Below are 126,684 nucleotides of genomic sequence, written 5' to 3' on the forward strand. Positions count from 1 at the left end.
TGTCGTCAAGGCTCGTTAAGAGCCGCTCACTGAACCCTCAACGCTTCCCACAACGAATACCTCGACCACATGCAAAGCCACAGCTGCCCCCCGCAAGGACGCCAGACGCCCCTGCACACAGAAAGAATATACGCAATGTGAACTGGGAAAGTAACACCAAAACAGTAAGCTCCCCAGCTACAGGGATCGAGCAGCGTGCCTTTCCTATTGCCCCGAGAGGCACACAGAGTGAGTCGCTGAGAGGGGAAAATGATCAACAACACCAGCAGTATAAGGAGACCTCTACGCGGGAAAACCGTTGTGGATGTTTGTCAGCACAAAACGCAGGCTTCTCTGCGAAGTCTGGGGCACTACAGCGTTGAAGGAGAAAGACAACGCACTATTGCCCTGATGAATCTCTTTGGTTTTCAGGTTTTCTTTCCTTTACCCATCTACTTCATGATGATGAGCAGATCGGTGTGTATCGGGAATCCAGTGCTCAACTCTTGTAGGGGGAAGCCCAGCTGTCCCTATCCTCATGCCGATGCCGAGCCCCTTCCCATGATGACAGGGTGAGGCGCCCACACGACGCAGGGGAGGTCCCAACGATGTATTTGCTACTCACGTCGGCGCTCGGGTCGTGAATGGCGTTGCGTGGAACCGACCTTCTACCGTTCGGTCCGTCGGTGCGATCCCCCCCCCCCCACCACCACGGGCAGAGTGCCACCGTGACTCGAATGCCTCTCACCCAGGCATCACTGCCCACTGGTGGGGTGGTGCCAGGTCACCGTGAGGGATGCGCCGCCGCGCGGCGGCCGGCATAATGGGAGGAGTAGACAGCGTTTGAGGGCCAGGCCGCGCTCAGATGACCCGAGTCAGCCACTGCTTTGGGACGTATGCACCGCTGCTTCGCACCGCGCGAGAGGCTTGAAGGGCGGAAGAGCGGTTAAAGGCGGTGGGCTCGCTCTGTATGGCACAATGAATTGGATGAGCGTGTGGGTGTGTGTGTGTGTGTGCGTTTTGGCGATATCAAATGCTGCCCTCTTTGTTTCCTTTCCTCTCGCCCTTTGTACGAAATACTACGATTGCCTCGAACGATCTCCCACCCACCTACAATTCGATAGCACACAGACACAAAAAAAAAGTTGACAAAATTAGTGCAAGCGAAGAAAAAGATAACTTTATATATGACAGGCTTCCCCATAAAAACACCCGAGACGACGGACTTTTTTTTGTCATGGGGTGGAAATCAAGATACACATGAGGAAAAACGGATTCACTATTTACTATTCTGAAAGGATCATAACAGGCTCTGCAGCAGAGGCCGGGACTTCGCCCTTGCTGGCCCACCTGTACTTCATAGATGAGAGAGGTAGAGGAATTGGAGAGTGGGAAAAAAAAGAAATACAACATGAAACGTAGCAAAGAGACGCTCAGGAAGACACGTGTAACACTCTTTCAGTTGCAGAGTATGTGGCACTTTCCCTTGCCCTTTCCTTGTGATGATTCATCCGAGTTGAAGTGGGGGAAAAAATGCAAAGGAAGCAAAGTTCTCAACAGAAAAGCACACGCCAACATCGAGGGGAGAAAACAGAAGTCCTTCTTCTTTCACGACCGTTACTCCAGGGGCACACATCCCTTTTGTAGCAGACTAAGCAAAGCTGGCACCGAGACAAAGAAAGGAGTGGAAAATCAAGCCCAGAGCGCGTGCACCAAGCCGCCGCGACGAGAAAAGCACTTTGGGGGCGAGAAACCCCTGCATGTCTGTCTGCAAGTGAAACATATGGAGACTTGAAGCCCACTCTCAGCCCGTTACGTTCACGCGGTGGCGGCGGGCGGCGCGGCGAGCGGCCAGGTCCTTCCGATAGTAGATGAAAACTTTAACGAGCATAAAGCACGTGAAAATGGCCTGCGCACCCCATAGCCCAGCCATGATCGCTACAGGCGCCACTACACCAGTCGCACGAGTCCGATCGATCCAATTCGCAAACGCAATGCCACACACACCGTAGCTGTGGGGCCCGATGAAGGCGAAAATAGCCTGCGCTAGTGAGATGAGGAGACCGCATAGTGCCAAAATGTGCTGCGCTGGACGCCCCGTCGAACATGCTTTATAAATACGCCAGTACCAAGTTACAAAACTGAGAGGAATGCCAATAAGATATACAACTGCAAGCACACCGTTATGCACCCGGTGAATATCTCTAACCACGATAACGTTAGAACGAACAGGAGCGAAGTTGATGCCGATCGCTATGGCACAATTGAGTACGAGGAGAACACAGAGGGCAACCCAGTCGCAAAAGGCCATCTTAACAAATAGCTGCCGGTGCTCTGGCACCATTGACATGCTGTGATACACGAGAGGAGAAATGCAGAGGAATTTGCGTGGGAAGTTGGGAGCTTGCTGTGACTCGGCTGTGAATACTTCCTGTCTCGAAATATGTTGTTCAAGCTCCTTCAGGCGCTGCTCTTCCAGAAGTGCATTTTTCCAGCGCTGCTCAAGACTCGCAGCCTTCTTCTGTTCCTCTGTCATTCCTTTAGTGTCTGTTCTGTTCATCCCGAGCACCTCTTTCAGTACATGACTCTTCGAGCCTTTCGATTTTTTCGTCTCTACGGCAGAGACGGCTGTGGCGACTACCGAGGCATCTTCTGCGTCACCAAAGACAGGAATAAAGATCGTTGTATTGCCGTTACCTTCCTCTTCCCGGGGAGAGTATTCTGGTGCCTCATCACCGCCATTGCTAGCGCGTGGGTATGCTTCTGCAGATGGTTCACCGCTGCCATCAGCGTCAGCGAAGTTGTCTGCGGCAAAGTTGTACAGAGCACGAAGCTCTTGAGTTTCACTTGAACCTTGAAACATGAGGGCTACACACTTCAAAATCGGCAAAGTAAGTAAAAAGATTTTTTTTGTTCCAAGTCCTTTGAGTGATAATGGGGGAAAAAGAATTACGACTTATTTGAGTTCCAGAAAAAAAAAGGAGAGGCTCAGAAGTTGGGAACCGTTGTGGAGACATCGGGCTCCTGACAGGTAGGGGGAAGTTCGTTCCATTGCAAGCCAAGCGGAGGACGTAAATATTTAGAGACATCATCTTTGCGACAACACGTGAAGAAGCATCTTATAGCACCATCGTGTTTTGCGACTGTACTGGATAGGATTCATATGTTGTCGTTGCTGTTTCTTTGTCTCTTCGGGTTAAGTTCCCTTCTAAAAAAAAATGTGAATGGGACACAGTGCTGAGCTTAAGGAGAACGAAAGGGGGCAGAAGAGAGCGTTGGCCATCTTTTCGTGATAATAGACATCACTTGCGGTATTTTCTGACCTCTTCAATAAGCTCAGCTTTTTCCACCAGCCCTGTGGAGGGTATATAATGCTGCCTCATCAATGAAAGCAGCTCTCTCGGCTTCATTGCTTCCAACTCCTTATCCGACGGGATAGCAGGGGGAGGGATCACTTCGTGTTCCTGTACAAGCTGCCTTACAGAATTAATGTCAGCACCCTCAAATGTCGCCACAACTTTTCCACTTTTGAAAAAGTAGAAGGTGGGCATCGCACGAATAGAGTAGGCACGAACGACATCAGGCGAACGGTCGACATCAACTTTTGCGAAATTAACGTGTGGCTTTGTAGAAGCAAGATTTTCGATGAGGGGGGCGATGGTTTTGCACGGCCCGCACCATGTAGCAAAAAAATCAACTACTGTCAGTTTCGGCTGATGTGCGAAAGCCTCAAGCTCCGCCAGTGTGGATACGACACGAACGGTCATTCTAGCAATCCTATTTCCTCTACGGGGCTCCTCAGATTGAGTGTGGAGAAAATTAGATGAGATTTCAAAAATTGGAAGTGAATTTGAGGGAGGTGTATTCGAGATTTCCATATGAAAGCTAGTCTTTCTCCGGCGCAGACTTTCCCGAAAAATTGGGAGTGCAGCGCCTTTCCACTAGTATCACCACATAAATGGATGCCTTTTTCATGCACGTTGTGCTCGTCGACAAACACAAGAGAAACCGTGCTCTTGGCATGTTGGCCATCATTTCTGATGGTAAAGAATCGTTAGTTTCTACATACCCTGGTGTTGGTGGTGGTGATAATACAATGACAATCAAGACATCAGTTGCAAAAAAACCGCCGAATATGTCAATACAGCTTCTTTTTTCTCCTCGGAATCTTTGGGTCCCGATAAAGGAGGGCAACCTACTTCGAGGTTACTTTCTTGTTTTCTTCGCCTTCGTTTTGCTCACAGGCTTTCTTTGTGATGCAGTTGAGGGCTTGGTAACCTCTGCGCAGGAAGGGACAAAATCTGCAGAAACACGCATGGGCTTTTTCGGCTTCGGCTCATATGTGTGCAGTTTTCGGTGCGATGGGCGAGAATGTTTGCTCTGTTCTTCTTCGATTTGTCTCCGTTTGTTATCTGCCTTCGCGAGGAAGACAACCTCTGAGCCATCCCCGTAGAAGAGATTGTGATAGGTGCCCTCTGATTTGGCTCGCTCAGGGTGTTCTTTCTTGAACCTCTCAAAGTCATACGGAAGCCTCAGCGGTACACCAGGATCAACGTACGCGCGGCGCACTTCCCAGTTACGAGGAGCTCCATCTGCTGTAGGAATTGTTTCCTGCGCTTGGACTGTTTTGTTGTGCGCGATACTCTTTGCACAGTGCAAGGATATGTACTGTGCTATGTAGCTCGGAACTTCCGAAAAAAGGCTCTGCTCCAAGGAGATAATATCCTTGCAGATATCCACAGCATTGTGACACACCTCTTCATCCGCACGGCAAAAGGTGCTCAGACCGCGAATCACAGACATGTAGCCCTCATCCACCTCACGCGCAGCCATATTGAAAACACGCGAGTTCGAAAGATCTTTGTCTGCCGCCGAACACGCATGTTCACCCGGAAACGCGGCCTCATTCGCCGTTTCCTCCTGGAGAGCAGTGGAAACGTGAGGGTTTTCCTGTGCCCTGCCATTTGGAACCGATACGGCCGTCTCATTCTCCTCGAGGGAGTGGTTATCAGTTTCCACCAAAGACATTTTTAGATGCCTTTTTGCTCTCGATGGGCGTGTTTTTTGTTCGTTTCAGACGCGGTGAATTGTTTCCGACGTCGGTATAAACCTTTAAAGAAAAACTCGTGAATGCTTTTAGAAGGAGTCAGATGAATGCTCTCCCAAGGCAGAGAAAAGGGCAACAGAGATACAAGAACATGAGATGAGATGCCAAGACGAATAAATCATGCGCTTTCACATCTGTTTTTTTTTTTGGTTCTTTGGAGTGCCAGGAGCACCTGCATCTTGACAGAAATACCTCTGGGTTGACGAATCAGTTTAATCTTCGGCAGTGAAAAAAGAAGACCGCTGATTGTGGGTCTACTGAGGAGCTTAGTATCAGCGTCGCAGACACAAGAAGGGAAGTGCGAGAGCAAACAACAAAAAAAACGTAGTGCATCTGTTTTCAGTTCATTGGTGCTCTTCACATAGCTATTAACCAAGTAGAGAGACGCATACACATTGTGAAGTTTAACGGCTTCTCATCCCAACAAACAGCATCATATCGTCAGCCTGGATGACATATTTTGGAAACTGATCATCAAGGGCGGGCAGGTCTTTGAGTTTCTGGTTTTGGGGTTGGGCTCGGCGCAAGTGGTGGTAACGTCGATTTTTCTCCCGAAATCTACGCTCGTTAAGGGTCGCGTTGTATGCATGAATCTTTGTCTTCTGCATATACGTGTGGACATCCGCGATATGGGCTTGCCAAATACGCTTCTTTTTGTTTTCCGAGTCTCCACCATGTCTATCGTATAGGATCTTCTTATTCCCACAGCGCCTGCTACATTGAAGTCCACTTGCGGCAGATGAACAATGACCAGTCTGAATATCACTACCAGTCAACAAGTCGTCTTCGGTGTTGGCGCAAATGCGTGACAAAAGTCGTTCAATCTCTTCGATTTGGTCTTTAGAGAAGACCTCTTTCTGGAATGAAGTAGAAGACAAATTATCAACGCTGATATCTGGCTGTTGTCGTGCCTTCCCATGCGAGGATGGGGAGGAAAAGTCCCCGATGTGGTTCATTATGTGAAACTTCGATGAAATCATACATAGGGCGTGATATAGAGTGGTGATAAAAGATTGCCGATAAAAAAGAAATGAGGCAGAGCCTATTGGCATGCCAGATGCTTCTGGGCTGTAGAACAACCGTTCTCGATGCCGGCCGCAGCACTTGGTTTTTAGGTTGAACTCGCATACAGCTTGCGATGAGTCCAAGTCCCCTGGTGAGTACTTATCCGAAACTCGGATTTGAGACGGAGAAGCAACACTGAAACCAAACCCTACCTTCAAGTGACACCAAACACGCTGAATACTCGTATTTGAGGGGAAAGCGATTCAATCATGGAACCCGGGGCAGCATCCACTGAACAACCCCTTCCTCTCAATGACCTCAGATTGAAACCGCGGAGGCTAACCGCACCCTCTGTTGCCCCCGTTTTTCGCTTTTCCTCTAGACACCGCTTCGTGTCACTTCGGTCCAAAAAAAGATCAAGCCTTAAATCTCTCTCTTCCGAAGCCAGTAAACCGTGAGTTTGAAGCCCGCTTTCAGCTTCAAGGCTCTGCTTCTCCCGCCTGGCTACCCCCCCCCCTTCCCCAATATCCCGTGAGCAGGGTCAACGATTAACAACCGCACCCCTTCCCTTGAAGTTTAGAGTCGAACCCGTTCCTGAATAACGCCATACGCAGTAGTCTGCTTGTCTGTCGTTAACATTCACTCTCCTTTCTGGATCCCACCCCAGGCCTCTTAACTCTGTGATACAGAAGCAACTCACTTTCTTTGTGGCCTCCCCCCCCCCTCCCCCCCTTCAAGCCTCTCGCGCGGTGCGAGGCAGCGGTGCATACGTCCCAAAGCAGTGGCTGACTCGGGTCATCTGAGCGCGGCCTGGCCCTCAAACGCTGTCTACTCCTCCCATTATGCCGGCCGCCGCGCGGCGGCGCATCCCTCACGGTGACCTGGCACCACCCCACCAGTGGGCAGTGATGCCTGGGTGAGAGGCGTTCGAGTCACGGTGGCACTCTGCCCGTGGTGGGGGGGGGGGGGGATCGCACCGACGGACCGAACGGTAGAAGGTCGGTTCCACGCAACGCCATTCACGACCCGAGCGCCGACGTGAGTAGCAAATACATCGTTGGGACCTCCCCTGCGTCGTGTGGGCGCCTCACTCTGTCATCATGTAAAGGGGCTCGGCATCGGCATGAGGATAGGGACAGCTGGGCTTCCCCACGGAGTGAATGAGGGTTCCTTGCAGCGACGGTGAGGGTTACGCTGCTGTAAGAGCTTCTTCACGAGGTGAAAATAAATGCTTCTCTGTGTCGATTCACTGAGGAGTGAGGTTCAAGGAGCGAGAGAACACTATCATTTGCTTTGTAAATGGTGTTTTTTTTTATGCGGAAATCGAGTAAATGTATATACTCCAGTTTTCAATCTCTTTTCCTGTTTGAGTAATGTTTACTCAGATTGCGATGCTGCTCTACAAAATATGTAGGCTATCCTTTGCTGAAATACATTACGATATCAATGTGCAAGCAATTAAATACTTCTTGTGAACTTGCATCTGAGCGAAGATCTTTAAAGAAACAGTTCCCGTCTTAATTAATTCCAAGCCCATGAGGAGCAGAAAAGAAAAAAAGAGCGTCACAGTGTAATGTGGTATTTTTTTTTAATCATCGCTGTCCCACACCACATATACTGCCAACAGAGATGTACAGCCGACTTAAAAAGACAGATCTCATTTGTAAATTGCGCTGATGCACGGACTTAGGATTTCTGTGTGTAGATGTACTTTGCTTTTTCGGCCTTCAGGGAGAGAAGTACAAGAAAAGAGAAAGGTTTCCTAAAAAAAAATGGTACACTTTTGCGATCCGTGGTAAAAGTGTATTTCTTTGCTGGTTGCGCTATTTCTTCTTCAAAAAACAATACTCCATACTCTGTGTTTCTTGTCTTCTTTTTGCAATTTTTTTTTTCCAGTCTCTCGTTATCTTCTCTCAACACAATGTCTGACGAAGACCATGATTTCTCACAGCAGGGCGGCGGTGACAACGCGTCCAAGACGTACCCCCTTGCGGCCGGTGCCCTGAAGAAGGGCGGGTATGTGTGCATTAACAGCCGCCCATGCAAGGTGATTGACCTGTCCGTCTCGAAGACAGGCAAGCACGGCCACGCTAAGGTGAGCATCGTTGCGACCGACATCTTCACCGGCAACCGCCTCGAGGATCAGGCCCCGTCTACGCACAACGTGGAGGTTCCGTTTGTAAAGACCTTTACATACAGCGTTCTGGATATTCAGCCCAACGAGGATCCTTCCCTCCCTGCTCATCTTTCCCTTATGAACGATGAGGGTGAGAGCCGTGAGGATCTCGACATGCCCCCGGATGCGGCACTGGCGGCCCAGATCAAGGAGCAGTTCGACTCCGGCAAGGATGTGCTGGTTGTGGTTGTATCTGCGATGGGCACCGAGCAGGTGCTACAGACAAAGAATGCTGCGGAGAAGTAAGGCTGAGCAATATTGTTTTGTTTTACTATTTTAGCTGGCATCCATGCTGGGAAATGGCCAGGAAAAAAAGATGAATGAACTCAATGAAAAAGAATCGAGTGTATAGGGAAACTGGAATATCTAGCTGGTTACTCTGTACTGCCAGTTTCTGTCCCCCCCCTCTACCATGTAGTCTACTATAGGAAAAGGGTTACCCTCTTATGATTTTTTCTATATTTCAGGGTTTCTGGTGACTTAATGTCAGTGAGGCGTCCAACGCACAGGAAAGGGTCTTCTAAGTGAGATACACAGCGTCTTCGATGTCAGTTTCAATGGAAACCGACATCTTAAACTTGGCCTACATTTTCTCTACTCCTACTTTTAATTGGCCACACGTTGTGCATGTTTTTTACCACACGTAGCCCTGCACTTTTTCTCCACAAGAAGACTTTATCAATAATGTCTGACGAAGACCATGATTTCTCACAGCAGGGCGGCGGTGACAACGCGTCCAAGACGTACCCCCTTGCGGCCGGTGCCCTGAAGAAGGGCGGGTATGTGTGCATTAACAGCCGCCCATGCAAGGTGATTGACCTGTCCGTCTCGAAGACAGGCAAGCACGGCCACGCTAAGGTGAGCATCGTTGCGACCGACATCTTCACCGGCAACCGCCTCGAGGATCAGGCCCCGTCTACGCACAACGTGGAGGTTCCGTTTGTAAAGACCTTTACATACAGCGTTCTGGATATTCAGCCCAACGAGGATCCTTCCCTCCCTGCTCATCTTTCCCTTATGAACGATGAGGGTGAGAGCCGTGAGGATCTCGACATGCCCCCGGATGCGGCACTGGCGGCCCAGATCAAGGAGCAGTTCGACTCCGGCAAGGATGTGCTGGTTGTGGTTGTATCTGCGATGGGCACCGAGCAGGTGCTACAGACAAAGAATGCTGCGGAGAAGTAAGGCTGAGCAATATTGTTTTGTTTTACTATTTTAGCTGGCATCCATGCTGGGAAATGGCCAGGAAAAAAAGATGAATGAACTCAATGAAAAAGAATCGAGTGTATGGGGAAACTGGAATATCTAGCTGGTTACTCTGTACTGCCAGTTTCTGTTCCCCCCCTCTACCATGTAGTCTACTATAGGAAAAGGGTTACCCTCTTATGATTTTTTCTATATTTCAGGGTTTCTGGTGACTTAATGTCAGTGAGGCGTCCAACGCACAGGAAAGGGTCTTCTAAGTGAGATACACAGCGTCTTCGATGTCAGTTTCAATGGAAACCGACATCTTAAACTTGGCCTACATTTTCTCTACTCCTACTTTTAATTGGCCACACGTTGTGCATGTTTTTTACCACACGTAGCCCTGCACTTTTTCTCCACAAGAAGACTTTATCAATAATGTCTGACGAAGACCATGATTTCTCACAGCAGGGCGGCGGTGACAACGCGTCCAAGACGTACCCCCTTGCGGCCGGTGCCCTGAAGAAGGGCGGGTATGTGTGCATTAACAGCCGCCCATGCAAGGTGATTGACCTGTCCGTCTCGAAGACAGGCAAGCACGGCCACGCTAAGGTGAGCATCGTTGCGACCGACATCTTCACCGGCAACCGCCTCGAGGATCAGGCCCCGTCTACGCACAACGTGGAGGTTCCGTTTGTAAAGACCTTTACATACAGCGTGCTGGATATTCAGCCCAACGAGGACCCTTCCCTCCCTGCTCATCTTTCCCTTATGAACGATGAGGGTGAGAGCCGTGAGGATCTCGACATGCCCCCGGATGCGGCACTGGCGGCCCAGATCAAGGAGCAGTTCGACTCCGGCAAGGATGTGCTGGTTGTGGTTGTATCTGCGATGGGCACCGAGCAGGTGCTACAGACAAAGAATGCTGCGGAGAAGTGATGTGTCTCCCCTCAGCTCATGCTGAAAACGAAAAAAAGTTCTTTCCTCTCAGTTTCAAGGCATTTGGAAAATAAAGTGTAAAAAACGAAAATGGCAAAGAAGGGGTGGTTTTTCTGAGCTACTCAGCCGACACACCCAGACGCCTCGATGTCTGGTGGAACAAAGCTACTTGCTGTGGTTGGTAGTACTTTACAAGCTTGTCGCGTATTGAGCACTACAGCGCTTACCTGCGCGCTCCTTTTCTCTTTGATGCGTGGTCATATGCTCCGCTGAGAGTACGCTGCTCAGCACATGAATGGGCAGAAGGTTTTGTGTAGCCAAGAAAAAGAAAACCTGACTCCTTTTTTTTTTAGTGGACACTGAGTTCAAGTTCGTAGAAATGTTTTTGAGTACCTCTAGGTTTCTCCCAATTTGGGCTTGACGGGTCTGCGCAGGCGCGGCTCGGATGTTGGCGGTAACGACCTTCGCGGACCAGGCAACAAAAACTCGACATGAATGCAAGGGAAGTCAGGGTTACATATCATAGCAAGGTGAAAAAGGCATATATTTGAGAGACTAGCTCATCTAATGTGACTTGACTCCTTTCCCGGCTTATCCCGTCTCTCCAATTAATCTATCGAAACACCAGTTTGCCATAAATCTTAGTGGCTACGTACTCGCACCGATTTACGTGGTTGTAGTAACGCGCGCCGCCTGTCGGCCCAGTTGAATTACAACGGGTGTGTTTCAACTCTTTGTGGCTCGCCACCACATATGCCGGTACACACACACACACACTGGAGGTCACTTGTTTTTCCAGTGGTCACCCGGGGAGCCTATCCGATGCCTGTCTGTGTTTTTCCTGAGAGCAGGTGCTCTTCGAGAAGAGGAGACCCAAAAGCGTTGAACCTGAAACAGATAGCGTATCTATGCCATATATATATATATATATGCATTTCGTCTGAAGAGAAATTCAAGAGACTAAAGTTTTCATCCCCTCCCTCCCCCTCTTCCCCCGCGCGGAAGGAGGAAAGTGATTCCTTTTTCTTTTTTTTTCTATAAATTGTCTTCCCTACAAGCATGTCGAATTTCGCTGAACATCCGGATCTCACGCTAAACGAGCGGCTGGTGTGGCGGCTAGCGAAAAACAAGGAGCATGTCTACAACTACATTGTACAGAAAGCCCCTACGGCCAGGGCGCGATGTCGAAAGTGCTCACAGCTGATCCCAAAGGGTGAGATGCGAATTGGTGTGCCAATTCGCCACAATGCAGGAGATAACGGATGGATCTCTGCCTGGCAACACCTTGGGTGTACCCGCATGGAAAAGCATGAATCTGACAACTACGAAAGTACCATGCGTGGCTTTGCTGCATTGCAACCAAAGGAGCAGGAGCATGTTCTCATGGAGGTCACATCTACGGAGATGCCAGAGCATCTGAAGCCCCTGGACCCAGATGACTTGGTGCATCGAGATAAGATGGAGGAAATGACACCACCGCCAACGCTGTTACGGCACCTGTTGCCTTATCAGAAGGAGGGAGTGGGGTGGATGGTGCGCCAGGAAGCCGAGTCTCCAGTCAAAGGTGGAATTCTTGCAGATGAAATGGGTATGGGCAAAACCATCCAGGCCATCGGAATGATGCTCGCCCACCGTATCAGCGGCCCCACGCTGATCGTCTGTCCGGTTAGCTCCATGTTGCAGTGGGAGGCTGAGATCAAGGAGCACGTAGTCCCTGGGTCCCTCTCCGTTGTCGTTGTGTATCGCACAGCAAAGGTGACGAAGGAAGAGCTGGAGTGCGCGGATGTGGTCCTCACCACTTACCCAATGCTCGAGCAGGCCTGGCGCGCTCTCATCAACGAGATCAAGGTACCGTGTCCTTACTGTGAGCTGCTTTTCATTCCTCGTCAGCTAGTGGTGCACAACAGATACTTCTGTGGCCCGCGTGCCAGGAGGACACTTAAGCAGGCGCAACGCGAAAAGCACAGTAGTGTACCCACGATGACGAGCTCATCAAGAGGTGCGCAGTCTTCCGAAACGATCCGAAAGGGATTGCGAACGCTTCATGTAGACCTTGGTGACGAAGAGCGGTCTGAGGAGGAGGTCAATGCATCGATGGATGTGTCAGCGCCACTAGAGCGAAAGCGCGGTCGCCAGGGCGGCACGGTCAAGGGCAATGGCGCCTCTGCGGTCAAGAAGAAAAAGAAAAAGGAGTCGGAGGGTGGTGCGGTCGGTGGTGGGCAATCATCACCTGAGAACGCGAGTTTCAAGTCTTTCGTCAAACCGGAGGATGATAGTGATGGCATGGCAGCGCTGGAAAAAAGTAGCAAGGTGTTGCAGTCAGCCGCGGCATCGCGGGGAATTGTGGGGCCAATTGGCATGTACCAGGAGCTCATGCGAGAAGCTGGCCGCACCGTGCGCAGTCGCTGGGACGCGGTGAGGAGGGAGGGTAAAAGCAGCAGCGATGGCGATGGCGAGGATGAGTCAATCGAAGACAATGGCAGCAACACATCAGTTCTATCGTACGCTTCTTCTTCTCCGGCGGCGGCTGAGGAAGCTGCTGCAGCGGACCAGGCCTCCAAGGCCCTGGAGGCCTTCCGCTGTTCCGCCTGCCACTTCCAACTGCTGCGGTACCCTTTCTGTCCCAAGAATGGCCAGCATCACATCGTCAAGGAGGAGCTGCGTGACATCATTGAAAAGGATACCGGCGGTGACGACGTCGACCTCTCTGCCTCTGTATTTCATTCCATCAAGTGGGGGCGCGTCATCTTGGATGAGGCGCACCGTATCAAAGGTCGGACAACTAGCACTGCTCGCTCTGCTTTTGCCTTGGCGGCTGAGTACCGGTGGTGCCTCACAGGCACTCCCCTACAGAACCGTGTTGGTGACTTGTACAGCCTCCTGCGCTTTTTGCGCATGCATCCATACGCACACTACTATTGCGAAACAGAGGGCTGCTCGTGCTCGTCACTGTCGCACCCCTTCTCATCCACCTCGCTTCACCAGTGTGTCTTCTGCGGACATGGGCCGCTGCAGCACCATTCCTATTTCAACCGCTATATTCTCAATCCGATCAACCGCTACGGCTACATCGGAGACGGGCGACGCGGTATGATGATGCTGTCGAACGACGTCTTTGCTCGGTCGATGCTGAGACGCACTAAGACTGAGCGGGCCGCTGACCTGCAGCTGCCGCCGCTCACAATTGAGGTGCACCACATCCAGCTCACCAAGGAGGAGCGTAATTTCTACGAGTCCCTCTACAAGAAAAGTACGGCAGAGTTCGACACCTTCGTGCACAAGGGTACGGTTCTGCACAACTACGCGCACATTTTCCAATTGCTCAGTCGTCTGCGCCAAGCCCTCGACAATCCACTGCTTGTGATGAAGGGCATGGATGTTGGCACGGTGGTGAACGTCATGGGTGTGTGCGGCATCTGTGGCGACAGCATCGAGGGTGAGAGTGCACTGAAGGTGCACCCGTGTCAGCATGAGTTTCATCGACTGTGTCTTAGCCAATTCCTGGAGAGTGCACCGGACAAGGAGTTCCACTGCCCCACGTGCTTTGTTCGAATCAATGTGGATCTGCGTGTTCTGCGACAGGATGTGGAGGGTGACGAGGAGGAGGGCATTGGAAGCTTTGTAGCAGCGTTGCCCCCCGAGCTAGAAAGTGAGGTCAACGCTGACGGTGGCGAGGGTGCTATAGCGTCTCAGCACGTACATAGTGACGGCGATGGGCTCTCATCATGCACTAGGCCGACTAAAAAGGAGCAGCGCAGCATTCTCTCTCGCCTGGATCTGCAGAAGCCGCTGCATGGCACAAAGCTCGACGCCATCGCCAACTACATAGAGAAGGTGCCGAAAGAGGAAAAGGTGATTGTGTTCTCGCAGTTTGGCAGTATGCTGGACTTGACGCAATACTGGCTCCAGCGCCGTTTTATCAAAGCTGTAAAGCTGTCCGGGTCGCTGATGCTGACGCAGAGACAGTCGGTGCTGCAGGCATTTTTACATGACCAAAGCGTGCGCGTCATCCTCATCTCCCTGAAGGCCGGTGGAGAGGGTTTGAACCTGCAGGTAGCCAATCACGTGGTGCTCACCGACCCGTGGTGGAACCCGGCAGTCGAAATGCAAGCTGTGCAACGAGCACACCGGATCGGACAGACTCGTCCGGTCCACGCTGTCCGCTTCGTCACGGAGAACTCCGTGGAGGAGCGCATGATCGACCTCCAGGATAAGAAGATGCTCGTTTTCGAGGGCACAATCGATGGCAAGTTGCAGTCCCTCAACAAACTCACTGAAGAAGATTTGCAGTTTCTCTTTACAAGGTAGAGTCGGGATAAGTGGGATGTGACCTTCTCATACCAGCGCGTGTGTGTGCGTCTCTGTGTGTGAGGTGCCCGACACGGACCTTGTGGCTGGAAGACACCTTCGATAGCGAGAGGGCGTGCTCGTGCGTGTATGTAACGAGGAGAACCAAGAAAAATACACCACCGCGCGTGGCGCAAGCTTTTCTTCTGTCGGTCCCCCCCAAATGAGCATCGCTGCTGGGATGTGTATTATGAGTGGGGTGTGGCACTTCCTCTTTTTGCGCCCGCTCCTGCCCTCCACTTCCTCATAAAGACGAACTCAGTCACTCCCCCGCGCACATAATCAATACAGGCGTCCTAACATCAAGAAGTAAAGACCAACTCATCTGACTACCGGCGCTCAGAGGCGAACGTGCAAGCAGTCTAATCTCTCAACACCACCATTACACACTCGCTTCATTTCACTATTGCTTTGTTGAACCATTCAGCTGTAGCGCATTGCGTATGGCTCTCACTCGCCCATGAGGGGTTTCCGCCACTCAGGAGCGGTGCGTACCGCTGCTCCTTCTCCCCCTGTTCGTTGCTGGCTCTGCCATTTCTGTGTGTGTATGTGCTGCAGAAAATCAGCGCTATCTTTCCATATTTTTTTCTGTTCAGTGCCTCTCCCCGCCCCCCCCTCCTTTCTCTCTCACGCCCTTTCGTTGCTTCCCCTTCTTTGCCTGTAAAGAGCGGGCGAGGGCAGCCTCCATTGTGTCTCTACGCGGCGGCGGTGAGGCTGAGATAAAGGGAGTACCGCTTTGAATCCCCCTCCCCCCCCCCCCGCAGCTTCACTATAATAAAAAGGAAAGGGGGGAGCAGGTTTTATAGTTGAAAAAGGGGGGAGGGGGGGGGTGGGGAAATCCAATAAAATTAGATGAATAAATACGCCACCATTTGTGGAAAAATGTATTCTGCTATCACTTCCTGTGCTGATCACCGTGGCTCTATTCACAGCGTTTCCGCTTCGTTTTACTCGTGTCTGTGTGTTGAAGCTGATGTAGGCTCACGAAGGGAGCATCTATACGTGAGAAAAAAAGACTCGAAGGAACGGAGTACACAAAACACGCACACACCACACGTGACACTATCAGCCATTTCCACCATCACTCTTCGTTGTAGGGTTAGGGCAGTTGTTGGCGTTGGGGCTGGCTCAATCATCCCCATCGGCCTTGTTGGCCCCTCTCGTCAAGGGGTGACTGGAGCAGGAGAAAAGAGAGAGAGGAGCTGTCAGAGAGGCAGACAAAGTAAAATATAGCACCCTCCTCCTCTACTGTGTGGCTGCCAATCCGCGTCGGGTGTGGCAGCCGTCACGCGGACTCGCGTCATGCTGACCTCTTTTTCTCTCCCCCTCCCCTAAACACACACACACACGCACACTTTCTAGGCTAGGTACCATCTCACTCTCTGCTCACATTTCATCTCTTTTTTCCTCCCTGCTTCACCTTGTCGTTGAGTCTTGCTTTTTGGATTCGTTTCCCACATTTTTACCCCCCCCCCCACACACACACACACACGCTTTCCCTACTACTACTACTCTTGGGGCGCACACAACCCGGTTTCTTCCTCATCTATTAAGTTTTCGTATTGTCGTCTACTCTTCTGTCTCGCAGTCATTTTGTGGCGTCAACCGCTTTGTGTATCTCCTCTTCTCTACCCTTTTCATCTTACACACACACACACACACACCACACACGCACACACACACACACACCACACAAAAGACTATTCGAATATCTCCCTTTGTTTCGTTTTCTGTCGTGTTTTGTGTTTTTTTTTGTTACTTTGTTGTCGTTCCCCCATTTTGCTTGCATCCCTCTTTTCCTCTTTTCTCATTGATCCAGACCTCCTTTTGTTTTCTCTTTTCTGCTGCCCACTACAACAGCTGAACTTGCGGTACATACACACCTAACCTTTAAAGCACCGGCAGGCGCCACCACACGCTCACATTTTACATCCGTGTAAGTGCGGTCTCCTTGTTGGTATTCTTCTATCCCCCCCCTCCCCCCTCCTTCCCCTCCTTCCCCTTCCCCTTCCCCTTCCCCTCACTGGTAAACCCTTCAGAGAGGTACACATCCTAAGCGCTATTCTGTCCTGAAAAGCGTCAGTAGAAGTGAAGAGAGGAATAAAAAAAAACGGGACGAGCAACCCAGCACACAACGAGAGGCCACAGCGGCTCTACGAATCGCAAAGATGGGCATTCCACTTCCGAAACCGGTGATGACGCAGCTACAGGAGCGTTACGGCAACGCCATCTTCCGCTGCGGCTCCAACTGTGTTAATGGGTACCGTGATACGATGGAAGATGCCCACCTGACATACATGACAGATAGCTGGGGCTTCTTTGCCGTTTTTGACGGCCATGTGAACGACGAGTGTTCAAAGTACCTCGAAGGGGCATGGCGCAGTGCAATCGAGAAGGAACCCATCCCCATGACAGATGAGCGAATGAAGGAGCTGGCTCTGCGGATTGACAAGGAATGGTTGGACACGGAGCGCGAGGGTGGCAGCACGGGTACTTTCTTCGTAGCCCGCAAAGAAGGCGACAAGATGCAGCTGCAGGTCGGCAACGTGGGTGACTCACGTGTAGTGGCCTGTATCAACGGCGTCTGTGTCCCCCTGACGGAGGACCACAAACCAAATAATGAAGAAGAGCGCAAGCGGATTGAGAGCTGCGCGGGCCGTGTGGAAAACAATCGCGTCGATGGAAGCCTAGCCGTGAGCCGCGCTTTTGGTGACCGTGAGTACAAACTAGGCGCTGGTGGTCAGCTGGAACAGAAGGTGATTGCCTTAGCTGACGTTCAGCACAAAGAGCTTACCTTTAACTCAGACGATTTTGTGCTGCTTTGCTGCGATGGCGTCTTCGAGGGGAACTTCCCCAATGAGGAAGTGGTCGCCTACGTGAAGGAGCAGCTCGAGACCTGCCACGACCTCGCTGAGGTGGCAGGACGCGTCTGTGAGGAGGCGATCGAGCGCGGCAGCCGCGACAACATTTCTTGCGTGATTTTGCAGTTCAGGGACGGCAGAGACTACGCTTCTGAGCCACACGCAACCGTTGTTCCCGGACCGTTTAGCGCGCCCCGCAACAGCAGCTTCCGCAAGGCGTACAAGTCGATGGCTGAGAAGGGCAGCACAACCGTTGGCGCCGTCCTAGAGAAGCGCTACGACACTCTCAAGGCCGCCGATGCCCTCACACCGGAAGAGACCGAGGAGCTGAGCTTCTTTGAAAATGGCCCTGAGCCGAGGCTCACAGGTGCCGAGCGTGAGCAGTGGTTTTCAAACTTTTTCGAGAAATTGTGCGAGTCGTCTGCGGGCGGGCCGAGTGACCAGATGGAGCGGCTGCAGTTGCTACAGCAGCAGGCCGGTATTCCACTGTCTATCCTGTTGTCCTTGATGGGAGAGCAAGCGCAGTGACTAGAGCAAGAGAAAAAAAAGTGAAGACAGACAGCAAGGGAAACATACAAGAATACTCGTCGGCTAGAAGGGGTGAGGCGAAGGAAAAGCCTTCCGGGGGATGCGGGACTGTTCACGAGTAGGGGGTGGAAGGGCAAGTGTGCGCTCATGTGTTATGCTCTGAAAAGGTCCCCCCCCCTTCCATCTGCCCCCCCCCCCTCCCCCCGTAAGTGTCATCGGCGCGAGGTTTTCTGGGCAAGCGCAGAGGGGGTGTGCGCAAAAAAAGTTCAAGGAGAGCCAGTTATGCAATCGCGTTACGTGCAGGGTCGGAGGAGTTCAAGAGTTGAACCAGAGGTGGGTAGGGGCGTTGGGTGAGTGGTGGGAAGTAAAGAGAGGTGGATCAGGGGCGTTGTGTCCGGGGAAGCGGAAAGCGTTGGCACGAGGGGGAAGGGGAGGGGAAAGTAGGAAAAGAAGGCGGGAGATCTGAGAGGGAGATGGTGGGGGAGAGGGGCTCGCGAAAAGTGCAGGCTGGAAAGGTGTGAGGGGAAGTAGGGAATGGTGTGGGTGTGAGCTCGAGAAGCTCACACGCCATAGGGACGAGACCCAGAGTAGATGAGACTTGGCAATGGAAGTTCCTGCTTTGTGGACTCCGATTCTCCATGTATATATATATATATATATATATATGTGTGTGTGCGACGGGCCGTGCGCACTACTGGCACATTTACCCCACGGTCCAGCACTCAAGGAAAGTTCATCACTTGCCCTCTTCTCTTACAACCCCTTTTCTTTTCCATTTTCTTCTTCCCCAACGCCTTTTTCGGTTCGTGTGCTCGTTTGTCTGTGTGGTTCTTTTCTTTCCCTGTCGTATTTTTTATTCCCGCTTTATGTGTGTCGCATCATTTGTGTTTGCGTGTGTGCGTGTTTAGGGTCACACCTGCCTGCCTTGGGGGGAGGAAGGGGGAGGGTTGAATAAAAAAGAGAGGAGAAAACAGAGACCCCCCAAAATGACACGTAGATTTACAACTTTTATTCTCTTCTCCTCACTCCCACCAGTTCGCTCTGTTGTTCCTCAATGTGCAAGCCTCTATCTGCTGGCTTACTCAATGAAGTTTTCTCTTTTTTTTTTTCAAACATCTCTTTATGTGCGAGACATGCACACACACACACACACACACACACGCCGGACCACACGTGTGTGTACGCAAGAGGACAACACATGAAGAGGAGAGAGCAATCTCGATGCATGCGAATTGGTATGTAGAAATTGTATATATATATATATGTGAATGGATATGCGTCTCGGATTATGTTTTTTTTTTTCTAGTGTCTGTGCGCGTCCGTGTGTGTGTGTGTGTATGTGTAGCTGCGGTTGTGTATGCGGCGCCAGATGCTTTTTTTCCTTCTGTCGCGTTCTTGTCGTTCTGCCCCCCCCCCCCCCTCCTTTCCCTCTCTGTTTGTGCTTTACTCGCGCTGGAAAAATGTTCATTATTTCGCTTCGTTGCTGAGTTGCTCTGCTGTGCTAGCTAACAGACACTGACACGCTCTTGCTGCCACCCCTGTTCTGCCCTTCTTTACCCTACGTCCCTGATCTCCCTATACCACGCCCAACGCTGGCCTTCCACACCTTTCTATGCCCCCTTCCCCCCAGACGCTGACGGCGACAGTGTGAGTATCTTCACCCTCTTCCGTTGCTTCTTTTTTTTTTGCGTATTTGGTCGTCTCCCCTGCACGCCGAATGGTTTCTCATTCTTCTTTTCTTCCGCTTTGTTTTCCCTTTCAATTTTTCTTATATATGTATAGAGGGGGGGCGTACGATGACAGTAGAAAATGGGGTGCAGTGCGGAGGAGGAGGTGTTGGTGGAAGAAGGGAAGTTGGTGCGTACACACACACACACACACACACAGACACACACACACACACACACACACACACACACATGCCTGCGGCGGATCCTGAAACAAGAGTCACCACGGCGCTGCAGAAAAAGAATTTTGAGAGGGGAATGTTTGAAAAGGAAGGATGGGGAGGGGTACATGTGAAATAAGGAAGTGGTGCGTATCTACCACCCCTTTTGTTTGCCCCTTCTCTCCCCTCCCTCCCCCCTCCCGCTCGATTCTCTATCAACATTCCATCATCCTTCTCATATCATCTTTGCTCGTGTCTCGGCAATGTGTTTGTTGCTTTTTGTGGATATGTGCTCTCATTGGTGTGTATAGACACATTTCTGTGTGTGTGTGTGTGTGTGTGTGTGCCGCTGTCTCGCTCTCTGCTCTTGCTTCGTCGTCTCTTTGCGGGATTTCTTGTCCTTTCTTTCTCGCGTCTGTCCTTGTCTATGAAAGCGTATCCGCCTTCGATTACCATCCCCATCACCGCAAGCCCTCTTTAACCACCTCCCCACCCACAATTTGTCGTGCCTCTAACCATCGTAATTGGGATTGGGCAGGGTGGGTGCTCCCTTTTGTTTTCACGCGTGTGCATGATCTCTGTGTGTGTGTGTGTGTCTATGAAGAGTGTCTGGGTCAGTCTTCAACCTCCTCCTCACCCCCCCTCTTCTTCTTCTTCCCTTCCTCCAGTGCCGGGGTATGGTTTGTATGCGTGTGTCCCCTGGGGGGGGTGCGTACATCTTTTTTTCCCCCTTTGTTCTTGCCGAACCCTGTGATGCCATGTGGCGTTAGTGAGAGGGGCGCGTGAGAGCCAAAATGACGAAGAAAGTGAAGAAGGATCAACAAGGGCTCTATGCCACCCCTGACATCCGTCCACTGTGCACCCACATGTATATGCATGCATGCAGGCAGGCCGAAGGAGATTGAGGAGGGAGAATGAAAGGGTGAACCTTACTCGTAGAACAGGGGAAAAAAAGAGTGGAAAAACACCAAAGGAGGGATAAAATGACGTTAGGCGGATGGCATGCTCGCATTACATCAGCATCTTGTCTGTCCTATACGCATATATCTTTGAAGGACAAACTCTCTCTGCTTCTTTTTTTTATGTATTTTGCATCCTCTTCGTGTTTTCCTCAGCGCAAATCTCTATCCGCTCTGCGCGTGTCTCCTTCCCACGGTTTCTCCACAATCTCACCCTCCCAGGGCGTATGCCTCTGTGTGTGTGTGTATGTGTTTGTTGACAGACATTCTTTCCCTTCAACTCTGCTTCTTGCTATTGCCGTGTGTCTGTGACGTTCTTGTGTTTGACGGTGTACGTGTATGTGACCATGCGGAGGACATGGCATGTTGAGAAACATACACACGTCTCGCTAACCTCTTGTTTAATTTTGCCATCTCTATCGGCTTTGTCCATTTCCAGAGGGAGGAGGGCGAGGGGGGGGGCGGGGGAGAGACTATCGCATGCAGAGTGAATGGGGAATCAGAGAGAGGAGAGAGAGGCGGAGCACGACGTCTACAATATGAGGGGGGTGGGGGCAGGGATGGGAAAAGCGGTGATAATTAAAACGATACAGAATGGAGGGAGGGCAAGGGAGAGTCTATAGTAATACAGGAGGAGCATCAATGAAAAGAGGGAGAGATGTGAAAGGTGAGAGAAAGCTTGCACGCGCTTGATGTATAGGGAGAGGAAGAGGAGTGTGTGTGCGTGTGTGGGGGTCTGTGTATCTGTGTGTCACCGACATCCGCCGACGTGGTGATAGGCTCATGAAAGCCCACGTGCTTTGTGTGGGAAAGATATCCGTGTGCTTTCGCTAATAGAGATCAAGAAGAAGCCGGAAAGGAGGAGTGTAAAAGTTGTACGTATGTGTTGATAGATAACACAAGTCCCATGCACGTTTTTTCTTCTTTGTTGACGTCTGTGTGTGGGTGTTTGTTTTTGCTCATTATTTTGCCCCCCCCCCTTCCCTTCCCCCGCCTCCTCAGCCCCCTCTTTTGTTTTCGTGGTTTGTGCTGTTCGCCTTTTGTCATTTTTTTCTGTTCTTGACTTTTTTTTTCTGGAAGCACTTCAAAGTGTTTATCCTTCTCTCGATGGTTTTCTACCTTTGAGCACACACGCACCGATACCCGATCGCAGGCTCGTATGCGTTGAATTCCAGGGCATTAAAGTCAATTTTTGTTGCTGTTTCCTGTTCTGTTTTTCCTCACGCGTCACCACCATCGCAACGACCCCGGTCTTTCTCTCTCACACACACACACACACACTGTATGGGGTTGCGTGCGTCTCTGTATGCACTTCAGTCTTCGCTGTGTGGAGAGCACTCGAGTACATAATCGCGTTGTTGGTTTCTTTCGGCGTCGTTTTTTTTCCTTTTTTTTGGGCGGCTTTGATATTGTTTGTTCACCCCCTTTTTTTCCAGTTTGCCGTTGTCTTTCCTTCTTATCTGGGTGGTCTTATTTGGTGATGTGGTGGCGATGTGTCGGTGGTGGTGGTGGTGGTGATGAGAATAATTTGGTGACCGCCACCGCTCCGACCCCTCTTTACTGTTGTTGTTTGATTCTTCTGTTTGCCTGTGGACTTTCTCGCAGCTGCTGGCGACTGGTCGCTCGCTCGCTTTTTCTCAAAATCGCGTGTACATTGACGTCTCTCTGTATATCTCACGCTCACTTTGTATGTGTCTCACTTTGTCTGTATTGAATTTGGTTTATGGTTGCGCGCGTCTGTGTTTAGGAAAATTTGGTCGAAGCTTTTCTCTCAATATAGGTGTGCTCGTATGTTGTATGTATCTCTCTCTCTCTCTGTGCGTGTGTGTGTGTGTGCGTCTTTTTTTAAATCGTTTTGTTTGTCTCTTGTGTGTTGTTTTCGTTTTTTTTTGCTCGTTTCTGTTTTCTTTCCCCCTCCCCCCCTTCCCGGGAATGTGTGGTGTGTGCGTGTCGTGGTGGTACGACGAAAGGGGAAAGCCCTCGCCGCCCACCAACAGTACAATTTTTTTTTTTGAATTCTCCTGTACAAAAAAAAAGGATATGGGAGAGGAAACGAGCAAAAACAACAACAACCCCACTCCCTCCCTTCCCCCCCCCCACACACACACACAATAGGGGAGGAGAAAGGTGGAGGGCAAAGGGGAGGGGGTATATATAATAATAATTAAATAACACAAAAGAGAGCAAACAAAGCATGAAAGAAGACGAACACACACACACACACACACACACATATATATATATATATATGCGGCCAAGAGGGTCATGAACAAAGAACGCAACATCACCACCACCAAAAACAACAAAGTAAGCCCTATGTCGTTTACACACATAGACATCCAAATATGCACACCCATGTATGTTTTTCTTCGCCCCCCAAAAGAGGCGGGCAAAAGAAATGTGACATCGCATGCCGGGGTAGACGCCAAAGGACGAAGGTATTGGCGTCCGAGAACTGAAGGGGTGGGTAAGAAGAGGCGAGAGGATCATGAGTGTGGTGCACTTGCAACGGGCTGGGGATCAAAAGAGACGGAACGAGGTTGCGGCAGTGTGAACTTATGCCCGAGGGAGGGAGAGGGAAGAGAGATCACGCGAGAAGGTAGGAGGGACTCAAAGGGATGAGGATGGATGGCAGGTGCAAGAGAGTTTACTGATAAGGGAGAGCATGGAGAGGGGGGAGGGGTGGAGGTGTGTGTGTGTGTGTGCCTCGATATTCAGCCCCTTTTCCATGCTCTTTTTTTTTTGCGTTCTCTCCCCCCTCCTTCGTTGTGCGTCTGTCCCCACCGCTGTTTCAGTACTGCAGGCGCGAGAATGTTGTTGATAGACTGCTCTGCTCTGTCCCTTCAACCCCCTCCTGCTCTCTGTTCCTGGGCTATTCGCATTTGTTGATCAAATGGCTCTGCGCGCGCCTCGGCCCACTTCTTTCTTTCCATTTTCTTTTTTGCCTCGCGACTATTTTCATGGCGGGATGTGGAGGGCAGCAAATGACTGGAGGAAAACGACAGGCGAGCGGCGCTTATCAAGTGATGCATACATATTCACTCGTTCTATCTTTGATGGTCTCCTCTTCATCTCTCCATTAAGGGCAAGTGACGACCCCCTCCCCCTCCCCACCACCTCACTTGTGTTTATCTGTGCTCCTCTCCGTCTCTCCAGTGGGGCTCGATGCATAACATGGCCGAGACTACCTTTGAGTTACATCACATACGCTGCTGCGGTGCCAAGGAGGAGAAGGAGCTGTCACCGGAAGCTACCGCGTCGACCACAGTGCATCACAGCACTAGCGGCAGCTCGTATACCACAGAGGTTCTTCTCAAGTTAGGGGCACCTACATTCCTCGCCTCCACTGGTCGTTTCTCCCATGCCGACTCACCTACGCTGATGTGCTACATGTGCCCCGCGTATATTTTACAAGCAGGATGCCCAGCACTCCGTGAGTTGCTGTTGGACGCATTCCAGGGCGATTCAAGTGAGGTTCGTGGGGTGGACAACGAAACAGGCATGGAATCTGCCGCGGCACTCGTGTTGCCATCATCCCTGCCTCCCGTGTCGATCGACCTTTCGTTTCTCGGCAGGGATGTCTTTGAGGTGGTGGCGGTATACTTGGAGCACTTCTATGCGCTTGACTATAGCGCTAACACCACCACCACCACCAGTATACTCTCAACCCCAGCGCAGCAGTCTGGGACGTACTTGTCCCCCTCCTCTGCTCGCACCCCGTCTCCGCTACGGCGGCCGCTGAACTTCGAAGACCTCTACGCCCTTTCGACATGGGAACACTACTATGTCTTGTGTCAACTGCTGGGGCTGGCGCGCTCACGGGTTGATTCCCTCCGTCTTGCAGAGTGCGGCGCATGGGTTGATTTGCTGGGTGATGCAGCGGCACCATCGTCCTCGGAAGGGGAAATGCGAAGGAAACCACGGGTTGCGGTTGAACATGACGCTGGACTCTCTCAGCAGCGTATTGAATGCTTCTCTCTCGTCAACCGTCAACGGATGTGGTCGCGTTTGTGCCAGATACTGGAAGCAGCCTTGCGCCTGGGAATGCTGAGCTTGCGGGTGCTATGTGCAACGGTGGCGGCAAACATGCTCGTGGACCTTGACGCGTCTAGCTTAACGCAATTGATGCAGTTCTCTGGGGATGACAGCAGTATCAACAAAATCCCTCCTTTTACGGCTGAGGCACGCGAACAGTTGCTGCAGCGGTTTCCATGGCTGAAGCTCGCGTAATGGCGTAAGCAGCTTTCGCCCCCTCCGTCCCTCTCTCCTCTCCCCGTTACACTTGGCGCACGCAGGGCAAGTGCAGTTCGCTGTGGGGCGGCATCGCCACACACACACACACACACACACACACACACGCAGCGGGGGGAGGTGGCACCACACCTTCCAAAGTGCACCAAGTTTGTCTTTATCTCGGTCGTGTATGTGCATTGGCGAGCGGAAGGCGTGGGTTCCCCGACCTGTAATGGGGTGGTGGGCGTACGCCCCCCAAACGTTAACCGTGTCAGTGGAGTGACACTCAACTCTCTAGAAGAAGTGATGAGCTGAACATCCTACAACACCCTCACTCTATTTCAGAAGGTGCTCAGTCTTTGTTTTTCTTACGGAGCCACTTTGTGATTTTTTTCCTCCATTTGGCAGCTCTGTGCCACTGTGCCGGCGGAGCAATAACCCTCTCCCCCCCTCTCCCCCCTCTCTGTTGCATGACTGCTTCACATTTAGCCCTCGTTCCTCCTACACACTCTTTGTCATCTGGTGGACTTTGAAAGTGGCGTCTGTGTGTTACGACTCCCCCTGACCTGGATATCCTCCCAAACACACACACACACATATACACACAGACACACAGACGCCGCGACATCTGTTGGAGAGATGAGCTTGAAGGTCATAGCACATACAGACACATCACAACCGTGAGCAGGAGTATTGCAGGACGCCATATCGATCATCAACGATTGCTCGATTGATGTGACGGCAGCTAAAATCGCCTCCCCTCCCCTCCCCTCCCCTCCGCCCGCCCGCCGGCTCATCACAGGTTGATACTGACAGTGAACTGGCAACGGCGGCAGATGAAGAGGACGATGTCAAGGAAGACGATCCACCGGTGGGTGCTGGTGTCGGGCTGAGGCGCCACTTGACGGCATGTGAGCCTCCGCGGTGGCACCTGATCGACCACCCAAAAAGTCGCAAAATAGCCACCGCAAACCACCGGCGAACGTGTGAAGTACCGCGCCGATAACACCGCCCGAGGAGTGGAGGGGGTATTTCGTGCGACTACGTTCGAGGGCATCTGCACCGAGACGGTTTCTGATGTATTCCTCAACTGGTGCCGACCGTTTTTTTGGTTTTCGTGTATTTTTTTTTGGGGGGAGGGGAGGGGGAGCGTTGTGTTGCGGCTGGGGGGGGGGGAGACGGGGGGTCCCCTCACGGATCAAACACACACGCTTTGCTTCTCTCTACCCCCTCCTTCCTTCAGCTCGTTTTCCTTCGTCTCTGCGTTCAGCTGCTTCAGTCCTCCGCATTTTTTTTCCCCATCCCGAATATTCGGTGTGGAGATATTGATGAGTAGACCCAAGACCTTTCCGCTGCAGTGCACGCACATCAGCGTATGTACGTACGTTTCTTTCTGTGTGTGTGTACGTGTCTAATGAAGCTTCCGGGCGCTCACCCACGCACGCGCATGTTCGCGCGCGGCTCATGCTCTCTCTCTCTCTCTTGGTTGGCTTGCTTATTCTTTCGGGACGCCCTCACCGTTTGTTCACCTCCCACTTGCCTATTCCTCCTCACTAGGGTTTCTTTAGTTGACAGTGTATCGTAACCACAGCTAGAGCGACTGTATATCAATCTTTACAGCCACCTCATCGTATTTTATTTCGTTGCACACCCCTCCCTCTCCCCCTCCCCCTCCCCCTCCGCACCTCGCGTGCGCCATGGCCGACCGAAGTGAAATGGAGTCGATGCTGCTGAGCGCGCCTATCGGGGACGTCAGTGGATCGCTTGTCTCTGTCCTCTGTGTAGAGGCGACAAAGAAAACACAGAAGGTGATTGATGAGGCTCTCTCGGCCGGTGATGACCACGGCAACAGGAGCTCGGCGGCCGCTGGGGCGCTGTGCAGGCTCCCTGGAACGCAGCTTCGAATTTCGCCTTACACCACGATCGACACCATTCGTTCTTTCTTGCAAGAGCAGGAGACTGGGGCATCGTTGTCCCTCGAGGACCATTTCGCGGGCGCAGATGCCACGCAACTTAAGAAGAAGAAGAACAACAAATCCCTCGCCAACGCACATTTTTTCGCCGTAGGCATGCCATCGAGTTCCTCCGAGGTCGCTGAGGCTTTCCTTCCTCTTCAAAACACCACAACTCTTCACGATGTGATGGTTTCCGGCCACACACTGCGGCTCAGTGACGTCGCCAACGCGGACGCGTCTGAGCAAACGGTGTTGTTGGTCTACACAAGTGAGAGCGAGTACGGCGTGGACGGTGAGGATCTGCTTCTCTGCGCTATCTGTGCTGCTTGTTGTGCCTGCTTGGTTGGCCTTTGTGCCACTGGTGCAAGCAAGGCAGCCAGTAAAAAAAACAAATTCAATGAGCAGCAGCAGCAGCAGCAGTACAACAGCAACATGAACTCGACGCTACCGAATCAGAACTACTATGGAGGTAATGTCCCTGGCGCCCCGCAGTACAGCTACGGTGCCCCGCCGCAGCAATACCCCGTCAGCTACCCAGTAGCGCAGCCGGCATACTACAACTACAGCGGGGATCCTCGCTACGCACAGCCGTCGGCTTCTGCGGCCCCGCCTGCTCCGTACTATTACACTCAGCCACCCAACCAGCAGCAGGGTCCCCCACATGTCAACAACTATGTGGCTCCTGCCAGTGGTCCGCCGCCGTTGTGAGCTAGTAGGCACCACAGTGGAGGGTGCCGCACAATGCGTTATTTTACCGGCATCTTACCCCTCCCCCGCTTCCCCCGTTTACACATTGAAGATCAGTTCCCCTGGATCCTCTGCCCCCCCCCCCCCCTCCTCCCCCAAGGCAGCGTCGCAGGTCCTCCTCGCGTTTTTGTTGGTTTCTCTCCCTGTGCGTGTGTGGTTGTTCTCGCTCACTGTTCCCCCTCTTCCCCCAAAAGAGAGAGAACTCAAACTGGGAAGCGCACCGGTACGCACTCATCATCGTCATGCTTCGAATTTTCAGCGACATTTTCGCGCGCGCGGTGTGTGGGAGAGCGACACAGGCGGGATGGGGGGAGAGGGGAGAGGGAGTGGGGAAGTGATTTTGTCTGAAATGTCGCGTGTAGCGGGGGCATCGCTTCCGTGTGGCTTCTCCTTTTTTCCGCTTTCATATATGCTCGTTTGTCCCGAGGGGAGGAAGGGAGGGTGTGTCTCTTTGTCCCCCCCATCCCCATTGTTTTTTTTTTTTCTAGCTCCGATTCTCTTTTGCTTCTTTGAACTGAATCTGTGTGGCTTTCCCTGTCTTTCAGCACGTACTGCTGGATGTGTCTGTGTGCTCCTCATCCCTCTTTTTTTCCCCTCTCCTTTCCTGCCGGGGGTGTTTATTGTTGACCGTGACGTAAGCCCTTTGTGTGTATGTATGTTTGTATGTGCGCGCCTGTGTTTGTGCATGCTAGGGAGGCCGAGTGGCAGCCCTCCCTCCCACTCACCCACCACCACACACAGAGCTGTGACACAGGAAGGGGGGCGCTAGGGGTTTATTGGGCACGTTGTGAAAAATTGCGTGAGAGTGTACTCACCCGAAAAAAAAAAGGGACATGTCATAAGAGAGAGAGTCGGTAGAGCAAACACACACGTCCACGCTGACACACACACACACACACACTTCCCTCGCTCCTCCCGTGTGTGTAGTCAGGCTCGCAGTGGAGCCGAAGTCTTTCTTCATCGTGTGTGAGTCTGTGCTTCCTTGCTTTTTCTTTTCGTTTTGCGACTTGACCGCTCGCATGCACGGCCCCCCTTCTCCTCCTCTGCTTTCCCCGCGCTGGTATGCGGGTGTGATCGTTAATGGAGGCGTGTGACCACGATGCTGGTTGTCGACATGGAAAGACGCGCCTTGGATTTCTTCGATGTAGCGTCACCAGTCCCCCAGTCCCTCACTCAATATCCCAATGTTTCCGTGACAGTCTACTCCTCCTCCTCTTTCTTTCCTCCCTTTTCCACTCTTCCTATACCTTGATACCTGCGGGCTGACTCGTGGGCGTCCTCTACGGAACTGTGGCTCTACTCTTTCTTCTCTCCCCCATTTTTTCTGTTGTTGTTGTCGCTTTTCCTGTCTGTCTGTCTGTCTGTGTCTGTGTGTGTGTGTGTGTGTGTGCTCGTCGGTGTACACCGACAGGTTTGTCATTCCCCACCACTTGTCTTGGGTGGTGTGCGTCTTCACCTGACAGGCGCACGTGTGACTTCTCTCCCTTCCCAACTCCTTTTCTTTTGTTTGTTGCACCCGTGGGGAGGGGGTGGAAGTTGGGGGGGGGGGTCGCTCACGACTTTCTCGTGTCCATTCGCACGTTTTTTTTTTCACCCACTCTCTCCCTCTGGAAGTGGCCGGCGCACTCTTTCGATGCATGACGTGAGGAGGGGGAAAGGAGCAGGGGGACTGCTTTCTCTCTCTCGTTTTTTGTTGTTGGCTTTATCAGAGTTTTTTGTGGCTTATTAACGGTTTCGCTTGTCCTCAACAGTTCGTTCATACCGCAGTGGTCGCAATGGGTACCACTACAACTACCACAACGAGTACTGCTGCCGCTGCTGCTGCTGCTGCTGTTCATCTGACGGTTATTGGAGAGCGCAGTACCCCATCCATTCTGCTACTGTTTTTTTTTTGCATGTTTTTCTTCTTGATTGTCTGTCTTGAATATTTCTCTGTTTTACGATGGGCTTATCCCACACGCACACACCTCCTCCTCTTCTCACATTTCCCTCTCTTCCCCCTTTTCTGCTTCGTTTTTTTTTCTCCGACGGCCATTGCGTTCATTCTTCGACTCACGCTTCTGCAGTCGCTGCCGTCGCGCTCTTGTATATTGGCAGTGTTATTCTCGTTACCCCATTCCACCCTGCTGTTTTGTTTTTTCCGTTTCCCCGTCGTCACGTTGTGGCCGCTTGATTCTTTTGTCTCTGACCGCGACTACTCAACATCGCTGCCGCAGCAGTCATGTGAAGCGGCTCTCTGGCGTGCAGTTACCCGCTTCGGCAGCCGCACCAGCATATCAGTCTCTTTCTAGCGGCACACCTGCCTGCGCAGCCGAGGTATCCGCATGCTAGCGCTCCTACAGAAGACGGTGGTGGTGGTGCGCCATGCGGCAGCTTCTCCTTGACCTCGTCATTGACAACGATGACAAGGGCTGAGGGGATCGATCGACACAGCTCCTTCGTCGCGGTGGCCGGCGGCTGCACCGCCGCCGAGCACTTCCTGCCCCTTCACTCTCTCCATGTCTTCGCCGTCTGCTACGTCTTGGGCGCCGAGTGTAACGAATGCCTCGGCGCTGTCCCAATCACACTTGACGCGTGTACCCACCGAGGCTTCGCGGCGGTCTCACAGCTGCTCCATCCGTAGCAGGCAGGGTCAAGGGCGGTTCTTACGGCAGTGGCTTATCAGCCGACGACATCTGCGCCACCTGTCACCGTGTGCTCCAGCCGCTGCAGGCGTTGCTCACCCAGTTCAACGCGGACGGGGATTCACGTCGGTGCCAGCGTCGTGGACTTGGTTGTGCAGCTCTTGTTGACGTTCAAGCGATGGAACTGGTCCATGTGCGCACCAGTAGCCGTTGCCGCCGGTGTGGGTGACATGGATGTGCTTGCAAGTCTGCTGTCCGTTGAGGAGCTTGAGCCAAACCTGGGCTTCCCCCCTCACGATTGCCGTGCGGTGCCACCAAGATAGGAAGGTGCTGCCTTTCCTGGTTTCCCACTACCGCATAAGACCCAACTATGGCGGTGCCTTCTACGTGGCTGTTGCCATAGGCCACACCGAAGCCGCGTACATCCTCGGCGCTGCTGCCGGAGTCAACGTAAACCGCCTTGCCAAGAGTGAGAGGGTACGTCGGCACTCTTGTACGCGCTACGTCAGCATCTTTTGGGCACAGTGCCGTCAACACAGTAGCCCAGCAACCATCACCCACTACGGCTTCAATGCCGCCACAGGGCCAGAAGCCCCAGCGCGGCGGTGTCAAAGCGCACGCATCCGGATGTATCTCTCACCGAGCCATCCCGTAATGCCGAGAGAAGCAGTGTGACATCCTCCGGTGCAGCCGCATTCCCTGGTGGCACCACATCTGTACCGGCGCCCTCGAAAGCCATGGAGCAGCTACGACACCGCGACAAGCCTCTCTTCGGCAGCATGTCGGCCGTAGGGGCCATAGGCGACGGGTGCACGGATGCCACAATGGCGATGTGGGGAGAAGAGATGGTTGAGGCGCACAATGCCGTTCACCGACAGGACGCCGCTATTCATTCCCCTCAGACAACACAGCATTGGCGTGACGTGCTGCTGTACTTGCTCGATCACCCCGCAATTGAAGTGAACGCCGGCTTCTACTGAACGCCGCTGCAGATGGCTGTGCTTGCCGGAAACACCGGGGTGGTTGCATGGCTTCTACAGCACCCACGTATTTGCCCTAACTGCATACCGACACCCGCCTCAGCCCTGAGGTGTATTGTGGCAACCCCAGTCAAGATGGCGGTGGAGATGCATCAACTGGAGGTTTTCACGTTACCCGTCCGTGACCAGCGCGTTCGACTACTCGTATCCCTCATACTGGACATGAAGCGTCTGGCGTGGAACGCGGAGACCATTCCATACCTGACGGCCATCGCTCAGTACCGCACACACTGGGAGGGATGGGGCTGGCGTTGGCGTCGCCACTGCGCACTCATGGCCACGGCGTCCACCTGCATAGTGGTGCTCTGTAGCTGGGCCGTATGGTGTTTTTGGTATAATCCTCTGAGGTTGTGCAGGGTCGTACTCCTGTGCACGTACGCGGTGCAGGAGATCATGAGCGTCGTGTTGTTTTCTTGGGAAGGATACACCACCCGAAGGGTTTCGATAGTGGTGAAGCATCCGGCAACCAGACCGGTGCCGGCGCTGATGGCTCTCGTGCACCATCTGGTCCCCTCCTGGTCGAGTTCCTGGCGGGGCGGCGTCTTGGCCGCACTGTTACTCTGCCCTCTTATGGTGCCTCTGCTGGTCTTTCTCTGTGCATGGAGTCTCTACAAGGTTCAGCGAAGCCGGCGGCCTTTGCAGACAGCCGCTCAAACCAGTTGTGCTGCACCAGCGGCATCTCGGCCGCGTCGATCCTCTTGCTCCCTTGAAAGTCCGACCGGCTCAGATTTCTGCTCGGCTTCTCGCGAACAAATCGATCGCCCGCTGAGTGGGTCGAAGCCCTTTCTCCCCACCGCACACATGGGGACCGGCGCGTCCGCCACTGCACGTTTCGCAGGGAACGGTAACATGTATATACACTCGTTTCCCAGCTTTAGCCCCGACGAGAGTTCTTCTCGCCCTCGACTAGCCGCAGCGCGCACACAGCAGCAGGGGGTTACCGGCTGCGGCAGCGTTCAGGGGCGGCTTAATACTGTCTGCGGCCTGCAAGCTTCGGCGAAGGCGGGGAGTGCGGTGTCAGTCTCGGTTCACCCAATGACGACGTGCACCGTTGGTCATGCCGCTTCCCCGAACGAGGAGTTTGCTCCCCGCATAGAGTCGTCTATAATAACGAATAGAGTCGCTGTCTCGTCGCCGGCTGGCCGCCGCGACCTGTGGGCAGTACGGTCGTCCCTCTCGCTTCACTGCTGTGACAGAGTACCCCCCCCCCCCAGACTTGACGCTGCGTACGTGACGTACGATTGTCTGCTTGTCGCCCCTCGACTTCTGCTCTCCGTGGTGGGTATCTTCATGTTTAGGTGTACATGGTGTTCCCTTTCCCCCAGCTCCGTCCTCGCCGTCGACTGCGATGATCGAGAAAGGCTCTGCGGTGCCCATGGATGGGGCGACGCCGCCTCTCTTTGTGAGGTACAGACCTCACTGATGTGCCTCTCTTTACTTTCACAGTGGGTCTGGTGGGCTTCTTCGGGCTGATCGTGTCCATCGTGAGCGGCGCTGCGCTGCTTGTCATGGCAACCTCGCTGCGTACGACCACAGCACAGTCTTGGCTCGCGCGTCACACCGGGTGGGACAGCGCTGACGGCAGCCACAGTGGCGACGGTTGAGTGTTGCACCACACTGAATGGGACCAGCGACGCCCCGTAGCCGACATTTCGCAGTCAATTGGACGATGAAGGCTCGTCACGGGTGTAAAACGCGCGGCGCACGTGAGGACGATGGTTATAACCGCTGGTATGGGCCAGGAATTCGTGGGTGTGCGTGTGGGACAACCAGGTGGCACCGTTGGAGAGGAATCAAGTAATTGAAAGGAACACCAAGACCAGCTGATGGTCGGATGCGCCGGACTACGGAAAACAAAGTTGCATATGCAGGCACACATCAGTCATGGATGAAGGGGGAGGGGGTTTCCATCTTCCATATTGACGAAGGCAAACGATATGAACCAGCTTTCAACTCGCGACGATCGGACACGGCTATTGCCGCATCCCCCCCCCCCCTCCCCCCAAATAAAAAGCTTCTTCCACCTGGGATCACTTGAGATTTGGATGTCACGTGCGCCTCTCCCCGCATCTGCCACTTCTCTCTCTTTATCTGCATATATATGCGTACCCTCTTTTCCTCTCGGTTATAAACGCAAACCCAAGCACACGCATAAGGGCTCGAATCATGCTTAATCATCGCGCATCTCTCTCCATTCCAAGGGGTCTGGCGGTGTTGCGCAGCTCGCGAGTCGGCACCCGTGTGGTTGGCCCGGTACTGCGGCCCGTGCTGCGGGCGCCGTCGTTGTCGTCCACCTGCGTTTACGCGGCGTCGCTATTCACAATTTCTCGTCGCTGGTGCTCAGCTGGAGGGTTATCCGGTCACGTTCCCACCCCCCCAAATGATTTACCGGCAAAGACGCCGTCACCTGTTGCGGCAGGTGAAGCGCACACGGGCCTTGCTGCACCCGACACCCCCGCTGCCGCGGCGACTTCCGTAGCGGAGCAGCTCAAGGTTCTTTCCGCAGAGGATCAGCTGCTTATCCTTGATGCTTTACAGGCACCGGAGAAGGTGAAGAGCTCCGTCATGGGCGGCGCCGGCATCGGCCCAGCAGATGGGGACATGGTGGCGGCCTTCACTTGCGGTCCGTGCGAGTACCGCATGGTGAAGCGCTTCAGCAAACACGCTTACACAAAGGGTATTGTAATTGTTGAGTGCCCCAATTGCAGGGCGAAGCACCTCCTAGCCGACAACCTTGGCTGGATGGAAGACACAGCCACCAACATCGAGGACATATTAAAAACCAAAGGCCAGAGCTTTATTCGCATTGGGGGGACGGAGGGCGACTACCAGGTGATGGACTCAGCGGCAACCGGCTCTGCTACGTCATGTACTCCACCGCAGGTGTCGTAAGGATAGGCACACGTGTTTGTCGACTGCTTTTGTTTTTCCGTGTGTGTATATATGCGCGTGTATGTGGCGGGGGAGGGGCAGGCGTGGGCGTGCGTTGTGTCACCAATAAGGGACTGCTAACCTTCTAAAAAAAAGCACATCTGGAAAAGCTGATGCACAGAGAGCTGCCGTGTGTTGCACCCCTGGCGCACTGAGAGAGGGAGAGAAGGAGGGGAGGGGATATCGTGTGAAGGCGTGCGCCTCTTTCAATGCGCGTCAAATCCGAGTGAAAAGCAGATGGTTGTGTGCGCCTGCAGGCAGGAAGTATTAGGCAAGTATCTCCCGTGGCGCAACTAACTCTGGACGGGGACGTGCATGTGCTGCTGCCCGCCATGTTTCGTATACTGCCCCCGAATGAGGTTCCCACAGGCTACCCCCCTTTCCCGAACTCCATGTTTTGAACACTCCTCTATGCCACATACATAAATATTTCTCCTCCCCCTCCCTCTCTGGCCCTTCGATTCCCCCCCCCCCAATCCAATCCAATCCAATATCTCAACGGTTTTCCCCGCTTTCGGACACACGCACGCACGCACATATACACTCCACGACAGTGTGGTGTAGCTCTAAGTTTTTTTTTTGTTCGTGTGTGACACTCTCTCTCCCCTCAAGAGGCAGCATTCGCGCAGAGACAATACAAGAGGAGGGCGAAAGGAAGCACGATTACAAACATTTGCAGGTGAGTGCCCCGCCGTGTTTGATTTAAACACACAAGTACACACACTCACTCAAGCAGATACACACACACACACACACACACACACACACAAAGAAGGATTTGATCCAATCCCCCCTCTTTTTCTTTCTCCCTTTGTGTTGTTATTTACTATTTTTTTATTATTATTTATATTTATTTTTTCCCCCTCCCCTTTCTGGCTTGGCCCTCTACGCGTGTGTTTCCACACGCTTGCGATCCATCACAGATACACGAAACCAAAGTGGGGGAGAGGGTGCGGGGGAAAACAACGAAAAAAGAAGTGGATTTAGTGAGCGAGGCCCACAGGGCTTCTTCTTTGTTTGCTATTTCTGATTGGCAAGCGGCTCTCTCTACCCCCTTTCCTCCACCCTCTTCCCCCTTCTATATTCCTACTTTTTTTTTTGCGTGTCATCCTCCCGCTTTTGGTTCTCCTTCGAATTCACCGGGTGTCCTTTCGACGCGCTATTGAAGCCGATAATAGAAGAGACCCCCCACTGTTTTGGGTTTACTTTGCATGCCAGAGGATTCACCCATCCAACACGTATTCACACACACACACTCACTTGAGCTCCCTTGCCACTTCGCTTGCGTTTCGTATACCGCGTGCGTCTGTTTCCTTCCCACTCCCCGCTTTTTTTTTTCGTTGTTTCTACAGAAGCATTGCAACTAAAACAACGAACCGGCCTTTCTAGTGATCTCGGAGGGAAACGTGAGGATCTAGTCAGTGACGTCGTCAGCTCTGTGTTCTCTGATTTTGGTTTCTTTTTCGCGCGCATGAGTCTGAAAGAGAGTCTCCAAACGTGCGTATTTTACTTTTTTGTGTGTGTTGTGCGCTTCTGCATCTTTTATATCCCCCCCACTCTGCACTGTTCTTCCGCGTTCTTGGTACTTGCGTCTTGCATGCAGGCACCCAGATAGACAGACAGACACACACACACACACACACACACGCACACACACAAGCACACACTCATATATATATGTATACACGTATATTTTTTCCACGTTTTCTCCTTGGGCCGCTGCACATTGATTTCGCACCTGCACCCCCCCCCCCAACGCGTAAGCCATATATTCCCCACTGTTACAGCTTTTGTCCTACTGTCTTTGTTTCGCTTTTTTTTTTGAGGTGTGAGGGGGGAAGGGGGGGACTGCTTGTAGTACTCTGAGCGACATCATCGCTGTCGTTTTTCGTTGTCACGCAGCTTTATGTCATTTGGCTCTTCACTCTCGTGTGTGTGTGTGTGATCACGTTGTGTAGCCTATCCTTTCCGACACCACTGGTATGTGCACATAGACATTGGCACAAGCACTCCATAGCTACGTAATTGTGTATAAAAAGACACCAGCCATCATCACTCTTTGCTACTTTGGTTTTCCCCTCTCCCTCTTTTTTGAAGCTTGGAAATCCTTACGTCGAGCTCCGCTTCCAAATCGCATCTCTTCTCACCCCCCCCCTGCGTCTGCTTGTCAGATCACACCGGAGTTACTGTTTTTTTAAACTTTTTCTCGCTTCTCCTTGAGACTCAGTGTGTAAACGTGCGTGTGCGTGTGCGTGTGTGGCTGTCTTTTCCCACTTCGTCGAAAAATAGCATTTTTTTTTGGATTTCGTATAGAAGGAGCGTGGGGTCAAGAAAAAAAGAGGGAAAGCGGAAGGGGGGGGGAGGCGGGCTGCCGACACTGAACAACAGCTTGAAAACGGTGAGTGCGTGCAGACACCCCTGTTTGACACCGTTTTGAATTTTTTTTTGTGAGTGTTTCTTTCCACAGTTTTCTTTCAATTTTTTTTCTGTTTCTGTTTCTCCCCCTACTATAGAGACCCCCGGGCACACACACACACACACACACACAATACACGAACGAAAAACGCAGAGAGCAGACTCGCGTGTCAGGGGTGGGGGAGTTTCGGCAAGCAAATAAAAAGTAGGAAAAAAAGAAAAAAAGGTTGCCACGATGTCCACCGCCGTCTTTGAGCTGTTCAGTAAGCTGGCCACGGCGGCTAGTGTCGGTCAGCCAGGGACATCGTCCGCTCTTGCGATGGCACCACCGCAGATGCTCCTGCCGACAGATGAGGAATGTGTGCTCTACGGGCAAAAGAAGCCGATTGTGTTCTTCTACGAGCCACGGACGACACAGCAGCACCCCAGCAACGCGTTGGAGGGCAACACTGGTCCCAGTGCTGGCGCAGCTTCAATGTTGAGCAGTCGCACGATGTTTCTTCAAGGGTGGCCAGCGGAGATGTCTGCAACACAGCTTTCTGCCCCAGGGACTTCGGTGCACGCACTCCGTGTGACGAACGCTGAGGACGACCTCCACGCCATGCTTTCGACGCAGGAGGTGTGGGCCGACTGGCCGAAAACAATCCGTGGCTGGCAGCTCTGTCCGGTGAATCACCTGTGCGCCGTGCTGCGCACCAAAGCTGCACCACCGAATGTGCATTTGCTGGCCTCACGCTACGAGCTGGTGGGCACGTCTGCCGTGTACGAGCGATATCTTCTACTGACATCTCAATCGAACGGAAGCATCCGTGGGGCAGAGTCTGGTGCTCCAAGGGGTGCCATGAGTGCAAGGGCCTCGGCGTCTATCAGTGTTACCGAGCTGCGCGCACTTCGGCGTGTGGCCTGCCTCTGCCGGTGCTTTTGCAGTAGCGCACTGAAGGTTCAGCCGCGCGTCACCGGCTTCTACGGCGGTGCCTGTGGCGGCAGCGGTGGCGATACGTGCGAGCCGCCTCCACCCCTGGCCGACCACGTGCTCCGCTTGGTGCCCACCTCCCTCCAGTACACCTTCTGCTTCGCCGCAACAGCACTGCTGAGTGCAGCAGACGAAGATCGTTGCCAGTCATGGGCTACAACGACGACTGCTTTGAGCCGGAAAAAGCTAGGCTCAGTTCAGCAGTCCTGTTCGATGACAGAGGCGGCGAACACCTCCGGTGCCCTCTCTGATGTCGGGCACACAACTTACTTTGAGTCTGTGTCACGATCACGGGACCGGAGTATTTCTACGGTGCGCGTGGTGGAGGGCGCTGGCGGTGGTTGTGGCGGCACGACGGGCGCCGCTGGTGTCAGCTTCAGTGAAGATCGCCGGTCAGCGTCGTCGACGCCAGCGCAGCCGTCGCTGGCGGTGAGCCGCATGGATGAGCAGCACGACTCGTCTTTTGCATGGCGTCACCACGAAGACGTGAGGCCGGAGGATGACAAAGGAACGCTAGGGGAGGCTCTTCCGCCATCACAGCAGTGGCGGGCCATGGCGCTTCGTCGACTTCTCAACAGGTCTCACTACGACGAGCAGGTGCCAGCCGGGTGGTGGCGCTGGCGCTACGCATCGAGTGGCGTTTTGAGTCGCGCCCTCGTAGTCGACTCCCTTGACGGTATCATCCGCTACACTCATGGCAGCCGTCTTGCCTTTTACACAGCCGTCTCGTTTCTCGATCGGTTCGTCGCCGTCACCGTGGATCCCCTCGCAAACTTTCTTGCCTACAAGCGCCAAATTAATCGAGCTCGCATGCGGCAGGAGTTGGACTGCTGCATGCTGGGGATGCCTGGCTCGAGGCCCACCAACTCACCCAGCCCCACTGAGACTGCTGCGCAGCAGCTGTACGCCACCAGTGTGGACACCAGTGTGCAGGGGCGCGACATTTGTAACTTTCTGACACAAGCGATTTTGGTGTGCATTATGCTTGGTAGCAAGACAGTCGACCTCTATCCCCCTCGCATTCGCAACTTGATAGGTTGCGTCGAGGACACCGCCTCAATCAGCGAGGAGGAATTCGTAATTCTCGAGTTCCACATCCTGCTGACACTCGGCTTTCCTGTTCACCCCGTGACTCTCTTCGAAGCTGCCGGGACACTGTTGACCTTCACCACCAGTGACGCCCTTTATGGCACTCTCACAGCGTCCTACACGACACGAAAGTTGCTAGAGGAGCACCAAGACCGCTGTCATCATCTTGACAACGTTGACCGGCTCATGCAGGAGGTGGCGGCGGTGGAAAAGGCCACCGCCGTAGCAGGAAGTGCGCAGCGGCCACCGGCCGCGGCACTAACGTGGGCTGACCGACAAGCCATCAATGATTGGCTTCGGCTGCGTCTCTTTACGTTTTTCATCTGCGACGAGGTCATCCGCGCTGACGCTACTGACTCTGCCGTATCGCCATTGGCGTCTGCGTCGTCGGCGAGTGACAGCACCCCGCCCCACGACGGTGGCGCCCCGCGCCGGATCGCCGTCGAGGAAGACGCGAATGGGCTGGGTAGTGAAATCAATCTTCTTCAACTCTCGCCCGTGCTCGTCGCCGCGGCAGCGCTCGTGGTCGCAGCCGAGCAGCTCCGCATTCCACTTCCTGCGCCGGTCCTGCGTCTTTTGCCAGATGCGATGCAGGCGCATCTGCGCGACGTACCGGCTTATGGGAGCGGCGAGAAGAGTCAAAAAAATGGCGATGACGGCTCTGGGCGTAATTTGACTGCGTCGTACAGGAGAGGCCCGCACGTGAACCCGTGCAACGTGGTCATCGAGGAGCCAAACGTCCCCAACCGTCGCATTGGGTCTGTGGCGAGACACAATGAAGCATTGACTGGGCTGCGCCTCACAGCAGGCCCCACGGATGACCACTACAAGGTTTTGATGGAACTGTCTCGACTGCTGGAGGAGGAGCTGAGGCGACTCTCAGACGACGAAGGAAGCTTGCAAGGGCTGCTCGCGCAGTCCAGTATGTCAACCGCTCACCCCACGTCCACCTTGCCAATTATAGCAGTGGGGGAGGAGGAGCCGGTAGATGTCAGCAGCTGCGCAGTGGTCGCCGCAGTCGAGTCCTCAACTTGTCCCGCATCTCCGTACACCGCTGCAATGTTCCATGGAGGGGCAACACGGCGGGATGCATCGTCGTCATCACTGGCATCGCCGCTTATTCATTCACCACATGCGCGTGCCATTGCCATGTTTGGCCGTATCATTGCCCAGATCAAGCTGTTCCACCGCAGAAATGGGGAGAAGTGCCCACCGGTGTTACTGCAGCGCTACCGGTTTCTCTTTCGGGGAGGCGCGTGATGCGTGCATGTGACATGAATCCTCTGCCCCCGTTCTTTCTTCCATAGGGGGGAGGGGTGACCGCGCTGAAAGTCAGCCATTATCCACATCGACATCGACCTGGCACATGTGCACATCCCCCGACTTTTCCGGCTTGCAGTTGCTGCATTACGAGGAGAGTGACACTTTTCATTGTGTGTTGATTTTATGTTTTTTCTTTCCGTTTCACAGGATGCACAGAACTGTGTTCTCAATGAGTGTGTGTTTGGCTTTTCTTCGGCGTTGTGATAAAAGGCGACGTGCGGCACCAGATCGTGTGCAACTTTGAGTTCGCATGGGCGCTTTGTGTACACACTCCTCCCCCTTCCTCCCCTCACAACTTTTCTCCCTCCCCCCGCCCGCCATGCTCCTTTGTTCTTAACTCATAGACTGCATTCACGTATACACGTTTTTTTTTCCTTCTAACATGTTTAGTCTGCCTTACTGCCTGACATGAGCTCGACTCCACCCTCTGCTCTCCCCTCCCGGTACCGTGTCTCGTGTGGTGCGAGGCAGTGGTACACACGCGTCAGAGCAATGGCCGACTCCGTCATCTGATTACCGTCTCCGTTTCGAACGCCGTCCACCCCCCATTTCGCAGGGCGCCCCTGACAGCCCTCTCCATGATGCCCCGTGGCCGTGTCGTGCATCCCTCAGGGTAACACGGGCTCACCCCGCCACTGTGCCATGGAGAGCCGGGTGAGATGCACTTGAGTGGCGTTGACACTGTGCTCATGATGTGGATGACGCCGACGTCTGCACTGCTGCGGGTCGGTCCCGTGGAACGTCATCTAGGGCAGCACCGCCGACGTCCGTGACGATGTACTGCACGGCGCTCGCTCCATTGGCGGCGTCTGATCCTGCCACCGCGTGAGGTGGTTTGGTGGTAAGGTCTCGAGGGCGACTCGGCTTCCCTGCGGAGAAAGTACTGGGTGATGCTGGCACCTCACCTTTTGATGTGTGTGTGCGTGTGTGTGTGTGTGTGTTGGTGACTTTTGTGTTTCCGAGACGAGGCCAACCGTTGTTTTATTTTTTTTTCCAAATTCGTGATGGAGGAGGTGTCTTCTATGTGGGGCGTTGTAATGGTTGCGCATACTCTTTATCACCCGTTTTTTTTTGTGCTTATATATCCGCGTCGGTGCCACAACAAAAAGAGGAGGAGGCGTGTGGTATGGTCGGTTGAAGAGCGAATAAAGATACATCATCCAAATTAGGGGGGGGAGGGGGAGTGGGTGTAGTGGACCGCGGTTACATGTCGAGTTTGCGGTTTTAAATTTTTGTATATCAGCTCGCTTGATGTTGTTACGAGTGTTCAGGTGCGGGTATTTTCACGGTTCTTGGCCTTCCCCCCCCCCCTCCTCACCATACCTCTTCGCCCTTGCTTTATCACTTTCCTTTTTCTCACCGTGCTACGCCTCATCTCTGGGCCCCCCATCACCCCATCACCCCATCGCGACGTCCGTCAATGCCACTGGTTACCTTCCCTCTCCCTCCTCTCCCTCCCCCCATTCCCCCCATTCCCTCTCCCTCCTCTCCCGTATTATTTCCTCGTCTCCATCGACTCGGTTTCCTCTCCCTACAACCCCCCCCCCTCCCTCTCTCCCTCCCTCAAATAAGGAAAAACACACCCAAAGCAAAACAAACATAAAGTCGTTCTTCCTTCCCCCCCCCCACCCGGTTACACCGCTCTCTATCATGGCCACTGCAGTCACAAAGAATGACGTCCCGATTGATGTCACTTGGGAGGATCAGCGCAACATCTGCATCTTCTCCCGCCTGCACCGGCGCGTACAGACCTTGAATCAACGCTTGAAGCTTCTAAGCGGTGACATTGAGAAACTCGACGACGCCAGCACCGAAGTGATGATCTGCGACGAGGTGAAGTACGTCTTTGGCGAGGCTTTTGTGGACGTTGAGTGCGATCAAGCGGTGGACTTACTCGATGCGGAAAAGCAGCGCGTGGAGGCGGAGAAGGAGGAGGTAGAGTCCGAGCTGAAGGATCTGGATGTGGCGCTGACAGAGCTCAAGGCGCAGTTGTATGCCAAGTTCGGCTCACAGATTTACCTGGAGGAGAAGTAGTTGTCTCGTGATAGTAATGCAGCCGGTGGACCAACACCGCACTAATGGTGTTGGCGAAGTCGAATGCTTGGAGTCTCCGATAGACATGACGAGGGGGGGGGTGGTGTGGTGTGGTGTGGTGTGGGGGTCCTATCAAGAGGGGGCGGGTATGTGTGGAGGCAAAGTGCAGCAGAAGCGTTGAGGATCGGGAGTGTCTGAGCTATTTCCCCCGGTGTTCATCCAGCTCCCTGATCAACTCTCTTTTTCGTCCCCCCTCCCCCCTCCCCTCCACTCTCCATCACCACCGATTCCCGCTCTTTTTTCAGGCGTATTTGGTCATGAAGGGGTTGCCACTCTCTCTGTGTGTGTGTCTGTCGTTCCATGGGGCTCTAGTGATGTTTTCAAGGCGGACTGCACGCATAGGAGTGCACTTGCGTGTCTGTGTGTGTAGGTCACAAGCGTGCAAGTGAGTACGTGCGCAGTCACGGTTGGAGTTGCCTTTGTGCAGATGTCTGTTGGTCCGTGGATGCTTGGCAGATCTCTGCCACTCAACTTACTCGCCCCCCCCCCCCCTCCCTCCCCCCTGTATGTGTGTCTGTGTTCTGTGTGTGTGTGCCCATGTATTTTCACACCCAAAGTGACAAGAGTACATGATGCATAGGAAAGGTGAGGAGACACCGATTGAAACTCAGCCGCCGAATAAAATAGGTGCCGTCTCTCTTCCCCCACCCCTTTGTGCTCGCCTCTTTTTTGGTTGCGTGCCATGGCACGTCTTGAGGTGTGCCCTCCCCCTCCCTTTGTTGCCGTGAATCCTTCGCCGTTATGCTGGCCGTGGGCACCACATGAATTACAAGCGCCGTAACCTCGTTGTCCCTTCAATGATGATGCACCACTCCATCATCGCAATTCTGTTTTCCTCATCTTTTTTTTTTTTTGCTGTTATGTTTTGCCGTAATGCGTCCCTATCATTGGCGCCCTCACTGCATGAGCGCACACCTCCTCCTCCTCCCTCCCTGCCAGCCACACACACACACACACAACTGCACATACATAAGCCCGATATCCTCCCACACACACACACACACACATACATACACAGTGACGTGATTTTCATATCCGCAGCGGAAGAGGAGGTACAGACCGATCAGTGAAGAAAAAAACAAAAGAAAAACGTAACCTTAAACAAAAAAAGAATAGGGGGTGAGTCTGGAGCGGCGCGGCTCAGCTGTCCTCTGTCCTTTTCTTGCGCGAGGTTGAGCTCTTGAAAGAGAATAGCAAGAATACATTTCTTTTTTTTTCTGCTTCCCCGCATTACTCCGAGAGTCAGCGAAGGGTGAGGGAGAGGGGGGAGGGAACGGAAACGACAGGGCTGTGCAAGAGTGTCTCTTATTGAGAGCGTACGACAAAGCCATTACGTGGGGGAACGCTGGGGTAGGGCGGCTTGCAATCAAGGAGAGCGAAAGAAAAAGGGCGGGGGGTGGGGGGGGCAGGGGGGAGCGACTGCTGGGAGGTGCGTTGGACTGCATTTGTTGTGTTTGCCCCTCCCCCGAGGGCCACCAGCCCTGAATCCATCACACATAGGTACAGAGTAAAGAAAGGTCAGAAGAAAAAAAGGGGAGGTGTAAATCACTGAACACACAGCGTGAGTTATCCGAGGTTTTTTTTCCTCCGCCTGCTTTTTTTTGTGTGTCGCGTTTTATATTTATAGGATTCGGCTTTCTTTCACAAACACACACACGCACACACACATACACACGTACGTACGCGGAAACGTTATATGATATCTCGCCTTTTTTTTTCTCACCGCCTCAGTGTTGTGTTCGTCAATTGCTTGTATTCGCTTCTGTTCTCGCCCTCCCCTCTCTTCCTCCAGCCCCCTCTATATCCCGTACAGCGGCATATTGTTATAATTATTTTTTTCCCACACCAGTAGCGACAAGTCCTCTTTTTTTTCGTGTGTGTGTGTGTGTGTGTCAGTTTGTCGATGGTGTAACTCTACGCTTCTGCTTTTCCGCCGCTTTGTTGTCCCTTTGCGATTGTTTCCCTACCTGCTGGTTGTCACCGTCTCGAGGAGACCCCCCCCCCCCCCCCGCCCTTTCTCTCCTTCTTGTGCGTGTTCGTTTGTTCCCCTCCTTCCTCCTCCCCTGTCCGTCCTTGTCTTTCTCGTTTTCATTGCCCCCCCCCCGCCGTCGTTGTTGTCGACGTCGTTACAATTTTCGCAACACTCCCCTTGATCATCTTGGCTTCTTTTTTGCACACACACACACACACGCACACACACACAGGGAGGGAAAGGTGTGTGTGTGTGTGTGCACTCCTACCTCGTTGCCTGCCCTCTCTGCTCTCATTTTCTCCTCACTGCAGAGGGTTCCTCTAATAACACGTTGTTTGGACTTCTTTTGTCTTTGTCGTGGCATCCGCCGAGCGTGTTCACCTACGAGACTCCGGTCAGTGGTGCCGAGAGCTGCCACAGTGACAAAGACTAGCATTGCCATTGCTGTAGGTGGCGACCAGGTTATTCAACACAGATTCACTTATCCGCGTAGTCCCCTCTCTTGAAATACGTGATTGCGTCGACGCAACGAGAGGCGCGCACAAACACCCTCTTTCGTTCTGATTCCCTGAATTGTAGACGCACTCACGAGGGCGATCGGTCTGTCCTCCTCCTTCCCCCTCCTTTCTCCACACACACGCACACACGCACAACATATTAAAAAAAAATTGGTTTGCAGTGGAGAGTTCATCGTGCTTTTTTTTCTTGAGGGGTCGTTTCTTGGAGTTTGTTGTTGACTGGTGAATTTGTTGTTGGTGCCGGTGTTGGGCATTCAAAGGTGCTCAAGGTCGTTCTGTGTTCCTGTGTGTTACCCCCGCTTTCTTCTCCCTCTGTGTGTGTGTGTGTGTGTGTGTGTGCTTGAGTGTTTCTCTGACTCGGACCCCCCCCCTTCCTCCCCTCCTTCCCTCCTCATTCCCAGGGCATATTTACATTCCCTACAAGTTGATCTTCCTTTCCGTCTACTTCCTTTGTCTGGTCGTCATGCAGTATGAGAAGCCCGGTGGGGTCATGCATGAGGTGATCCGGCGCGCCTTTGAGGAGGTGCGCCTTCACAACAATCCACAAACTGCGATCACCATCGTTACACGGGCTTTTGCCAACGCAGACGGGTTGCCATTGCTTCAGTCGGGCAAGGATTTGAATGGAAATACACCGTGGGGCACGCCACAGGGGGCCCTCTCGGGCGGTGACACCGTCGCCCCACGTTTCCGTGACGCCACCGCGGGAGGCGTTGGTGTTTCCAGCGCAAATAGCAGGAACCAAAACGGCCACGATGATAGCGCGACCCGCCAACGTACCGGTGGGTCTTCGAGCCTTGTCCGTGCGACACAGGCGGCGTCGGTGCAGTGGCTTGTTTCCGGGGACATTTGCGCTGTTGTACCTCCGCCAAATTCTGCACCGAGCACCAGCACCATCGCGTCGCTGCCTCCCGGAACTGCGGAGTTGTTGAACAAGCGTAACTACTTCAATCGAACACAGATACTGCGGTTATTACTCATTCGCTGCGAGGCCTACAGCATCACGAAGCAGCATAGCCGAGCACTGCAGGATGCGCTGAACGCGGTTGAGGTCTCGCAAGGTCAGTCGGCGGAGGCCTACTTTGCAGTTGGTCGAGAGCAGCACCGGCAGTTCAACATTGTCGAGGCAACCAGTGCGTTTGACACGGCAGAGGTGTTGCTGCAGTCCATGCAGCAGGCCATCAGGGCTGGCCAAAGTGTAGTGGATGGATGGATCCAGGAGACGGTGTCAGATGAGGACTTCTGGGCTGAGCGTGGGTATCAAATGTCGGAGGTGCAGGAGCTCGGCATCACGCGAAGGGAGTTTGAGCTGCAGGAGCCCCCCGCATGCTGCAATGGTTTATCAAACCCTGACAGTGCCCTGTTTAGCCCGCTTGGTCACCACCATGCCGATCTGCAAAGCCATTTGATGAGCGGCCGTGGTGGGCGAGGCCAGGGACCTGACTTCGAGGCTTTGGTTGCCGGCACGGCTAGCTCAGCGCTTAAGGGGCCCATCTCACTGAACGGCTCAAGAGCTAACAGTTCATTTGCGGGCGACAGCTGTGCTGACCACGACACATCAAGTGCAGAAAACGAGAGGTCCGGCCTCATGCAATGTGGTTTCTCGGCCAACGAGCTGGCCATGTGGCGCCGTCTTTCCAATGAGTCGCGAGCGCTGCTTGCCATGCGCCAGTTGCATACCGTGCCGTCAGTCGTCCTGGGGACAGCCAACACGCTGCTGGATCGGCGAGTCTCGAACTACCGTGGTGGCCTCGCGATCTCTCTGGAAAACAACCTTGGCGGCGGGCCGTTGCGCTTCGTTGGTGCGACAGCGCCAGACGGGCTCTATCTGGACGGCTTCGGCTTCCCCGACACCATCGCCAAAGCACACTGCGGCCTCGCAATGTTGCACCCACGCGGATGGGGCGGCTACTCCGGCTGTGTCTGCTATCAGGTGCACGAGCACTTGAGCTGCTTCTTTTACTTTGACTGCCCGCTGCTGGGCTCGCTGAGGTGCGGCGTACGCTTTATCGAGCACAGCGTCTCTGACTTACGCCGAGCCTTCGCGGAGATGAACAAGGAGACGGGTGTGTACGGAACCGAAGGTGGCTCGACGGCATCGGCGGTCGCACCGCTGACACCCCACGCCAACACCAGCGCTGCGAGTGGGTACAACTGCTCTGGACCTGGCGGCAGCCCGATGATCGGTGGTGCAACGACGCCGCTCACGACGACAGTGGCTCGTATGAACGCGGCGCGAAGTGCAATTCGCGTGCCTCCTTCTGGAACCTGGATGACGTCCCACTCTGCAACGTCCGCGTCGAGGCGTTTGATCAAGGCCACTTCGCGCTTGAACGGGAGTCAGGGCATCGCCTTCTCTCTTTCTGAAGTGTTGGCTGTGCGACTGCGCAGTGTGGAGCTGGCGCCTGCGCTCGAATACGTTGGTGCCACGACGCTCAAAAAATTAAGCGCTGTTAGCCACCGTTACCGAGAGTTGATCAACAACCTGCCGCCGCCGATGTTCTATGGGCCTGGGCGCCGCCCGTACCCAGACTACTGTGTTACCTCCGACTGGTTCAGCTCGCCATGGATTGTGCGGGACGCGCAGCCGGTCATGTGGAAGCTCTTTTTCGACGGCCGCCTTGCCGACCAGGAGGAGTTCTCCATATCCGATGAGGGCGACTCGCAAAAACGCATTCTTTCTTTTTCGGTGGATGCGCAGACCAAAGTCACGGGCTACGTCTACTTTGGTGACAAGCGGTGCCTGCTATACATTATAAAGGAGAGCTGGATTCCGTTCAGCAACACCCTGTACCTCTGCACCCCCGCCGGTCGAACCTTTGCCAGCTTCGTGGCAACAAGCAGCCAAACTCAGTTCACCCTGTCACTGTCAAGTGCCAGCGGCGGTGGTGGTAACGTGAGGGGAGGTGTTGCCAAGGGTGGCGATGACGTGTTGTACTCGGCGATAAAACGTATGTCGCGCGCTGGCGACGTCGCTACAGCGCCCGCGCGTTCTGGGGTCACCGGTGCGGCAGTCACAGCCACCGTAGCAGGTGTCGTGATCGGAGACGGGGTCAGTGGAAACCACAGCCGCGGCAGCCAATTAACTGCAGCACTTGATATGCCGGCTTCGGGTCCCGCCATTGGCTGTGTGGATGGTGTCAACCATGCTGGCGGCAGTTCAGCGAGGTGCATCGTGTCTTCTGCAGCCCAGCCTGCAGCATCGATGGTGGGCGGTGGCAGCTCTGGTCTGCCGACTGGGCAAGTGTCGACAGCGACAGTGGGGGGGGTGGCAAAGGCAACTACTTACACTCCAAACTCCGCTCTCGCTCCAGGTTTTGGTCAGTCATCCCTGGAGACCACGCCCAACGGCACCGCAGCCGCAGTCTCCATGACAACAGGCAATCCAGTGTACTATAGCATCTGGCGTTCCCAGCGCGTCAGCGGCGGCGCTGTTGGCGACGGCGCCACCCCGGCCACGACAAACAGCGGGGCTGACATTGCGGCCGAGATCAAGGTGATCCCAGTTCTCTACGGCATGGTGATGAAGGGCTACTGCGCGGCCGAGATCACGCTATACACTGGCGCGGATGCGATGCTGGTGTCTTTGATGTCTTTCTTGTTGACGCGGTGGTAACCGCACTAAAAGGGAGGGAGCGTGTGTGTGTGAGAGAGGGGGGGGGCGCGGTGGGGTGCGGTGAAGGCGGATGAGCTCATTTCATCCCCTCTCCCCGCTGTCTCACCCACCTCCTTGCGTTTTTGCACAGTACACCGTCTTCCGCCGCCGCCGGTGATGGTGGTGGTACAACTGGCCATCCTTTGATGCGCTCGGCTGTCTTTTGTCTACCGGACGGTGGTGTGGGCGCTGAAGTGTCTGCTCTGGTTTGTGTGAGTAGGCGATAACCTCGGTCTTTGTGGTCGTACCCCCCCCACCCGTCTACGTTCTCTTTCTGAGTGCGAGTCCCTCACCTCCTCGTTTTTTTTTCTCGGGGTGGGGGGGGGAGGAGGGGGCGAAGTAGTGCGCCGTAGTGCACTGTGCAAGGAATGGTGAAGAAAGGGGGGGGGGCAACCATAGCAAGATACAGCTCTTCTCTTGGTGCTGTTGCTGCGAGCTGGTCGTGTACTGGTTCGAGTGGTTATCTTTGTGCGTGTGTGTTCATCCACCGGATGTGGATGGGACTTTGAAAAAAAGGGGGTGGAGAGGAGAGGATGAGGGGGGAGGGGGGCTACCTGCACCTACCTCCTATACACACCCATATCTACATATATATATATTGCTTGGATATATTGGAGAGAGTTGCGTCGTTGCTCTGAGTGTCGTGTATATATTTTTTCTGTGCCATCTTTGTTGTTCCGTGTTTCTCCTTCCGCCTCTCCCCTCTTCCCACATTTTCACTTACTGTGAAGTGCACTACACGTTGGGGGGGGGACTCCCTTTGCCCTCCTCCCCCACGCGTTCTCGTCCTGTTCATCGGCGCCCCCCTTACTCTTACCGCTTTGCCTAAGCTGACCCTCCCCAATGACATAATGTCGTGCCCTAGGGCCGATGATATGAGGGCATCCTGAGCAGCAATTTGTATAGACAAGAGAACGACATGCACGAAAAAGAAGGCACAGACAGGGCTGGCCGCTTGATTGCCATTACCCCAACCTCCTGCCTCCCGTTTATGCGGCATCCGTGAATCAAAATTCCCCCTTCCCCCCCAAGCCGAGCACTCCATCACCCCGCCCAAATTTGCAACATCTTCTTTCCCTTTTACCTTTCTTCCTTTTTTACCCCCTCCCTTCTCACTAGTGGAGGCTTGACCCCTCCTCCCCCCTCGTTCATCTCCGTCCTCATCCCCCCCCCCCCTCCCCCTACACACACACACACACACACACACACCCTTCCGCCGCCTTTCCCGTAGAGCGGCTGCGCGGGTCTGCCTTCATCATCCCCTCAGCCCCCCCCCCCCTCTCCCCCATTTCGCTCTCTTTCGTGTTCTATTTTGCTGCGCCAACGGGTCTCCACTTGCGGGATATGTCTGAGATCTCCGCCCCATCACCTACTACCTCCTTCCTTCCCCCTTTTTTCCACTGACAGCATAATATTACATAAGACTCGTGGCTATATTTGTACTCCTCAGCTGTGTTATCAGTTGTGCTCTTTATTATTCATCACTCGTTCTGTGGGGTGGTCCCCGTGAGGCGCTCGGTCCTATACATACATCAATTTTTTCCCCTCCATTCTTTTGTGTCGTTATCTAGCCACGCGTGAGTGAGAGAGTGAGTGAGAGTGAGTGAGACTCAAGCTCCACCCTGTCTTTACGGTTTGTATCCCGGCGGTGTGGATACGTACAACCACGCAAGACTTGTAAACTCTTACGCCATTGTCCTTTTCTCTCTTTGAACACTTTGAACCCTGTGTGAGCTTGAGGGAGGAGGGAGGGAGGGAGTGAGGAGTCCCCGTACACGTGTCTTCGATTGTTTGCTACTTGTTAGGCTCAATTTTTTTCTCGGGGTCAAAACTTTGGCATCGAGTTTTTTTATCACTTGCAGTTTCTCCTGTTTTCCTCGCCGCCTTCGCACCTCCCTCGTACTTCCTTTGTTCTCCCCCTCTTTTCTTCTTCCTCACCGTTTTTTTTTTCCGGTTGTTCGCTCTTTTCGTCCTCGCTGACTCTTCCGGGGAAGCGAGAAAAGAAGAAAGAGGGGGGAATACATACACATACACATACTCATACTCATACGGGCGTGTACCCAGACAAAGGTGTGTGTGTGTGAGTGTTGTACGCCTGATCTTTTCAGAACTGGTGCCGTATTACTGGGATATTCTTTTTTGAGGGTCGACTGCTGCCGCTGTTTAAAGAGAACAAAAGCAAATTCTATTTTTTTTTTTGAAATTATCATTTTATTTTCTTTTTTCCCACTCTTCCCTTTTTTCCTCTCTCCTCTCTTTTTTCGACCCCCTCCTTTCCTCAATCCCGATTGCGCTGTTGTCCTGTTTTTTTTTTTAATTCGTTGGCCGTCTGTTTCATTTGCGGTCTCTCACCGGCCGTACCTTCCCACAGGACTATCCCCCCCCGCCCCCGCGCACCGAGGACGGCTTACAGGGAGGAAGGGAACAGACACGCGAGGCCTCGATCGACGCGTGTTGCGTATAGACGTTTTTACTCTTTTCTTGTTGTTCACGGCGGTCTTTCTCTGCATTCACATCAATTTTAAAGTTCTCCTTTGCTCTGCACACACACACACACACACCAGTGCGATTCATGATGGGTTGCCCCCTTGATCTCACCAAATCTGCGGCGGTGGAACCTCCACTCTGCGAGGGATGGCTAGAAAAGTACGCGCTGTGCCGCGGTCTGTTTTCTAGGGAGGGGTGGCACTGCCGCTACGCGTTTGTGACTCATGAGGGGCTCGGGCTATGCCATAAAAACCCGCGTGACAAGGGCAACTGCATTCCTGGACGTCCATTAAGGAAGCTGCACGCCAAATGGTTCATCCCGTTTGCGAAAAAGCGGCGTGGGGAAGTGAAGCTGCAGCCAGTGTACGTTGTCGAGGATGTCAGTGCCGCGCGGCACCCGGCGGTGCCGCAGAAGAGCTGCAACGGCATCTGTAGCGAAAGTGTCTGCTTGGCTGGAAGGGCCAGCAACTTCACCTCGCCGGGCGACTTGACCAGGATCACCTCGGAGATGAACTACTGCACTTACTACTACTTTGGCATCACCTTTGAGGAGGGCCGTAAGCGATACCTGCTGCTGCTTCGGACCCACTTACCACAGGAGTACATCAAATGGACCACCTTGTTGTCCTTGTACGTGCATCAGGGCAGCGCATCACGGATTGTCCCACAGGGCCATCCCCTAGAGGTCGGCCGCGCACAGCCGATCGATGTCAACCACAGACGACTGACAAGGAAGCGAGAGTCGACGATGCCGCATGCTGCTACCTTCTACCCCGATCCTGACCCGTGTTCCCTGCACAACTATGCGAATATCCGTCGTGTGTGCTTCAGTTGGGACGAGGGCGAGCGTGAGCGACTCTTCACGGGCGCTGTGTGGCGCGTGCGCTCTTTGTGTGGGGAGTCCCAGAGTACGGCGTCAGGGAGCATCGCCGAAGTGCAAGACCAGAGCATCGAGGAGCACCGCAAGGCCGTCTCCTCTCTATTCGAGAAGCTTTCTCCGGCGTTTCCTGAGTACGAGGCGCTGCATTCTTCACATCAAACGGTCAATGATTCGGAGTGCAGCACTTCAGTTGTCAGCAGCGTAGAGATGGCAGTGAACCATTCCGGTGCGCCGTACCCATCCCCAGAGCATGTCGATGGAATCGAGGACACCAGCAGCAGCGGCCCAAAGTTAATGGCAGGCCCAAGGCCGTCGACTATTCAACGACCGCTCCGTGGCTTTCCCGGTCGTGGCAGGACAGGAGGAGGAGCACAGAAACAAACGTAAGGCGGGCGGACGGGTCGCATCGTCACCACCACGTCTCCTCATGAAGAGCGTGTGGCACTCTAGTGTGTGTGTGTGCGTGTGTGCTCTTATTATTATGATTAATCTCTCTGATATGCTCAACGGGTTAAACCACAACCCACAAGCCAGTCAGTCTCGACACATGCAGCTACGGCTGACGTTTTTTTCTTCTTCGTTGCATCACGGACCGCGTCCTGGCGTTGTTGTTGTTGTTTACCAACGGATAAGGTGCCACCTGAATCAGGGGCGAACAAGATATTCCTTGATCTAGGTGGATCGAGTCCCGGGCCCCCTGTTTCGAAGGCAAAACCGGTAGCGTCTTCCGTGCGGGTGATAACAGGTGTGGGTGGTCTGTGAGCATACTAAATTTCTGAGAGAGAGGGGGCTTTGTCAGACTTCGAGTCACCACTCTTCTGCGACGACTGCACTCCTCTTGCATGCTGTCCTTATTCCCACCAAGCCTTTCCGAGCTCCTGCATTCCTCAAGATGATGTGAGTACTCTCTCTGCATTCAACTATGTAGGACCCCGACGGGTGTAGCCTAGTGTGCTGTTGTGATGCTTCCGGTATGTGCACCTTGTCAGGCCACATGAATTCCCATCTGGGGTGCGGGGTCGAGTGAGGGGGGGGGGCGCATGATTTTCACACACGTACCCAGTGGAGATGTTGGTTGGCATGCCTTTCTCCCATTCTCTCTCCCCCCCCCATCGGTGTTATAGTAGCAGAGAAGAGGGCGTGTCAGGATGGATTCCCCTGCCCAAGGCGCCGCGACAGATCGGGGCGTTTGATTTGATTGTCTGGTAGTGAGGACATTGCCCCCCCCCCTCCCCCCCCTTTTCTTGAGCTGCCCGCCCACGTTCTGCAGTGTGGCGCGCATCAAATGGATGGTTTCCCTGAAGAGCAGCACGGGCCTGTCATCATCGACGTCATCGTTCCCTTTCTCGAGATGGCAGAGGGGGCAGCGAGAAAACAACATTGGAGAAGCTAGCTGCAGCTCGAGTCCGCTGTCCGCCAATGACACGATTGCATGCACAGTTCTCACCTGAGATGAGGTGGGCTTTTTGAGCATCAAGCGCGATTCGGGGGGGGGGGGGGGGGGGGGACACATCCCACACCATGGCGGGGGCAAAACGCTGGATTGTGTGTTGTCATAACAACACCACACACACACACACATGCACGCACGAGGAAGAGAAAAAAAACAGAAGCTCGAAATCGCCAGGATCTGCACAGGAAAAAACATGCGCATGGAAAGAGTGCGCAGCGAGTGGTCAGCGGATGAGCAACATCACCGCACTTGAAGGGGAGGGGGGGGGGGCGGAGCCATCTGATACCCGGCAGGCTTGACGGAGTCTCACCCTCTGTGCCCGTGCACACCTGTATCTTACACCACGCCTTTTTTCTTATTCCTCTGGTGCTTGAGGTTTGTTATTCACGCATGCATGCGCCCACATCCACGGTGCAGAGGCATCTTCGTTTTGAAGCGAGAGCAATGACATTCGCCTGACCGGCTGATGAGCTGTTGCAAGGGCTCCCCAATTGCACACGTCGATCATCACACGAGTGTAGCCCCCCCCCTCTCCCCCTCTTGAATGATATAACTGTATTTCTTTCTCCTCGGCTCGGGCTTTCAATCCTCGCTACCACCACTTACCCACCATTGCTTATGTTCTCCTTTTTTTCGTGTCCTTGTCCAGTTGACTGACCCCCATAGACACAGCTACACACATACATATATTCGATTTTCAAGTGTCTGGGCCTGCGCGACTCTCGTGGCCTTTACGCACATCTCTATTCAACGCGGTAGGAGGCAGGCACGCGGAGGGTAGGGGAGAGGGAGAGAGCGACCGGCCTCTGTACCCGCTATCGTCGACACCGGTGCGTTGCCTGGAGAAGGACAGCAACACTTTACAAGACGAATGTGGAACGCACCGCCCATGAACGTGTTCCCCATTGACACATAAGAACATTCTGGACGTATACCTTGACGCACGAACCCACATCCACACAAAATATACATAAATATACTTCCTGGTCGAGGGGGGGGAAGCCTCTCGCTAGAAAGAGGGGGACACCGTACTTTGGTGCCGCGCAAAGGAGAGAAGAATAGCTCGCTCACACGAGTGCGCGAGTCCTGGTCATTCATGGGCAGCCATGTAACACGTGCTTCCTGCTCAACCGCCTTCGCTTCTGTGGTTGGGAAGAGCGCTGCACCCAAGTTGTCTACCTATACTGGCGTATCTCTGGATGCACTGGTGGACTACGAGCGTGCAGCGCTACACCTGTCGCACAACCTGGATGATCTCCAACACAGCGCTGCCACAGCGACAGAGTCGGCACCAACGCAGGCGACAGCTTCCACGCCGACAAGCGGGAGCGGCCCAACAGCTGTGTCACAGCCTCCACGACGTCCTCTGTTTCTGGTGGACGTTGGTGTGCAGTACACACTGCAAAAGAGGCGTGAAAACAAGCAGCACCGCTGCAAGACGAACGGCGACGATGGAGTGGCGGTGAAAGCCGCATACTGTGATGGAGTGCCTGTGCTACTTCAGGAGCTTGCCTGGGAATGGTCCCACAGCACACAGCGAAAGCATCAACGCAGCACCACTGCTGCCGCTAGGCCGCCTGCATTCAGTGGAGAGCAGATGGCGACATGGTGTGCTCGCACCTCACAGCTGCTTCGCGACTTTGTGAGCTCTCGGCGCTACGAGAAGGCCATGAAGCGCACGGGGAGAGCGGTGGCGACTGACGCGCGAGTCCGAACCTCAGTACCAGCTGTGCGGCGGCACGGCGAGATCAGCTCTGATGGTGAGCACCGCACGCCTCGGCCGATAGTGTTTCGCGAGCTGTTTCAATCTTACGCGGTGCTGAGCCGCTCGCTGACCACGCAACACGGCAGAACAGCTACTCTCACTGCGGGCCCCTCTTCCTCGGCTGGTTCAACACATTCTGTGACACCATCGATGTGGTGCGCGGTGCTGTGCCAGTTCCTGTGTGCACTTCCCGAGCCGTTGATGCCTTCATTGTGCAGTCGCCGTCTCGAACCCCTCGCTGGCAAACCTTCAAGTGGGCCTTCGGCCGCCACAGTCTCGACGTCATCCGCAGATGCCGTACACGTAGCGGTGCGCCGAGTCGTCAAGCAGTCATTTCTATCCACAGACGTGGTTGCATACACAACGTTTTGTTTTGTTCTCAACCTCGTTCACAGACACCGTGCCGAGTTATCCGGTGGCGAGGTGGAGGCAGTAGCGCGGGCGGTCGTGCGGGCGTCGAGCCTTGTGCAGCTGACACGAGAGGTCGCCCACGCCTGCAAACCGGAGGTACGCATATTTTTCCCTCCGCTGACGCGCGTGGATGCACGATCAGCGCCTGCCTCCGCTGCTGCTGCTGCTGCTGTGGTGGTGCAGGAAACAGAGCCGAGAGAGGATGTTCTAAATCGCGACGAACTCACAGCAGTGGTTACCGCCTCATCGCCAGCCCCGGCCTCCACGCCTCCCCGAGCCGAAGGCTGCGCCGCACCCTTGGTTCAACCCAAGGCTGCAGCTGGTGCAACTGCTGTCGGCAATGGCGCTCCGGGTCAACCCACTAGCCGCATGGCACCCCCACGCGACGAGGACACTTCCGGCAGTCTCATCAGCGATACGAGTTCAGTCGTAGAGGATGCAACTGGTGACAGCGGCATCTCTCACCGGAGCGAGTCGGAAAGAGTTACCGCCGAGGCTCCGGCAAACGATGCGCGAGGCCGACCTGCAGAGGCGCAGCCGGCTGCATCGACCTCATTCGTCGTTGCTGCAAAGGCGTCCCCTGTGTCGGCGACTCCTTCCACTGCGGGTGGTATGATGCGTCAGCCAGCGACGTCGCCTTCGAGCGCCACCGCTAGCGACGAGGACGACAGCGACAGTGAGCGTTACCCTCTCGCCACAGCGACTCACGACATCCCAGTCGCCGCCCAACGAACTGAGGAAGCGCGCCACACTTCACCGATTCAGCAACAGGGCTTTGAGAGGGATGCAGCCATTGCAGAATCTCCTCCGCAGCGACACCCAGTAGGGCGTGTCATGATCTCCACCGCGACGCCTTTGACGGACATCTCCCCCCTCCGCAAAAAAAAAAGCGGCTCACCGCTCTCGGATCACCGTTGCCGCATTGCTCAGCTTGACGTCAAGCCACAGGCAACGCGTTCAGATGACCAGGACATGCAGCCCCCTTGCCTGCAGACAAGCCGCCCAGAGCTCAGCCCCCTCACGGCGAGCAAACTCGGCTCCGCTCTTTATCCCTCTGCGCTCGAAGTCCCAGCAGCGGCGGAGACTGAAACAAAAGCTTTGCTACATGCCTTTCGCTTATTCACCAAACACCCTCTCCCCGCGACACCTGATGGTCTCAGCAAGAACGGTGAGGGCGACGACCCCCATTCGCGCTCCCCAAGCGGGAGGTGCGACTCTCCGCAAAGTTTTTCGATCGTCAGCGCAAGGATGTGCGCGGCGTCGAGGCCGCCGCAATGGGTGTCGTCGCCACAAGTACGCCATGCAACGCTGACCACCAATACCTTCCTGCAAGACGAGCGCCAGCCAGTACCCGGGTGTGGCAGTGCCCCAGCACCCCTTTCTACAGAAGCGTCCGCTGCACCACTGCCTGTGATGGCCTACCGTGCACAGGCGGAGAAACCGCTTCTTACGGCGCTCATGGTCGCCAAGCAGCGTTTCCTGGCAGCGCCGACTCCGACTCCGAGCGGAGAGACCAGTGTTACGCCTTCGCCGTCGAATGCCGCTGGACTCCCCGGCCGGAGCGCCGCAGCCGGTGGAACCGCTTCAAAGAGTGGAATCGATCACCGCCTTGAATCTGTGATGACTTATTCGTGCGAAAGAGTCTGTTCGTCGGCCCAGAGCCCCGCCGAGTCTCTCAAAGCGACGTCCTCATCGCCACACGAGCCTTCGCTACAGCCAGATGCTCTTGGTCCTTTGAGTGATCGACGTGACCTACCAGAGAGGTCGCAGCGGTGTGCGGAGGAACCACATCCTACGCTACGAAAATGCACCGTCGTCTGCGACGCCGTCCATCGGACCGTGACATCCTCCGACATCTTATCGGGCATGGATTCTTCCCCTGCCGAACATTGTTCTCACGACGCTCAAGAGAACCAGCAGCCCCACGTGTCCCACCGAGGCGCTGGTCTAGACGGCGCCCTTTCCCCAACAGCGATAGATAATAGGGACCACGTGGCCGGCGCTGGGCATGCGCACGTCGGGGCCCCTTTTCGAAGTCATGAAGGTCACATGAGCTCTAGCGTTACTACCCCTCTCAAAGTGAAGACGGCGCTCCCTACTAACCCCGCAGTGGGCGTCCCGGATGCGCAGCAGTTGAAGGGCTTGGTGCAGGAACTTGAGAAGCTTCGCCATGTGGTGCGTACGCTTGAGTCTCAGCAGTTTGTTCAAGTCCGCCAGGCATCCGCACAAACATCCGAGTTGCAGGCTCAATGCCTGGAGCTGCAGCACCAACAGCGAGAACAAGGGCGACAGCTGTGCCTCACTCACGCACAGTTACGGAGCGTCGGGAAAGAACTAGAGGACTTGCGCAGTGTGAGGGCACACCTACAGATGCAGCTGGCAGCGTCCCAGCAAGAAAGTGCGCGACTGCGAGACTCGCTTTTGTTTGGTGTGGCAAACACGTGATGAACGAGTAGCGCCCTTCTCCACCGTGTGTGCGTGGTGAAGATACTGTTGTGTATGTGTATGTGTGTATGTGTGTGTGTGTGTGTGTGTGTGTGGAGGGGGGGGGGCGTGTAGGCGCTCGACCCATCATTAAGAGGCTATTCACTGCTGACGAAAGGCGACGACGGGAAAAAGGAAGCAGAAAAAAAAACGTTCTCAAAGGTTTGCCAAGTACATCCACTGCCTCATCTCCTCTTCTTCGATGCCTGACGTTGGTACGTGTCTGTGTTTGCTTCTTTACAAGCATGCTTGACACAAGGTCTCCAGGAGATGACGTGGATGTGTGCTTTGCGTGTGTCCTTTTTTTTTCGACAAGGCTTCTCATTCTCCTTTCTTTACTGGTGCGGATGTGCACATGTACACATGGTCGTATACAGCCACACATCACTGAACATGGAGTCTCTCCCCCCCAATTTTATCATCGTATGTCTATTAGGGAGATGCCGTGCATCCGCTATTGGACCGTCACAGCCAGAACACAGCGCCTCACCTGCACGAGCTGCAGTGATGTTTCCTGGCCCATCTTGCACCCCCCCCCCCCAGCAGGGCTGGGAGACTGTGTGTGTGCGTGTGTGCGCTGTAATGACAACAAATTCGGTGGATGTGTGCCCAGGGCGCACCTATTGTTGAGGGGGGGGGGGCGTTGCCTCCCCCCCCTCCCCCCCCCGCATACACCCACCAGTTCAGTCTATTGGCCGAGACAGGCTCCCGTTTTTTCTTCATCCTTCTCCCCCTCTTTATGTCGCGCTCACCATTCGAATCTTTCCTCCCCCGCCCTGTGACGTGAAGAGGGCACTGCGAGCTGCGCATGCGCATCCCTCCTTCTCCTCCTCCTCCTCCCTTTCACACACACACACAGGCACGCCATATTCCCCTATCGATCCCCATATCCCCCACGGCGTTATGTACGGCGGGTCTCACCGCCTGCGAGAGGTACCCGTGGCAGCCAGCTCGGCTGAAGCTGGCTGCAGCTTCTACCCGGCACAGCAACGCCCATCAAACAGCGTGTGGACTTCAAGAGGTGGAGTGGCCCTACCCTCAGCAATTGACCCTCAGACAGCGCCGCCGCCGCGCGGCATTCCGTGGGATTCGTTTCACCGCACTGGCGAATATAACATGAGCGAGGCCGAGAACGACGTGGGCTCGCGACCGGCAGGGGGGCAAACATGGTCCTCACCCCTTCCTACTACTGACCGCCATCCCCCTGCCTGCGGTTCTTCTGGCCCGTACCGCAGCTCCTTCGGCCATCGGTGCCACACCGATGAGATATTAGGATCTCATTTGGTGGCTAGGCAGCAGCCGTGGGGCTCTGCCTTCTCGTCGATGACCACAGCAGCACCTTCCACGACCGCCTCACGTGATCATCAACGGCTCACACCGCAGAACCTCCACGGTGCAGCACCCAGAACCTCTACTGTGGGTCCAGCAGCGTCCACTTTTAGCGCATCAACCGCCAGTGGCTGTGGAGCTGCTGTCCACACCACGCCCTTCTTAATGCTGCGCAACACGGACCAGCGAGGCCAGCCTGCTCTCACTGGGCATGGAGCTAGCTCCCCAATAGGCGATGCAAAGCGAAGCAGCAGCACTGGTGTCCCAGCGCCAGTCAGCTATGCGGTAAACTCGAGTGAGCTGAATGGTGGCCCCATGGAGTGCGAGCGTGAGGCCAACGAATCAACCACCCAGAGCGTATCGGCGGTGATAACGGGTGCAGCAACGCCGTCGTATTCCGTGCGTAGGAGCGACCACGAGTCAAGGAATGTGACGTGGCAAGGCACATCTGCGCATCAGGGAACTCGATTCACGCCAATACATTCGCGGTCGTCGTCGGCGGCGGCGGCGGCTCCTTTTGTGAGTCCAATCGTCGCCGGTGCGGTGGATGATCGGCCTCGGAGTCATGACGTTTCCCTACGTCTTGAGCAACAACAAGAGTTGCCGCGACTACGGTTTCGATCGCTTCCCCACCACAGTTCCACTTCGATGGCGTCCGCCGCCAGAAAACACCAACGACCGCGGCTGCGCCCAGCGTGGTGGGCAGTAAGGCTGATCGAGGATCTTGTGGCCCAGGTAGCGGTGCAGCAAAAATCCATGGTGTCCGAACCGATTGTTGTGTCGTCTTCCGGCGTGGCGAATGCACTGGGTAGGCGAGCGGGCACTGGTGGTCGAGGCGCTCCAAGCGCCACCACGGTGGCCGACCTCACGGCGAGTTTTTTGTCCTCGCGCTACGGGGCGCTTTGGTGGCGCCCCATGCTGCACGAGCTGGCTGCCTGCCTGCACCGCTATCAGCGTGTCAGCCCCACCTGCGCAGTATTTCGCGAGTACTTCATACACGTCGATGCAGAAAACCTCGAGGACTTCTACCTGTTTTGTCGGCTCTACGCGGCTGGTGACATCCATCACTTTTCAACGGTAAAGACCAAGTGTGGTGTGTCACTCGCGACAGGCGCCGCTCTGAACACTGCCAACGCTCAGACTACCGTGACACGTCGCTACGTCGACGAGCGGGAGGTGTGTGACAGACTCCAACACATGTTGCAGCGTGTGGAGTTGATCCACCGCCTACCGTACCCCATCCTCGGGCAGGACGGTATGTATGTCCGCCCCGCCTTATCAAGTGATGTATCGATGCCTCGTCAGCTCAGCGGGTGTGCTCAGTACCGCTGCGCCCGCGCAACACGGGTGCTGCACCAGCGGCATCTGACTGCTGACGAAATCCGTGAGATCAAGAGGGCGGTACTTGGTTGGGTGGCGGAGGCGACCCGCCTGTACAATCACGAGAGCAGTGACGGTGGGTCGATGCGGTGCAGGGGCGATAGGGAAAATGATGTGCACTCCGAGGCTGCAGGTGTACAGCTCCAACGAGTCTCGTTTGACCGCGAGGGCTGGGTGGATGCCTACGCGCTTGTCCAGGCCACCCTGGAGGCGGTGAAGTTGGTGTGTCGCTCCGACCACACTACCCCCGAAAGATGCGATGAGGACGCAGGGCGACTCAACGGTGGCGACAACGACGACGGCATCGCAAGAATCGAAGACGCGCCTGAACCTTCAGCGAATCAGCGGCAGCAGATGTGGACGTCCATGGGCAGTTCTGCCCGCACACCGCAGGTGCAGCGAATCCTTGTCTCCCCATCGTCGCAGGCGTACGCGTATCCGCTGGCGAAGGTGACCCCGTGCTGCTCGCAGCCTCAGCATCACAGCTGCATCCCGAGCCCCTTATGGCCCGCGAGCGAGGATGGTGGCAGTCATGGGGCTCCGCATGCGACAGAGGGGCGCCAAGAGCTTTCCCACCGGCGAACTCGCACGTCAGGCTCCGTTGACGTTTCGGCTCCTAGCACGTCCATGGAAGAACGTCTGTGGTCCCCACCCCGCGGCGGCGATGGGTCACAGAACCGCTCTCCTGACACCAACAGCACCAGTCGTCGACCTGGTGTACTCCGCTTCCACCCCTCTATGATGCAGCGTCCCTTTTCCCTCTCACCACAGCGGCAAGTGGCGGCAGCAGAGGAACACCCGCAAGGCGTGTCCTCGGACTCGATGCAACAGTGGGAGCAGGGCAAAATGGATGGGAGGGCAGGTAAGACTCTGCATCGCTTGTCGCCCAACAAGTCGTCCTTTGCTGCGTATGAAAAGCTTTACCACCACCATCCATATGTAGCGGAGCTGCACGGCAATCGGCTGTGGGCCGAGGCACTAGAGGAGGCAGCGGCAGCGTCGCAAGAGCGAAGCAACTGCTTGGACGACCGCTCTTCGCGTGTACAGAGAACAACACCTTGCAACCTCGACAGAGGTGCACGCGCAGCGCAGGCCGATTTCGCATTCCCATCGTCTCCACTGGATGCCACCGTGGACTCCACTGACGCGGAGCCGCAGCGACGACAGACACGCGGTGTAAAAAATGAAGTGGAATCCCGACGGGAAATGACGCACAGCCCACACATTCTCTCATCGCCTGCGGTCGCTGCGGGTCCAGCGAATGGACTTTCGCTGCCTTTGCGGCTCTCCCGAGTCGCGCCGCGACCTTCCAAAGTCGCTTATTCCCCTCGCGTGATTCCTGCCGCGGCGAGGTTGCCAGGCACCGCAGCTCCGGTGGCACGATCGACCCACGCCGAGTGCTCTACACCACTCAGTTCTTTCCTTGCCATCTTATCCCCAAGCCCGACGTCACCTTTGTCACCTGCAAGCGAGCCTGTTGCCTCTACCCGTCACCACGCCAGCCACAGGACGATGGAATCCGTGGCAAGCGATACGGTCTTACTAACCCATGAAGAACAGAAGATGCTGGAACAGCTGGAGATCGCCCTGCACCAACTCGAATTCCAACACCGGCGCTGGCGTAACACCACCACCGCCGCCGCTGATGCAGCCGCTTCGACCAAGACGTATGCGTAAAGAGCATATCCGTGCTTGTTTGTGTGTGTCTCTGTGTGTGTGTGTGTGTGTCTCTGCGTGTGTGTGCCTGTGTGTTGTTCCTCTCGATACAGTTCATGTTGGATCTCCTGGTGCAATTGGCACATCCCCGCCTTTCCTCTCATCTACACTCCAGAGTGAGTGAGATGTGACATGCGATGATGATCAGAGTATACGTACCCTCTCCCGTTTGCTGTAATGTATGTATATATGCCAAGGTGTCCTTGCAGCGCAGAAGGGTGCAGCGCATTACACAGCAACAGCACAACCGCTCTCTCTCTCTATTTGGTATGTTTCTGCCTCTCGTCTTTACAGAGCGTCACTCCGACCCTACCACCCCGCTCAAAGTGGACCTCCTCTCCCCCCCCCCTCGAGAGGTCTGGCCAGCGCCCATTTTCCCTTCCTCCAACCTCTTCCTAGGCATCTCTTCCCATCTGCTGAACTCTCCCCAACACCTCACTGTCTGCGTGTGTGTGTATATGACGGTGTGCCTAAGTGTTTATGTTTGTGTTTCCCCCCTTCCCTCTATGCGCTTGTCTCACTGCGCAAACAGCAACAGAGTGCATGCCCAGTGTGCAATGCATCGATGCTGTGTTGCGTGTTCTTTTCTATTTTCTACTTTTCTGAGGCGATGACCAGGACGGGCAGTAGTCAGAGATCATCGTCGACGCCACTGAATGGAAGGGTCGAGTGAGAGGGTGAGAGACTGAGAGTGGAGCAGGCACGTTATGGGGTGAAGGCAAAGAAAAACGTCGCACAAATCACGCATACACACCACCGACGTGGCTATGTTTATCCGCATCGCATTCTTTCTCTCCTGTAGTGACCGTGGGATGTCCCAGGGAGTGAAAAGAAACGCGTAGATGTGTGTGTGTGTGTGTGTGTAACCTCGAACTGCAGTCTCTCTCTCCTGTTCTCTTTTTTTCTCTTGCACCCCTTCCCTCTTCAGTTTGACAGACCATCTCTCGTCTGTCAACCCACCTCTTGTACCCTAACCCTAGAGCATCGCCGGGCACCCGTGCTCCTCCTCTGGTCACAGGTGTACCCCGCATCGCTCAACTTTTTTTTTCTTCCCACTTCCCCTCCTCTTCTCGCTCCTTGCGCCCCCTCTCTCTCACTTGCTGTCACTGGGTTGCCTGTCACTGTGCCGGTGCTCTGTTGTGTCCGGCCGTCTTTGCCTGTGTGTGCTTGCCTTCTTTATCTCTGCTCCATTCGGTGTGTATGTGTGGCATGGCAGTGATATAAAACGAGTTGGCTGGAACAACAAAATAAGGGGTGGGTGGGGAAGACCAGTCATGGCAAAAGCGAAGGAAAGAGGGGGTGTCGAGGAGACAGGAGAAGCGACGAAGTGGTGGGAAAAAGAAAGTCTGAGTTGGCCTCGTGTGCGTGTCGGTAGGTTCGTGTATGTGGGAGTGTGTGTGTGTGTGTGTGTGCATCGTGGCTTTTTACATCACTGACACTCGCACCCCTCCTTTCATAGCGTTCAGACAGGACATCACGCGGGAGATTGTTTCTATTTTGGTTGGTGATGACACTCTGGCCGCTGTCGTTCGTCTTGTGTGATCGTGCTTTGTGTATGTATGTGTGGAACCCCGAACTGCCGCTGTAAAATGTGCGTCGTATTACCTCGCCAGTATCACAGTTTGCTTCGCTAAGATCTCCCCCCCTCCCCTTGGCTGACGCATGCAGATGGATGTTTGCTGCTGGTACATGGTGTCTTCGGCTCTCGGTTACGTCTCTCCTCGTCTTTCTTTCACTACCCCCTTCTACCCGCTGCCTCGCCACCACCACGACTTTTCCATGTGTAGGTGTTTGTGTTTCTGTCGCCTCGGTACGCACTGTGCGTATACTTCTCTACCCTTTTCCCCTCAGGTCTTCTTCTCTCCTATGATTCCAGGGGCATATTTGTGCACGCATATTGCACATCCTCCTCTCCATCGAGGGGGGGGACTCCACAGGAATGATTTTGGCAGGTGGGGTACGGCTGTCGTTGCGGTTCTGGGTGGTGTGTAAGGGACACCTCCCCCTCCCCTCCGTTCTCTTTTTCTTTGCTTTTCAAAATGCTGCTGCTTCTCGTAGCCGCAAGTGTCCGTGTCTGTGTGTGTGTGTGCCTGTATGGGTGGCGCGCAACTCGCTCCCCCCCACCTCGAACACACACACACACACAGATATATATGCACACCTGACGCTACGAGAAAAGCTAGCACGGCCATTCATGTACGCACAGATGTGCAGACAACGGGCACATGCGCGCGCAAAAGGGAGGAGGGGAACGGCGAGCGCATACATCCACACACTCACTCAACTCTCGGTGACACACAAATATGTCTGTGCTCTTCTTGAGTCTCGCTCACCTTACACACCTCCTTTTTTCTTCTCTTTCTTTGCCACCTACGTCTACTGTTGTAAAGGGAAAAAACAAGGTCGATGTAGTTTCCATGCGCAGAAGACAGAGAGGAGTCAAAAAAAAAGGTGGAGGAGGTGTGCGTGACGGGGAGAGGCACCGGGGGTGGGCGTGTTGTCGGTGTTTGTTGCGCACGTGCCTGTGTGCCTCTGTGTGTACGCCACTTTAGCAAAGAGAGGGAGTCGAGAGGGGAGGGGGGTGGGGGGCGATGTCTTTGCCGTGTCTGCATACCCCTTTTATCGTACTGTATGGGTGTATCCATGTTAGTGAGCACGTGTCTGTCTTCTCGTGGGTGTTCCTTCCGGACTTGGGGGTGGAGGGGTGGAGGGGGGGGGGGCGAAGGCGGCCCCGTACGCATCATCTGGCGTATGAAAAGAGTGAGGTATTAAGGTGGGGATTGTGGTGGCAGTGAGGTGTTGGGGGAATCGTAGCCATAGCCGAGGTGAAGTCTTCGTTTGGTAGAGAGAATGAGGGCGAGGGGTGCTGACTGAGAAGAAACACATGTCTGCTTTCATGCTTGTATGTGTGTGTGTGTATGTCGCCGGGGGGGAGGAGGGAGTATAAATTGTTGGTCTTTTTCTGAGGGGAACGGAGGGGGGAGAGTGGGATGGTAGCGGATGACTCTGATGCGGAAGCGGTTGGGCGCTCTGTGAAGGGGTGACGCGAGATCGGAGAGGGGGAAAGGCCAAACAGGTTAAAAAAGCAAACTCTACTGAGCATGACAGTTGGGACAGAGATGATCTCAAGGACGCAAGGGGAGGGAGGAGCTGGTGTGTGTGTGCGCGCGCGTGCGTGCGTGCGTGCCTCTCGGTTGGTCTATGTCCCTATCTCTAGCGCGGTCGAGTGCAACGAGTACAGGAGTCTCTAGAAGAGGTTCTTCGGAGCCTCAGCAAGTGTGTGTATGTACAAATACTGGTCTCACTCTGTCTGCTGGGTAAGTCTTATACTGTCGCCGAAGGAAGCAACACCTTCCGCAGATGTATCCCTATTTTATCTCCTCAACTGGCTCTATTCCTGTTTCTATTACCCCCCTCCCCCCCCGCTGCCCGCACCACTTCCCGCCTACGGCTCAGCGGTGAGTAGATGACGCAGAAGGGGAGGGGAGGATTTGGGGGGGGGGGCCAAATAACGAATGGGATGCTGGCCGGCGCCCTGAAAATATATGTGCGCGTGTGCTTGGTGGTGGAAAAGGAAGGAGGGGAGGGAGGGAGGGGGGGGGGGAGTGCAGTAAAGAGGCGCATGGTGACGAGATCGGAGATCTCATCTTTGCCAGTCTTTTCCACTCCCCGTCTTCCTCCCCGGGCGGGCCCCTCCTTTTTGATCTGGTTTTGTGATGCTGGGTTGGAGGAGGAGGAGGTTCTATAGTGAAAAATGGGGTATAAAGCGGAGATGTCACCACTGCTGATTGCAAATGCGCGATTCATTCGATTATGTTTGGGCGGAGGAGGGAGGGGGGGGGGTAGCTCACTGTCACACCTTTTTTCTTCTAGGCGTTTTCGAAACAGATACACACATAAGCCTCGTCTCATTCACACTTTTTCGTGTGTGTGTGTGTGTGTGCATATATATATATATACATATATATGCACTTGTGTATTGTCGACCACCTCAGACTTGATGTAGCCCCCCAATGCACGCCTGCTCTCTCCTCCCCCCTTTCTTTCCTCCTAAAAGAAAAGCCGTACCCCCAAGTATACCCATATTTATTCTCTCGCAAGACGACAGCATGTGGCAGGCATCCCCTCCCCACGTTCCTTTCCCATTATCTCACCTCCCTCCCTATTCTTTTTCTGTCACCGCTTTATTCGCTTCTCTTGGGAGCACAAAATGCTCACCTTCATGTCGAGGATGGTCTCCTTCAGGTATTGCCCACACCTCCTATGCGCCCGCCTGGCGTCGTAAGCAGAACTCTCAGCTGTTCATCTTGCGAGTAGGTCTGCCGACTTCCCTCCTCCCCCTCCCCCCACCCTCCAAAGAAAAAGAATGGTGTACATGGCCACACCTCCTGAAATGCTACATGAACATTCATGCGTGTGTGCGTCTCTGCCCAGCTACTCTGCCCCCTCCCCTTCCTGTGTGGGGTGTGCTGTGAGTGCGCATATATATATATATATATATACGAGTACGCATGTGATTGTTAGCGGTACATGCGTCTATTTTCTCAAGTCTGTTACGTACTCTCCTACCCCTCTCCTCCCCTCCTCATACTTCATACAGCAGTAACGCACACTTCAAAAGGATGTCTAGCCACACCGATGTCGAACCGGGACCGAAGCAGAGCGCGCACTCCATCGAACTGGGCAGCCTCATCTTCCAAGGCGCGGAGTCGAAGGTGTACCACTGTACTTTTTACGGCGCGCCTGCTCTGTGCAAGCACCGGTTTGTAAAGCGGTACCGAAACCCAAGCCTCGATGAACGTTTGCGTTCGCAGCGCACGCGTCGTGAGGCACGTGCCCTGGAGCGATGTGTGAAAAAAGGCATCCGAGCACCACGTTTGCTGGGTGCCGACTACATCAACACGTTTCTTATCATGTCCTACGAGGCCGGCCCAACCGTGAAGGAGGCCCTTGACATGGAGTACGTTACGTGTACAGGAAAGGCATCAAAGGGTAACAGCACTTCTTCACAGCAGCAGCAGCAGCAGATCACACCGTCGCTATCGGCGTCGGGCGACCCTACCCCGTCGCCAGTCACCGCATCCCTGCTGCATAGTATTGGCGTCGTGGTGGCACGGTTGCACAACGCAAATATCGTTCACGGTGACCTCACTACCTCCAACTTTATCTACACGGGCGACGGGCTCGTGGCGGGGGCGGCGACACCGAGCGCAGACGGCGCGATCTCGCCAGCGTTGAGCGCGCCGGCGTTGCCAACGGCGGAGGACATCGTCGTCCTTGACTTTGGACTTATTTCAGACAAACAAAGTGCGGAGGAACGGGCCGTGGACCTCTACGTACTGGAGCGCGCCATTGCTTCGACTCACCCATACCTCGCCGCCTTCGCGAGTGACCTCATCCTCGAAGGCTATGGCGGCGCTGCTGACCCGAAGAAGGGGGAGGAAACACTGCGCCGGCTGGAGGCAGTGCGTGCACGTGGGCGTAAGCGCTCCATGGTCGGCTAACACCACCGCGAAAGTAGGCGAACGAGTATATTCAAAGGGGGGGGGGAGGGGGCAGCTGCGTGTGCCTTTCCTTTGCCGTCCTTCTTTTTTCTTTTTGTAGGTGTGCATGTGCCGCGTGCGGTATTGCGTGATGACTCCCTAGAGTGAACTGCAGGAGGACGAGAGATGCTGACGCATCAGTCCGTGCTCGCTCGCGAATGTGAATGGACCTGTGTCACATACACACACACACACACACACACACACGAAAAATTAGGTGCATCATGTGCCACGGGCACATGCCATTCGAATCCCTCTACCTCCAAATCTTTCTGACTTCACTTCCTCATCTTCCTCCTAGTACACCTCTCACAACTTGCGCGAGGCTCGTAATAGAAAAAAAAAGTATACTCAAGTTAGCCCAACCATCCACAGCAACAACAAAAAAAGCCAAACAGTGGGAACAGGAATAAGAAAACAGGAAGGAGGAATCGTTGTGTTCAGTAGCAAGGGTGAGGGAGACCAAGAAACGACGGGGGGAAACACTCTCACTCTCAGGCACAGAGAGGGGAGGGGAGCACGTACATGAAACGCGGGGGGGAGAGGGGGGCGTTGTGCTCCCTCTTTGCGTCTCTTTGTTTGTCATCGTTTCACCGCAACTTGTCATCGCTACTGCGGTTGTTGCCCCTCTCCCCCCCCCCCCCCCACACACACACACACACATACCACCACCACCAACTCGACACGTTGCGCAGACTCGATCATCTTGACGAAAAAAGTTAACTAGGGCTTGCCGCGCTGTTTTTCCACCGAGCAAAACGTTTTTATTAGGGGGGACGCGTGTGTCAACAGAGTTAACCCGACACAGTTTATAGATCATCATTTTCACACACATACACACACACACACACAGCGATATATCCATACAAGGTGTGATAGACGCACCCACCACCCCCTCCTCTCCATACGCACATAGAATCACGCACGGATTTCCTCGTACAAGATAAGAAGTTGAACACAACGGGGCAGCAGGGGATCACTCTTGTGCTGCACCTTCTCCCTTTTTTTCGCCTCTCTTCGGGCTCCGCTCCCGTGTCGATCTCAATGTATTCTCGACCTCATCGTCTCTCGCCCCGGCACAGGTCTGCTTCGCCGAGTCGTACAGGCCGCCGAGCTGCGCTCACCACTAAGCCCGCCGCTTCTTTACCGCCACGTCGTGGCATCGTGCAGGGGCTGCTCACCACCACGACAGTGACCACCAGCGTTGTACAAGAAGGGGCGGTCTCCGCCAAAAGCGATGCCGCTCGCCATCTCTGGAGGGGTCGTGGCTCCTCTGCACCCCTCTCCATGCGCTACCGTGGCAGCGACCGGGCACCGCGGCACCCACGGCGTGCTGCCTCCACCACGAAGGTCAGAAATGAAACTGACCTCTGTGAGTTGCGGCAAACACGCTCCCTTTTCCTCTGCGGCCGTGGTCTGCTCTCACTGCGGCATATCCAGCACCTGCCAGACATGTTGTCTTTGCGCTTTCTCAGCGTCCACATGAACAGCATCAAGGAACTCGAAAGTGGGTGCCTGCGCACCCTGCGGCACTTGGTGGAACTCGACCTGAGCGCGAACGAGCTGCGGGGTATACCGGAGGGGTGCTGGGAGGGCCTTGGTCATCTTGAGCGCCTGAACTTGTCCAGCAACCAGTTGACCCGCCTCGGTCCAACTGCTTTCACTTTTCTCGACTCTTTGCGGTGGCTTTCCCTCGGCTTCAACAACATCAAGGATGTTTCAGGACTGCGTTCGGTGCCCGCGTCTGCACCCCTTGCCTACGTGGATCTGTGTGCCAACTGTATCGCAACGCTGGACGAGGTCATCGACGCCCTCTCCTCCCACCGGGCGCATCTCCAGGAGCTGCGGCTGGAGTCCCCCTCAGCGCAGCCGTTCATCATGACAACGGCGGAAGACGGTGGCGTTCTTCCCCCGCTGGCTATGACGAGCACGTTTTTGAGCCACACTGAGGGCGGTGCAGCTGCCCATTGGCTTATCCACGAAAACCCATGCTGCCTCTCCTCAGTCTCGGCCACGCAGGACGCGAGCGGAAGCACAGCGGAGGACTTTGCTGCTGCTAGCAGTCCTTTTGCCACAACCTACGTGGAGAGGCTCCTCTCGTACTTCCCGCATCTCCTCGTCGTGAATGGCTTCTCCTATGGTGTAGACCCCTTGCGTGCTCTTCGCCAGCAGCGCCAGTCCCAGGAGCTAGAGGTCTGGGCGGAGGAGACGAGCGTGGGTGAGCTCAGGTCCTCTGTAGCGGATGCACCACCCCTCGCGTTACTGCCTCACGCAGACAAGAGCACGCAAAGCCGTACGCTGCATCACCTGGGCGCCCCGGTAAGCTCAAAGGTTGGTGTAGGGGCATTTGGCGACAACGACAACATCACCACCCCCGTGAGCGACGCGTTCGCACGCCTGCTGAGGAGACCACTTCCGCGCCTGCGAAGGTCGTCGTCGTCGTCGTCGGGCTCGACGTCGTCGACCTCGTCAAAGGGTCATGAGAAGCGGCGTCGCAGTCGCGACCGCCATCGTACTTGCAGCAGGAATCGAACGCGCAGCTCATCGCAGCACCGAAGACACGCCTCCTCATCCCTCTCCCCTTCGCCTCGCGAGTTGCCTCGGCACAGACATCGTGCAGCTGCTGCGCCTGTCGCTGCGGCCGCTGGGAGGCAGGGCGCGAGCGGGATGGTGCCGCCGCCTGAACGAGCGGGGCTGGTCACGGAGAAGACGAGGTCGACGCAAGACAGCTCACGATCGCCACCACCTTCAGCCCTGAAATCCGCACCTCTAGAGAGGAACGAAAGGGATGGGCAAGGCACCGTCACCGCCGACACCGTGAACAGCTGGAAGGGACCACCACCCCATATTGGACGACGGACTGCCGTCGCAAAGCCCCGCCGCGCTTCTCTGCGGCGTCGCTCGTTGTCTAACACGACGCTCTCCGCGACATCGCCACTCTCTGGCACTGCTTCCTCTCCGTCTGCAGTGTCGCCGTCGACAGCCTACCCGTATCCTGGCGACCAAAAGCCACAAACAATCTCCTCGTCATCGCGCACAACAACTCCGCATGCGCGCAAACTCCGTTTCGAAGCGGCATCGGCTGCGACGTCGGCGACCGCGGAAGCGCCTTGCGCACCTTCTGGGATCGCATCACCAGGGCAGCGGGGACCGCCTGGCGACAAGAGCTCTGGCTTGGTTCTTTTGACGTCTCCTTCTCCTGCTGGGATCACCGATACGAGCGACATCTCGCCGCCAGTTGTGGCAGGGCGGGGGCAATGCGAGTGCTGTGGCAGTTATGGAAAACATTCGGAAGCCGAGGAAATCACGGCGACCACCACCGGTGGCTGCGGGGGGACCGCATGTGTTGCGGTCAAGGAAAGAGCCACCCTGGATCTGCCGCCACCCCTTGCCGGCGCCGGCTCCGTCACACCACTGCGGTGGAGGCCAAAGCAAGTGTCCCGTGGAACCTGCACGGATTATGGGGCAGAGGCGCCATTGGCACCATCGCGTGATGCGGAGCTGGCGGCACGAGTGGAACAGTTGCAGGAGCAGCTGGCGCTCCGTGCCACAACCATCAATGATCTGCGTCGCCATCTCGATCTCACGCGCACCCAGTACGTCGAGGGGCAACGCGAGGCTCAGCAGCGGCAGAAGCAGCTCCGCAGCCAGGTATCAGCGCTGAAGGACGAGCTGGCGCGTCGGGGCGAAGAGGTGACCATTTTGCAGCGCAAGCAGGAGGTGCAACTCAATCGAGCCGTGGAGTCCGTCAGAGCGGAGTGGGTGCGACGGCTCGAGGAGGCAGAGCAGCTCCGCGCCGAGACGGCTGAAGAGGCGAGAGTGGCGTGGGAGGAACGTCTTGCGTGTGCCGAAAAGGAAAAGCTGCATGCGCAGCAGATGCTTATGGTGAAGGCTGCCGAGCTTGCGACGCTCGAGAGGCAAACGCAAGCGATGGGGATGGACATGCGGGCTATGCGAGACCGGGCTGCTACGCTGCAGCGCAACTGGGCTGCACGGACAGGACTTCTCCTCGCTGAGGCAGAGGAGCGGTGCTCGTTGGAGAGTACTGCGGCGGCGTCACGCGCACAGCTGTGCCGCTCCTTTTATGGAGCATCCCAACGCATCCACATGGAGGCACTGCGCGAGGCGGACCGCTGCCGAGAGCGGGCGGAGGAGGCCTTGCGAGAGCAGCAGGTCACATGGAAAGCACATGTCGCCGCATACGAGGACGCTATGCGCCATGCCGCGTCCGAGGTGCGACATGTCGTCACGGGGAGGCATAGCGACCATATTGATAGCCGTCAGGTTACCAGTGCGCAGGAAGACATCAAAGCCAAGAATGGTACCAGGGGATGTGCACCACTGAGTGTGGAGAGATCGGCTGTCGACGATAGTGCCCTGGTGTCGACGGCCACCGCTGTGTCCCTCAATGATACTCAGGGAGATGACAGCGGCCACGACGCCGCCGCAGTATGCGTGGCCGCTTCCGACGCGCTGATGCCGATTCCTGGCGAGACTGCTGAGGGTGTTGTGGCAGAGTACTGGAAGAGTGCGTGCGTGCGCGTCGAGGCGCAGCTGCACCGCGTGGAGACTGCACTGCATGTTGCCACTCTTACTCAGCAGTCCATGGCGGCAGAGAACACGCGTCTGCTTAGCCAAGTTGAGGCGCTGGAGACAGAGAAAAAAGAGGCTCTTGCAGCTCTGCAGTCCTCCTCCGGTGTTGCTGCCCAGGAACGGGACAACTTGTTGCGCACACTGCATACATTGCGAGCTGACATGGGGAAAAAGGACGCTGCCCTGGATGTGCTGGAGGAGGAGGCGCACGCGAAACTCAACGAAAAGCGGCACCGCATTGCGGAACTCGAGGGTGCTGTGGAGGCGTTGTCGACTCAGCAGGCGCGCGCGACAGAGGTGAATGCGTCGATGCGCGAACAGCTGGAGGCGGCGCAGGCGGCAGTGGAGCGTCTGCAGCAAGAATTGGCCGACGCAAAGGAGCGGTGCAAGACGGTGGTACACCTGCAGGCAGAGCAAGTTCCAGACTTGGAGCGCAAGCAACGTGAGCTTTCTGAGCTGCTCGCCACGCGAAACGCAGAGGCTCACCAGCATCAGTTGGAGAAGAGGACGCTGGTGCACACCCTTACCACCGCGCGAGAGCAGCTGGTGCGATTGCATGATTCTCACAAGCATCTCCTCGGTGTGCACGCGAGCGCCAAGGAGCAGATCACGCGATTGCAGGCAGAGCTCGACACCGCACGGCGACAGGTCAGCGACCTCCAAGAGGTAACCCGAGCAAAGAAGAAGGCCACCCTGGAAGTATTATCCCACCTGATGGCGAGCGACGCGCTTTAGCCGTGCGGGGGGTGATCACGAGACAAGAGAGTGTGTGGGCTGAGTCAAGGTGTTGCTGCTGCTTCCCCCCCCCCCTCCCCCTCCCCCTCACCCTTTCCATAGTTCTTCCCCTCTTTTTGGATTTCCTTTCTTTTTTTCCTGTGCCATGCGCACATATACCCTTACAATCGCGCAACCCTGCTTTGGAGGCTCAACTGACAAGTTAACCAGCCGATAGGAGAGATGGTTTAGCCCCTTGACTGGTCTTCCTCTCTCCTCCCATCGGGAAGGTGCGTGTGTGTGTGTGTTGTGTTGTGTTGTGTTGCCAGCAACATTTTTCTGACACACACACACACACACACACACACGAGCACACGCTCATGTGTAGTGCACTGAGTCCCTTTGGCTCTTTTTTCCCCCCCTTTCCTGCGCTGTTCGCTATCCGTGTGCACCTTTCATGTCATCTCTTCATTCTATGCCCTTCTTGGCGGCGAGTCCATACCCCCCCACTCCCCCCACTCCTCCTCCTCCCTCCCTCCTCCTCCGCCTTGATTGTCACTGCACGTATTTCACAGCCCCCCCCTCCCTCCCTCAATTTTGAGAGGGCCCCTTTGAGGTTCGTAGGCACACATCACACACATCATCTCACCTCGCCCCCTATTACCTCTTCGCCCCCCCCCCCCCCATCCCCATCCCCTCCCGTTCCCCCTCTTTCCCCTCTCTTCACCACCACCAACAATCATAAATAATCAAGAAGGTTTTCACAAAGCAGGGAAGGCCGCGGTCTCGTGTGTTGAAGCGAATCCCGAAGCGAACGGAAAAGGGCAAAGCGTAGGCCCTCCACTTCTCTCGCTTCGTCGTTGAATTCTTTGCTAAGCATCTCTTCACACGCGCGCGCGCGCGTGTGTTCCGTTGCGCACCCCCGCGTGTTCCACCAGGAAGGGGGAGCGCTCGAGATGAATCGTCTCAGCAGCCACCACACCATCGTGCGTGGCATCGCGCGCACCTCCACTGTGATCGCTGCGTCTCATACGCGATCTTGCGACGTTGCAGGGGGCAGCAGCTCCTGCACGGCGCCGTCGTCCCTCGTAACGGCAAAGCGAGGCCGATTCTACCGTCCGCTGGTGAACCAGGGTATCAACCTCTGGCGCTCCCGCATGGGCCGCCTGCACAAGGGATGGTCAACATGGGAGTACAACAGAGACGCCATCCCGGACCCACGGCCATTCCCGGAGCCGGCGGTGAACAACTACTACGGCCGCTCGCGCATATGGAACCCGATTGCCGGCAAGATCGGCCTTATCAACCGCAAGGCAGATGAATGGGGATGGCCCCATCAGCGGCCACCCCACACGGGTCTGCGCCAGTCGCCGGAGTACTTCCCATTTTTCTTTAGTCGCTACTTCCCGGACGTTGAAGTACGGCTGGTGCTGGACAGTGTCCTGAACAACGAGACGACACGGCCCATCTTTCACATCCCGCAGGACATGTCGAAACAAGAGCTTGTGAACTACCTCAGGAATATCTACAACATCGACAATGTCGTTCGCATTAGTGTGCGCAACATGCGCGGGCGCCGCTTCAAGAACGAGGTGGGGGAGATCAAGAGCTTGCCAGACTACAAAGTAGCAGTGGTCGAGCTCGACTCGCCGGTGTCCATTGAATTTAAACAAATCAAGGGTACTGAGGACACCCCTGACAACAAGCCGCAATCACAAATAGCGTAAGACATCCGTGTGCGTGTACACGTTATCAGCCCAACCTCCTGGACTGCTGCCGCCCATGTGTGTGTCTGTGTGTGTGTGTGTGTGTGCTGTGTTCTGTGTGCGGATAGTAACGGCCACGTTTTTTTTTTTTTTGCGCTAGCACGAAAAAAAAGAATAAAACAGCCAGCGCCGGAAAGGGACACTGCGTGTGTTGATTTTGTTACGCGGGAGAGGACATTGTAAATACTCGTGTGCTCAACGACGACGAAGGTGCGGTGTAGAAAGGCGCTGGTGCCGTAGTGTGAGGCAAGTCGCACTTCAGAGGGGAGAATTGGTGATGGTTCAGGCACCTGCGGCGCTGCGTCAGTGCACACTGGTGGGCCTCTCGCCTATAGAGAACTTGCATGGACGGTGCTCGAGATCTTGGTCGACGTGCTGGCTGTCACGATCAGCGGTTCGGATGAGAGGCCCACAGGCGGCGGCGGCAGCAGCCTTCGTTCCTTCCCTGTTGGGGCACTCCCAATTCCACTGAGGCTCCCTTTGCCGGCGTGCGTCGATTGCGCTTATTAGTACGGAACTCGGCCGACTTGGCTTTGTCAATCTGGGGCATTATCCGATCGGATGTGAACCCCGACGCCGCACCCTCGCCGTTTCGGAGCTCAACCTCAAAGCTCACGCCAGCGGCGCTGCCGAAGCCGCCCTCTGCACGTGGCGGCGGCGGCGCACGCGGGTATGGTACTCAGGCCGCCGCTCGAGAGGCCCCTGCCGTGTCATCTCCCGGGGGGGGGGGGACTCGGCCGCCGGTGCGGCGGCACCGTCCGGGGACTCCTAGAGAGAGAGTGGAAAAAAGTATATATATACATATATACCAGTGGGTGGCCTCGTCGACACTTCCATCGCTTCGTGTAGACATGCTCGCCTGCACGCGCGGCGCAATCGACTCACCGCGTACTCTAGCTGACATACATTTGCGTATAAGGAAAGGTCTGTCCGCGATGTACGAGAGAGAGCGTTCAAAGTAAATGTGCATGGAGGAATGCACTCAGCACACCACATCCCCGCACGAATCCACCCAACCCCTTTTTTATCCGCATAGCGTGTCACTGAATAATGTCAGCGCTTAGTAGGCATCATGAGGCTCTGGAGCTATTGTCAGAGAGGCATCGCCCGCTGACATCCACTGCGCGCCAGCATCTGCACAATCGGCACATTTTGTGCGCAACAGTTGCCCCTTCTCCCCCTCCCTAGCGGGGCTCCTTCCCTCCCTTCCCCCTCTCTCCCCTCTCTCCTGCCCCTCGCACTCGACCCCCCTCCCCCCTCCCCCTCCCCCTCCCCCTCCCGGTGCGGCGCACACACACACACACACACAAACCGCATAAGTTATGATTTCGTGCCTTCTCAGTCTTTCGCTCACATCTTTTATCTTCGCTCACCCAAGCACCGACATTTACTCGTAACTTCTCCCCCCCAAGACCCCCCGCCCAACCAGCATAATGTCCTACAGTCCGCAGTACCCCACCGTGCCCACCAACCCTCAGGTGTGGATGGATATCGAGATCGGTGGCAAGCCAGCTGGCCGCGTGACGATGGAGCTCTTCGCCGACGCCGTCCCCAAGACGGCCGAGAACTTCCGTGCGCTGTGCACTGGCGAGAAGGGCTTTGGCTACTCCGGCTCCCCGTTCCACCGCGTCATTCCGGATTTTATGTGCCAGGGTGGCGATTTCACGGCAGGCAACGGCACGGGCGGCAAGTCCATTTACGGCAACAAGTTTGCGGATGAGTCCTTCGTTGGCAAGGCCGGGAAGCACTTCGGCCCGGGCACGCTGTCGATGGCCAATGCCGGTCCAAACACGAACGGCTCTCAGTTCTTCCTTTGCACTGCACCCACCAGCTGGCTGGACGGCAAGCATGTTGTCTTTGGACAGGTGCTGTCGGGCTACGAAGTCGTCAAGGCGATGGAAGCGGTCGGCAGCCGCAGCGGCACCACTTCGCAGCCCGTGCGCGTGTCCGCTTGCGGTCAAGTGTAAAGGAAAACAGACGCGGTGCGTCTCTTGGCAAGAGAAACAGAAAGTATCGGGCCGAATGGAGATCCATGGCATAGTCCACGAACGCGAATAAGAGAACCAAGGATTGGGAAGGGGGGGGGAGGTTGTACAGGGGATAACTGAAGCTGCGTCGATTCTGGAAGTGGGGTGAAAGAAGCGGGGGTATGTATGTGCACACATACTACGTACATATACACAATCATTTTGTGTAGCCGCGCGTGTGTGGGCGTCCTGAAGATGGTCGTGGGAACCAAAGAAAAAAGGATCTTCAAATCCACCCATCTGATTTCTTCCCCGCCGAGCTCTTTCTCCTCTCTGCCCCCCCCCCCCCCTCCCCCTCCCTCCCTCTCCCCCTCCCCCTCTAGTTCTGTGTTGCTTCTCTTTCGTTCTTCCGTGAACCAGCATGGCAGTCGCCGCCATATTTCGATGTAGGCCCCGGCGGCGTCTCTCTCTCGGTGCCTCTGTGGCTCTTTCGAACTCCTTTGCCGAGTTTTTTTGTTTTGTTTTCGGTCTCGACAGAAAAAAAAAACCTTTTTTTTGTTATTTGGTTCATCTTGTCATGTCTCTTCATGTTTTCGTTACGCGGAAAGTGTTCCCCCTTTTTTCTTCCCGTCGCTGATGTGTACGTGTGCGTGTGTAGACGTGTAGGGGGAAGAGACGGGGCTCTGCCAGACTCCACCAGCCAGCAGCGCACAACAGTCTTCATGTGTTTCAAGTGAGGGGAAGGCAAGTGGGCGTGTGGGGGAGGGGAGCTGTTTTTCCGCGCGCATCTCAGTGTCCGTCTGTGTGTGTGTGTGTGCGTGTGTGTATAACTGTGGCGCATACCAGGCACCCGCGCAGTGAGAAGTGGATGACCGTGGCGCAAAACACACACACACACACACACAGAGGTGGACAGGGTCATCTCTCCCTTCCCCCCCCCTCCTCCTCCTCCACCAGCATTCGCACATTGGGCAGAAAGCACTTTCACGGAAAATAACAGAGCCGATTTCACAGCGCGTGTGTGTGTGTACCTCTCTGTGCGCATTTATTTTTCGTTTTACCATTTATATTATTTTTTTTCTTGATCACACTAAACGTCAAGATCTCGAAAATGGCAGATCACACGGAGGCAACGAAGTCCAACGACAGCAGCAAAAAAAAAAGGATGCGTGTACAAGTGTGTATGCACTTCAGGACCTACGTTGAGCGCATATTACACAGACACGTGCGCAAATTCACAACGATGTGACCAGCGGTCCGTTGTATCTATTCTCCCCCCCTCTCCCCCTCTTTATCCTCCCTTACGGAGGAGTGTTTCGCCAAGAAGGGGAGCATCATTAGTTGGGGGAGGGGAGGGGAGGGGGAGTGCACTCGTGATGTTGCACTCAGAACTTCGCGTGTACCGCGCTCATCATTACCTGGACAACCCTCTTTGGCCTACCGCACACCTACACGAAGCGAAGGATTCGCGTATGCGCCCCCCTTTTTTGACTATGTGGTACTGCCTTCCTTGGGTCACAGTACACATCGGAAGAGGAGTACATGCGAAGGGGGTGCGACGCGGGTCGGCGGAGGGAAATCTCCGCGACCGTCCCTCTCCCTTCCCCGTCGTTTCTCGCGAGGCTGTAGCTGCTAGCGCTGGTGCTCCCCCCCCCTCCCCTCCCCTCCCCTCCCCCGCTTCCGTTGTGCTGATCACGTCGAGGCGTGCCGCGTCTCTCTCATCCGTTTCTCACTTGTCCCTCCCCCTCGATACCTCCTTTTTTCTCGTTTTCACCTTCCATACATTCCCGCTGAGCACCTCTTCCTCGCTCATTCACAACTCGCATCAACGCTGCTACCTTTGCTGCTCCGCGTGATTGGGCTGCAAAGACCAGCAGCACCGTGGCCGCTGGCGGGGCACCCCTTTGTGATTATCCCTTAGATAACTGAGCCTTTTTCTGCACTGATTTTTCCTTACCTGCGAACAAAGTAAGGCATCATCGACCAGTACCGCATAGATGCACATATTCGATCGCACACGCACATCCGCACACTTTTCATATACAAAGCATACACCCACAGATTCCCGCAACCTGACAGAGAGAGGCATACGAACTCGTACACCATCCGTTCACTCCCCCCAAAAAAAAAATAAAAGAGGAAGGAAGGAAAACAGCGAACGCAATAGAAGTCGCCCACTCGAGAAGCGACTCTCACTTACGCGTGCTTGTGAAGATTTCTCTCCTTTCTTTTTTTTTTTGGAGTGAGTGCACGGCTTTTTCCCTTTTTCTTTTCCATTCATTTTGCTTGTTTGACCTTCCATACAGACCACACATATATAGATTAACCTCATTGTTCCCTCCCTCCCCCTTGGGTGAGATATATATATATATTACCGCTCTATACACATCCAGTTCTCCCTTGCTCGTCTTCGTCTGCCGGCTTCTTGCATCACGTGGTGGCCATCTGTCGGTCCTAAATAATGCAGCAGCAAGAAAAGCAGTGTTTCATGACGCCGCCGAGCGCGCCCCAAGATAGCAGCAATGGCAGCCACACGAAGGCGCTCGATAGGCGAGCATCACAAAGTCGTGGAGCGCTTCTTGAGGGAGACCGATCGCAGTCGCCAGCGCCTGATGTTTACGGTGATGCCGTATCTCCCCCTGCACGCCAGCAGCCGCAAGAGCCGCAACAACGTGTCGACACTACACCAAGCGGTCGCTGCCCGCTGTCCTCGCAGCCACGCGAGCTGTTTCGTGCACCCCAGCGTCACCAGCAGCGGCAGCAGCAGCAGCAGCCAGGCCCAACCTATGGCTCACGCGGCAGGCGAGGGGTTGGTGGCAGTGACAGAAGCATCCCCAACGACTGGCAGCTGCGAATCGCGCCGTTGAACACCGGGACCTCACCCAGGGCCGGCAGCTCCCGTCCGCGCACACTTTCGTCGTGTGGCAACTCCCCCGACGAAGATCGCCGGCGCAGCCAACGTGAGAAACAGATACAGTACGGCTACGCTACCGATGGGTTTGTAAACATGAAGCGGCTTATTGCCCACGATCCGCTCCTGAAGAGCGGCGGCCTTCTCCCGCTTTCACCGCCAGAGATCGTCAAGGGCAGCAAGCGCCTGTGGGACATCCAACTGCGCAAGTGGCGTCGAGCACTGCACATGTTTGACTTTGTCTTCATCAACGGTGAAGATGACCCGGCGACGCGGGAAACGGTGCTGGAGGAGCAGCGGCAGCAGTGGGTGAGCGAAGGGTTCAAAAAGACGCCACGTGAAATGCGTCTGAAGATCGACCTCGACACTCTGCATAGCGTCCAGAACTCTTCTTCTGTGCCGTCAAAGATCCCCGTCGAGGACGACCTTCGGTGCATTCTGCGAAGCGAGGACTGTTACGAGTCCGTCCGTAGTGTTATTCCACAGAGCGCATCGTCGCTCACCAAGGGCACCGATATTAGTCCTCTCGAGGCGGGGATCAAGATTCACATTGCTCCGTCGGTTGGGGTACTCCAGCGGCAGCAAGCGCAACTCGAGATGCAGCAGCGATTGTCCTCCCTTTATCAGCAGCAGCAGCAGCAGCAGCAGCAGCCGGTGCTGGCCGCACTGGCGCCACAGGAAGGAGTGGAGCTAAATGTGCATCTCGTGGAGGAAGTCCCCTCAGTGCCAGGAGCAACAGTGGGGTGCGCACCTGCCCAGCGACCCATCGAGCCTTCACCAAGCCCACGCCGTCCGCCGCTGCCTCTGCAGGCGACACAGTCGCCATCGCGACTGCCGTGCCACGTTCAACCACAGCAGGCGTGCGAAGCAACACCACATCATCAGCGCTGCGGCAACCCTCGAGACAAACACAGCGGCGTCGCCTTCAGCTGCAGCCCACTCCCGCGTACGACCGCAGCGACAGCCTCCAGAGCACACAGCAGCGCTGAAACAGCCCCGGGACTCTCGACCCATCAGCCGAGCGTTGTATCTACCCTGTGCAGCCCCGCGCAGGTGTGGGGTGCTCCACTGGGTGGTCCGAATGTGATGTCAACCGCTGCGGCTCTGATGCCACCCCCGCCGCTGGCCGCCCCTCTCCCTTTCCAGGTGCCGAACAAGTGGATGCCTGGGGTGAATGTATCGTCAGCATCCGCCGCCGCCGCAGCAGCCGCAGGCCCCACCACATTGCCATCCATGCAGCCGCTGAGTCCTTGGTGCGGACACTGCGGTCATTGGATCAACGATCCTACGTCGGCCATCACTGGCGTGCAGTATGGAGGCGTGTGTACCGGTACAGCGAGCTGTTGCGGCGGAGTTTCGGCGCCTGTGCAGGTGCCGCCAAGTTACGTAAACACAGCCGCTTTGGGACGCAACAGCGGTGTCATGACCTCGCTGCCCGCGCAGCTCCGTGAAGCGATGCCGTACACGAGCCACCTCTCGCCCGCGACTGGAGATCCCGCGACGAATTTCCCCCTCCAGTGGCGGAAGACGGCGCCGCCGGTGGTTGAGCCGGCCGGAGTCAGTGGCCCATTCGCCACCCAACGTGGAAGTGGTCACTATGAGCACCCCCAGTCTGAGGCGCGGCAGGACACCATCGCAGCGATACCGTGCGTCTTTACCGGTGACCGGTCGTGCCCACGAGACGGGCGCCGTCGCAGCAGTGGGGCCGTCGCAAAAGGCAACGGCGCTATAACGCCGCAGACGGTGCCACGGTTCGTTGCACGACTCTCGACCTCACCTAGTGAACAGCGAATCGGCGAATGGCGGCCCACTGTGCTACTCCACAGCGCTGACGTCGCCAGCGGTGGTGTACTAACAACGGCGAAACCGCTTGACACAGACAACAGGGTCGTCATCACAGCGCCAACGGCACTCCGGCAGGATTCCCATGCATTTGCTGCCGCAGCCTCACGTCCGGAGAAGAGTCAATCTCTATTGACTGTCACGCCTGATCGGGCGCTCTTCGGCACTGACACGATCGGTGAGGTGACGACAGAGCCGCGATCGGTGGAGGTGAAAGCACTGCTCGCTCAGGAGCAGCAGCAACACGAGACAAAGCAGGATACCCCGCTTGGCAAGCCGAAGGCAATGCCGGAGGTCGATGATGCGCCGGTGATTCCCCTTGTCTTTGATGGCGACGAGTAAACAGTGAGGAAAAGGGCAGTGCATGTGTCACCATAGGAGACGGGAGAAGAGGGCAGGTCTTTGGTGAGGGTGGGGAGAGGTGGGTGGGAGGGACTCCTGTCGCCTCAAATGCCGTCTTGACTTACCCCATTGCTCTTCCGATATACATCCATATATATACATCCATATATGCATCCTTACAATATTACATGTGGATACGTAAATAGATGACGCGTGTGTTCTGTTGTTGTTTTTTTTTTTCGTGGTGGTATTCTCTCTCTCTCCATCTCGCCCTCTTCTGTAGTTGCCCACAAACACCTAACCAAGCCATCGCGATATTTTGAGCGTGGATGCGGGGTAGGCAGAGGAGAACAGGCAGATCACCTCGCACATCCATCTTACCCAGAGACGTTCCCCCCTCTTCATCCCTGCAGTTCGATTGTCTTGTGTGTGTGTGTGTGTGTGTTCATGGGGTAGGGGTGGAGGGTGGGGTGGAGGGAGGGAGGGAATGGTTGTTTAGAGATTCATCGGAGTGTGGGTATTACTTTTATAGAGTCACACCGGGGCACTACCCACTCACACAAGGCGGACTCGGGAAGTGAGGGTTGATGATATAGCATGATCATCGCTCAAGTGAGCCTCATGCACATTTGACATGCATAGGTTTGGTTGAGGAAAATGAGGAGGGGGTAAAGGGGGGGGAGATGAGGTATATTCCCCCAGCCCCCACCTCCATTGCACACACACGCGCGCAGACGAATATATACGTACATATCAGAGCAACAATAAGAAAACTTTGCAGGGTCAATACTGCATGATTTCTACCAACGCAAACGTTGGCAACACGAGTACAAAGGGAGGGGAAGAACAGGCAGTGTGCTGGGGAAGAAGAAAAGACTGACAGCGCGCGCACACACACCGGGGGAGGGTGGGGGGGAGCACACGTGGGCCTGTGTCCCTGAACACGGCGCAAAGGCTGCGTGCATGTGTGTGTGTGTGTGTGAAGCCTAGACTGACCTGTGCGGATACGTGCGGGTTCCACCTCAAATCGTGTTGCGGATCGAACTCGTATCCATCCCCCTCCCTCTTTTTTTTTCCTGTCCACTTATACGCGCATGCATACACCATAGGGATATGCTGGCGGCTTCCAACCACTCGCATTGCGCTGCAAAATCTCGGCTCTCTCACCTCGGGTGTATTCACTCCCTCTCTCCCTTTCTCTCCCTTTCTTTTTTTTTTCCTTTGATTGCATCGCACTACGTGTTGTTGACCGGCAGTCATGTAGCCTCCGCTAGAAGCGCAACAGTTCTAGCGGCAAGCCCGCTTTTTCTCCGTACATCGATTAAATACGCATCCATACAGGAAGCACAAACATACGCACACACACACACACGCACCGTGTCGCCAGGCTCTTCTGCTTCACATTTTCCCCCTCCCCTCCCCTCTCCTCTCTCTCCTCCCTCCCCCCCTTCCTGTACTACCAAGGCTTTTCACTACTCCCTTCCCCCGAAAAGAAAATGATTCAACCGCTCACGCTAAAGCCTTCGGATCTCACCCAGGCCGTCATCCAGGGAGATCTCTCCATCCTGATGGAGAACGTCACCCTGTCCAACGTCAACTACACCGATCCCAAGTATCGCCTTTCGCTGTTGATGTGGGCCGTTGCCCTTGGTCGGCTTCCAACGACGCAGCTGCTGCTCAGCCGCGGTGCCTCGCTGGCGCAGGTGGACCGTTACGGGTTCACGGTTTTCCACCGCGCCGTGTGGTGCGCCGACGTGTCAATCATACATACACTACTCTTCATGACCCCCTTCTCGGCAACCGTCGCCTCTTCTTCTAGTGCGGCTACTGCACCTGCACACCCCTCCGCCACTTCTTCGACCTCGGTGTCGAGCTCGCGGCTGACATGGCGCCCCGGCGCGCAGCGCCTCGTGAACGCTGTGCACCCGACCACAGGGCGCACACCGCTGATGCTGGCTGCTCTGTCTGGACATGCTGACGTGGTCCACTTCCTCCTCGTCGTCTGCAACGCTGATCCGTACCCGAGGGACTCGCACGGTCTCGCTGCCGTGGATCTGGCGGCGCTGTCTGGGTATCTGCAAATTGTGCGACTGTTGTTGGACCTCACAGTGGCGCCGAATGGGGTCGGTAACAGTGCAGCCGACGTGTTTCCCAAGACACAGTGCAGTGCCGAGGAGTACATTGAGATTGCCAAAACAATCCCACAGCGACAGCGCCTCTGCGCGGTCAATAAACTTCTCAACGAAAAACTGGACGAGGCCTCTCGCATCGCGGCGACGTGAGGCAGTGGCTGCGAATCAGTGGAATGACTAATTCCAAATGTGTGTGTGTGTGTGTAAACTCGACCTTTGTACCTGTTTCTTTTTTTTTGCATTTTACTCACCTACGTATGTTCCATAGCGCGCATCTCTGTCGCTCCTCTGAAGACCACAAACCGACCTGCACCCCCCCCCCGAGCACCTCCAATCTACATGGAGATCAATGGTGAGAACGAGGCGTTTTTTTTTTGTGGGGATTCTTTCATCCGTCTAACCTTCTCCGTCTTTTTCCCAGTGTCGTCGTCGTGTAGCCTCGAAGTGTGGGTCTATACCTCTCACCACCCCACCCACTCACGCACACTTTCATGCGCCGGCTTTATCCATTGCCTCCCTCCCCCTATCCCTTCTCCCCCACCGAGCCATCCACCCATCGAATACCTTTTCTTGAGCACCTTCGTGAAGCGTGCTGCTCATCTCCTCAGACCACGCGCGTCGCGCCCCCCCCCCCCCCCCTTCCCTCCCCCTGGCGAAGCGCGCATGGAAGACCACGATCACCTCCTCTACGAAAACTGCACCAGCAACATGGATCGCGGGCGCATTGACAGCCCTCTACCCCTCTCGAGTGGAGTGACGCTAGAGGAGGAGAACACGATGAACGTGTCAGCGGTGAAACAGGAAGCGTTCATTGCCCCCGCTGGCACCCTCGACAACGCAGACGTGCTGGCGCAGGAACCGGAGGGCACAACAGGCGCGCCGAGCGCCACAACCACAATGAGGGGGTTGGCCACAAGCCCCAGGGTCAAAAGAAGCGCCCGCGGCAAGAGGAAACGAAACGCCGACGCGCCACCGCCGGCGGTGTTACCCGAAGCGAGTCCAGGGCCGGCTGGGGAACTTTCTCTTGAGCTGAGCCTGACGACAGACTCCACAGAGCACAACGCCACCGACATCCGCAACAGCGGCCAAGATGGGTCTGATGAGCTGGGTAAAGAGAAATACGAGACGCGGCGAGTGGCTGAGCAGCCCGAGCGCAACTCGTTGATCGCAACAGGCGTGTTGACGCGTCGCGCCAAAATCGGAAACCAAGACGCCCACGCCTCGATTGGGCAAGAGAGGCCGCGCGATGACGAAAATAGCAGCACGGCAGCAAGCGGGCTTGGGGGGCCTGGGGATCCTCTCGGTGAAGTGCACGAAACACGCGGCCGTCGGCTTCGCTCGCAATCCACGCCACAACCGACTTGGACAGAAGCAAGCCTCAGCTCTACGGCATCGTCCTCTGCTCTCGCTGCCAAACAGGAAGAAGAGGCCTGGGAGGCAGCGACGCAGGCGGCCATCGATGCCCAGGAGCGTCAGCTGCGTCTCACCCTGCTCAGTATTTTTCCTCCCGCGCTACTGCAGGATGCGGAAGCAGGGCGGACCCTCGCTAAGGGAGGGAATATCAGAGATGTGAGGGAGACTTGCGAAATAAAGAACGTCAACGATGCGCAATCCCGGCGGGTAAACGCCGGCTTAGCGCCATTGTGTTCCTCTTTCGCAACCCCCTCGTTTAGCCCTGAGCCCCTCCTGCCGCTTCTGCAGGCGCTCTGCGAAGACAAAGCCTATGTGCACGGCGCGTGGTGCCGCTACGAGGACGATATCGCTGTTCGCCGCGCCCAGAACAGCATCCAGCGTAAGCGGCAGCGCCACTCGTTCAGCAAGGGAGGCCGCAAAGCCCCTGCACGGGAACCCACGGCGGTTGCACGGCGTCGAGACGACGTCGACGACGGCAGCGGCGATCAGAGCAGCGCTGACGAGGAGGAAGCGGAGGAGGACGAGCTCCAGCCGCCGGAGTCGCATTGGGTGGAGGCGCCACCGGCCTTCACTGGAGGCCCGCGGTCGTTATCAACGAACGGCACTCACTGCGCTCGTGTCAGTGCGGTCACCGGTGGGTTCCAGTGGACACCATGGCAATTCTACCGAGATAAGCGGCGGCGAGTTTCTCGACGGCCGACGGACAACGGCGTGTCTTCTAGTCCAGCGAGGCCCGCAACTGTTGCCGGCATCGTTCAGTCAGGTCTGTTCTCGGCCTCTCCCAGCAACACCCCTGTCAGCGGCAATGGTGGCGTCCCCTCTTTGGCCTTTTCCGAGGCTCCCTCTCTGCCGGTTCTCCAGGTGGAGGCGGATGTGCCGGAGAGCGCGGAGACAGTCCTAACACCCATGACGCCAGAGGAGCGCAAAGGGTACGCCCGCTACGTGATGAGCAGCGGGAAGTTGCGCCACGACTGCCGCGACCCGTACATGTTTCTCGTTTCTCGAGCAAAGGCGATGCGCATTCAGTGGAGGCGCCAGCACCCGATCAATTGAAGCACGAGGATGGCCACCACCGATGTGCATATTTGTTCACCGAGGCGCCCACATGCAAAACAAGAACAGGCGTCTTGACCCGATGCACCGTTAAGCAGGGCGTCGGGGATTGACGCAAGTAATCGAAGAAGTGCACCCACAAGCGAGGCTCCTCCACCGCGCATCCACAGTGAACCGCCTCTGTGCATGCTGAGTCATGCAGCAAATCTTCTGGTCCTGCTTTCGTTTCTCAATCCCCCCACTTCCATCCACGTAGGGTTCTCCCTCTGGTCATTGCTTGTTGTTCTGCATGTACGGGTATGCTTTTCTTTTCGTGGTGGCGGTGGCTTCCATGGAGAGGAAAAAAAAGCGGGGGGGGGCGTGAGGATCAAATGGAGATAATCGGTGCAGACGAGCAGGAGCAAGGTGGGTTTGGAGGGGGGGGGGCGGGGGAGAGGGAGGGCACACTGCCTTCACCTTGCTTCCAGCGAGCGCCTCACCGCTCCCTTCCTATATGGATGCTTTTATGGACTGCATTTGTGCCGCCTTTCTTATCCCCCCTCTCGCCCTCCCCCCCCTCCCCCCCTTGATTATATTCCCTTACGCGTCTGTCATGCCCGTCCACGTGGGTGCTTGCTGTGGATAAGAGAGTCATTTCACCGTCTCTTCTAGACAGGAGGGTGTGTGTGTGGGTGTGCGTGGAGAACACCAACTTAATAGCGGTGCCTGTTTCTTTGGGAGGGGACACCGTATTCTCTACAGGCATCTCAGGCCAGAGAGGGAAGAGGTGTACGTGGCAGAGGAGCTCAGTGGCTTCCTCCATCACCCTTTGCTCTCTTTTTTTTTTACTCGCACGCAAAAATGAGCGCAGCTGCCACCCAGGTTTCCCTCACAACGGAGGCCAGACCACAGTCGGAGCCGCTTTTGATTTCGTGTCTCCACGCATCTGCTGTCTCGGCCCCTCCCGCAGAAGTGCGTCGCGCCTTCGATATCATCGAGAGGCTACTCTCTAACCGCGCTCAGCGCCCGGCGGAACCGCGCTACGCCTCGTTCTCCGCCACGAGCACTGCATGGGTTGATAGTGTTCTCCCGTTTGTCAATGTGCTTGACTTAGTGGCTTGGATGGGGTGTCAATGGGCCACTGAGGGCACCCGCCTTGTGTTCCTGGACCGTCTCGGTAAGGAGCACGCTGCGGATCGCCTCGATGAACTTCGTTGCGTCGCCTCTGTGTGGAACGTGTCTGATGCGGAAACCTCTCCAGATGCCTCAAGACACTACGAGGGCGCTCGTCAGCGGTTGATCGAATTCTTTCATTCGACTCACAACAGCACCAACCGAGAGGAGCTGTGGGCCCGGCTTACCAGCCATCTTCAACTTAACCGTCTCCTCGCCTATGCACGTGATGCGGAACGGCAACGGGCGACGCTGCCCTCTCAAGTAACTTTGAATGTGCCCTCTAGAGAGGGCTCTGCCGCGTGGACAGTGCGCGCGCAGCGAGAGCTCGATGACACGGCGCGTGCCTCAAATTCAAGGCCTTGCTCGGATGTACAGCACAGTCCTCAATGCGAGTGCGAAGCCTTTGTGACGTGCCTGGCCAATGACTCAATCCGATGGATGCATTCACACGCGTCACTGTGTGAGTTGCGGCGCGTGTGTGAAAATGCGGCTGCTGAGTCGGCGAGTCGCTCGGATCGCTGCAGAGAGGAGGGGGTTCCTGCTTCTGTTTCACGCACCCCTAGACTCTCTTCCACAGTTGCGGAGCGACTTCGTCAGCGAGCGCAGGGGGAGCAGCATCAACGCTACCTCCAGACAACAGGCCCGGCATATCGGCAGCTAAGCCAGGAGGAACGCCATCGTGGCGAAAGTCTCATTGTGAGCGTTGCCGCTCTCCTGGAACAAATCGCGGTGGTGTCGGAGACGCAGGGGATGGTGCGCCACGACCGGCACGAGGCACGCCGGCTAATGGACGAATTTCGGCGAGACGGCGACCTCGTGAAGCTCTACCAGTTGGAGGAGAAGTACACGGCAGAGCTGGAGGAGGCGAAGCTGCTGTACGGGAAACCACTTGTCTACGCTGCATCGTGGGAGGAGTGAGACCGAGGACCCACTTGTGCACACACGCTCACAGTACAGGTCACCGTGCCAGGTACCAGGATCGATGATTTCCTTCTCCCCGCTCCCCCCCCCCCCTTCCCCTCCCCTCCCCTCCCCCCCCTGTCCAGGCTATATAGGCCAACATATGACTCAGTGTCAAGAAGCGGGTGAATTGAGGAGGAGGCATAGTGGGAGAAGTGCGCCTGTTAGGAATCTGCTGACAATCTAAACTGTTTTTCTTGGTCAAAAAAAAGGTATAAGGAGAGATGGGGGTAGGAGGGGGGGGAGGGGAGGGGAGAGAACTCATTCATTGAACCAATACGAACGAAAAGAAAAACATTACTACACGACCCCCTCTCCTCCGTGACAACACCGCCGCTTTCTAGTACAGACTGCGGATGACGGGGTTGCATTTCCTGGTGCGTCGTGCAGATCCCGCTTTACTCTGCGCCTTGGCATTCCTCCCTCTCCTTTTCTCTCTCTCGGTCTGTACACATTTTTCACAGAGAATTATATACGGAGAATTGAGCGATATCTTCGTGTACCGCTGCTCATCTCCTCCCCACCCCCGTCTGTCCATCCAGCAACGTGTGCATGTGTGCTTGCCTATCGCGGACTCGCACATGTGCCTCTGCGGCGGTTTCATCGACACAGATACACACGCTTACGCATACAGATCCTGAAGAAAAAAGAAAGTGTGTGTGGATAAACTATATATATACATACATACACATACGTATCGCTCCCATAGAGCCTTACACCACTTAGACTAGGAGCCGCAGCTTTAGTCAAGGGCAGACCAAGGCAGGCATACACTCACACACACACACACACACACAGTGACACGCTCTGGAGTGATAACACACGTGGACTTTAGCGCTACTCTCCCGTGCGCATAGAGGGAGGGGAGCTCTCTTTTTTTTTTTGCGTGTGAAGCAAGCGAAAGACGAGCAAGCCAACAACGTCATCGACAAAGCGTAGTCCTGGAACGAAGGTGTAAGAGTCCCAGTAAAAGCAGCAGTGAACCCTGTGAACCTGTTAGGCAGTGTTTTCACCTGCAAAAAAAAGTGTCAGACCCCCCCCCGTCCCCCTTCTCCCTCCGCCTACCCCGGTGTCCTGGTTCCCGTATGCCTCGTGAAATTATCACCATCCAAGCCGGTCAGTGCGGCAACCAGGTAGGTAGCGAGTTCTGGCGCCAACTCTGCCTCGAACACGGTATCCGACTGGATGGCGTCGTGGAGCCGTACGCCGTTGGTGGCGAAGATCGGAAAGACGTATTTTTTTATCAAGCCGATGACGATCACTACGTGCCACGCGCGTTACTCGTAGACCTCGAGCCGCGCGTCATCAATGCGGTGCAGCGAGGCTCGATGCAGAAGCTGTTCAACACCGAGAACATCTTCATTCACAAGGAAGGTGGTGGCGCTGGTAATAACTGGTCTCACGGCTACGAGCTTGGTGATCAGGTGCAGGAGACGCTCTTCGACATGATTGAGCGAGAGGCCGAGAACAGTGACAGCCTCGAGGGTTTTGTTCTTACACACTCCATTGCAGGCGGGACGGGTAGCGGCATGGGCAGTTATCTTCTCGAGAACTTGAATGATAAATTCCCAAAGAAGCTCATCCAAACGTACAGCGTCTTTCCTAACCAGTCGCGCGGCGGCGATAGCGACGTAATTGTTCAGCCGTACAACAGTCTTCTAGCTGTGAAGCGGCTGACGCTGCACGCTGACTGCGTCGTCGTCCTCGACAACACCGCGCTCAACCGCATCGTGACCGATAACCTCCACATCGCCTCCCCCACTGTTGAGCAGATGAACGGGCTTGTCAGCACCGTGATGGCCGCCTCGACCGCTACGCTGCGCTACCCGGGGTACATGAATAACGACTTGATGAGCATGTTGGCCTCGCTCATCCCCACGCCGCGGTGTCATTTTGTCTGCACCGGCTACACCCCTACGACTCTCGACACCTCCAATATACAGTCCTCGGTACGCAAAACGTCTGTGCATGATGTGATGCGTCGGCTGCTGATGCCGAAGAACATGATGGTGTCGACATCCATGAAGAGTGGCTGCTACATCTCTCTTCTAAACCTCATCCAGGGCGACGTCGACCCAGCGCAGGTGCACCGCTCCCTAGAACGCATTCGCGAGCGGTCGCCAAAGTTTATCCCATGGGGGCCGGCCTCAATCCAGGTGATCCTCTCGAAGAAGTCTCCATATGTGGACACGCGGCATCGAGTAAGCGGTCTCGTAATGGCAAACCATACGAGTATCCACACCCTCTTCCACCGCACGCTGAAGCAGTTTGATATGCTCTTTGGCCGCGGCGTCTTCCTCGATCAGTATCGCAAATATGGCCCAACCAAGGATAGCCTCGATGAGTTCAGCGACGCGAGGGACGTCGTGGAGAGTTTGGTGGCGGAATACAAAGCGTGTGAGAGCTCCGACTACATCCGCAATTTTTGACCACTGGGGAGGTGGGGGGGGGAGATGTAAAACACCCTCGTCTCGGTGCCTGTCTTTTTTTCCCTCCTGCGTCGCGGTCCCCTTCCCTGACTTACTTTTGTGTCTCCCGGGGGGGGGGGGGTTCTACTGGGGAGAGTCTGCATAGCGTCACATCCACTCGTCTCCTTCTCCCGAGGGCACGCACACTTCTTTACAGCCATCAGTCCTCTCGTTTTGCCCATGTGCGTGTGGTTCTCGATGCCGTTCTGTTGTTGACTCCTTTAAGGGCTCCTCCCTTTTTCGCCCTTCCCAATTTATACGTTTTGAAAATTTTCTGTCGCTCTTGAAATGTCATAGACGATATGGATAACAATGATGGGGGTTCTGGCGGTGGTGTGCGATCACTCACCAACGCCCACCTGCGTCCCCCTGCCCCCCCCCTCCCCCCTTCACACTAAGTTTCTCTCTGCCGCTTACTCAGGGTGTGTGGATGGGTGGATGGGTGGGTGGGCTGAGGCGCCTGAGGGGAGGTGCCTCATGCAAAGCTTATACACACATTCATAGGTGAACAGAAGTAGCCTGCAATGTGGATGTGCATTTGGATCAAGGCACCCTTGAGAAACGCACACACGATTGCGCTCTCGTCAGAAAACGTTCTCGGGAGACCGTGTGTATATTCACTTATATAGACGCGGGGAGAGGGGGGGGGGAGTCGATGCCGATGTCCTTTCCCGCTGTTTCTTCCCTTCCTGCTTGGCTTATTAATGACTGCTTAGGCCGGCATATCCCACTCACTCCCGCCCGCTTGCTTTGCCCCGCCCTGACTCTCTCTCTCAAAAGTGCGTATACCTACCTGAGCACATGCATTCACTGGATTCCTCCTTTTTCCCTCCTCTCCCCCCCCCCCTCCCCCTTTCACGGTCTGCCTTCCCTAACCCATAACCCCGTCCTATACAACCCAAGGACACGAGGAGGCCCACTGTTGGTTGCCGTCAGTGTACGCGTAAGTCTAGATGCACGTCTAAATATATACACCCCCGCAAGTACACCCCCGCTCACGTCGAGGTGTGTGGCCAGCACACTCCTCCTCCTCCTCCTCCCCCCCTTCTCGCACAAGAAGAGGGCTTTTCATTTCTTTGGCTTAGCTGCCAGCGCCAGCGGTGCTCGAGTGGCTTCTCGGGTGTACACAACTCATCACTGAGCGCCGTGTTCCCCCCCCCTCCCCTCCCCCCCTCTCTAATTCTTCTTTGTTTCCATACACGCGCGACGACTAGAGACCCACGTGGCGATAGACTCAATGCATCTTAAGAGTGGCATACACGCACACATTAGATACACATATATCTTTTCTCAGCAAGGCATTTGATAGACAGGGTACGGGGGGGCGACGGCTGGCTCATGTCGGCCCTGTCTGCCGGAGCAAACCTTGCTGCGATACAGGAGCTGAAAGATCTTTTCTGCACTGCGGACCACGCCCACACGGGACTCCTCTCGTACAGCGAGTTTGCCTACCTCATCCTACGCAGTGGAGGGACACAGGAGCAGGTGGATGCCCTAATTGAGCAGTTTGCCGCGCCCCCGCGTGCAAAGCGGATGGTGTGCTATGCTGCACTCCTTGACCAGCTGTACGATTCCATAGAGGCGATTGCAGACGCACGTCGCCTCGCCAAGGACAGCAGTGCGATACACAAGTCAGACCCACTACGAAGGGCATCCTCTCTCGACCGCACCCCCTCCATGCCGCCCAATGATACGTCTGACCACTCTCCATCGCCGATTCCTCCGGGACCGGCCCGTTCCGCGCCGCCGTCGTGGAGCGCTCGACTCCGGTCAATCGATGGGGACGGGTATACCACTTCTGCTTCTCTGGCGTCTCGCGGTGCCAGTGGCGTGCATCTGTATGACCCTCGTCCTGCTGCCTCATCCCCCCCTCCCCTGGGAAGATCGGTCACTCACCCCGGCGCCAGCGGCAGCGGAACCACCATCCGTGTCTCGCGGGCGTCGTCTACTGAAGCCTGCGCCACATACAACATCAACTTCAAACGCCCGCTTCGCAGCCAGTCCTCTCCCTGCTCCTCGCGGTTTGTCGAGTCTGCACTCCGCGTTGCTCATGCGACGGCCTCTCTGCCACCTGAGCAGCAGCGACTCCATCGCGCATCGTCGTGGACTGACAGACGGGTCAGCGTTTCCGCGTCCAGATCGAAAAGCCACAGCGATGTGCACGGTGCAAAATCGGTGCCGCGCTACACAACAGGTACTCCTCACTACCCCTCTGACCCGACACCGCTGGACACCGTGCACCGTCGTCGTGAGAGTTCTATAGAGCGCATGACCCGCGTGGCAGCCGAGGTGTCTTCCCACGGCAGACCACAGCCCCATTTGGGTACAGAGGACGGTACCGGTGCAGGAGAAAAACACGAGGTTGAAAGGAAGCGTGGTTCAAGCTCGAATCGTGTATTGCCTGACACACCGCCCTCCGCGTCGTCATGGTCGTCTCCCGCATCCTCGCTGCATCCTGCGACCTCGAATGGTGCCATTCGCACTGCGGCGCCGCAAGTGAAACGCACGAACTCCTCCTCCTTTGAAAGTCGCCCGAGTAAATCTCCGCTGCGCAGCCAAGATCACATTGCACACAGCACTGAGTGTGGCTCCATCGCAGCAGTACCACTTCTGTCGCTGCGGGACATCTTTCGGCGCTACCTGGCACCGCTCTCGTCCCGTGATGGAACCGTGCTGCTGAGCGAGTTTTGGGGGGCTCTGGCGACGCGTGGGGTGGAGGTGCACCCGTTAGAGCTGGACGCTGTGGCGGAGTCGCTTGAGCTGAGGGCTGCACCAGTGGACGTTGAACACCATGACAATTCGCCCCACCACCACAGCCTCAACACAAACTCCAACGGCAGCTCAAGGACGTCGGCCTCCACCGTGGCACGTATGCGTAGTGATTTGCCACATACTCGGTCATTGATCAATGCCCTGGACCCGGACCGCGCGGATGCTTCTCCGGCGACGGCCAATAGATCCACCACCGTGATCACCGGCAGCGCGGATCGAGTACTGAACCTCGTCGATTTCTGTGTACTGGTTTCTCGCTTGCGTCCGGTGCTCATTCAGCGCATTCGAAGTGCCAGCGTCTGGGAAACGACTCCATCGATCGGAGCAGCCGAGGTGCCGCAAAGCCGTCAGCCCCCGCACGGCAGCGCTCCGATTGATGCCCGCGGGACTCCGGACGCCGATGACGGGGACAGTGAGGGTGGCGCCAGCATTGCAGACGTGACGGTGTCACCCATGACTTCAGCCACAGCCGCCTCGGCGACGCCGAAGAGCATCGCATCCTCGCTGAGTCCGACACCGAACGCCTCTGCGCATCAGTGTCTTCAACGGCGTCGCCCATGGGATGCGGCTATAGCGCGAAGCGCTGCGGCCTTGACATCGTCGTCCGCGGCGGCGCCGCCGCCGCCGCCCACCGCTCGCCAGCTCTCGAAGGATCGCCAGTTTTTTGTCGAGTACGCGCGATGTGCACCACGTAGGGATCGGGGGCGGCAAGCGAAATGCGACGGTCGCCGTGCCTGTGGCGGTTATGCACCACCGACTGCCGCCTCCCAACAGCGACGCAGGGGACTGCGAACAACACCGTCGGTCAGGACAGCAGTCCCACACCGCCCCAAGGTGCCTGTGCGGCACAGTGGCGTGCGCGATAGTGACCACCAGCAGCCCCCCAACAGCGCCGCTTGTTCGCCGTCCATCACGCCATCGGGTGGCTCGTGGAGCCCGAATTCACCCGATGAGCGCCAAACTCCGAAGCGACCCCAACTGCACCGCGGCCACGTCGGGCGCGCAGAGTTGGGTGCCGGCGTCGCCCTCCGTCATCATGGAGGGACCTTCACACCTTCGCCGACGGCGGCAGTGCCTCGGCTGTCGCCGGCGTCCACATCACTGTCGTCGCCAGAGTTGAAGGACCACAGGGAGCCGTCTGCCTCGCGACTGGCGCCGCGTGTTCTGGAGACGCTTCAATACACCGCTCTGGCGCTGCTGCGCCGATGTGCAGAAATCGACTGTCAGCGCACGGGGCGCATTCCACCGAGTGCGTGGCTGCGTGTGCTGCAAGATGCCTCTCCCGCCTTGACACACACAGAGCAGCTCCGTGTACACGAATGGATTCAAACCAGAGGGCATGGGTCAGCCGACGGTGACGACTACCGGGCGATCGTGGAGGACATGCTGACAGAAGCAAACCTGGACTCTCTTAGCCCCGCCTCTGGGGTGAAGCGCACTGGCGTGTGGCGCGACAAGAAGGCTGCATCCCCTTCACCGCACCACGCTCGCGCAGCTACAAGGCAACACATTCCTCAAGAGCAAGGCTCCGCTTCTAGGACGTCGGTGTCACCGAAGTTGACCACGACAGATGCTTCTTCAGCATTCTCGCACCGAGCAGCGACACCACGCGCTGCCGTACCCCGCGGGCCACGTAGTGGTGTACCCGCGTCTGCACAAGTGGACACTCCAGTAAGGGCCAAGGCACTTGACAAGGACGCAGAGCGGCAGCTGGCGCACGAACTGAGGACCGCCTGTGGTGGCGACACGGAGGCGCTGCTGGAGTACTTCCGTGCCTTCGACAAACGCGACACGGGATTTGTCAACGAACACGTCTGGCGAGCCAGTTTGGAGGAGCTTTTCCGACGGACCGAAGAAAGGGATGCACCGGCGTGGGTTGTGAGCGAGTGTATGCGCCTCTCGCGTCTGCCGCTGGAGACCTCGTTAGTTCCGTCGTCGTCGTCGCAGCTCGGCAGCCGATCGCCAGCCTCCTCTTCCCTGTCCGCGGCGCGTGCATTCTCGTCGCGGGTATCCCCAGCAATGCGGCGCACGCTGTGTTCGTACCGTTACGTCTTGGAGAGACTCGGCTTGCTTGCAATGGGGTGAAGGAAAGTGCTGCCACTGCGCTGCCTCCTCCATCTTCGATCTTGGGTGTATCCCGGCGCTCATGTTGGTGGGATCTCTCTCCCTCTCCCCCCTCCTCTCCTCCCCTCTCGTGTGGCGTATCCCAATTGCAGCGCTGGGCAGGCTTTCCACAGTTCGCTCATTCATTCCAACGACGAAAATAATAAAAGAATAACAGCTTTCAGAGAGGGCCGCGAGGACATCGGTCATCACGCACACTATGACAAGCGAGTGAGAATGGCCCCATCCAGGAACCGCGAGCATGCGGGTGTTGTATGCACCTCGTTCTTTACTCTGTCCACCACAGGAGACGAGCTACTGACTTCTCTCTCCCCCTCTCTCGAGCGTGCATGTGGGCACCCGTGCCGACAGGAAGGCAGCTATGCATGCTCAAGCTTGATACGTGTGCTTTAAAGCTGGATTACTTTTACTTCTTCACATCTTCTCCACTTCCTCCGTCTCGTCGCACACTCGCTCATGCGCGCGCGCGCACACACACACATACACAACTGGCATTTTGCACTGGTGGATGCATAACGCACTTGCCAATTTCGTGACGTACCGTCGCCACTTTTACTCCCATCGCCATACACCGACTCATCAACTCCCCCTAAATCATATATTTTTGTCTTGCTCTGGGGGGGCCCAGCAGTTAAGTAACGGTGTTGTGTATTCTCAACCCTGCCTCTATAGTTTATATATACACACCTACAACGAGCCTTTTCTTACGATCTCCGGCCGCCCACGTCCTTCACTTCCTCCACCTCTAGAGCTTCTCAGCGACACCGTCCTTTGCTCCCCTGTTAGCAGCATCCGTGTGCGCGTGTGCGATCGGCGGTGTTACAACACTTTTTTTTTTCGTTGTCTTCTCTGCCTTGTCACTACTCGCACACACCCTCACGGGTTGTGTCGCGGTTATAAAGGGCCGAGAGAGAGAGAGCGGCGAATCCCCTCCCCCCACCTCCCCTTCTCCCACACACACACACATACACACACAGACCACCACAGGGACTCACCCCCATTCCTGCAGCACCGTTGTGACTGCCTCTTTTTTTTTTCTTTGGCTCCGTTTGACTCTCGGATACGCAAGCAACGATGGGGGATACACAAGTGATTACACTGAATGAGATGGCTGGTCAGCCAGGTGAGGCGGCCGAGATGAACCGCTTTGTTCGCTCTGACATACGACATCACTATGTCTTTTCACGCCTGAAAGACTTCCTCTCTGGTGGCGACGCTGTCAAGTCTGACGAGCTGATGCGTCAGCTGGACCGCAACTTCACAGACGGCTCATCGAATTTCATGACAGTTCATGATCTGCTCCAGGGCACCGGCGCCAATACGCTGTTGTTCACATATCAACCAGCAAGTGGTGCAGCTGCTGCGGATGGTGTGGCAGCCCCCTCTGCTGCAGCGGACACTAAAGGGGCAAGCGGGGGTAACGCTGGCGTGGGTACGGCTGCCGCCAACGAGGACGTGCTACAGGTGTTGGACCCTTCCAAGGGCTTCATTCACCACATCACAAAGCGCTTTGTCTACCTCTCACGCGCTGACAACGGCAAACCGATCAACAACAAGGATGTGGCGCAGGTGGTGCAGGAGCTGTCGATGGGTGTCATGCAAGCCAACGTGCTCACCAGTTACGAGCACCTGCTGACGGAGGTGTACACGCCGCTGTTAAACCGGATGCGGAACTGGGGCAGGAATACGGTGGATGAGAGAAATCAGTTCATTGTGAACCTTATGCAGTACGCGGACCGTGTGAATGAGCTGCAGCAACTGAAAGACGACACAGCAGCTCTGGTGCCGGTGAGCCAGACAACGTGGAAGCAGCTGCGAAGTGGCGGTGTCAGTAAGCGCGGAGGCGCGAGCGACATGTCGGTGGTGGACAACGTTGCGCAGTGCGTGGAAAAGTGGATACAGGCAGTAAACGAAGCCGTGGAGCAGGTACCGAACTACGAGGCGGAGCTGCAGGACGAACGCGCCGGCCCGAAGACGGAGAAGGAGCTGTGGAAGGTGCGGCTCGCGAAGCTGCACCTGCTTGAGGAGCAGCTGCAGCGAGTCTCAGCTGCCCAGGCGGTGCAGTATCTTCGCGAGGCGCGCAACCCAATTGTGGCGCAGTGGACTGAGATGGACGCAAACTTGACCGAGGCGCTAGCCGAGGCGCAGGAGAATGTCAAGTACCTGCAATCCTTGGACACCTACTTCGATGTACTCTATTCCTCCAACCTGCAGCGTATCATGACAATTATGCCAACTCTCATCACGAACATTCGTATGATGTACACCATCGCCCGCTACTACCCCACTCGCGAGCACATGACGGCGCTCTTCTTTAAGGTAACGAATGAAATTGTGCTGGCGTGCAAGCGCGCCATCAACCCGTCCGGGACACGCTCGCGCATCTGGGACATGACACATGACGTTGTCTCGCTGCAGGACCTGATCAGTCGCCTGCAGGCGAGCGCCAAATTGAACGAGGTGTACATTCATGAGTACCGCAAGGCCCAGGAATACTTTGTCGTCAACGGCTCTGCGAGCAGCGGCGGCCGTCTCTTCGATTTTGACGAGCTGCGTTTTCTCGGTCACTTCAACCTCTTTGCCAAGCGCGTGGACAAACTCATTACAGTATTTCGCAAAGTGGAGCAGTTCCGTCTGCTCAAGAGCTTCAACGTGGATCAGATGGCCAGTCTGCTGCCCCGCTTTGACGAGTACCTTGGCCACCTCCGTGGTAAGACGACAGACATTCTCGACGTGCACGACAACAACAAGTTTGATGTAGAGTTCAAGATTTTCGAGAGCCGGCTCTCAGAGCTAGAGACGTCGATGCAGGTCGCCATCAACTCTTCCTTCGAGAACATCACATCCACCGACAATGCGCTGCTGCTGCTGCTGAAGTACCAAAAAATTCTCCAGTCTGAGACGTTTGCGGCAGACCTGGAGTCGAAGTACCTCGTCATCTTTCACAGCTACGGCCTGGAGCTGGAGAAGGATCAAAAGACCTATGAGCGGTACAAGGAGGATCCGCCGATGGCGCGGAACATGACACCGGTCGCCGGCGCCATCAGCTGGTCTCGCCAGCTTCTACGTCACATCAAGCAACCGATGGACAAGTTCAAGACGAATAGCACCATCATGGCAAACACGAAGGACAGCAAGAAGGTGATCCGGACATACAACAAGGTGTCGATCGCTCTGCTAGAGTTTGAGGCGATTTGGTTGGACTCATGGAAGCGTTCTATTGAGTCGAGCAAGGCGGGCATGAACGCGACCCTGCTCGTGCGCCACGAAGGTCGCCTGTTCGTCAACTTTGACAGCGAGATCGATCAGCTGATCAAGGAGACTCGCTCGTTAATGCTACTCGGCGACATCGAAGCACCAGCGGCCGCCAAATCGTTGCTCATGCAGGAGCAAAAGCTGAAGGTCTTCTACAACGAGCTCACATTCCTCGTGAAGGAGTACGAGCGCGTCATTGGCTGTCCGGGCGAGCACGGTCGCTGCGCCATCATCGGCATTACGCGTCCTCTTCTGCAGCCAGCCATCGAGCGGCTCGACGCGATCATTCGCCCCGGCGAGACAACGCTGACGTGGACTTCAATGAACGTCGACACATACCTGGAGCGCGTGCGCGACGCCATCAGCGAGCTCGATCACCTGGTGAGCAAAGTAAACGAGACCGTGCTGCACCGTATTCAGTCGAACCTCAAGGCGGTGTCGTCGACATTGCTGGTGAACCTCTTCGAGGAGCACATCTCGCTGGACCAGTTCGTGCAACTGCAAGAGCGCCACCTCCGCCAGCAGTGCGAGATGATGAACGTCAAGAACCGTGAGGTCCAGAGCGCCGTCGACGACATCGTGGAGCTGATTGTGCGCCATGTTATGGCGCATGCGCAGCCAGGTGTCATGGGCACCAGCGTTACCGCCGGTAGTGAAACGGCACCGAAGGCGGTGGTGCCCGTGAGGGATGTCGATGCGTTCGCAGTCACCACCACATCGATGGATAGCGCTACCCAGGAGAAGGTGCGGGTGCTGAAGGGACACTTCCACCGCCTCATGTTCAAGGCCATTCTCACCTGCACTACGCGGTCGCTGAACCTGCTGAAGAAGCGCGTCGGCACGCGCAACCGCGTCGCCTTCCTCTTCTCCGAGGCGCCTCTGTTCGACGCGGATGTCCAGCTGCTGAGCGCGGAGCCGTACCTCTTCCTGAGCCCCTCGCTGGATGAGGTTCAGCTGACAATCAACCAGTGTGCGACGGCAGTGCTGTCGTGCAGCAAGTACATGACGCGCTGGACCTACTTCAACGAAGAGAGTGCGAGCTTCTACGAGGAGATAGCGTGTAACAAGGAAGTGGTGAAGGTGGTGCTGCTGCTCACCGGTAGCGTCCATGGGCTCAAAAAGCAGGTCATGGAGTATCTCGGCCACTTCCGCAAATACGAGGCCATCTGGAAGGAGGACAAGGATGAGGCCTACGAGGAGTTTCTTCGCCGAAACCCGACGCTTGAAGACTACGAGGCGAAGCTGGGCGAGTACGTGGCGCTGGAAGAGGAGGTGAAAGGACTGACCCCGTGCTTCAACGTCGGTAGCCTTGCCCTGCAAAACAAGCCGCTACAGCTGGAGTTGCTGCAGCGCATTAGTGACTGGAAGGAAGTTTACATCACCAAACTTTACGCCCAGGCGCAGCGCCAGCTCGACGAGCTCACCTTCAAGATGGAGGAGGAGGCACACCAACTGCAAATGCCGATCCCAGACCAAGACAAGCTAGAGGACCTGCGCGTGCTCATGAACACCCTACGCGAAATCCGTGATCGTGAGTCCGTCGTGGAGTTCCAGTTTCTGCCGGTGCAGCAGTCGTACGCTCTCCTGCAGCGCTACACGTCAATCATCCCGAAGGAGGAAACGGACCGTGTCGAGGATCTGCGCATCAAGTGGCGGAAGCTGCACAAGGCAGCGCAGATGCGGACCGACGACATCAACAACATGCAGCACGGCTTTAAGAAGGGCCTGACCCAAGAAGTGCAGAAGTTCGGTGCTGAGGTGGTCGCGTTCCGCAACGACTACGACGCGAACGGGCCGATGGTGGAGGGTCTGTCGCCGCAGGAAGCGATGGAGCGACTGAAGCGGTTCCAGCGCCAGTTCGACGACAAGTATCGGAAGTGGATGACGTACATGGCTGGTGAGGAGCTCTTTGGGTTGCCTGTACACAAGTATCCCGAATTGGTAAAGACCAAGAAGGAGCTCGAGCTGCTAGACAAGCTCTACACACTCTACATCAACGTGCTGCAGAAGGTGAACGGTTACAATGACATCCTCTGGTGTGACCTCAACTTCGACGCCGTGTGCGAAGAAGTCAGCGTGTTTGTCAGCCAGTGCAGGCGTCTGCCCAAGTCGCTGCGCGACTGGGACGCGTACGTGGAGCTGAAGACAATCCTGGACAACTTCATGGAGCTGCAGCCCGTCATTCAGGAGTTGAAGAGTCCGGCAGTGGTGGAGCGGCACTGGCAAGAAATTATGAAGGTGTCTGGCCACAAGTGGCGCACTGACCCGGACTTGTTTAAGTTGCAGGACCTCGTAGATGCGCAACTACTGAATGTTGTGGATGAGGTGGTAGACATTGCATCGTCCTCAGCGCGCGAGGCAGAGATTGAGGCGAAGTTTCGTGTGCAGGAGTCTATCTGGAAAGACCAGGAGCTGCACTTCAGCGAGTTCAAGCACCGTGGCCCGATCATTCTCAAGGGCGACGACACTTCCGCCACCCGCGAAGGGCTGGAAGAGTCTTCACTGGCGGTCAACTCGATGCTCTCTTCCCGGTACTGCGCCTTCATGCGTGAGAATATTCAGGGATTCCTGCAGAAGCTGGTGAAGGTGAGTGAAACGATCACACTCTGGACGGAGGTGCAGTTCACATGGCAGTACCTTGAGGCTGTGTTCGCCGGTGGTGACATTATGAAGCAGCTGCCACAGGAGGCGAAGCGCTTTGCCATGATCGACAAACAGTGGCAGAAGATCATGAACAAGGCCAATGAAACACCGAACGTGCTCGTTTTCTGCTATGAGAACGAGCTGCTGCAGAGCCTGCCAACTCTGAAGGAGCAGCTGGATGAGTGCCAGCGAAAACTCTCCCTCTACCTGGAGCAGAAGCGCAACCTCTTCCCACGCTTCTACTTTGTGTCGGACACCGTGCTTCTGGAGATTCTCTCGCAGGCGAGCGACCCGCAGTCGATTCAGCCGCACTTGGCCTCCATCTTCGATGGTCTGTCCGCCGTGACATTTGAGCGCGTGAAGCCAAAGACGGCTGGCGTGGTGCCCTACTACCAGGTTGTGGAAATGATCTCGGGCGAAGGACAGGTGCTGACCATGCACGAACCCGTCCCGTGCGTCGGCAACGTCGAGGACTGGCTAACGCGTCTCTGCACCGGCATGACAGACACGGTGCGCGAGGTGGTGAAGGCCAGTGTGACGGAGCTGCCGACACTGCTCAACAACACAAGCTACCTGGGTACAATCATCGACCGTTATCCTGCGCAGGTGGCGCTGCTTATGCTGCAGCTCTTTTGGACAGCCGATGTGACGGACTGCATCCACCGCGGCGCGATGCGGGCGCGCGGCAAGGAGGCCGTTTCTGCTCGCTCGAAGTGTGATTCCGTCAAGAACTACCTGGTGAACGTCACCACATCGCCGGAGCTGGAGAGGAAGCCGCTGCGAATGCGTACCAATATCGAGACACTCATCACAATCCAGGTGCACCAGCAGGAGGTCTTCATGGATTTGCAGAAGGCCAGCATCAAGGACATAACACATTTTGACTGGCTCAAACAGGCTCGCTTCTACTACCGCCCAGAGCGGGATGCCACCATCATCTCCATCGCCGACTCCGACACGGAGTACTGCAACGAGTACCTTGGCGTCAAGGAGCGTCTCGTCATCACGCCGCTGACAGATCGATGCTACATTACCCTGTCGCAGGCGCTGGCTATGTACATGGGTGGCGCGCCAGCTGGCCCGGCCGGTACCGGCAAAACGGAGACGACAAAGGATCTCGCACGCACGTACGGAAAGTTTTGCGTTGTCTTCAATTGCTCTGATCAGCTAGATCGCCACGCCATGGGCAAGATTATTCGTGGTCTGTCGCAGGCGAATGCGTGGGGCTGCTTCGATGAGTTCAACCGTATCGACCTCCCTGTGCTGTCTGTCGTGGCGCAGCAGGTGAGTTGCGTTCTACAGGCTCTGAAGCAGCACAAGGAGAAGTTCATTTTCATTGACGGGCAGGTGACGGACTTGATGCCCGGCGTCGGGTTCTTCATCACCATGAACCCCGGTTACGCCGGTCGTCAAGAGCTACCGGAGAACCTGAAGATTCTCTTCCGTGGTGTGACCATGATGGTGCCCGATCGGCAGACCATCATGAAGGTGAAGCTTGCCTCCCAAGGCTACAGCCAAGATGAACTGCTCAGCAAAAAGTTTTTCATTCTGTATAAACTCTGCGAAGAGCAGCTGTCGAAGCAGCGGCACTACGACTTTGGGCTTCGCAACATTCTGTCGGTGCTGCGCACGGCCGGCGCGACCCTGCGCCGAAGCCCCGGGAAGGACGAGGAAGAGCTTTTTATGCGCACCCTGCGTGACATGAACCTGTCGAAGCTTGTGTTTGAGGACATTGACCTGTTCGACTCGCTGCTGCGTGACATGTTCCCTGGCCGTCAGTTCGTGAAGGGCACGCACCCGGAGATCGAGACAGAGCTGAGAAAGGTGGTGGAGGAGAAGGGTCTCATCTACTGGACACCGTGGGTCAGCAAGGTGCTGCAGCTGTACGAGACGAAGCTGGTGCGGCACGGCATCATGGTTGTGGGCCCTGCCATATGCGGCAAGACCCAGTGCTACGACGCCATTACCGATACACTGTCGCGCACGACAGTGCCGCACCAGCAGCTGCGCATGAACCCCAAGGCCATCACGGCACCACAGATGTTTGGCCGCGTAGACGTGGCGGGCGACTGGCACGATGGCGTTTTCTCGTCTCTGTGGCGCCAGGCGGTGCGGAATGCGAAGAAAAAGAACATCTGGATCGTGTGCGATGGCCCGGTGGATGCCATTTGGATCGAGAACCTGAACACCGTCTTGGATGACAACAAGCTGCTGACGCTGGCGAACGGCGACCGCATTCAAATGAGCGACACCATGAAGTGCTGTTTTGAGGTGGAGAACTTGGCGAACGCGTCCCCGGCTACCGTCTCGCGCGCCGGTATTGTGTACATCTCGGACGTTATTCTAGGCTGGATGCCAATCCTGGAGTCGCGCTTGCGCGCCACGATGAACGTCGACGGGCAGGTGCTACCCCGTGACGTTGTGAAGCCCTGCCAGCCACAGCTGGCCGAGAAGCTGCTCTCCATATTCCTTCCCGTCGACCCGGAGACGAACACAGTGCCTGAGAACTGCATCACGAACAAAATTGCCGAGTTTTACAACCGCGAGTGCACGGTAGTGATGCGCACGTCTGTGGCCCACCTCGTCGAGAACGCGTTCCATCTCGCTGTTGCCCTCGGCGACGAGGTCGGCGACGGCGTCGCTGTATCGCAGCAGCTGGCCGAGAAGATCTTCTGGTTCTCCATCTCGTGGGCATTCGGTGGTACTCTGGAGCTACAGGACCGAAAGAAGTTCGACCAGTTCGTGCGCAGCAAGTTCTCAGCGCTGCCGGCATCTACGGAGGGTCAAATCTTTGACTTCTCGCTGAACTGCAAAACCGGGGACTGGGAGCCGTGGTCGAAATACCTCGAGGAGTGGCGGTACCCGGGCGATGACCGGCTGGACTTCTCTTCACTTTTCATTCCAACGGCCGACTCGGTGCGCCTGCACTACCTCGCCAAGTGCAACTTCCTGCAGAACCGCCCGACGCTCTTCATTGGTGTCAGCGGTACCGCTAAGACGGTGACGGTGGAGCAGTTCCTCGCAGGCATCAAGGCCCAGGATGACCAGAGTAACTTCCGTAAGGTGAACTTCTCCTCCATGACGCTGCCGCAAAACTTTTACAACACGCTGGAGGACATGACCGAGAAGAAAATGGGGTCGAACTACGGGCCGAAGAACTGCGAACGCCTCACCGTCTTCATCGACGATATCAACATGCCGGAGATCAACGAGTGGGGTGACCAAATCACCAACGAGATTGTGCGCCAGGTGGTGGAAATGACTCAAGTGTACGACCTCAGCAAGCCTGGCATGCGTCGCGAGTTCAAGGGGCTGGTCTTTATGGCCGCCATGTCACACCCGGCCGGCGGCAAGAACGACATTCCCAATAGACTGAAGCGGCATTTCACGGTGCTGAACATGCCGCTGCCGGAGGAAGCGAACATCCAGCAAATATTCGGCACCCTCTTCGAGGGCCGCTTCTGCAACGACAACTACGTCTCGGGCGTGCAGGATATCGCGCGCATGCTGACGAAGATGTCCATCAACTTCTGGGAAATGATTGGTAAGCGCATGCTACCGACCCCAGACAAGTTCCACTACTTCTTCAACCTGCGCGACCTCTCACGGATCACGCAGGGCATCATGCTTGCGGGTATGCACTCCGACCCCGACCGACCGGAGAAGCGTGCGCAGAGCAAGCCGTGGGAGACCATCGCCGATGCCGTGACCCTGCTGCGTGTGTGGAAGCACGAGTGCGCGCGAGTGTTTAGCGACAAACTGAACAGCGTCAGCGACAAGCGCTGGTTCGATGAGAATATCCAGAACTGCCTCCAGGAACATTTGTCGGCAACTCCGTACAAGGACTTGGCGGAGCAGGTGCGGGATCCGGTGTACATGGCGAACTTCATGCGCGATCCGGTCATGGACCCCGAAACCGGCGAGCAGATTGAGCCGCCGCCGCGCATTTACGAGGTGGTGCCATCGATGGAATCTGTCCTGGGGCGCCTGATCAGTGCGATGCAACTCCACAACGAGACCCCGGCTGGTCGTGTGAAGAAGCTAAATCTGGTCCTCTTCGAGGCTGCACTGAAGAACGTATGCCGTATCTCGCGCGGTCTCTCTTTGCCGCGCGGAAACCTCCTCCTCGTCGGCGTCGGCGGCAGCGGCAAGCAATCCCTGGCCCGCCTCGCCGCCTTCGTGAATGGGCACGACTACGCCACACTCACGATCTCGAAGGGCTTCGGCGTCAACCAGCTCTTCGACGCAATTCGTGAGCAGTACATCAGCGCCGCGACCAAGAAACCCGTTACCATGCTCTTTACCGACAACGACATCAAGCAGGAGGTGTTCCTCGAGTACATCAACTCCTTCTTGTCGAACGGTGAGATCGCCGGTCTGTTCGCTAGCGACCAGCGCGACTCAGCCATCAACGACGTCCGCCCAATCATGAAGAAGGATCCGTACGCGAAGTTCGAGGATATGTCGGAGTCGCTGTGGAAGTATTTTATTAGCCGCGTGCGGGAGCGGCTGCACTTTGTGCTTTGCTTCTCGCCAGTCGGGGACCGCTTCCGCACGCGGGCGCGCAAGTTCCCGGCGTTGATCTCGTCGTGCATCATCAACTGGTTCTTCCCGTGGCCGAAGCAAGCCCTCTTGGATGTCTCCTCGCGCACAATCCAGAACTTTGAAATGGCGACAGAGGACAAGCACAAGAAGGCACTGGTGGAGCTGATGGCAGAGATTCACGTGCTGATGCTCGAGCGATCCGAAGAGTACCTCGCCCGCTACCGCCGCTCTGTGTACAGCACACCCAAATCGTACCTCAGCTTCATCGAGAGCTACACGAGCGTGTACACGAAGAAGTTCAACGAGCTCAACGATGAGGCCAAGAAGATCAACAACGGTCTCAAGAAGTTGCACCAGGCCGCTGAGGATGTCCGAGTGATGCGAACACAACTCCAGGAGAAGGAGGTACTGCTGAGCGACAAGCGCAAGGAGACGGAGGCCCTGGTCAAGGAAATCGAAGTGCGGACAGGTGAGGCAGAGAAAAAGCGGGCTGAGGTGGAGCTCGTAAAAGAAGCGGTGGCGCACGACGCTGCGATCGTCGCGCACGGTGAGGCAGAGGCCAAGAAGGATCTGGAAGCGGCGGAGCCCGCGCTGATCGAGGCCATCGAGTCGCTCAACTCCATCACGTCGGCGGACTTCGTGACTCTGAAGAAGTTGGCAAACCCACCGGCGCTCATCAAGCGAATTTTTGACGCCGTCTCCATCTTGCTTCACCGCCCACTGCAGGTCCCCGGTAGCGAACTCGTGAAGGGCGCGCTGTGGATCACGGACTCGTGGGACTTCTCCGGTCGTCAGCTAGCCTCCGATACCAGCACGCTTGACGTGCTCAAGAACTTTGGTGAGACCAAGAAAGACTTGATCAATGAGGAGACGTGCGAGCTGCTGCTGCCGTACCTGTGGATGGACGGCTTCACTGCCGACGCGGCGCGCAAGGCGTGCGGTAACGTTGCTGGTTTGTGCACGTGGGTGAGTAGCATGTACAAGTATATCAACATCGCGAAGGAGGTGGCCCCGAAAAAGGAGGCGCTACGCATCGCTACGATCCAGCTGCGTGCTGCCAATAAGAAGAAGGAGGAGCAGGAAGAAGAGCTGGCGCGGGTGACGGCCGAGGTGCAGGCGTACAACTCGCAGCTGGCCGACGAGAATGCGAAGAAGCAGGCCCTCGAGGAGGATGCCAACCGGACAAAGCAGCGCATGGACAGCGCTAATGGTCTCATCGACGCCCTCTCCGGCGAGCGTGAGCGGTGGACGCAGCAAAGCAACGAGTTCAAGACGCTCATTGACCGCCTCGTCGGGGATGTGGCCCTCAGCTGTGCCTTCATCTCGTACTGTGGCCCCTTCAACTCCGAGTTCCGTAACCAACTCCTCTACGATTACTTCTACCCGAAGTGCAAGCAGCTGAACATCCCCGTCACGCCAGACCTTAACATCGTCAAGTTTCTCGTGGACGAGACTACGATTGCGGACTGGCAGCTGGAGGGACTTCCGGCGGATAGCCACTCCGTCCAGAACGCCATCATGATCACGACGAGCTCCAAATACCCGCTAATGATTGACCCGCAGGGGCAAGCTCTGAACTGGGTGCGCAAGCGCACGGAGAACCAGCAAAATAGGGTGGTGCAGATGAACGACCGCACGTTCTCGAACAGTTTGCAGGAGCAGCTCGATCATGGTTGCCCGCTCATTGTGGAGAACACCCCAGAGGAGGTGGACACGATGCTAGATCCCGTCCTGGAGCGGCAGGTGGTGCGCAGCGGCAAGACGTTGCTCGTGAAAATCAATGGCGAGGACATGACGTACAATGAAAAGTTTTCATTGTTCATGACAACGAAACTGCCGAACCCAAGTTTCACGCCGGAGCTGTTCGCCAAGTGCCTCGTGATCGACTTCACTGTCACGATGGAGGGTCTGGAGCAGCAGTTGTTGTCGCAGGTTGTGAGCCGTGAAAAGGCAGAGCTGAACGAGGAGAGTGCGAAGCTGTCGGAGGACATCAACAGCAATGAGAAGCGCCGCAAGAACCTCGAGGACCGCCTATTGAAACAGCTTAGTGAGTCAACGGGCAACCTGATCGACGATGTAGAGCTGATCAGTACGCTGCAGGAAACGAAAGATGCTTCGGCAGAGATTGCCGAGAAGTTGGCAACTGCCATGGAAACAAAGAAGCGCATCGCCGGCGCCCGCGAGGAGTACCGCCCGGTGGCGTCTCGCGGCGCTGTCCTCTACTTCCTGGTCGTGCAGATGTCGCTGGTGAATCACATGTATCAAACATCCCTCCTCCAGTTCAACGGCATCTTTGACAGCTCGATCCTGAAGTCGGAGCACCACCCCGTTACAACAAAGCGTATCCAGTGCATCATCGATCACTTCACCCTCTCTGTCTTCAAGTACGTCATCCGCATGCTCTTCTCAAAGCACAAGCTGCTGTTTGTGTTGCTTTTGGCATGTAAGATTGAAATGAAAGCTGGCCGACTCGACCCCGTCGCCTTCGAGGCGCTGTTGAAGGGCGGCGGTGGCGTCCAGGTCGACCGCGCGAAGCCGTTCAACTGGCTGAAGGACAAGGCGTGGGCTAATGTGATGGCCATCGCACAACAGGTTCCACGTATCTTCAAGCAGCTGCCGGACCTGATTACGCGCAACGAGCAGCAGTGGCGGCCGTATATCGAATCAGACGGCATGGAGATGCTGCCGGTGCCGGATATCAATGAGAAGATAGATCCATTTGAGCGCCTCTTGCTTGTGCGCGCGCTGCGAGAGGATCGAACAATGTTGGCCGCCACGCAGTACATTGCCACCTCTCTGGGCAAGGTGTTCGCCGAGCCGCAGCAGCTGGAGCTGGTAGACGTGGTGGAGGAGACGACGGGGCTGTCACCCATCGTGTTCTTACTGTCACAGGGTAGCGATCCAACAACCCTCATCGAGGCGAGCGCCAAAAAGCTCAAGAAGAAGATCTATCCGATCTCCATGGGACAGGGGCAGGAGGAGGCGGCCATGAATATTGTGACGTCCGCTTGGCAGAACGGCGACTGGGCCCTCTTGCAAAACTGTCACCTCGGTCTGCCGTTTCTCTTGCAACTGGAGGAGCGGCTGCGTGTCCAGATGATGCCGCCTCAATCGGGTGAAAAGAAGGCGGAGATCCACGAGGAGGCACGCATCTGGGTCACGTCGGAGCCGCACCCCTCTGTTCCTATCGGACTGCTGCAGATGTCTATCAAGCTCACCAATGAGCCTCCCCAAGGTATCAAGGCAGGTTTGATTCGCACATACTCGTGGATGTCGCAGGACTACCTTGAGATGTTCCGCCGGCCTGAGTGGCGACCGATGCTCTTTGCGCAATGCTTCCTGCACTCCGTCGTTGTGGAGCGGCGCAAGTTCGGTCCGATCGGTTTTAGTGTGCCCTACGAATTCAATCAGGGCGACTGGACGGCTTCGGTGCAGTTCTTGATCAACCACATGACAACCATTGGTGAGCAACTGCGCAATCCGGTGAACCGTGATACGGTGTGCTACATGGTTGCGGACATCCAGTATGGCGGCCGCATCACTGACAACAACGACCGCGCCCTCTTCAAGGCCATCACGGAGTTCCTGTACGACATGCATCTCACCAACCCAGACAGGTGCAAGGATGGCAAGGAGATGACGGAGTTCTACCCCGGCTACGGTATTCCCCTCTTCGACGACATCAAGAAGCACCGTGATTTCATCAGGGATACGTACCCCGACGTCGACACCCCGGAGGTGTTCCAGATGCACCCGAACCAAGACATCACCTACCGTACTCGGCAAGCGCAGGAGGTGCTTGCCACCATCCTCGACGTGCAGCCACGCGGTGCCTCCATCACTGGCGGTGTGACGCGTGAAGATAAAGTTATCGCTATGGCAGACAACTACCTCAAGCTGCTACCCAGCGACTGGACAGTGGACCGCAAGGCGAACATCGGCGATCGTCAGCCACTCTCCATCTTCGCTAGTCAAGAAATTGACCGCCTGAGTGTGACCATCCGTACAGTGCGCAGGACCTGCCAGGACCTCAAATTGGCCGTGGCTGGCACCATCATTCTTACCCCGGTGCTGCAGGACGCTCTCAACTCCCTGTATGACGCGCGTGTGCCGGTGGCGTGGGTGGCAGTGGGGTGGCCATCGCCGAACATCTCGCTCTGGATCGCCGAGCTTGTGCGCCGCTACGAGCAACTGAACTCGTGGGCCTGCAACGGCCGCCCGCCGGTATACTGGCTACCTGGGTTCTTTAACCCGCAGGGTTTCCTCACCTCGGTGCGACAGGAAATCACGCGCAGCCACGCCAACGAAGCGGTGCCTTGGGCGCTGGACAAGGTCGAGACCCGCACGGAGATACGCAGCTCCGAGTACCGCCCAGGGCAAGAAGCGAAGGCTGACGATCTGCGCACCGAGAAGGGCGAGGTGGTGGTCTATGGCCTCTACCTCGAGGGTGCCATGTGGGATCGCGTGAACAAGCGACTCAAGGACCCTCTGCCTGGCGATCTCTACCGCGAACTGCCCATGATGCTTATCTCCGCCCACAACAAGGATGCACCACAGCAGGCGCAGGTGCAGCCGGTGAAGCCCGGGGCGGTGAAGGAAAAGAAGACGAAGCAGGAGTACTACCGATGCCCTGTGTACAAGTACCCCACGCGTGCCGACATCAACTGGATCTTCGATGTGCGTCTGCCTGTTGCCGAGGATGACGCGTACTGGCGCATGCGTGGCGTTGCGCTGCTCGGTACCACGGACTAGAGAAGTTGTCCTGTGAAGAATGCAGGAGGACAGGGGGGAGAGGGAAGTACATTTTCTCTTGGTGACTCGTGCGTGCCCCTTGGGCGCTTGTACACGGGCTTTTTTCCAGCTCATTTCGTCTGCGCTTCAACGTTGTCCTCGCTGCTGCCGCCTCGGTCCGCCTCCCTCCCTCCCCCCTCCCCCTTTTTTTTGCTCTCTTCCAGGACGTTTTCCTGCGGGGAGGAGGGAGGGGAGGGAGGGGGGGGGTTGGATGGGGAAACTTCTTTATAGCGCTTTGCACGTTTTTCTTCTCTTTGTTTATCCAAGCATTACACACACACAGAGAGAGACAGAGACAGACCCACGTCTTCCTTCACACCTGCCACCTCCACCTGCCCACTAAAACTATATACTAGGGCAATATGGCTGAAGCCAAAGCTGATGCCGCTGCCGCCTAGGGGAACATTGCCTCACCTTTACTCAGTCGGACCTCGCTCATCTCTCCTCTCGCGTAGAGAAGAGGGTGGTCCGTCGGGGAGGGGAGAGATCTTCAAATGTCTAGATGCATATGTCAAGTGTTGCCGTGTAGATCCGTTACAGGTTTGTGGAAAAGCGATGTATCAAGTATGCAATAAATCAACCACATAAAAAAAAACTGGGGGGAGAGATGTATAGCCTTTTTCTTTTACAATTTCGTGACAGAAAGCCCCTCCCCCCAGAAACTGAGAGGGATTCGTCTCTTGCTGATCCCATAGCAACCGTACACCACCACTACCCCACAAACCAACACACACACACACACATGATCAGAGCATGTGGCGCCATGAACAGATGCGGATGAGAAGATGCCGACGAGATCGGAATGTCATGGTGCGGAGGTGGGGAGGACAAAAACACGCGGGTCTTCCTTGGAGAACACAGCCTTTCATCAGTGCATCGACCACAATCCAGCGGAGCTGTGGAGTGGTTGGTTGCACTCCCGAGAAAGACCCCCCCCCTCCCAGACACTGGCGAGTAACCCACCGGGCGGAGCCGCACCGAAGTTTGAGCGAGACGTGAGCCTGGCTCTGCACTAAAATTCTGCGTGGAGTGCGTGAGTGGTGGACTTTGGCGAACGCCGCGGAAGACGCGCAGAACTATTGTTCCCCCCCCTCCCCTCCCCCTATGTACAGAACAGGCCAAACCGCGCATATGGCCAGGACTGAAGCGCCAACGCACTCTTCGAGGTCTTTACATTCTCTTACCCTCTCCGCCCTCCCTCCTTGCACAATCGCACCGCAACCACCACCACGGAAGCGCGTTTCTATTTGTGTGGTCAGATAGCCCATACCCCCGACTATCGCCCTCCCTCTTTTTTTTTTCTTTTTGAAGAACAGCAAGCAGCCACAGTCTCAACAGAGTTGTATCCGCGTTTGCCGATCTGTAGCGAGAAAGAAGGAGTGGTCACTGGTTTGTCCCGCTATAACCACCGCCACGTAGCTTTCGTTTTTTTTTTTCGGGGGGGGATATACCTATATCACCCGACGTCTTTCGAAGAGCACCTGCCCGCCCAATGTAAGCTGGCATGCTTCTCCGCGCCGCTTTGACCTCGCCCACTCTTCTTCTTGCTTTAATCGCCATCTGCTACACGTGCGCGTCATGTTGCGCTTTAATTCCCCGCTTCACGCGATAGGTGGCAGTATTGTACGCAGCAAAGCCCTCGTTGCCCCCGTCTCGGAGCTGGTGATACGCGACGCTGGCACAAACCTTCCGGGCATCCCACACGCGAACCGGGTGTGTCGCTCCTACCGGCAGTGGCTCAAGCTTGCCGTTCTCTGTCCGCCCAGCGCGCTGTGCGACCTTAACGAACACGCTCAAATGAACGAGCGGTTTGTGATCATCCTACGACAGAAGTTTCGCGAGGGAGCTGAACTGCGTGACGCAGACCAGATCGCCGTGGCCGTGCAGTCGTGCGAGCGCAGCCTCGCCATGTTCCGCTTTCTCGCCGCGGACGGGGCGAAGCGCAAGTTCCCCGAAGCGAAACCACGGCTCAACCTGCACAAGATGGGCTTCTTGGAGATGGGAAAGATCAACTATCAGCAGATGGTGAAGGAGTACTGGAACACCTACGTGCTGCGCAAGTGGTAACACCTGCGTCATGAGAGGCATACACTGCGGAGGCTGGCGAGGAGGAGGAAAAAAACAGGATGACTCTGTCTCTCCCTGTCCTTGTGTGTGTGTGTGTGTGTCTGTGTGTGACCCATAAGTAACTGTGAGGCCATCACGGTCAGCTGGTGGCCTGTGTCGCTTTTATGCCACGGAAAGTCCCTTGCCTTCTGTCTTTTCTGTGCCTCGTGCTGGCCTCCTGCGTATGGATTAGTTTCCTTTTTTTTTTGTGCGTATGTGTGCGCAACCCCCCTCCCTCCCTCCCTCCCTCCTCCCGAGTAACACATCCACCCACGAATAGAGAGAACGCTTGACACACATGCACCATAGTGAGGGAGTAATGCAAAGTCCTCGGCGTGGTCCCCAGGTATGAACGGCCGGGGTTGTGTGGCATGTCTGGACAGCCTTTACATCTTCCTGAGTCCAAATTTCTGAGAAACACATCATCCTCTTCTTCTCATCCCTCCGCTTGCCCCCGTACTCTCTTACAGACGTACACGCGCCTGCCCCCCCCCCCACCCCTCCCCCCCCACCAACCCCACTGTTTACCCTCTCACACCAGCAAATCCTGGCGCGCTATACTGTTACTTCTACGCCCTACCTCTTTTTTCTGTGTGTGTGTCCCCTCGGCCCGATACGCCTCGTGACGACCCGCACCCTGTTATTCCTTCTCCCGTTTTTTTTTACTTGTGTGCATTGATTTCTGTGCCCGCCTTTTTCTCTCGCTGAATTTCTGCCTGATTCCCCCCCCCCTCCCCCCGGCGCAACTCAAAGCTGGCATCTTCGAGACCTCAGCCTTGTCCAGCTCCCTCTTTTTCCCATACAGCTCATCCCTGCTTTCTTTCTTGCTGCTCCCCCCCCATCCCATCCCATCCCCTCCGCCCCACCCCTTCACAGACACACGCACAGACGGAACTCGCCATTGCTTCCACAACGCAGCCATTTACTAAAGTATCCTTCATCTTCCCATTACCATTCCTGTCCCGGTGGTGTTCAGCAGTTGTACTGTCATGTCCTCACCAGGGGCCTGCCCTAGTGCAGACGCACTAGCCAATGAACTTCGTGAGCAGCTCGCCAGTCTTCACACCCGAAATCACGAGCTTCACCACTCTCTCGAAGCCATGCGCCAGCCGTTGAGGGGGGCTTCGTCCGGCGACAACGATGGGTACTGCGACACGATCGATACACTTCCTTCCTCCCTATCGTCCCTTCCCAAAGGCCGCGTGCACGAGTTCATTGTAGCACAAGAGAACGACAACACTGACATCTGTCCCACCAACCAAGGACCGCATTCTGAGGACGCGAAGCCGAAAAACAGAGTCCTTCCTCCGGCAGTGCAGCAAACAGCGGCATCCCATTTAAAAATCCACGCCAAACCAACGGAGGACCAGCGATACACGGGGGGGTGTCCCGTTAGTCTCGCGCTTCAAGGGGCTAGAGTAGCCAAGGACGAGGATGCTGTGGACGTGACCTACGAACAGTCCGAGGTCGAGCAGCAGGAGGATGCTGTGGACATCACGTACGAACAGTCCGAAGTCGAGCAGCAGGAGGACGCTGTGGACATCGCGTACGAACAGTCCGAAGTCGAGCAGCAGGAGGACGCTGTGGACATCGCGTACGAACAGTCCGAGGTCGAGCAGCAGGAGGACGCTGTGGACATCGCGTACGAACAGTCCGAAGCTGAGCAGCTCGAGGCAGCAATTGAGGTAGCTGACGAACAGTCCGAGGTCGAGCAGCAGGAGGACGCTGTGGACATTACGTACGAACAGTCCGAAGTCGAGCAACAGGAGGACGCTGTGGACATCGCGTACGAACAGTCCGAGGTCGAGCAACAGGAGGCCGCTGTGGAGATTGCGGACGAACAGTCCGAAGCCGAGCAGCTCGAGGCAGCAATCGAGGTAGCTGACGAACAGTCCGAAGTCGAGCAGCAGGAGGACGCTGTGGACATCGCGTACGAACAGTCCGAGGTCGAGCAACTCGAGGCAGCAATTGAGATAGCTGACGAACAGTCCGAAGTCGAGCAACAGGAGGACGCTGTGGACATCGCGTACGAACAGTCCGAGGTCGAGCAACAGGAGGACGCTGTGGACATTACGTACGAACAGTCCGAAGTCGAGCAGCAGGAGGACGCTGTGGACATCGCGTACGAACAGTCCGAGGTCGAGCAACTGGAGGATGCTGTGGACATCGCGTCCGAACAGTCCGAAGTCGAGCAAGTCGAGGCAGCAATTGAGACAGTTGTCGAAGAGTTCGAAGTCGAGCAACAGGAGGACGCTGTGGACATCGCGTACCAACAGTCCGAGGTCGAGCAGCAGGAGAATGCTGTGGACATCGCGTACGAACAGTCCGAAGCTGAGCAGCTCGAGGCAGCAATTGAGACAGTTGTTGAAGAGTTCGACGTCGAGCAGCAGGAGGACGCTGTGGACATCACGTACGAACAGTCCGAAGCTCAGCAGCTCGAGGCAGCAATCGAGGTAGCTGACGAACAGTCCGAAGTCGAGCAACAGGAGGACGCTGTGGACATCGCGTACGAACAGTCCGAAGTCGAGCAACTGGAGGCAGCAATTGAGACAGTTGTCGAAGAGTTCGACGTCGAGCAACAGGAGGACGCTGTGGACATCGCCTACCAACAGTCCGAGGCTCAGCAGCAGGAGGACGCTGTGGACATCGCGTACGAACAGTCCGAAGTCGAGCAGCAGGAGGACGCTGTGGACATCGCGTACGAACAGTCCGAGGTCGAGCAGCAGGAGGACGCTGTGGACATCGCGTACGAACAGTCCGAAGTCGAGCAACAGGAGGACGCTGTGGACATCGCGTACGAACAGTCCGAGGTCGAGCAGCAGGAGGATGCTGTGGACATCACGTACGAACAGTCCGAAGCTCAGCAGCTCGAGGCAGCAATTGAGACAGTTGTCGAAGAGTTTGACGTCGAGCAGCAGGAGGACGCTGTGGACATCGCCTACGAACAGTCCGAAGTCGAGCAGCAGGAGGATGCTGTGGACATCGCGTACGAACAGTCCGAGGTCGAGCAACTGGAGGATGCTGTGGACATCGCGTACGAACAGTCCGAGGTCGAGCAACCGGAGGCAGCAATTGAGACAGTTGTCGAAGAGTTTGACGTCGAGCAGCAGGAGGACGCTGTGGACATCGCCTACGAACAGTCCGAAGTCGAGCAGCAAGAGGATGCTGTGGACATCGCGTACGAACAGTCCGAAGTCGAGCAACCGGAGGCAGCAATTGAGACAGTTGTCGAAGAGTTCGACGTCGAGCAACAGGAGGACGCTGTGGACATCGCCTACGAACAGTCCGAAGTCGAGCAACGGGAGGCAGCAATCGAGGTAGCTGACGAACAGTCCGAAGCCGAGCAGCAGGAGGACGCTGTGGACATCGCGTACGAACAGTCCGAGGTCGAGCAACTGGAGGATGCTGTGGACATTGCGTACGAACAGTCCGAGGTCGAGCAACTGGAGGATGCTGTGGACATCGCCTACGAACAGTCCGAGGTCGAGCAACCGGAGGCAGCAATTGAGACAGTTGTCGAAGAGTTTGACGTCGAGCAGCAAGAGGATGCTGTGGACATCGCGTACGAACAGTCCGAAGTCGAGCAGCAGGAGGATGCTGTGGACATCGCGTACGAACAGTCCGAGGTCGAGCAGCAGGAGGACGCTGTGGACATTGCTGACGAACAGTCCGAGGTCGAGCAACTCGAGGCAGCAATCGAGGTAGCTGACGAACAGTCCGAGGTCGAGCAGCAGGAGGATGCTGTGGACATCGCGTACGAACAGTCCGAAGTCGAGCAACTGGAGGCAGCAATTGAGACAGTTGACGAACAGTCCGAGCTCGAGCAACTGGAGGCAGCAATCGAGGTAGCTGACGAACAGTCCGAGGTCGAGCAGCAGGAGGACGCTGTGGACATCGCGTACGAACAGTCCGAGGTCGAGCAACCGGAGGCAGCAATTGAGACAGTTGTCGAAGAGTTCGACGTCGAGCAACAGGAGGACGCTGTGGACATCGCCTACCAACAGTCCGAGGCTCAGCAGCAGGAGGATGCTGTGGACATCGCGTACGAACAGTCCGAGCTCGAGCAGCAGGAGGACGCTGTGGACATCGCGTACGAACAGTCCGAGGTCGAGCAGCAGGAGGACGCTGTGGACATCGCGTACGAACAGTCCGAAGTCGAGAAACTGGAGGACGCTGTGGACATTACGTACGAACAGTCCGAGGTCGAGCGGCAGGAGGATGCTGTGGACATCACGTACGAACAGTCCGAAGCTCAGCAGCTCGAGGCAGCAATTGAGACAGTTGTCGAAGAGTTTGACGTCGAGCAGCAGGAGGACGCTGTGGACATCGCCTACGAACAGTCCGAAGTCGAGCAACAGGAGGATGCTGTGGACATCGCGTACGAACAGTCCGAGGTCGAGCAACAGGAGGATGCTGTGGACATCGCGTACGAACAGTCCGAGGTCGAGCAACCGGAGGCAGCAATTGAGACAGTTGTCGAAGAGTTCGACGTCGAGCAGCAGGAGGACGCTGTGGACATCGCGTACGAACAGTCCGAAGTCGAGCAGCAGGAGGATGCTGTGGACATCGCGTACGAACAGTCCGAAGTCGAGCAACCGGAGGCAGCAATTGAGACAGTTGTCGAAGAGTTCGACGTCGAGCAACAGGAGGACGCTGTGGACATCGCCTACGAACAGTCCGAGGTCGAGCAACTCGAGGCAGCAATTCAGGTAGCTGCCGAACAGTCCGAGGTCGAGCAGCAGGAGGATGCTGTGGACATCGCGTACGAACAGTCCGAGCTCGAGCAACTGGAGGATGCTGTGGACATTACGTACGAACAGTCCGAGGTCGAGCAACTGGAGGATGCTGTGGACATCGCCTACGAACAGTCCGAGGTCGAGCAACCGGAGGCAGCAATTGAGACAGTTGTCGAAGAGTTTGACGTCGAGCAGCAGGAGGACGCTGTGGACATCGCCTACGAACAGTCCGAAGTCGAGCAGCAAGAGGATGCTGTGGACATCGCGTACGAACAGTCCGAAGTCGAGCAGCAGGAGGATGCTGTGGACATCGCGTACGAACAGTCCGAGGTCGAGCAGCAGGAGGACGCTGTGGACATTGCTGACAAACAGTCCGAGGTCGAGCAACTCGAGGCAGCAATCGAGGTAGCTGACGAACAGTCCGAGGTCGAGCAGCAGGAGGATGCTGTGGACATCGCGTACGAACAGTCCGAAGTCGAGCAACTGGAGGCAGCAATTGAGACAGTTGTCGAAGAGTTCGACGTCGAGCAACAGGAGGACGCTGTGGACATCGCCTACCAACAGTCCGAGGCTCAGCAGCAGGAGGATGCTGTGGACATCGCCTACGAACAGTCCGAAGTCGAGCAGCAAGAGGATGCTGTGGACATCGCGTACGAACAGTCCGAGCTCGAGCAACTGGAGGCAGCAATCGAGGTAGCTGACGAACAGTCCGAGGTCGAGCAGCAGGAGGACGCTGTGGACATCGCGTACGAACAGTCCGAGGTGGAGCAACCGGAGGCAGCAATTGAGACAGTTGTCGAAGAGTTCGACGTCGAGCAACAGGAGGACGCTGTGGACATCGCCTACCAACAGTCCGAGGCTCAGCAGCAGGAGGATGCTGTGGACATCGCGTACGAACAGTCCGAGCTCGAGCAGCAGGAGGACGCTGTGGACATCGCGTACGAACAGTCCGAGGTCGAGCAACCGGAGGCAGCAATGGAGACAGTTGTCGAAGAGTTCGACGTCGAGCAACAGGAGGACGCTGTGGACATCGCGTACGAACAGTCCGAGGTCGAGCAACCGGAGGCAGCAATTGAGACAGTTGTCGAAGAGTTCGACGTCGAGCAACAGGAGGACGCTGTGGACATCGCCTACCAACAGTCCGAGGCTCAGCAGCAGGAGGATGCTGTGGACATCGCGTACGAACAGTCCGAGCTCGAGCAGCAGGAGGACGCTGTGGACATCGCGTACGAACAGTCCGAGGTCGAGCAGCAGGAGGACGCTGTGGACATCGCGTACGAACAGTCCGAAGTCGAGAAACTGGAGGACGCTGTGGACATTACGTACGAACAGTCCGAGGTCGAGCGGCAGGAGGATGCTGTGGACATCACGTACGAACAGTCCGAAGCTCAGCAGCTCGAGGCAGCAATTGAGACAGTTGTCGAAGAGTTCGACGTCGAGCAGCAGGAGGATGCTGTGGACATCGCGTACGAACAGTCCGAAGTCGAGCAGCAGGAGGATGCTGTGGACATCGCGTACGAACAGTCCGAAGTCGAGCAGCAGGAGAACGCTGTGGACATCACGTACGAACAGTCCGAAGCTGAGCAGCTCGAGGCAGCAATTGAGGTAGCTGACGAACAGTCCGAGGTCGAGCAACTGGAGGCAGCAATTGAGACAGTTGTTGAAGAGTTTGACGTCGAGCAGCAGGAGGACGCTGTGGACATCGCCTACGAACAGTCCGAAGTCGAGCAGCAGGAGGATGCTGTGGACATCGCGTACGAACAGTCCGAGGTCGAGCAACTGGAGGATGCTGTGGACATCGCGTACGAACAGTCCGAGGTCGAGCAACCGGAGGCAGCAATTGAGACAGTTGTCGAAGAGTTTGACGTCGAGCAGCAGGAGGACGCTGTGGACATCGCCTACGAACAGTCCGAAGTCGAGCAGCAAGAGGATGCTGTGGACATCGCGTACGAACAGTCCGAAGTCGAGCAACCGGAGGCAGCAATTGAGACAGTTGTCGAAGAGTTCGACGTCGAGCAACAGGAGGACGCTGTGGACATCGCCTACGAACAGTCCGAGGTCGAGCAACTCGAGGCAGCAATTCAGGTAGCTGACGAACAGTCCGAGGTCGAGCAGCAGGAGGATGCTGTGGACATCGCGTACGAACAGTCCGAGCTCGAGCAACTGGAGGATGCTGTGGACATTACGTACGAACAGTCCGAGGTCGAGCAACTGGAGGATGCTGTGGACATCGCCTACGAACAGTCCGAGGTCGAGCAACCGGAGGCAGCAATTGAGACAGTTGTCGAAGAGTTTGACGTCGAGCAGCAGGAGGACGCTGTGGACATCGCCTACGAACAGTCCGAAGTCGAGCAGCAAGAGGATGCTGTGGACATCGCGTACGAACAGTCCGAAGTCGAGCAGCAGGAGGATGCTGTGGACATCGCGTACGAACAGTCCGAGGTCGAGCAGCAGGAGGACGCTGTGGACATTGCTGACAAACAGTCCGAGGTCGAGCAACTCGAGGCAGCAATCGAGGTAGCTGACGAACAGTCCGAGGTCGAGCAGCAGGAGGATGCTGTGGACATCGCGTACGAACAGTCCGAAGTCGAGCAACTGGAGGCAGCAATTGAGACAGTTGTCGAAGAGTTCGACGTCGAGCAACAGGAGGACGCTGTGGACATCGCCTACCAACAGTCCGAGGCTCAGCAGCAGGAGGATGCTGTGGACATCGCCTACGAACAGTCCGAAGTCGAGCAGCAAGAGGATGCTGTGGACATCGCGTACGAACAGTCCGAGCTCGAGCAACTGGAGGCAGCAATCGAGGTAGCTGACGAACAGTCCGAGGTCGAGCAGCAGGAGGACGCTGTGGACATCGCGTACGAACAGTCCGAGGTGGAGCAACCAAAGGCAGCAATTGAGACAGTTGTCGAAGAGTTCGACGTCGAGCAACAGGAGGACGCTGTGGACATCGCGTACGAACAGTCCGAGGTCGAGCAACCGGAGGCAGCAATTGAGACAGTTGTCGAAGAGTTCGACGTCGAGCAACAGGAGGACGCTGTGGACATCGCCTACCAACAGTCCGAGGCTCAGCAGCAGGAGGATGCTGTGGACATCGCGTACGAACAGTCCGAGCTCGAGCAGCAGGAGGACGCTGTGGACATCGCGTACGAACAGTCCGAGGTCGAGCAGCAGGAGGACGCTGTGGACATCGCGTACGAACAGTCCGAAGTCGAGAAACTGGAGGACGCTGTGGACATTACGTACGAACAGTCCGAGGTCGAGCGGCAGGAGGATGCTGTGGACATCACGTACGAACAGTCCGAAGCTCAGCAGCTCGAGGCAGCAATTGAGACAGTTGTCGAAGAGTTCGACGTCGAGCAGCAGGAGGATGCTGTGGACATCGCGTACGAACAGTCCGAAGTCGAGCAGCAGGAGGATGCTGTGGACATCGCGTACGAACAGTCCGAAGTCGAGCAGCAGGAGAACGCTGTGGACATCACGTACGAACAGTCCGAAGCTGAGCAGCTCGAGGCAGCAATTGAGGTAGCTGACGAACAGTCCGAGGTCGAGCAACTGGAGGCAGCAATTGAGACAGTTGTTGAAGAGTTTGACGTCGAGCAGCAGGAGGACGCTGTGGACATCGCCTACGAACAGTCCGAAGTCGAGCAGCAGGAGGATGCTGTGGACATCGCGTACGAACAGTCCGAGGTCGAGCAACTGGAGGATGCTGTGGACATCGCGTACGAACAGTCCGAGGTCGAGCAACCGGAGGCAGCAATTGAGACAGTTGTCGAAGAGTTTGACGTCGAGCAGCAGGAGGACGCTGTGGACATCGCCTACGAACAGTCCGAAGTCGAGCAGCAAGAGGATGCTGTGGACATCGCGTACGAACAGTCCGAAGTCGAGCAACCGGAGGCAGCAATTGAGACAGTTGTCGAAGAGTTCGACGTCGAGCAACAGGAGGACGCTGTGGACATCGCCTACGAACAGTCCGAGGTCGAGCAACTCGAGGCAGCAATTGAGGTAGCTGACGAACAGTCCGAGGTCGAGCAGCAGGAGGATGCTGTGGACATCGCGTACGAACAGTCCGAAGTCGAGCAGCAGGAGGATGCTGTGGACATCGCGTACGAACAGTCCGAAGTCGAGCAGCAGGAGGATGCTGTGGACATCGCGTACGAACAGTCCGAGGTCGAGCAGCAGGAGGACGCTGTGGACATTGCTGACAAACAGTCCGAGGTCGAGCAACTCGAGGCAGCAATCGAGGTAGCTGACGAACAGTCCGAGGTCGAGCAGCAGGAGGATGCTGTGGACATCGCGTACGAACAGTCCGAAGTCGAGCAACTGGAGGCAGCAATTGAGACAGTTGTCGAAGAGTTCGACGTCGAGCAACAGGAGGACGCTGTGGACATCGCCTACCAACAGTCCGAGGCTCAGCAGCAGGAGGATGCTGTGGACATCGCCTACGAACAGTCCGAAGTCGAGCAGCAAGAGGATGCTGTGGACATCGCGTACGAACAGTCCGAGCTCGAGCAACTGGAGGCAGCAATCGAGGTAGCTGACGAACAGTCCGAGGTCGAGCAGCAGGAGGACGCTGTGGACATCGCGTACGAACAGTCCGAGGTGGAGCAACCGGAGGCAGCAATTGAGACAGTTGTCGAAGAGTTCGACGTCGAGCAACAGGAGGACGCTGTGGACATCGCCTACCAACAGTCCGAGGCTCAGCAGCAGGAGGATGCTGTGGACATCGCGTACGAACAGTCCGAGCTCGAGCAGCAGGAGGACGCTGTGGACATCGCGTACGAACAGTCCGAGGTCGAGCAACCGGAGGCAGCAATTGAGACAGTTGTCGAAGAGTTCGACGTCGAGCAACAGGAGGACGCTGTGGACATCGCCTACCAACAGTCCGAGGCTCAGCAGCAGGAGGATGCTGTGGACATCGCGTACGAACAGTCCGAGCTCGAGCAGCAGGAGGACGCTGTGGACATCGCGTACGAACAGTCCGAGGTCGAGCAGCAGGAGGACGCTGTGGACATCGCGTACGAACAGTCCGAAGTCGAGAAACTGGAGGACGCTGTGGACATTACGTACGAACAGTCCGAGGTCGAGCGGCAGGAGGATGCTGTGGACATCACGTACGAACAGTCCGAAGCTCAGCAGCTCGAGGCAGCAATTGAGACAGTTGTCGAAGAGTTCGACGTCGAGCAGCAGGAGGATGCTGTGGACATCGCGTACGAACAGTCCGAAGTCGAGCAGCAGGAGGATGCTGTGGACATCGCGTACGAACAGTCCGAAGTCGAGCAGCAGGAGAACGCTGTGGACATCACGTACGAACAGTCCGAAGCTGAGCAGCTCGAGGCAGCAATTGAGGTAGCTGACGAACAGTCCGAGGTCGAGCAACTGGAGGCAGCAATTGAGACAGTTGTTGAAGACTTTGACGTCGAGCAGCAGGAGGACGCTGTGGACATCGCCTACGAACAGTCCGAAGTCGAGCAGCAGGAGGATGCTGTGGACATCGCGTACGAACAGTCCGAGGTCGAGCAACTGGAGGATGCTGTGGACATCGCGTACGAACAGTCCGAGGTCGAGCAACCGGAGGCAGCAATTGAGACAGTTGTCGAAGAGTTTGACGTCGAGCAGCAGGAGGACGCTGTGGACATCGCCTACGAACAGTCCGAAGTCGAGCAGCAAGAGGATGCTGTGGACATCGCGTACGAACAGCCCGAAGTCGAGCAAGCGGAGGCAGCAATTGAGACAGTTGTCGAAGAGTTCGACGTCGAGCAACAGGAGGACGCTGTGGACATTGCCTACGAACAGTCCGAGGTCGAGCAACTCGAGGCAGCAATTCAGGTAGCTGCCGAACAGTCCGAGGTCGAGCAGCAGGAGGATGCTGTGGACATCGCGTACGAACAGTCCGAGCTCGAGCAACTGGAGGATGCTGTGGACATTACGTACGAACAGTCCGAGGTCGAGCAGCAGGAGGATGCTGTGGACATCGCCTACGAACAGTCCGAGGTCGAGCAACCGGAGGCAGCAATTGAGACAGTTGTCGAAGAGTTTGACGTCGAGCAGCAGGAGGACGCTGTGGACATCGCCTACGAACAGTCCGAAGTCGAGCAGCAAGAGGATGCTGTGGACATCGCGTACGAACAGTCCGAAGTCGAGCAGCAGGAGGATGCTGTGGACATCGCGTACGAACAGTCCGAGGTCGAGCAGCAGGAGGACGCTGTGGACATTGCTGACAAACAGTCCGAGGTCGAGCAACTCGAGGCAGCAATCGAGGTAGCTGACGAACAGTCCGAGGTCGAGCAGCAGGAGGATGCTGTGGACATCGCCTACGAACAGTCCGAGGTCGAGCAACCGGAGGCAGCAATTGAGACAGTTGTCGAAGAGTTTGACGTCGAGCAGCAGGAGGACGCTGTGGACATCGCCTACGAACAGTCCGAAGTCGAGCAGCAAGAGGATGCTGTGGACATCGCGTACGAACAGTCCGAGCTCGAGCAACTGGAGGATGCTGTGGACATTACGTACGAACAGTCCGAGCTCGAGCAGCAGGAGGACGCTGTGGACATCGCCTACCAACAGTCCGAGGTCGAGCAACCGGAGGCAGCAATTGAGACAGTTGTCGAAGAGTTTGACGTCGAGCAGCAGGAGGACGCTGTGGACATCGCCTACGAACAGTCCGAAGTCGAGCAGCAGGAGAACGCTGTGGACATCACGTACGAACAGTCCGAGCTCGAGCAACTGGAGGCAGCAATCGAGGTAGCTGACGAACAGTCCGAGGTCGAGCAGCAGGAGGACGCTGTGGACATCGCGTACGAACAGTCCGAGGTCGAGCAACCGGAGGCAGCAATTGAGACAGTTGTCGAAGAGTTTGACGTCGAGCAGCAGGAGGACGCTGTGGACATCGCCTACGAACAGTCCGAAGTCGAGCAGCAGGAGAACGCTGTGGACATCACGTACGAACAGTCCGAGCTCGAGCAACTGGAGGCAGCAATCGAGGTAGCTGACGAACAGTCCGAAGTCGAGAAACTGGAGGACGCTGTGGACATTACGTACGAACAGTCCGAGGTCGAGCGGCAGGAGGATGCTGTGGACATCACGTACGAACAGTCCGAAGCTCAGCAGCTCGAGGCAGCAATTGAGACAGTTGTCGAAGAGTTCGACGTCGAGCAGCAGGAGGATGCTGTGGACATCGCGTACGAACAGTCCGAAGTCGAGCAGCAGGAGGATGCTGTGGACATCGCGTACGAACAGTCCGAAGTCGAGCAGCAGGAGAACGCTGTGGACATCACGTACGAACAGTCCGAAGCTGAGCAGCTCGAGGCAGCAATTGAGGTAGCTGACGAACAGTCCGAGGTCGAGCAACTGGAGGCAGCAATTGAGACAGTTGTTGAAGAGTTTGACGTCGAGCAGCAGGAGGACGCTGTGGACATCGCCTACGAACAGTCCGAAGTCGAGCAGCAGGAGGATGCTGTGGACATCGCGTACGAACAGTCCGAGGTCGAGCAACTGGAGGATGCTGTGGACATCGCGTACGAACAGTCCGAGGTCGAGCAACCGGAGGCAGCAATTGAGACAGTTGTCGAAGAGTTTGACGTCGAGCAGCAGGAGGACGCTGTGGACATCGCCTACGAACAGTCCGAAGTCGAGCAGCAAGAGGATGCTGTGGACATCGCGTACGAACAGCCCGAAGTCGAGCAAGCGGAGGCAGCAATTGAGACAGTTGTCGAAGAGTTCGACGTCGAGCAACAGGAGGACGCTGTGGACATTGCCTACGAACAGTCCGAGGTCGAGCAACTCGAGGCAGCAATTCAGGTAGCTGCCGAACAGTCCGAGGTCGAGCAGCAGGAGGATGCTGTGGACATCGCGTACGAACAGTCCGAGCTCGAGCAACTGGAGGATGCTGTGGACATTACGTACGAACAGTCCGAGGTCGAGCAGCAGGAGGATGCTGTGGACATCGCCTACGAACAGTCCGAGGTCGAGCAACCGGAGGCAGCAATTGAGACAGTTGTCGAAGAGTTTGACGTCGAGCAGCAGGAGGACGCTGTGGACATCGCCTACGAACAGTCCGAAGTCGAGCAGCAAGAGGATGCTGTGGACATCGCGTACGAACAGTCCGAAGTCGAGCAGCAGGAGGATGCTGTGGACATCGCGTACGAACAGTCCGAGGTCGAGCAGCAGGAGGACGCTGTGGACATTGCTGACAAACAGTCCGAGGTCGAGCAACTCGAGGCAGCAATCGAGGTAGCTGACGAACAGTCCGAGGTCGAGCAGCAGGAGGATGCTGTGGACATCGCCTACGAACAGTCCGAGGTCGAGCAACCGGAGGCAGCAATTGAGACAGTTGTCGAAGAGTTTGACGTCGAGCAGCAGGAGGACGCTGTGGACATCGCCTACGAACAGTCCGAAGTCGAGCAGCA

At 56.0% G+C, this 126,684-nt stretch overlaps 31 protein-coding genes across 31 annotated transcripts; 27 read left to right on the forward strand and 4 right to left on the reverse strand.

Annotated features, from left to right (window-relative positions):
• Positions 1 to 1,783: 1,783 nt before the first annotated feature.
• Positions 1,784 to 2,842, reverse strand: JKF63_04569 (uncharacterized protein; the record flags this gene model as incomplete). The annotated part of the gene is made up of 1 exon (XM_067900552.1): positions 1,784 to 2,842. The coding sequence occupies one exon, from the start codon at positions 2,840 to 2,842 to the stop codon at positions 1,784 to 1,786; it is 1,059 nt and encodes a 352-aa protein (XP_067756573.1).
• Positions 2,843 to 3,281: 439 nt separating this feature from the next.
• Positions 3,282 to 3,746, reverse strand: JKF63_04570 (uncharacterized protein; the record flags this gene model as incomplete). Its single annotated transcript, XM_067900553.1, has 1 exon — positions 3,282 to 3,746. One exon carries the CDS (start codon positions 3,744 to 3,746, stop codon positions 3,282 to 3,284), a length of 465 nt encoding a protein of 154 aa, XP_067756574.1.
• A 439-nt stretch (positions 3,747 to 4,185) lies between these two features.
• Positions 4,186 to 5,007, reverse strand: JKF63_04571 (uncharacterized protein; the record flags this gene model as incomplete). The annotated part of the gene is made up of 1 exon (XM_067900554.1): positions 4,186 to 5,007. The coding sequence occupies one exon, from the start codon at positions 5,005 to 5,007 to the stop codon at positions 4,186 to 4,188; it is 822 nt and encodes a 273-aa protein (XP_067756575.1).
• A 483-nt stretch (positions 5,008 to 5,490) lies between these two features.
• Positions 5,491 to 6,042, reverse strand: JKF63_04572 (uncharacterized protein; the record flags this gene model as incomplete). Its single annotated transcript, XM_067900555.1, has 1 exon — positions 5,491 to 6,042. One exon carries the CDS (start codon positions 6,040 to 6,042, stop codon positions 5,491 to 5,493), a length of 552 nt encoding a protein of 183 aa, XP_067756576.1.
• A 1,970-nt stretch (positions 6,043 to 8,012) lies between these two features.
• On the forward strand, positions 8,013 to 8,513 carry JKF63_04573 (uncharacterized protein; the record flags this gene model as incomplete). The annotated part of the gene is made up of 1 exon (XM_067900556.1): positions 8,013 to 8,513. One exon carries the CDS (start codon positions 8,013 to 8,015, stop codon positions 8,511 to 8,513), a length of 501 nt encoding a protein of 166 aa, XP_067756577.1.
• Positions 8,514 to 8,951: 438 nt separating this feature from the next.
• JKF63_04574 (uncharacterized protein) lies at positions 8,952 to 9,452 on the forward strand (the record flags this gene model as incomplete). The annotated part of the gene is made up of 1 exon (XM_067900557.1): positions 8,952 to 9,452. One exon carries the CDS (start codon positions 8,952 to 8,954, stop codon positions 9,450 to 9,452), a length of 501 nt encoding a protein of 166 aa, XP_067756578.1.
• A 438-nt stretch (positions 9,453 to 9,890) lies between these two features.
• Positions 9,891 to 10,391, forward strand: JKF63_04575 (uncharacterized protein; the record flags this gene model as incomplete). Its single annotated transcript, XM_067900558.1, has 1 exon — positions 9,891 to 10,391. The coding sequence occupies one exon, from the start codon at positions 9,891 to 9,893 to the stop codon at positions 10,389 to 10,391; it is 501 nt and encodes a 166-aa protein (XP_067756579.1).
• Positions 10,392 to 11,450: 1,059 nt separating this feature from the next.
• On the forward strand, positions 11,451 to 14,699 carry JKF63_04576 (uncharacterized protein; the record flags this gene model as incomplete). Its single annotated transcript, XM_067900559.1, has 1 exon — positions 11,451 to 14,699. The coding sequence occupies one exon, from the start codon at positions 11,451 to 11,453 to the stop codon at positions 14,697 to 14,699; it is 3,249 nt and encodes a 1,082-aa protein (XP_067756580.1).
• Positions 14,700 to 16,906: 2,207 nt separating this feature from the next.
• On the forward strand, positions 16,907 to 18,127 carry JKF63_04577 (uncharacterized protein; the record flags this gene model as incomplete). The annotated part of the gene is made up of 1 exon (XM_067900560.1): positions 16,907 to 18,127. One exon carries the CDS (start codon positions 16,907 to 16,909, stop codon positions 18,125 to 18,127), a length of 1,221 nt encoding a protein of 406 aa, XP_067756581.1.
• Positions 18,128 to 24,139: 6,012 nt separating this feature from the next.
• On the forward strand, positions 24,140 to 25,204 carry JKF63_04578 (uncharacterized protein; the record flags this gene model as incomplete). The annotated part of the gene is made up of 1 exon (XM_067900561.1): positions 24,140 to 25,204. One exon carries the CDS (start codon positions 24,140 to 24,142, stop codon positions 25,202 to 25,204), a length of 1,065 nt encoding a protein of 354 aa, XP_067756582.1.
• A 1,700-nt stretch (positions 25,205 to 26,904) lies between these two features.
• Positions 26,905 to 27,870, forward strand: JKF63_04579 (uncharacterized protein; the record flags this gene model as incomplete). Its single annotated transcript, XM_067900562.1, has 1 exon — positions 26,905 to 27,870. One exon carries the CDS (start codon positions 26,905 to 26,907, stop codon positions 27,868 to 27,870), a length of 966 nt encoding a protein of 321 aa, XP_067756583.1.
• Positions 27,871 to 31,270: 3,400 nt separating this feature from the next.
• On the forward strand, positions 31,271 to 31,513 carry JKF63_04580 (uncharacterized protein; the record flags this gene model as incomplete). The annotated part of the gene is made up of 1 exon (XM_067900563.1): positions 31,271 to 31,513. One exon carries the CDS (start codon positions 31,271 to 31,273, stop codon positions 31,511 to 31,513), a length of 243 nt encoding a protein of 80 aa, XP_067756584.1.
• A 2,226-nt stretch (positions 31,514 to 33,739) lies between these two features.
• JKF63_04581 (uncharacterized protein) lies at positions 33,740 to 34,465 on the forward strand (the record flags this gene model as incomplete). Its single annotated transcript, XM_067900564.1, has 1 exon — positions 33,740 to 34,465. The coding sequence occupies one exon, from the start codon at positions 33,740 to 33,742 to the stop codon at positions 34,463 to 34,465; it is 726 nt and encodes a 241-aa protein (XP_067756585.1).
• Positions 34,466 to 37,154: 2,689 nt separating this feature from the next.
• Positions 37,155 to 40,241, forward strand: JKF63_04582 (uncharacterized protein; the record flags this gene model as incomplete). Its single annotated transcript, XM_067900565.1, has 1 exon — positions 37,155 to 40,241. The coding sequence occupies one exon, from the start codon at positions 37,155 to 37,157 to the stop codon at positions 40,239 to 40,241; it is 3,087 nt and encodes a 1,028-aa protein (XP_067756586.1).
• A 1,713-nt stretch (positions 40,242 to 41,954) lies between these two features.
• On the forward strand, positions 41,955 to 42,338 carry JKF63_04583 (uncharacterized protein; the record flags this gene model as incomplete). Its single annotated transcript, XM_067900566.1, has 1 exon — positions 41,955 to 42,338. One exon carries the CDS (start codon positions 41,955 to 41,957, stop codon positions 42,336 to 42,338), a length of 384 nt encoding a protein of 127 aa, XP_067756587.1.
• A 3,013-nt stretch (positions 42,339 to 45,351) lies between these two features.
• Positions 45,352 to 48,504, forward strand: JKF63_04584 (uncharacterized protein; the record flags this gene model as incomplete). Its single annotated transcript, XM_067900567.1, has 1 exon — positions 45,352 to 48,504. One exon carries the CDS (start codon positions 45,352 to 45,354, stop codon positions 48,502 to 48,504), a length of 3,153 nt encoding a protein of 1,050 aa, XP_067756588.1.
• Positions 48,505 to 51,118: 2,614 nt separating this feature from the next.
• Positions 51,119 to 52,297, forward strand: JKF63_04585 (uncharacterized protein; the record flags this gene model as incomplete). Its single annotated transcript, XM_067900568.1, has 1 exon — positions 51,119 to 52,297. The coding sequence occupies one exon, from the start codon at positions 51,119 to 51,121 to the stop codon at positions 52,295 to 52,297; it is 1,179 nt and encodes a 392-aa protein (XP_067756589.1).
• Positions 52,298 to 54,459: 2,162 nt separating this feature from the next.
• On the forward strand, positions 54,460 to 57,984 carry JKF63_04586 (uncharacterized protein; the record flags this gene model as incomplete). Its single annotated transcript, XM_067900569.1, has 2 exons — positions 54,460 to 55,938; positions 56,008 to 57,984. 2 exons carry the CDS (start codon positions 54,460 to 54,462, stop codon positions 57,982 to 57,984), a joined length of 3,456 nt encoding a protein of 1,151 aa, XP_067756590.1.
• Positions 57,985 to 58,926: 942 nt separating this feature from the next.
• Positions 58,927 to 62,409, forward strand: JKF63_04587 (uncharacterized protein; the record flags this gene model as incomplete). The annotated part of the gene is made up of 2 exons (XM_067900570.1): positions 58,927 to 59,160; positions 59,320 to 62,409. The coding sequence occupies 2 exons, from the start codon at positions 58,927 to 58,929 to the stop codon at positions 62,407 to 62,409; spliced, it is 3,324 nt and encodes a 1,107-aa protein (XP_067756591.1).
• Positions 62,410 to 67,070: 4,661 nt separating this feature from the next.
• JKF63_04588 (uncharacterized protein) lies at positions 67,071 to 67,952 on the forward strand (the record flags this gene model as incomplete). The annotated part of the gene is made up of 1 exon (XM_067900571.1): positions 67,071 to 67,952. One exon carries the CDS (start codon positions 67,071 to 67,073, stop codon positions 67,950 to 67,952), a length of 882 nt encoding a protein of 293 aa, XP_067756592.1.
• A 1,491-nt stretch (positions 67,953 to 69,443) lies between these two features.
• On the forward strand, positions 69,444 to 73,319 carry JKF63_04589 (uncharacterized protein; the record flags this gene model as incomplete). Its single annotated transcript, XM_067900572.1, has 1 exon — positions 69,444 to 73,319. The coding sequence occupies one exon, from the start codon at positions 69,444 to 69,446 to the stop codon at positions 73,317 to 73,319; it is 3,876 nt and encodes a 1,291-aa protein (XP_067756593.1).
• A 935-nt stretch (positions 73,320 to 74,254) lies between these two features.
• Positions 74,255 to 75,025, forward strand: JKF63_04590 (uncharacterized protein; the record flags this gene model as incomplete). Its single annotated transcript, XM_067900573.1, has 1 exon — positions 74,255 to 75,025. One exon carries the CDS (start codon positions 74,255 to 74,257, stop codon positions 75,023 to 75,025), a length of 771 nt encoding a protein of 256 aa, XP_067756594.1.
• A 1,472-nt stretch (positions 75,026 to 76,497) lies between these two features.
• JKF63_04591 (uncharacterized protein) lies at positions 76,498 to 77,031 on the forward strand (the record flags this gene model as incomplete). Its single annotated transcript, XM_067900574.1, has 1 exon — positions 76,498 to 77,031. One exon carries the CDS (start codon positions 76,498 to 76,500, stop codon positions 77,029 to 77,031), a length of 534 nt encoding a protein of 177 aa, XP_067756595.1.
• Positions 77,032 to 79,492: 2,461 nt separating this feature from the next.
• JKF63_04592 (uncharacterized protein) lies at positions 79,493 to 82,126 on the forward strand (the record flags this gene model as incomplete). Its single annotated transcript, XM_067900575.1, has 1 exon — positions 79,493 to 82,126. The coding sequence occupies one exon, from the start codon at positions 79,493 to 79,495 to the stop codon at positions 82,124 to 82,126; it is 2,634 nt and encodes an 877-aa protein (XP_067756596.1).
• Positions 82,127 to 83,622: 1,496 nt separating this feature from the next.
• Positions 83,623 to 84,408, forward strand: JKF63_04593 (uncharacterized protein; the record flags this gene model as incomplete). Its single annotated transcript, XM_067900576.1, has 1 exon — positions 83,623 to 84,408. The coding sequence occupies one exon, from the start codon at positions 83,623 to 83,625 to the stop codon at positions 84,406 to 84,408; it is 786 nt and encodes a 261-aa protein (XP_067756597.1).
• Positions 84,409 to 84,921: 513 nt separating this feature from the next.
• Positions 84,922 to 86,724, forward strand: JKF63_04594 (uncharacterized protein; the record flags this gene model as incomplete). The annotated part of the gene is made up of 1 exon (XM_067900577.1): positions 84,922 to 86,724. The coding sequence occupies one exon, from the start codon at positions 84,922 to 84,924 to the stop codon at positions 86,722 to 86,724; it is 1,803 nt and encodes a 600-aa protein (XP_067756598.1).
• Positions 86,725 to 87,564: 840 nt separating this feature from the next.
• JKF63_04595 (uncharacterized protein) lies at positions 87,565 to 88,797 on the forward strand (the record flags this gene model as incomplete). Its single annotated transcript, XM_067900578.1, has 1 exon — positions 87,565 to 88,797. The coding sequence occupies one exon, from the start codon at positions 87,565 to 87,567 to the stop codon at positions 88,795 to 88,797; it is 1,233 nt and encodes a 410-aa protein (XP_067756599.1).
• A 1,127-nt stretch (positions 88,798 to 89,924) lies between these two features.
• JKF63_04596 (uncharacterized protein) lies at positions 89,925 to 91,268 on the forward strand (the record flags this gene model as incomplete). Its single annotated transcript, XM_067900579.1, has 1 exon — positions 89,925 to 91,268. The coding sequence occupies one exon, from the start codon at positions 89,925 to 89,927 to the stop codon at positions 91,266 to 91,268; it is 1,344 nt and encodes a 447-aa protein (XP_067756600.1).
• Positions 91,269 to 92,645: 1,377 nt separating this feature from the next.
• On the forward strand, positions 92,646 to 96,164 carry JKF63_04597 (uncharacterized protein; the record flags this gene model as incomplete). Its single annotated transcript, XM_067900580.1, has 1 exon — positions 92,646 to 96,164. The coding sequence occupies one exon, from the start codon at positions 92,646 to 92,648 to the stop codon at positions 96,162 to 96,164; it is 3,519 nt and encodes a 1,172-aa protein (XP_067756601.1).
• Positions 96,165 to 97,277: 1,113 nt separating this feature from the next.
• Positions 97,278 to 111,398, forward strand: JKF63_04598 (uncharacterized protein; the record flags this gene model as incomplete). Its single annotated transcript, XM_067900581.1, has 1 exon — positions 97,278 to 111,398. One exon carries the CDS (start codon positions 97,278 to 97,280, stop codon positions 111,396 to 111,398), a length of 14,121 nt encoding a protein of 4,706 aa, XP_067756602.1.
• A 1,617-nt stretch (positions 111,399 to 113,015) lies between these two features.
• On the forward strand, positions 113,016 to 113,504 carry JKF63_04599 (uncharacterized protein; the record flags this gene model as incomplete). The annotated part of the gene is made up of 1 exon (XM_067900582.1): positions 113,016 to 113,504. The coding sequence occupies one exon, from the start codon at positions 113,016 to 113,018 to the stop codon at positions 113,502 to 113,504; it is 489 nt and encodes a 162-aa protein (XP_067756603.1).
• Between the last annotated feature and the right edge of the window lie 13,180 nt (positions 113,505 to 126,684).

This window comes from Porcisia hertigi, chromosome 25, assembly GCF_017918235.1.
Source record: "Porcisia hertigi strain C119 chromosome 25, whole genome shotgun sequence".
NCBI lineage: Eukaryota > Euglenozoa > Kinetoplastea > Trypanosomatida > Trypanosomatidae > Porcisia > Porcisia hertigi.